Genomic DNA, 144,179 nt, shown 5'->3' with positions numbered 1-144,179 from the left:
TCTTCACAAATTTCTCTTCTTCAGAAACTCTTTCCTTCCCATAGCCAGTCTATATTTTATATCCTCTATACTTCGACCATCATCAGTTATTTTCCTCCCCAAATGGCAAACCTCTTCTACTACTTTAAGTGTCTCATTTCCTGATCTGATTCCCTCAGCATCACCCGATTTATTTCGATTATATTCCGTTATCCTCGTTTAGCTTTTGTCGATGATCATCTTACATCCTCCTTTCAAGACACTATCCATTCCGTTCAACTGCTCTTCCAGGTCCTTTGCTGTCTCTGACAGAATTACGTCATCGGCATATCTCAAGTTTTTTTTAAATTTCTTCTCCATGAATTTTAATTCCTTCTGCATATTTTTTTTTTTTTTGTTTCCTTTACTGCTTGCTCAATATACAGATTGAACAATATCGTGGACATGCTACAACCCTGTCTTATTCCCTTCTCAATCACTGTTTGCATTTCATGCCTCTCAAATTTTGTATGGTTTTTGTCCAAATTGTAAATAGCGTTTCCGTACGTGCATTTTACCCCAGCCACCTTCAGAATTTAAAGAGATCATTCCAGTCAACATTGTCAAAAGCTTTCTCTAAGTCTACAAATGCTAGAAATGTAGGTTTGCCACCGAGCGAAGGTGGCGCGGTGGTTAGGACACTGGACTCGCATTCGGGAGGTCGACGGTGCAATCCCGCGTCCGGCCATCCCCATTTAGGTTCTCCGTGATTTCCCTTAATCGGTTCAGGTAAATGCCGGGATGGTTCCTTTGAAAGGGCACGGTCGACTTCCTTCCCCAACCATTCCCTAGTCCGATGACCTCGCTGTTTGGTCTCTTCCACCAAATCAGCCAACCAACCAACGTAGGTTTGCCATTCCTTAATCTATCGTCTAAGTATTGCCTCGCGTCTTCCAACATTTCTGCGCAATCCCAACTGATCGAGGTTGCCTTCTACCAATTTTTCCATTCGTCGGTAAAAAATTCGTATTAGTATTTTGCAGCAGTGACTTATTAAACTGATAGTTCGGTAATTTTCACACCTATCAACACCTGCTTTCTTTGGGATCGGAATTATACATTCTACTTGAGTCAGCGGGTATTTTTCCTTTCTCATACATCTTGCTCACAAAATGGAAGAGTTTTGTCATGGCTGTCTCTCCCAAGGCTAGTAGACGGAGAGCTGTATACCCCCAGGGCCATTTTTTGAGTTAGGTATTTCAGTCCCTTGTCAAATTCTTCGTGCAGTATCACATCTTCCATTTCATCATCATCCACGTCCTCTTCCAGTTTCATAATACTGTCCTCAGGTACATCGCCCTTGTATAGACCCTGTATGTACTCGGCTCAAACGGCTCTGAGCACTATGGGACTTTACATCTTGTATGTACTCCTTCCACCTCTTTCCTTTCCCTTCTATGCTTAGGACTGGTTTTCCATCTGAGCTCTTGATATTCATACAGCGGGTTCTTTTTTCTCCTGATGTCTCTCTAATTGTCTTGCGTTCAGTATGTATCTTACAGCTAGTGATATATGCCTCTACATCCGTACATTTGTCTTCTAGCCATCATTATTGGCCATTTTGCACTTCTTGTCGATCTCAACTTTGAGACATTTGTATAACTTTTCGCCTGCTTCAGTAACTGCATTTTTATATTTTCTCCTTTCAGCAGTTAAATTGAATATCTCTTCTGTTACCCAAGGATTTCTACTAGCCCCCGTCTTTTAACCCACTTGATCCTCTACTACCTTCACAATTGCATCCCTGCTAGCTACCCATTCTTCTTCTACTGTATTCCTTTGCATTGTTCTTCTCAACAGTTCCTAAATGCTCATTATGACACTCTCTACAACCTCTGGTTCTTTCAGTTTATCCAGGTCCCATCTCCTTAAACTCCTACCTTCTTCCAATATCTTCAGTTTTAATCTACAGTTCATATGCAATAAATTGTGGTCAGAGTCCACATCTGCCCTGGAAATATCTTAGAATTTAAAACCCGGTTCCTAAATCTCTGCATTACCATTATATAATCTATCTGAAACCTTCCAGTGTCTCCAGGTCTCTTCCACGTATACAACCTTCTTTCGTGATTCTTAAACCAAGTTTTAGCTATGATTAAGTTATGCTCCGTGCAGAATTCTACCAGGCGGCTTCCTCATCCATTCCTTACCCTAGTGAGTATTCACCTACTACTTTTCCTTCTCTTCCTTACCCTACTATCAAATTCCAGTCCACCATAACCATTAAATTTTCGTCTCCCTTAACTATCTATATAATTTATTTTATCGCATCGTACATGTCTTCAATCTCTTCATCATCTGCGGAACTAGTTGGCACATAAACTTGTACTACTGTGGTAGGCGTGGGCTCCGTGTCTATCTTGGCTACAGTAATGCATTTACTATGCTGTTCATAGTGTCTTATCCATGCTCCTATTTTTTATTCATTATTAAACCTATTCCAGCATTACCTTTATTTGATTTTGTATTTATAACCATGTATTCACCCGACCAGAAGTCTTGTTCCTCTTGCCACCGAACTTCACTAATTCCCACTACATCTAACTTCAATCTATCCATTTCCCTTTTTAAATTTTCTAACCTACCTGCGCGATTAAGGGATCTGATATTTCACTTTCCGATCCGTAGAACGCCAGTTTTCTTCCTCCTGATAACAACGTCCACCTGAGTAGTCCCCGCCCGGGGAACCCAATTGGGGACTATTTTACCTCTGTAATATTTTACCCAAGAGGACGCGATACTCATTTAACCGTACAAGTAAAGCTGCATGTCATCGGGAAAAATTACGACTGTAGTTTACCCTTGCTTTCAGCCGTTCATAGTACTAGCACAACAAGGCTGTTTCGGTTAATGTTACAAGGCCAGCTCAGTCAATCAACCAGACTGTTGCCTCTGCAACCACTGAAATGGCTGCAGCCCCTCTTCAGGAACCACACATTTGTCTCGCGTCTGAACAGATACCCCTCTTTTGTGGCTGCATCTACGGTACGGCTATCTGTATCGCTGAGGCACACAAGCCTCTCCAACAACGGAAAGGTCCATGGTTCATGGGGGATATCAAATCATATATAGAATAATTCTATTTACTTAATTTGTAGCTAGAAGATGGAACTACGTGTCACCTATTTCTCAAATATTTCTTGCATTACAGCGCACAGCAACACTTAGCATGGAACAGTGTTATTTCACTGCATGCCAGAGTGACTCCAGTAGAGTGGCAGACAATTTTTGACATGAATCGGGCGACTTTTTTCGTGCAACAAACCCTCATTTATCTCACAACAAATCGAGTGATTTGCTGCTATTATGCATACGCTAAACAATCTGCTACGAACTTCAAAATTTCATCGAGAATCCGAATGAGAAAAAAGAATTTCTAATAAAATGAACATTGACAGTATTTTCGAGAGGATACACAGGTTATCGCCAATGTGTTGTTCACCTGAGAAATATTTGTGGTTATACACAGTGATGTTAATACAGACATATAACATTTTCTACCACTTTTGGTGAGGTATACACTCTATTACGATGGCAACTGTGTTGTCTGCAAAAAAGAGTAATATGCATTTTGATGTAGGAAGTTTTTCAGGATATGCTGTGAGGTAGTTAATTTGTGTTAACTGAAGCGAAATATTTACAATTACAGCTATGAAGAGTTGCTTATATGGAAATAAATGTACGAAGCCGAGTAGGGAATTATTATGTATACTGAGACGAAGAGATTTATGTTCGTTAGGTATATGAGATGATAATTATGAGATTTATGTTGCATACTGTAATAGGATTAGGCACTGATTATGATGATTACATAGAAAAGAGTGAATAATGGTTAGGGCACAGTGACATTGTTTCTTATTATAGTCCACTTTTATGCAATGTACATGCGTTTCATGTTTATAAGCCTAAACAGTAAGTTTTGAAAAGATGTGGCTAGATAACAAAAGTGAACGATGGTAACTTGATTCCAAACAACACAGTTATTTATTTGTTGTGAAATTGATGATTATTTGACGCAAATTATTCAGCCTTTCACTAAATATAGTACCAATTCTTTCATCGTAACAGCACAAATGTAGCAGTTGTGGAAACTTTACAGTAATTAGTGCAAGTTTTTGTCTTGATTTGAGCCCGAATAATGTTTTACAAAGATTTGGCTCAGATTGATTGTTACTTTGTAGCGTGTCACATTCTTTTAGCATGTGGTATCTCATTGAGCTTTTTAAGACTTGTCTTTGTGATAGTGGTTATTTTCTTGTTTATAGTGATGAATGACATTTCTTTTCTGCCTTGTATATAGCTACATGCACGCCAAATTTAACTTCTACTGAATTCTGTTGAACTGATCTGCCTTTCATTTGTCTAACAGATAAATTTTACATGTTTGTGAAATGATTTCATAACAATATTGTTCATCACTATAGGTGTTTGGGAAATTTTGGAAGTGAAGATGAAATTCATCACTCGCGAGGTGTGACATGGATACACAATATACTTAGAATGAGGAAAAGAACAATAACGGAAATGAGATGCAGGAATTACGCGAGATTATAATTTTTTTATTTTCACCTTTATTCTTTTTGCTATAGAATAAGATAAAATTCTTTTATATATTTTTTTCTACTGACATGTTTGACATTGCAGACTAACTGTCTTCTTGTATTTACATATGATGTAAGATAATAACATGCATTGCCTTAGCTTAAGGAATTTTCAGGTTGAATTGCCCTGTTACATTTGTGTCCTATCTTGAGTTTCTGCATAATGCATCCGCTCTTCATAAAATGTTACTATAAGTGACAGTGCCATTAGTATAATAACAATGTTAAGTGCAGTACTATAGTTAGCTCTGATAAGTAATAAAAGATGTTTAAGAAGTCATGAAAGGTGCATAAGAAAGTGAAAATCTAAGAAAGGAAATCGTATTACATGTATATGCGCAAAGAAATGGTTACAAAGATGAAGTGATAAGATAGGGTAAATGTTATATAAAATATGATTAGGTAAAGGCAAAATGACAAATGGTTAGGTAGGCATATGGAGCTAAAGCAAATGAATTTATATGAATATGTGAAATATATGACAGAAAGAAGCAAAGCAGTAAAGCAAACAATCGCTTTTTTTTTAATTTTCATGAAATTATTTGCAAAATGATTAAAATGCACAGACTAAAATATGACATATAACCAGATAGAATGTTAATTACTAGCCACATCAGGTATAATAATAGACTGACGTTTGATTGCATAAAGTATTAATTTATTGTGAACCTCAGTAACTCCCTAATTCACGTTATTCCTAATTACATACCTGCGTTCTCCATATCTGGGTTTATGATCACTACCCTCATGTGTTTATTTCACAAATGATTGATGACAGAACAGACGAACTGTGTCTACTAATTACATACTGAAATATTTTCTGCCAAATGTTGGTATACTTCACCAATACAAGCAGCAGCAGAATTTTACTAGGAACGCTTCGATACTACAAGATGGCTTTGGAATTATCAATGGATCTACAACCTGCTTCAATACTACACTATTACGTATTTTTACTGCTTGTGCATGTGTAGAGTTGTCAGATGAGAATTGCACTTAGTCTCACAGTCTCACTTCCACATAAACTCCCACAACAGTGACATAATTGCAGTGTGCTAGAGAAACTTCGGTCGTTTGTGACCACGGCACTTTCTACCCACTTTCATTGTGCAAATTACTATTACCATGTGTGATTGTCTTCCAGAAATGTAGGTCTTGTATGGACACACTTTAAACTACTTCCTGTGCGCGAAAAAAAAAACACTATTCATCACCAATACTAATTGCTAAAATACGAAATGTGACATATAAACTTTCAAAATACTCCTGTGCAGAACGTTCTCATAGACGTCATGAAACATCATAACCTACTTTTGGTGAATTCTACTGATTATTTCATTCACATGTTCTTGAATTTTTTAAATGTTTGTTACTTGCAGTTCTATAGCTATTTTTCTGTTTATATGTATGTTCCTATCAATAATGTTTAGAATTTTGCCCTCGTCCCATTCTTGTGTAACATTACCTTCAAGCAAAATTGTACTCGGCAAAGGTGGAGGATATGTAAGGTGGGTATGTCATTTTGGTTTATGTATGTTATAAATGGACTCTTCAGAGGCATGAAGTTACGTTACTGTTAAACAATCTGTAGTCTTGTAGTGGCACGACCTTTGCCCCTGCACACTTTGACACATTCTTAGTTGAAGTGTGGTAAGATGGACGTATTTAGTAGTGTTGTGATTGTATCTGTTGGGAGAAGAAAATATTGCTGTAAAGGTCAGCAAGGATGTATGTAACGTATGTAGTGAAAGGAGAAAAGAAGGTAAACTTCGAATAATTATTTTTTTTAAGAGAAGATATATGAGGTAAGACTGCAGCACTCCGCAGCTAGTTTGACGGAATGTTTATTGTCAGCTAGTTAACTTTGTTCACTTGCTCAGAGCTAAGAGAAAGACCACTCCAATTCCCTGAGTCATGCATTAACATGTCAAGTGATTAAGCTCTTTGGATTTTAAAGAAATTCTCTGTTGACACAGTACCTTTTTAAAATCATTGTTCACTTTGTTACGGATAGTACTGTTCACACCTATGTAATGCGTGAAGATCATGCGAAGTTTTACTCTGTCTATTTGAATACGCACTTCATTCTAACATCGCTGTCTTGGAATATCATTTCATAGGCATGGTTAATCGCTCCAGTCCACTGTTTAAAGAAAGTTTATCGTTACATACCACCACATTGCACAGTATGGTATGCAACAGTTTGAATATCATATGGATATTTTACTTAAAAACAAAAATCTATATTAGCCGCCGGATTCTTGCTGTTGTACTTTCGAGAAATCTGCAACAGTTTTGTCAAGATGCGCGGTAAGTGGAAATTTTTATTGGATCCAGATAATTGTTGTACTTCAGTTGAGCATTTATTATAAAGGCAAGTTGTATTCAGATCAGCTTAAGTTCATTTCAAATTAGTTTCTGTTTAGTCAAGGGTTAACATACGAGTTGGATAACAGTTTGTGGATACATAGTTTTGGTAACACGTGCTGGTCTCATAGAGCGGGAGACAAATTTGGGCTAAGTTTGACACAAAAACACATAGCGGGGGCTTACAACTTGTCAGGTCCTTGTCACGTCCAGTTGCCGCCCTATGCTGGGCACGATACAATATTAGGAGCTATCCCACGAGTTTTGTCTTGTCGTTCAGTGTATAAAGCTTTTATTTAAAAATAAGTCATTTCGCATATCTGTATAAAATTTTAATTTATTTTCAAGCAATTAGTAATGAAGGAGGAGTACCCAAATGGCCTTGCCGCAGTGGTAACACCGGTTTCCGTCAGGTCACCGAAATTAAGTGGTGTCACCCCTGGGCAGCACTTGGATGGGTGACCGTTTGATCTGCTAAGCGCTGTTTGGTGCGCTCAGCCCTTGTAAGGTCAGCTGAGGAGTTATCTGACTGAGAAGTAGAGGCTGCAGTCACGAAAGCTGGCAACGGCCGGGAAAGCGGTGCACTGACCACATGCGCATCCATTGAACTGAGGATGACGCGGCGGTCGGTCGGAACCGTTGGTCATTCGGAGGCCTGTTAGGGCGATTCTGAGTCTTAATTTAGAAAGAACAGACCTTTTTATGAAAAATTTTTGTTTACTGTTTTTTAATTGGTATTCAATTAACTGGATTTTCCCAAGGTGCTCGGCAGAACGCGACAACAGTATCACAAAGAAAAAAAAACTTTGTATTCTGCCTTACGGCACGTCTTGTTATGGGGGTAGCCCCATCAGAGAGGTCCACCGCATGAGCGTCTAGGGAAGAGATTCCGGTAGTGGTTTCCCGTTGCTTTCCACTGGTGATGATGAAATGATAATTAGGACAACACAACACCCAGTCCCTGAGCGGAGAAAATCTCCGACACAACCAGGAATCGAACCTGGGGCCCTTGGCGTGACAGACCGCCGCGCTGACCACGCAGCTATCGGGGCGGACATTACGAAGGAAACACTTGTTAATGTTCAGCAAAGTTTTACAGAAAATTAAAAAATGTTTCCTATTTAATGTTAATATTTCCATTTGTAAATAAATACAAAATGAAGTAGAAATTAATACTGAGAATCGAACCAACAACTTCGCTACGCACACCGCAAACGCGGCGCATTTAACGCGTTGCTCTCAACAGCGCTTCAGAACTGAAAAGGGCCGGCTTGGATTGTCTCTTTGTTAGTAATAATTAAAAGTATAATTGTCGAAAAGGGCACATCTATGGCATCATAAGTTCACTGTGGGCTGTCACAGGAGGACATACGCAAACCAGACACACTTCGCGAAATTCCAACTAAAGAAAAAAAGGAACGAGGCTGATTTCGCCTAGGTCACAGGCTTGCGGGCATTACCAGAAGGTCCTGGTGCAAGACGAATCAGAAGTGCTGTTTTGTCAAGAGCCGGAAACAGCGAGAGGGAGACAAGGGAGGAAACCAGTTGCAGTGTCCAGTGCGGTCGGACCTTCTGGAATGGAACGCAGTGTCCACGGAATGTCGCGCCAGGCCTCCATCGGAATTCGGTGAATCCTGCCACTGCAGCAGCCGCACCACCGGCTCATATATAAATCCTGTCCGAACCGGAATCCGGCGCCACCGGCGCACAGCCGAATTGTCCGCACATATTGCGGTGCGGCTGCCGTCGCTGCGAAACGAAACTTCGACCGCAGAACTTCTGACGCGTAGGCCTACATGGTTAGTATCAGTCTCCCCTCTGCCGCGTTACCTGTGTCTCTCTCTACCTGCTCAACAATTTCCCTCCGCATCACCGCGAGACAGGTGCTCTCGCCACAGGTTACTGCTGACCACAAAACACAGACATGTCAAAACACTGGCAGCACCTCTACTGTTTAGTGTATCAGCGAAATTTGTCCTATTATTGCGTAATGCTCGTCTGCAGCATATAAACCTCCTGTCGGGCGCGGTATTTTTCGCAACGAGATAGCGCGCGCTGTATCAAATTGATCATATCGCTTAATCACGTGATTATTTATTAAATTTCATTAAGAAAACACACAATAAATTAAAAATATCTTTAAAGAAAGACACAGAAGACATAAGAGCACAACAGCAATAGAAATATTATTGATTCAAGTTTCTTTTCGCCTTTTCTCACTTTCTTCTTTATTACATTCCACTAATTAAACTCATTATAAATGCAATGAACACAAAGTGTGTTGTGGGGCGATCACTCTGTTTTAGAAATAATTCAAAAGCAAGGTCGCTAAAATTTTATTTCAACGACAGCGATTTTATAACACTGGTCTGCCTCATGTATCGTTATATCCAAATGATTTATACATGTTAAGCTACATTCAGATCCGATGATGACACCTTTAGTGTGTTGAAACCGGTCATCCGGTAAACAGTATTTAAGCGGTCTTGGCTTTTTCATTATAAATGACGAATATCTTTACAGAAAGGCAATGATGACATTATAGCACAATAACAATCGTAGCATTACGTATGCGGTTGTATCGTCGTCAGTTTTGGACAGCGGTAACATATGAGGAATTTTACCACAGTCAGGACAAAAAGGTCCAATGTGCATCAAACAGATTGGCGTTTGACACATTTTGCAACAATATTTTGTGATTCTTTTCTTTACTGTGCAGGTATTGCACTTTTTCCTCTCGCTTGCAGGCCGGCCGCTGTGACCGAGCGGTTCTAGGTGCTTCAGTCCGGAACCGCGCAGCTGCTACGGTCGCAGGTTCGAATCCTACCTCGAGTATGGATGTATGGGAAGTCCTTAGTTAGGTTCAAGTAGCTCTAAGTCTAGGGGACTGATGACCTCAGATGTTAAGTCCCATAATGCTCAGAGCCATTTGTACCATCTTGCTTGCAATTGTTTTTCCTCCTTTTCTGCTTTCGTCTTCTGCTTCATCTTCACACGTTAGCTTATAATGTTGTAGCCTTAGCTGAAGATCCGTGTGAAATCCTTTGAACCAAGTGAGGCAGAACTAATGCATGAGATAGGAATCCTTTTCTTCTGATACAGTTCTCATCGTTGCCACAACAGATTACTTCTGCATTGATTCCACAGATATTGATCACTGCAAAAAATATAAACATGGACAAATGGCGACCGTTTCTTGCAACATTGTACAAAGAGGTCAACTTATTTGTAGTGTCGACACCACCTTCTATGCTATTATAAAATGTTGCAATCGAAATCAATTGCTTTAGCTTAACTCCAGTGTCAGCATCTACTAAATTATCGTCATGCAAACTTCATGCTACGATCACGCACTTCCCCTTTCTAGGAACATATGAAACTAGTACATCTTTTCTTGAAGCAAAAAAGTGTACTGTTGGCCGCGCTTCCTTTACGGGTAGCAAAATCCGGAGGAATCTCACGCTTGCTTTTTTTCATAGTTCCAACAAAAGAAAGATTTTTCCTTCGTAACTCTTCTATCAAGCCAATACTAGTAAACCAGCTGTCTGCAGTCAGTTTCGACCTGACTGACAAATAGGTTCACATAGTCGCAGAACAACATCGGAAGATTTATTGCTTATATGATATGATCCTTCTGGTTGCAACCCAGTATATACGTATTTCCAGGTTATACAGGTAAAATACTTGGGAATCTAGAAGAGCATATATCTTAATCCCATATTTGTTTGGTTTGCTACGTATATGTTGGCGAAAACTGCACCTTCCACGGAATACTTCCAGTTTCTCATCTAACGTAACATTTTCTCCAAGCGTATAGGATTTCTGGCAGTTCTGTAGAAACACAGAAAATATTGTCTAATCGTCTCCTTTGATCACGGGTTGCACGATTGTCAAATCTAAGACACCGTATCATGAATTTCAAACGTTTTATATTCATTACGAGGCGAAATTTCTCAGTGCCATCCCCATCTGTTCCCCACAGATCGTCTAAGCTTTGTCTGTTACTTTTGTTTACTTCTGCTAAAACTAACAGACCGCTGAAGGCTTTCAATTCAATAATGTCTATTTGTTTTACGTCTCTCTCTTGCTGGAATGAACTTTAGACGCTTTCAATATACTGATTTGTACCGTACACAAAACTATAGCAGACAAAAATTTCGTCATCTATTAGATAACTCCAGAATTCCAAAGGCTTTCTCGCTGCTTTTGCCATACCTATAGGTGCAGGTAACTTCCGAATAATATCGGGAGCCCTGAATCACACTCTCTGCGATGGTGGAACTTTATTCCATTTTGTCTCTTTGTGCCGGCCGCGGTGGCCGTGCGGTTCTAGGCGCTGCAGTCCGGAACCGCGGGACTGCTACGGTCGCAGGTTCGAATCCCGCCTCGGGAATGGATGTGTGTGATGTCCTTAGGTTAGTTAGGTTTAAGTAGTTCTAAGTTCTAGGGGACTGATGACCTAAGATGTTAAGTCCCATAGTGCTCAGAGCCATTTGAACCATTTTTTTGTCTCTTTGTCCCTTCCAGTATAGCAATGGCCGTTTTCCTCGAGTACTTCCTCTTCACCTTCACTGTCGTCTTCCTCTGTTTCTGAAGCTTCCGGCCGGACTTCAACTACGTTATCACTATCTGTGTCCATTTCGTCTTCAAAATCGCCCTGAAATTCATTATTATCCTCTTCGAATAGTATCTTTTTTATTTTTGCAACATTATTTGGTTCGAGGAGGTTATATGTCTTACTATAGCTGCCATCATATATATCTCACATAAAATCATACAATTCCTATAAAAAACACAGTCGGGCGTGTTGTATCAATTTGATACTTGATGTTCAAACAACTGTAAAGGACTACTAAACGCTTCGAAAAGAATATAAGTGCATTTTCTATTCTAAGTTAGAATACTAAGTTATGTTGATAACGGAATTACCTACTGAAATGTAATGGGAACGTGCCCGTTACACCAAACTGAGTACTCAGCAAATATCTCGACAAGGGAGCAGTCGCATTGATACTGAAGCACACAACAGTGGAAATTGTTCGGAGAAGGGAAGCTACTAGCGAGAAGATGCTAGAGCTGCGAACTGCTGACAAATAATTTACAGTAAATATCGACATGTATCAATTTGGACAGCCGCGCCCGGCGGAAGGTTAAATGTGGTTCTTTTTTTCTGCGCTATACAAAGTACTTCTACATTTACTTCTGGCTGAGCGTGCTTCCGGCGTCATCATAATTTTGTACTTTCTCTTTCATTCTATGGTGTTCCGAATTATTAGCTGAAACATCGTCGTCTTTTCCCGCATGAAGGACGTCAGGTAAGCAGTATTTAGTTATTTGCATTTACAGGGATTGGATAAAAATGTGGAAACACCGCGAGAAATACATGTTTGAACATAAAAGCAGACGTTAACCAAGCCTGCAGGTTGTGCTGTTGTATTTGACCACAAACCTGTGCAACGCCCTATTTACGTTTGGAGTGTCAGTAACGACCAGAAGAGTGTTCTCCGCAGTTATGAGTGGATATGTTGGAGCTAAGTGAATTCCAACGTGGGCAAATTGTTGATCCTCGGTTGGTACATCATCCCGTAACAAAGGTAGCTGAAGAGTTTGGCGTTTCAAGAGACTCTGTATCGATGATTTATACTGCATACAGGGAAAGCGGAAAAATCATCCATTATGTCACAATGCGGGCAGAGGTGTGTGTAAAGTGGCCATAACAGACGGTCACTGAGGGTGACGAAAATTAAGAGCATTACAGCTACAAAATTGACGGCAGAACTGAATGTTGCACTTGTGAACTGCGTCAGCAGCAAACAAAGGGAGCTCCATAACTATGAAACTGTAGGGTCAGCTGGAATTCCAAAACCATTCATCAGTGATGTAGATGCCAATAACAAGAAAACGAGGTGCTGAGACCTTTAAGCCTGGACTACGGAGCACTTGAAAAATGTCATTTGGGTCTACTGCGTCCTGTTTCACACTGCTTCCAATTTCTGTCCGAGTTGTAAGGTGGTGTGGTCTCCTGACTTTAATTTCTTACATATTCCGTCCTCACAATCGTATTCTGCACATCAAGACGCTTCATTCGAACCCAAACTCGATAAGGTAGAGTCAGTTTTGTATGAATACATGTAAGCGATATGCAAATCTAATAAGTAAATCACAAATCCGCACCGAGGTTGAAAAGGCGAGGCTGGCGTACACAACATGACAGCCTCAGGAATTTTCGTTCTAAGGAGGAAACTAGCCCACTGGGAAGACCGTCCCTTCAGAGGCCTGGGTCAACAACATACCTACTTCGGCCAAAGCTACCTCCCAGAGAGAAGACAGCTATTGCCAGAGCGAAGGGATAACGACCCCCACGTTTGACTTAAAAGCAAATTCCACTACATTGGGTGGGAGCGCCCAGAAGTCGCATTTTTTCACACACCGACTGCATAGTTACGTAGTTCTCACAGAAGGACAGTATATGCCTAACGGAGATGCTACAGATTTCCGCATTAGTGGACTTAAACGAAACTTCATTCCCCCGTTTAAAAGAGCAACGCTGATTGGTGGAATATTTCTGACGCAAAGAGTCAGAGGAGTGAGGGAAGACAGCAAATGACATACCCTTGCAACTTTTCCAGAAAAAGGGGACATTCCGTTGTCGCTCTTGGAGCGGGAACATGTAACAAGATCGAGTGCGCTTGTACGTGTACGCAGAGAGCGAGGAACAAAGTCTCTCCTCAGTAATTCACTGGCAGAGCACCTCTGTCGTTAGCGAATTGGAGTGACATTCTATATTGAGTCGCTCGTGATTAAGCGTTGTTCACTGTGTTGGCCGCCACACTTATTGTGCGGTGTGAACATGGACAGAGTACTAGTTAAACGCCTGCAAGCGAGTACTGAATGACATCTCGGTGGACTGGATATCTTACCAGTGTACCACTCCAATAGTTAGACTAGGGGCGGATAGGAGTCCTTGACTTCATCAAGGCGTAGGGAGAGTTTGATTGGCGAAGGTCAATCCAGATGGAGCGAGATAGTTGTGTTATTTGTCAGCAGCGATCGACGCATGCAGCAGTCGTCGCAGCTCGCGATATTGTGCGCTACAGTGTATGGGAGCCTCATCTGTCCTCCATAACAGTACACTCCATTATATTTCTCACGTGACAGCCTTGACTGTACCTAGAAAAGTTATTCAAATTGTGTAGGCGCAGGTCTCAGCCATTCTGTCGAATAAATAACATTCTTAAAGAAACGGGAGGAAAGAAACTTTCCATACTTTGTAAAATAATAGTATTCCTATCCATAAGAGGCAATCTACTGTTCCGAATAGAACATGGAAATTTATTATTTTTCTTATGAGAAGAAAAGTTTCACTTGATTTCTCAGAATTTTTTGCAATAAATAATATTTTTCGTTTGTTTAATGTTTTTCTTACAGTAACTAGCAGTACTCCAGTAACCAAGCTTTCCACTAGTCACGTAAGAATATGCAATATTTTTGTGTCTTTTCCTTACAGCGGACGACTCCAAAAGATATTTGTTGCTGAATGTTTTTCAAGCAGTTCTTGTTGGTACATTAGGAGCGTCTGTCTGACTTCTGTAGTAGTGTGAGGTGGAAACTGTTTCATGCAGGAGCCAAAGGATACTTGTTGGAGCAATCCATTGCCCAACTTGACAAAATAAAACCCACACACTCACAGAGCGTTTAAGATTGAAGAATGAGATACGGTGTGGTGCAGCGATGATTTGGACAATGATATCGAGGTATTTCATGGCTCTCATGGTTATTCTGCGAGGGAGCATTACTGCCCAGGGTCACGTGACCATTCTGGTTCATCAAGTACATTTCATGGCACAATATTTGTTCCCAAATGGTGATGCTATCTTTAAGACGACTGGATCTCTGTTCACACAGCTCGCATCGTCCAGGACTGCTTTTGTGGGGAGGAAGATGAACTTGTTGCATTTCTCCTGGCCGCCACATTCACCACATGTCAATATTATGCAGCCATTGTGGTGGGCTTTGGAGAAAAGGGTCCATGATCACTATGCACCTCCATCACCCTGCAACTATTTTGCAGGGCAAATGGTATTATATTCCCTAGAAAACCATAGATGATCTGTATTTATCCACTCCTAGAGGACTAGAATCAGTTGTGAATGCCGACACCTTTCCCACAGCTTACACTGAGGTGACTGAAGACATGGCATACCTCCTAACTCCGTTTGCACAGCGTAGTGCAGTAACTCCGTGTGTCATGGACTCAACAGATCCCTGCTGTAATATTGAGCCATGCTGTCTCTATAGTCGTCCATGATAGCGAAAATGTTGCCGGTGCAGGATTTTGTGATCGAACTGACCTATCGATTATGTCCCATAAATTTTCGATAGGATTCATGTCGGGTGATCGATCTGGCTCGACAAATCATTCGCTCGAAATGTCCAGAATGTAATAAAAACCACCTGCAAACAATTGTGGTCCGGTGACATGGCGCATTGTCATCCACAAAAATTCCACAGTTGTCTGGAAATATAAAGCCCAGGAGAGCCAGCAACTGGTCTCCGAGTAGCCTAAAATAACCAGGCAATTATCGGTTGTCTTAGACCGAAGGAACCGCTCCATTCCATATAAACACATACATCATTATAGAGCTGCCACCTGGTTGCACAGTGACCTGTTGACAACTTGGCTTCGTGGAGTTTATACCACACTCGAACCAAACCATCACCTCTTACCACATAAAATCGGAACTCATCTGACCACGCTACGGTTTTCCAGCCGTGTAGGGTTCAGCCGTGTCGTCAGAGCCCAGTAGAGGAGCTGCAGGCGATGTCGTGCTGTTACGGGAACACTCGTGTCAGTAGTCTGCTGCCATTGCCCATTAACGCCAGATTCCTGGCACACTGCGTACCTTGAAATATTGAATTCTCTAACGATCTCCGAAATGGTATTCCCATGTGTCTAGTTGCAACTACCGTTCCGCGTGGAAATTCTGTTTAAGCCTGTTGTCAGCGCAAAATCACGTCGGTAACCGTTCATGTGAATCATGTGAGAACTACTGACAGCTCCGCTAATACAGCGTCGTTTTATACCTTGTGTACGCGATACAATCGCCATTTGTATGTCTGCATATCGCTGTCGTCACCTCAGTGCATGTTGTGAAAGCACTTATGTAAACAGAACAGAATAGTAATCAGTGGATGGAAAATACTTAGAACTGGGAAATTTCACTTATCCAATAATTTACGGAAAGGTCCCTCAAGATTAACAGGGTTTACTAATGTTTTGTGTCTACGGAAAAGGATGACGAGATGATGTATTGGTACATGTGCCAACACCGTGTAGGTAGAGGCGGCCTAAATGCACGCTATCTAACGCAGACGGGCGTGAATTCTGGAACAGGATAAGTAGTGAATTCTCATAAGAAAAGTATGCAGCTCCTCGAATACTTAACTTTTAATTATCATTGTTGGTTTACAACATTCTTGATGAGACATTTTATACTATGTAAGGCTAATGGCGCCTTGCTAGGTCGTAGCCATGGACTTAGCTGAAGGCTATTCTAACTGTCTCTCGGCAAATGAGAGAAGGCTTCGTCAGTGTAGTCGCTAGCAAAGTCGTCGTACAACTGGGGCGAGTGCTATTCCGTATCTCGAGACCTGCCTTGTGGTGGCGCTCGGTCTGCGATCACACAGTGGCGACACGCGGGTCCGACATGTACTAAATGGACCGCGGCCGATTTAAGCTACCACCTAGCAAGTGTGGTGTCTGGCGGTGACACCACACGAGACTCATAAGGGACGATCAGAAATTTCCATTTGGGAGCGTTTCTGCAGCGTTTATTCAACGTAGCGCAACTTCGATACGGGTATGTAGGCACCTACATGCAGGCAAGGCATTAGTGTGGCATTCGGATGACATTTCGACGTGCTTGCAGTAAAGACAGGATGTAAACTATCGCGAAGTTATTACCGAATGCGTCCAAACACCGCAAACGTGCCTTCATTCTGTTCTTGGCTGTCGGAGGACAAACACCGGTGAAGTCTCCGTACGTCAATTTTTCAGAGATGATTGCAAGACCTCGGCTGTTCAGTACAGAATGTCAAATCAAACACCTTTCAGCCATCTAAATTTCCAAACTGTTATTTTATTGGGCTACCAGTTTCGGCGACATATTGCGCCATCTTCATGCCTTCATTCTAACGTCAGCTCCGGTGAAAATTAGAGCCAACATCCAAAGACTGGTATATGTAGATTTTTGATACAGCGACCACATCAAATCTCATCTGCCGACTATTTCACCGGAACCGAGGTTGGAATCTTCCTACAGGTCGGTCAGGGGGCCTGAAGATGGCATAATATATCGCCGAAACTGACAGCCCAATAAAATATGAGTTTGGAAATTTAGACGGCTGCAAGGTGTTTGATTTGACATTCTCAACACTGGTAAAATGCATCGGATAATGAGGAATGTGTATGGGGCAGGCTGTGCGTCGAAAACCCCTGCTGTGGAATGGTGAACGACAGTGGGTGCTGCTGCTTCACGATAACGCTCGTCTCCACATCGCAAATGGCGGAAAGCAGAAGTGGCGCCAACTCTAGTGGGACACACTCGAGCACCCGCCCTTATAGTCCTCTTCCCGTGCCATTACGACGCCCTAATAAAAACCCTTGAAGGATTAGCGATTCCTGTCGGACGAGGATGGGCAGCAGGCAGCTACGGACTTCATCAAGGCAGCAGGACACTGTGTTTTACCACTGATATTTTCGACCTGGGGTGTAGGCGGGATGATTGCTTCAATGCTCACGGCGAGTCCGCCTGATCGGCATACCGATTCTAGACCGTACTGCCGTCGAATGGAAACTTTTTGATCGCCGCTTATACATTATGAGGGTTGCCAGAAAGTAATCCACCGCATTTCCTTTCTTCAACAATTCTTTATTGAACATAATCAGAATTACACACACAAAATAATGGTGTTTTACCTACACATCCTAATTTTCCACGTGATCTCCACCCTCGTTCCATTCCCTTCCTCCAGCGCGAAACGAGGGCGTGTATGCCCTGTCGGTACCAATCCTTGTCCTGTGTGAATCACCTCCTCAGCGTCCTCAAAAATCTTCGACGAATGGCAGACTTTAATGGCCCAAACAAGTGGAAGTCCGAGGGGGCTAGGTCAGGGCTGTGGGTCGATGAGGTAACACTGTCCAACCCTGTTTCACGATGTGTTCAGCAGTCGTCAGGCTTGTGTGCGGCCGAGCGTTATCGTGCAGAACATCTCGTGCGTTGTTGTGGCACCAAAGTCGCCGGAAGTGCGACTTGAGTTTTGTGAATGTGTTGACATATGCTTCTAAATTAATAGTACCGTTTCCTTGCCTCACATCAATGAAATCACATCAATGAGACTCGTACTTTCACAGTCCCAAAACACGGTAATCATGAGCTTACCAGCGGAATCAGTTGCTTTGAATTTTTTCTTGTGTGGAGAGTGGGAATGGCGCCATTCCATCGACTGTCGTTTTGTTTCGGGCTCAAAATGGTAATCCCAGGTTTCATCACCTGTCACAGTTCGGGACAAGAAGGCCTCCTCCTCAGCTTGAAAACGTTGCAACAAATCGAGACAAACGTTTTTCTGTGCTATTTGTGATCCACCGTTAGACGCCGCGGGACTCATCTGGCACACACTTTCGAATATCCAAGAGTGCGGATAGTTGCATCCACTCTTCCTTTGCCGATTGACAGCTGCAGTGCCAACTGCTAAGTCGTAATGCGTCTGACCTCGCGAATGACGACATCAGCTCGCTGCAACATGTCAGGTGTGACAGCCATGGATGGTCTGCCCGACCTCTGCAAATCGTGGTGCTCCACCGAACCGACCTCTGTGCCCAGCGACTAAGTGTACTTCTGTCGACAGCAGATGCTCCATAGACTTTGCTCAAGCGTTTGTGAATATTCCTCATGGTCTCTTTTCCTGCAGTGAGAAATTCAATGACGGCACGTTGCTTGTAATAAACTTCACCCACACACTCCATTTTGAAACTATATTGCTGCTACGCTCTCTGTTGGAAGTGACGGAAACTTGGCGAGCTCACTCAGGAGACTGCAAATGATACATATGTAAGGTTTCGCATTCGTAGCATTGTTTTCGGCTGCGAAAGAAAATTCCGTCCATTAATTTCTGGACAACGTTCGAAATATTCACCGGAGGAATGTTACACAAGATAATTGCAGAAATACTATCGTTGGCAAAGACAGTAATTTTCGTCACCGATGCCGACGTGATTTTGTTTAGCTAATGCAATCTTTTTGAAGTCACAAGTCTTAAGGGTTATGAAAATATTATAGTTCTCTTTTGAATGGCAACAAATCTGAATTAACATAAAAGTTAATCAAAATATAGAAGATCAGACCATAAAACATATGAAGAGCAAGGGGAAAACAGACTGAATGAGACAGTTACGATGTTTGTGGTGTTTCTACTGGCGGCAGGATCCTGCATATAAGTGATAGATTTTCCCATTAGAACTGGGGGAAGTGCTGAAACGTCCCCTTTGAACAATTATACATGACTGTGCTTTAACTGACACACAATATTTTTTTTAGCGCAACGCAATCTGACTTTCAAAAATCCCTACAAAAGAATGGCCCTGACTAGCATTAACCTATACCTTTCACAAATCACTTACCTCACCAAAAATCTTCGTAACTCGAACTACTGCAAAACAGCGAGCGCCACTACTGCCAGCTAAATAAAAGATTCAAACTACAGAAGGGACTAACTACTGATAGGGATAGTTAGCAAATGAAAGATATTAATAGAGAACAAACAATGTATTTACCTTAATAGTCATAATATATATAGCAGTTCATGACAAATTACAAAACTCCGCCATCTCTCTCCCCACATCCACCACTGCTGGCGGCTCACCTCCAACTGCGCAACGCTACACGCTGTTCACAGCCAGCTGCCTAACACTACAATGGCGAGTATTACAACAATGCAAAGCAGCCACAGACTGCACACAGCACAGCCAGTGATTTTTATACAAAGGTGGCGTTACCAATAAAAAAACCTAAACAGCCTACTTACATAGCCCCCATGCTCCCCACAAAAAATTTTACAAATTGGTTTGGGCAGTGGCCAATAATGATTTGAGAAAATTTTTCATAATTACAATAACAGAGATATCAAATGCACACACTTATTGATACAATGTTGGTCAAAAGCTAAACTTTCTCACAGTCCATAAAGAAAGTCCTAATCGTTCATCACAGTAACATTGCAGTGTTTTTCTCAAAGTCTGAGCAGTAAAACAAAATGCACACGGAAGTAGTGGATTTCCATGCAGTCTTGAAGAAGTAGTGTAGTCCTTCCAATGGAAAGACAGTGCTGACTCTTGACATGCAGACAGGTATTGGTGCACAACAGAGCAAACCTGCAGCAGAGTCATTTGACGTTTTGAAGAATATTGGTATGTAGGTCATCACAGAGTAGACCCACTGTAGTCCTGGTAGAGATTACGGTACTGGTGGGTCATCAAAGATGCAGACCCACTGTAGTCCTTGTAGAAATAATGGTACTGGTGAGTCAGCAAAGGTGTAGACTCACTGTAGTCCTTGTAGAAATAATGGTATTGGTGGGTCATCAAAGATGCAGACCCACTGTAGTCTTTGTAGAGATGGCCAGTAGCCATCTGTTGTGACTGTGCAGGTGCACAATCACCATTGAAGAGTCTTGCGGATAATATAGCAAGTCCATAACCACCACTTGTGCACTCACAAAGTTTTTGGAATTGTCCTTAGAACCAGAAATGCTGTTATCCAGTCCCTTGCTGAATTATTTACACACGTGCAAACACTGTCTCTACTTCTCACATATTGTCCATATATTATGACCAACAGAAACACGTGCAGTGAAATGTAACTTACAAGTTACTTAATTTGATGAACTGGTGTCAATTACAATTTTATAACATAAGAATACAGTTACAAAGATACGAAACACATCATTAAAAACATAATAATACAGATAACATTGGTAGTAATAGAGGCTTTACAAAAGAATAGAAATAAACATATACATCAGTGTTACAGGAATTATGACATAAGTAAATACATAAAAGATCAGAATAACTTTTGAAACATCACCTTCACATATGAGCAACAAAACAGAATAAATAATGTCTCAACATCTTTACAAAGTAAATAACATAGTATTAGAAAAATTCTACAACATAACTCTTATTAGCTAAACACATTAAGAGAGGAAAAACACAAATACACAAGGGAACACAAACACATAATGGGATAACACAAGGAAAGGACAGGGTTTCTTTTACTGCAGTATTTTGCAAACAAAACTTTCTTTACATCTCGGAGATCTCCCTTCGTTCTTCATTATTTCCAAAAAGTTCTATCTATACCTGCTTTCTGTACTTTTTCGTATGACTTCTCAATGCATTTCTTCCATTTCATCGCAACTCATTCTCTTATATAGTCTACCCCCTCTTAAGCTAACTTAAATCTACTGAGCTCAGATGCTAAACTAAGGGACGAGGCAATGCAGCAGCAAAAAACAATTAACACAAACAGCAATGATAAAAAATACAAAAGGCAAAGCAAGCAGCATAAATTACAACTAATATAAGGCAATGAGCAGCAAACAAGAAAAATAAATCAGTAGTAAACTGGCTTAACAGAGTAATGCAAAGTGAAATTTAGTAGCACTACGCCTGGCAAACAGCAGCAGCATCTAAACATGACAAAGCTCAAGCAGAAAAAACAGTACACTAAAGACAACAATGCAGACAAGGGAAATAACTATTCACATCTTAATGACTATGTAATTAAAGTGGTGCACCACAACTATTTCTACAAAAGAAATTACCAAGTACTTGAAAAGAAAATGATATATGCAGTTACTGTTATTAGTCCCTTCTTATTGTTCTTTCCATTCCAAGAGCTCCTTTTCGAAGAATGTGGGTCATAAAATAATTATTTAATAGATCTGTTGACAGAAAGTGTTCACATTAGCAAATGCATTTAATTTTATTTCATGAAACCAATGCTGCAAGACAGCTGGAAACCAGATATCAAATGAAATAAGCAACTATGTACAAAGTAAAGCATAAAATAATCATTCAGTAGTCATGAGGCATTTCATAAGTTAGTAGAAATTCTCTCAATTCTCGTAGATAGACACTTGTCCTAATCAGGTGTGCAGATGTAAGAATGTTTCCAAGTTATGAGCATGTCGTATTTGCGATGCTTTCTACAAAGGAATGTCAATAGCAAGGATAATGGCCTCCCTTTTTTTTTTTTTACCTGTGCCTCTGGAAGGCACACGCTAATGGCTTTTTTCAAGGCGACTGTCGCCCAGCTGGGTGCCCACAACGCATTACGTGCAGGTGGTCACTTAACTTTCTTACCGAAATATTTACGACACCAGTTTCCGCTACAGTGACAGTCTCATATAAAAATATTTCACAGGTCAAGAATTTGCGTTACAAATCTGTAGAAACAAAATCCTGTAAATATAACAGAGTCCAAAAAATTTTCAGTGACGTTCTAATACATTCACGCATGTACACACATTTCATAATTCTTAAAGTACGATTCTTGGTTTCCAACATCCTTTTTCACAAGTCAGAGTCCCTAACCACTGTCATTACTCCTTACCTTATTACACATATACATATTCGTCGACACTTCAATATTACATAGTAATAAATACATAGCATAATCAGATTCCTCATATAACATCATCTCATTGATCATGAACATACCTCAAAAGCATAATACACATCATCGTTGTAATAATAACATAATAACATCTCAGTCTAATCTCAAAAACGTCATAGCTTTCTGCAGTAATTTCAAAACCTAAAGAAAAATCTCTGCTCATTTTAATAGTGTCATCTATCTCAAACGTACTTTAAAATCATGATCCCATACCAAATATATCATTCAAAGCTCTCATAATATCACAATGGTTCCGAAAAAATATGAACAGTTTACAAAGTACAGACAAAATACAGTTTCATAAGTGTGAAGTTATCCAACTGTGTAATTGCGTAAACATCTGTCACTGACGTAGTAAAAAGGTTTGTCTCTCTCAGTTAAATGATCAGATAGCTGTGTAATTATGTGTTAGAGAAATATGGTACCAATGTGTAAAGTTGTATAAGCAATGTACAGGATGGCGGGTATGGGCAGGCGGTGGGCGTTATGGAATAATAGTGTAAATTTTAGAGAAAGGCCATTTATTGGCTAAAGAATGATGAAAGGGGCTACATAGGCCTAGGGAGGTGAGGGTGAGCCAGAGCTTACAATTTGGCGAACATTGTTCGCGAAGCTACCGAAAGTGGTCGTCTGCCAAAACTAAGTCCACAGTGCCGTAGCACCGGGAGAAGCGGGAGATGTTCAGTGCTACAGGACCCGCATCCGACTCGCGGGTGAGCAAGAATACAAGAGAGCGGGCCCGGCGACGGGCGGCCGGGTATGTTCGACGCACCACGCGGCTTCCTCCACCCTGATTGGTCAGGACCGAGCAAACCGTGTGGGCGGCATGGAACTTTCCAGAGTGTTGCCTGCTAAGCGACGCCTGGGACGGCGTTACCTCGTCAGCACACGAGAGAGGCGCGTGAACAAGGTGCCCTTTCTCGGTGCTGACTTCCTGTTACTAGACCGTGGGACGAAAGAATTTACAGGCAGCTAACACTGCCAGCCGTGGCTTGGCCGTAATGGAGTAATGAAGTTACTGGTTGGAGGCTCACATAATAAAGTAAAATCTCCTATTGTCTGGCTCATCCTTTACATTCCTCCCCCTTCCGTGGGAGCGGAGAACGTACGTGAATTCGCTCAATGTAATTATTATTTGGATGTAAACAAATTTAGCTTGTAAAGCAAAGTAAACATTACTTGATTAAGAATGGCTCTCACGGAAGACAGTAGGGGTCTTAATCTATGGGAGGATATAGAGACTCTAAAGACCTCCTAAGGGTCGCAAGGGGACTTACATCAATAATATCGTGTGTATACAAGAATCATAATAAAACATCAGAACATCATAAAACATCAAAACATTGTAAAACATCAGAACATCATAAAATATCATAGAATATCAAAACAAAATTAGAACAAAACATAACAGTGTGAATTAGGTAAACATGCTAAGTGTTCTTGTTGTTAAGTTGAGGTAAAAATGTCTTTTTTTTTGCTTTTGTTAAAATAAGTTGAAAATTTAAACACATCATCACTGATGAGTCACGGCAAGGGCGACAGACGCGAGGCGGTGTGGTGTGTTGTCCTCAGCGGGCAGCGCGCAGGCTGTCGGCGGGAAGGGGGCGTGGCCGTGGCCAGGTCCGTGCACTGGAACTCAGCGCAGGGGGAGTATGAGGGGAGGTCCACATGTTTCAAAACACAGTTGAAAAGGGAGTTATCACTAAGGGAACACATCACTACACTACACTAGTTTTTCCACATTAGTTGACATCTCAGTTTCACTCTTAAAACTAAGGGAGGGCACATGCCTGATAGGTTTTTGTTTTCTATTTTTTGTTTAGTTCGTGGCTGTTTGCCATTCATTTAAGTGTGCCAACAGGCGAAGGTAAGAAATTTGTCCTTTCTTCATATTTTAGCAAGTCATCAATTGACAATAGGAGGTGAACATTTGATATGTTAGACAAAGCTGGCAAGTTAGCTGACAAGGGATCACGAATAAGCTTTCAGGTATAAAAAAAAAAACATAATTAAAGAGGTGTGACTACTAAGTAAGGCGTAGTGGCATGAAAGGTTATAAGTGGTGTTCCAACGGGAACCGTTTGCTAAAGACCTGCGCGGAGGCTACGTCAGAAAGTCGCGCGGTAGATAACTTCAAAAGCCAGCGCGTCGTCAGGGCTGCACGCGGCAGCTGAGGGGTCTATGACTGTCAAATGCCGACTGTCAAATGCAACAAAATAGAAGTGGGATTACGCGTGACATAAAGCTAGATGAGCTGTTACTGTGGGTTCTGCTTAAAATTACATTATGCATTAGTAAGTTGGTTCGTAACCAAGTTCCTATGAAATCCATTTTAGCCCAAACATAATTGTTATAAAAACATGAAAATATAAAAGCGAAGTACATAAATATCATATTAAATTTACTGCATATTCCATATCGGTAAACAAAGAAAGTTAAGTGCGTCTTTGGGCTGACCCTCTACGTGTAATAACATTTACATTGTGAGAGGAAGTTTCTCATACATCAATACATTTGCAAAACACCATAAAGTGAGAGTGACAAAGAAAAGTGACACCAGGTTGGTGCAGGTGGGACATAGATTGTGTCGTAGGATGTCAACGCTGTTGCTAGCGAAAGGAGAGAAACAAAACTCGAAGGGAATCTAGAGATTTCCATAGTGGAGACAGAAAGCGTAAGAAATTGGATTACAATATAATTTGAGCGTAATTTCTGAAGGACTTTTCCTTTATGAAGGTATAGTGCATGGTGCATCGTTGACACGACGTTGTCGCCTACTTAACTGTGTAAATGACAGTTCTGCGACTCCAAGATAGCTACTTCATACTTGTTCCTCAAACTCTACTTCTCTCACATAAAAAAAAACTTTACTGGCGACCAAATTCGCCTTCTTTATCCTTTCAACATTTTGCGACTAACTTTACTTTGCGACCAAATTCGCCGTCTTCATCCTCTCAACATTTTGCGACTAAACTCGCCGTCTCTGTAACCTCCTCGGGCCCAGCTGGTTGCTTAAAACTTCGTCTATCCTTGCTTGTATCGCAGTGTCCTGGGACACGTCATACAGTTAAATGCTACTACTTCAATAGTCGGTATTCCTTCGGAAAATACAATGGGGAAACAAAGAAGGCTCAAGGTTTTGAACAGAGATTTCCGCTTACTGGCGTTTAGCTGCGGGCTAGACGCGGTTCGCGTCTGACGTTGCGTGATCAGCTGTCGTCAGAGAGCACGGAACACTGTTCTCGTGAACTCTTCTTCGAGATGGAAGATCAAAGTCTGGGCTGAATAGTTTTGTGTTAGGATACGCCCGGGTAATAGAATGCAAAAGGCGTTGTTCGGTTGAAAGTTGTCAGATGAAAGTGGATAGGACGGACTATGTCGCGAAATGGAAAAGTGAAGAAACGACACAGACAACTAAGGGACCGCGCGGGTGCCAGCCGCGTCACGTAAGGTACGTGCCCTTACGGGTTGTACATGACTCTTCAAGTGTTGTTCTGTTGATAGTAGAAAGACGAAAGTGGGTGGGATGGACTATGTCGCGAAACTGAAAAGTGAAGAAACGACACAGACAGCTAAGGGACCGCGCGGGTGCCAGCCGCGTCACGTAAGGTACGTGCCCTTGCGGGTGGAGCATGACTCTTCAAGGGTTGTTCTGTTGATAGTGGAAAGATGAAAGTGGGTAGAACAGACTATGTCGCGGAACGGAAAAGTGAAGAAACGACACAGACAGCTAAGGGACCTCGCGGGTGCCAGCCGCGTCACGTAAGGTACGTGCCCTTGCGGGTGTGGTTCTCTTGTTCATCCAACAGACTAAGTATATAGACAAAGCTTACTCGTTCTGTGGGCGTGATTCACTCTGTTTAGGTTATCTATCACGGGGGTAGGCATGTGGTATGTCCCTCCAGATGAACATTCAAATACAAATGAAAATAACGCACGGTTACATCCTAAATTACTCTTCCAAAACAATTTATCACCTAAGACATCATTATTATTAAACAAATAATTGGCAGTACTAGGGAACTTACTCTAGCATACTTGAAATCCTACAAAATGACTATCCTCATCAATATAGTAACACAGCGACACATAGAAACACTAGGCTGATACAAATACTAAATTACTGGTGCTGGCAAAACTTTAGCAAAATTCTCTAAATAGTTAATAATAAAACAGTCAAAATGAACAACAATAAGATAATACATGGACTTAAGTAATCGGACACAAGTAATTAGACATAAGTAATTGGACGTAATCAATTAGACACAAGCAATTTGACATAAGTAATTGGCAACTCGTCATAGTGATATAAGCGGTGGCAGAACCGTAACAAAAGCAAAAGTTTAAAATATTATTTCCTTCAAACAAAACTTCCTTACTCTCCAGTTACATTTCGTAGCAAAATGAATGTAAGCATCCCCTGGTATTCCTTTAAGCTCTCGTTTGTATTTTCATACCAACTGATCTTTGGTATTTCTACCCACAAGAAAACTGTCATTAAGTAATGGCAATGTTGTGTGTAATGCTATGGAATAGTGTGATGTCACGTTAATACTTCCTTTAACAAGACTCTGATGAAAAGTGGTTTTGTGTCGCCTTCATTGAACAGACCAATAATTATTAAACATGTGATATGCTGTTTGCGGTGTTGATTTGTTTTTGCAAATATTGACGATCATCAGTCACCCAACCAATCGTTCCGGTGTGTATTGGTTGTTCCTTTTGCTTCCATATAATCAATATTGGCGGCTCGACGAAGCTGGTTGCATCTCGAAGATGTCGATATGACTTACCTGTCGGTGCTTTGGTTTTTAATAAAATTAGAGATCATTTGTCATATAAAAAGTGTGTAGGGAGCAAAGTATGTTCCTTACTATTGAAAATGTGCGCAAGGTTATTCAAAGGGTTCGTTATATAATGGTTAAGAATTTCTGTGTTGAGATTCAGTGCAGCTTGAGGTGCTAAGGTGCGACACGCGTCGCGCTCGTGAGATTGTAAGTTGCTGACAGCACAGCTGACAGTACGGCTGCGTCCGGTTTCACTGGCTGGGCGGCAGAACTGGCGTTCACGCTGGGTCCGCCCTCTTGCTACGCGTGGAGTTTATCTCTCGGTACAGTCACAAAATTTCCTTCCAAAGTTATCTTATGTTGTTCACGACAGTTATGCGTGGAGGATGTTCTTTTCTAAAGGACTCTAATAACTTAAATCGCTAGAGGTCACAAAACTATCGGGTTCCAATTATTTTATTTAAACACTCTGTTCTTCTAAAATTTAGGTAACTGGCAGGTGTTAGGCTTCTAGATAAACTGTATTTTGCGATGGCATTCCAAACCCAACTCCTTGGCTAACGCGTTCCCCACACAGCGGTCGTTTACAGGACAGATATAGCGGCAAGTGCCGGCTTTCTTGACGCCATATAGATCCGTTTATTAACCGTGGTGGTGATCCAACATAGCCGGAGATCGATCTGAAATTCCAACACTTACCAATCCTGATGGTTTAGGCAATGCGTACCAGGAAACGTTCTCTCTCACGATTTTTGTTCCATACTGAAAATTCAGATAGACAATACACATAGATTCCCGTCTTTAGATAAGAGTAATAAAATCTGTAGGGCAATATTAAGCTGGTGATTTTATTTTTATTACCATCCCTTTAGGTTTGCTGTTTAAACTGCAACGTACGAATATACGAATGTGTAGCGTGGCTGAGGCACGTGGCCTGCAGGGCTATGGGACGGTTGGGGGAGGGGCGAGGGGAGAGGTGCAGATGCTGCACGCACCAAGGACAGAGGCGGTGGGTGGGGGAGGGGGAACTGCAATGGCCGCTCTCTCTCGTCAGCCTGTGAGAGGGAAGGGAAGGGGGCCGCGTCGCCAGCTGACAGGGAGGGGCGGGACTCGCCGCATGTGAACAGTTGTAGACCACAGCGGCGGTATTTACGCGACTCCTTCCGTGGCATTTAATTTACAGAAATACGTGGTACCAAGAAAACTTACCTTATTGTCTGTTCACATCGCATCATGAAAACAATAAAATAGCACTTGGGGAAGACTTACTTTAGAGTAACATATTGGTTGTTTAACTTGGACGTATTTATTCATGTTTTTATCGTTGTGTGATCATTTAGCAAAACATACATGTAATAGGGCGTCTTTCAAAGTACAGGTAGACGGCTGCATGTAGTCACTGATCTACCGGCAGTTACGAAGGCGTATTACTATCATGGTTTTATGGTAAAGCTTTAATACCTGTGTTCGTGCACTATTCACTAAATTAACAAGTGAAATGTGAATCTCTTTGAAATATACAAGATTAACTGATTCTTTCTCTACGTGTTCTTTTGACAAGGACAACTTTCCCCTTAATTCCATGATTAAAGAATGTTTGTGGTTTTAATTCTCGACTGCTACGATAACATGACTGGAGACGTTAAATGACAAAATGATTACATAACTTCAATTACTTCCATTAACATGTGAGTCATAAATTCTATTACCAGTTACCAGTGGTTGCCAATTCTTATGTCTACTTATAACTAACATGCACAACTTAATCAAATGTATAGTAACTACGGTGTTTTCCGTCAATTAATTCTCTTGCTGCAATCAGGACTTTGCCAACTGTTTACATACCATTTCAGACCTACTTTCAGGAACGCAAATCATAGGGGTTTGACCTTAGAGCATATCTACGTTGCTGTCTAGGCGGTTGTATTACCTTCTTTCTTGCTTTTTTGGGTGGAACTACTGGCGTAATAGGCCCGGCTTCTCCGGTCGGAATTTCGTGCTGAACCAAATCCGTAGCCGGTAGAAACTACCTCTCTTCAAACAACCACGAAAATTCCTCTAATACTAGCTGCAACGTCCTTTTCTCCTCACTGTTTAAATGACCTAACTTCTCTGCTAACTGACTCCTTATCGTCGACGCGACATATCGCACTTCCCTAACTGAACGTTTCTTTCCTTTCCTTCCTTTCTTATCTTTATATCGCTGCTTCTCAGCTCCTCTTATTTCCTCAAAAATTTCCTGACCACTGGCAACAATAGTACCCTTCGGTATCACAACATCTTCTACACCAAAATTATCTATACTTACTGGTATCGCAAAACCCTTCTGTCTCCTCTCCGGTCGGCAGATACTTCTCTTTATATGTACTGACTGACGATCTAAAACATCATTCTGGGTGAGCGGGTCAACCAGAATGTCTGTCTTGGGCTGTTCTTGATTTTTGACATCTATCCAGAGAATCTTTCCACTTCCGCCTTTTATCCTCACAGGGTTAGTGGTTTTTATCGCCCACATCTGCGGTTTTATGGGAGACTGTGAACGGCGCCTTTCGCAGCCCCCTCGCGTCTGACGGGGGTGCGCACTGCCAAATCGGTGAATTGCTTCGCCGAACTGCACAGTTCGCGTTCGATAATCCACTATCCCCCGATAACGGTGCAGGACGTCATTCCCTAGTATGATGTCAAATTCACCCTTCTTTAGCCTCACTACCTCCATCCTCTGACTGTATTTACCACCGTCTATTTGCAGATTCACCACACACGAACCTGCAGGGACAATTACTTCCTCTCCAAGGCCACTGATATTGTACCGGGGTGGCTGTAACACCCTTCGATCATTTTTCTCCACAAACAATACACTAACTTGAGCACCAGTATCAACTAAAATTCTAACTGATTTCTTCCCGAGTACGCCAAATAGACTAATGTGTTCCACCTCTTTACATTTTTCGGTCCTAACCGGGTGTATTATTTTTGTCGGGGGCGCGGGTGGGTGGCGGAACCTGCCCCCCAAGCGTTTCCCTGATTCGACCCCGCGTTGCGGCGGTGGCCGCGCATCTGATTTGAAAATGGTGACTTTGTGGAGCAAACATTATTAGCATGACCTACTGTCTGGCAAATAGTGCAATACGGCGCGCGACAGCGCATTGCCGTATGGTTGGGCTTCCCACAACGCTGACAAAATACTTCTTTTGCTGGGACCGGTACTGGGTCCGATGGGCGCGGGGCGGCAGCGCAAAAACGCAACACCTCTTCGCGAAACGTTGCCAAACGAACAGCTTCAAACAGAGAAGTGGGGGAGGCTGCTTTGACTTCTCCTCCGATGCGGGGGTCAATACCGCGGACAAATGCATCAATTGCACGCGCTTCGGCTTCTGAGCGCAAAATTCTGTTTTCACTGGCATTTTCGCCTAGCTTATAGGTACGACAAGATACTGCTCGTATGCGATCTGCAAAGGCATCAAAATCCTCGTTAGGCTTCTGCCTAAGGGTTGATAACTGATCTCTGTAATATGCGGTACCTCTGGTATCGGAATAACGCGTAGTCAATCCGCGGGCCAATACTTCAAATTCATGCGTGTCACGCAATTCGTCCACCGTTTTTATGAACATTCGGGCTTCCCCTGTCAACTTGAGTCTGGCTACATTGACCAATAGATCATCCGGCCAGGCACACGTGCGACCCACATCACGGATATTTTGTAAAAACATAGCCACATTTTCGTGGGACTTCCCAGAAAACGTGGGGATGAAATCAGCCGCAGGAAAATTGCTTACAGTCGCCATGTTAGCAGAAATTGTGGCGTTTGTATTAGAGACAAAAGTAGTGTTAGTTGCCTCTGTTTGAGCATTTGTTACGGGGGTGGAGCTAGCCACAGGTATGGAAGTTCGCGCACTAGCTTCCAGCGTCTGTTTCAAGACGCGGTTTTGCTCAAGTAGCTCCTGATTTTGTGCGAATAACTGGCGCATTTGTGCATTTATGGCCTCGAGTGGGTCTTGCGAGGCAGGTGCCTCTACGGGGGTATCCCGTTCCGTCGCTCGTGTTCCCATCGGCATGTTTACAATTTTATGGGACGCTAGTGACCAGAAAAAAGTAATGATTGTTACAAAAAAAGGACGGCCACAAAGATTCTCAATCCAGCGGCGGAAGATCGTCGAAGCTATAGTTGCAAGCATCGCGGCGACTTACATGGCGATGGAGGCGGTGCGACGCAGTGGTGGCGGCGACGGCGTGGTGCAGTGGCTGCGGCGGCGGCGGCGGCGTCCGGACCCTCGGGCGGCGGCGAATGTGTTGGCGGCGGACGGCGCTGGCTCGGCCGGTCGGCGATGGCGGCAGGCCCCTGGCGCGTCGGTGACAGCGGCGGGCGACGGCGGCTGGCGCGGCGGCGGCTGACGGCGGCCCCGCCGGTCGAGCAGCGCAGCGCAGGCCCCTCGAACTCAGGCAGCGGGCAGCGCGGCGGCGTCCGGCTCACGTGGCTGACTAGCGTGGGCTGCCTCGCTGCAGCGCGCGCCCTGTGCGTGTTTAGTGGAGCAGCCACGGCCCACGTGGAGCAAACGTGGCGGCCGGTTGGCGCATTCCATGCGCGAAGTGTACGGCGTCTTGCCGGGAGAAATTTAGTGTAGCGACAAAGTCACTACGGGAACGCATCCACACTTCTGACACCAATTGTACAGGATGGCGGGTATGGGCAGGCGGTGGGCGTTATGGAATAATAGTGTAAATTTTAGAGAAAGGCCATTTATTGGCTAAAGAATGATGAAAGGGGCTACATAGGCCTAGGGAGGTGAGGGTGAGCCAGAGCTTACAATTTGGCGAACATTGTTCGCGAAGCTACCGAAAGTGGTCGTCTGCCAAAACTAAGTCCACAGTGCCGTAGCACCGGGAGAAGCGGGAGATGTTCAGTGCTACAGGACGCGCATCCGACTCGCGGGTGAGCAAGAATACAAGAGAGCGGGCCCGGCGACGGGCGGCCGGGTATGTTCGACGCACCACGCGGCTTCCTCCACCCTGATTGGTCAGGACCGAGCAAACCGTGCGGGCGGCATGGAACTTTCCAGAGCGTTGCCTGCTAAGCGACGCCTGGGACGGCGTTACCTCGTCAGCACACGAGAGAGGCGCGTGAACAAGGTGCCCTTTCTCGGTGCTGACTTCCTGTTACTAGACCGTGGGACGAAAGAATTTACAGGCAGCTAACACTGCCGGCCGTGGCTTGGCCGTAATGGAGTAATGAAGTTACTGGTTGGAGGCTCACATAATAAAGTAAAATCTCCTATTGTCTGGCTCATCCTTTACAGCAAATACCATATTAGCTAGGGCTCCTTGTGCTTGCCAAACACATGGTACACAAAGTAGGCGTGTACCCCCCTGAGGATTAATGTAATTATACCCTCAGGTGTTACAGATGTATCACGGAAAATGTATCACGGAAAAACTTCGTATCATTGTACTTCAAATATCTTTAAAAATAAATGTTTTAAGTACAAAGTTAATCACTCAAATGCGTGTCCTGTAGCGCTAAATGTGCGTCTTGCTGTAAGATAATTCTGTGGAAGTGTCGTAATTATCGTCCTCCGGAAGCTAAGTTCTGCAGAAGTCAATGTACTTACCTCATGATAAACAAAAGTTAAATGCTTTGCGTACAGATATCTTAGTTATTACGCTTATTGCCATGATGAAGAAAGTACTGTGCTGTAACGTATTGTTGTGCTATGGAAAAGGCAGTCTCATTGTAGCTATACCACAAAAGTTACTACTAAAACATATTTTACTTTCCAGAAGAATTCAAAAAAACTGCAGATATAAAGCAGATACAGCACAAAAGCAACAATGTAAATTGTGTCACACATTAGTAGCGTCGTGATATAATTGTGTAGCTGTCAAAGAAACCAAGTGCTAAGTCATCTTTAATCCCACAAAAAGTACTTCAAATAAAGAATGTCTTTTCAAGTAAACCAAAATGTTACATTAAAATCTCATTAGCAGTACCAGTATGTGTCCTAAGTATGTAAGCCTGATAGTCGTTACGTAATCGTGCAACTAACAAGCAAGAATGTACAAATACAACACTGTGTCGTCTGTTAACTACAACAATACATTCGTAATTTCTGTTTAAAAATGTTCCCTAGGTTCTAGACTGGAAGTTTAACTTCAAACATTGTTGCATGTTAACAGTTTCTTAAGTCTGACAAAGCATACTAGAAATGTGAAGTGAAAAGTTTTATGGCAAAGACAGTTACAAAGCAGATTATCTTTCAATAAACGGTTTTACATGTGAAATGTGGTGTAAAACTTTACTCTTCCTAGTACGCAGACTTTCAACTGAAAAGCAATTGTCATGTTTTATACGTCGGTAAGGAATGCTAAATCTTTTCTCAAGGTTAGCGTCTGTGTTATTTTTCTCTGAGCCAGCCGGCGCAGGTGGCTGCCTGCGGTGCGAGTCATTGTCTGTTCCTTTATTGGCGCGCGTCGTTATTGGGATTAGGAGACCTAGCTTCTACAAATTCACGTTGTCGAAAGTGCCCTGCTCTGTTTGAATCCCGCCAGTTCTGATGAAATTCAGGTCTGTCGTTATGATTATCTCGTCTGTCGTCATGTCGGTAGATTTCATAATTTCTTTCTTGTCGGTCATGTGGTGGAGAATTTCTTCCTGAACCGTAACTGCGCGCAGAACTGTTGCGTCTGAAGTTATTCTGTCTCCCTTGATAATAATTGTTTTGGTTCCCATATTGTCTGTTTCTAAGGTAATCTCTATCATATTCATTACTACGGAAATGCGATCTTTCTCTGTAACTATTGTTACTCTGCCAGTGGTTGTCATACGGGTGGTGTCTGTTTTGGTCACGATTTACGTTGTAAGAATAGGCTTGTCGTGTCCAGTTATTGCTTCTGTCGTTACGGAATTGTGACGGATGTGACCTGTAGTGATTGTTTTCCTGTTTTCGCATCCTGCGACTGTCTGTGTCAATTTCTAATTCTTGTAAGAGTCCTTGAAAAGCTTCAATGTCGTCTTTGCAACGCCCTGCCAAAATAATATTTCTTAAATGTTCAGGCAATTTCATTAAGCAAATGCGGATGAGTTCTGAGGGGCTGTATGGGTTTGAAAGGTACTGATTCTTATGCAACATGTCTTCAAAATATTTCATAAGACTGGAAAATTCAGATTGTTCGAAACGTTTCATCATTATGATGCTATGTTTTACTCGGTCTTGTGTAGCTTGAGACGAATATGCTGAGAGGAAGGCATGGTAAAATTCTCCTTCACTGTGGCAATCGTGAATGACCGATCACATTGTTACAGCTGGTTCATTCTCTAAATAGCCACACATAAATTCTAATCTGTGCTGCAATGACCAGTTGGGAGGAAAACAATGAGAGAATTGATGGAGCCATGCTTGTGGATGAATGTCGTTGCCAGAATTCTTAAACGTTTTGGATTTACGTGTAGTAATGAACAGCTTAAAATCATCGTGTCCGCGAGTAGCATATCGGTCATTGTTACGTCGTGTCGGCGGTTCCATCTCAAAATTAGGTGCACCTTGCCAATTTCTTTCATAATTTCCGAAGTGTCCTGTGTTATTATTTTGTGGGTGTTCCGTATTTCTAAGCCCCTCTTCCCGTGTTGGAGCGCGAGTGTCCTCTGAAATACGTAATTCTTGTATTACCTGTGTCAGCTGATCTTGTACTTCCCGGATTTCTCTTTTGTACTGTGTATTGATTTGATTTTGATTCTGTTTGAATTTTCTAATTTGTTCATACTCTTCTGCGTCAGTGAAGGCTACTGATCTTGTGTCATTCAGATCATCATCTACCTTTGTAGATAAGTTAGTGAACTGATCCGAAAGTTCGGCTACTTTCTCCGATAGTGTACTTATTTCCTCAGTGTGTTTTTCTGAATCAAGTTTCAGAGTGTCCATTTGTGTTGAAATCGTATCTACTGTGCCCTTTAAGTTTTCTTGAGTTTTTGCAAGTTGCGTAACCGAATCGGTAGATGCAACTGAGTCAATTTTAGCTTGCAAGGTGTCGTGATTTTCATGAACAATAGTTTGCAGTTCCTTTATTGCTGCTTCGTGATTCTGTAATGCATTTTCGTGCCGCGAAAAAATAGGTTGGAAATGCTCACAAATTTGTGTTTTTACATCATTACAGAGTTTCTGACATTTCGATTCGATATTATGTAACTCAGTAGTGAAGTCTTCACGTGTTTGTTCAAGAGTTTGTTCCAATGAGTCTAACTTTTGAAGATGTTGCTGTGTTTGCCTCTGATTTTGTTCCATCGCGTCTAACTTTTGAAGATTTTGTCCCATTTGTTTCTGATTTTGTTCAAGTGTTGTGTCTAACTTTTGTAGCTTTTGTCCCATTTGTTGCATTAACTGTAATAATAATGTATTAGTGTCTGGAATCTGTTTCTCTACGCTTTTCGGCAGTGCATTTGCACCGGCAACATTCACATTTTGACAAGCAGAAAATGTGTCTTGACTTATTTGAGAAAACGGTGATGACCCAAAACCTGAATCTGCAGTATTTGCGAAATTGTGTCCTGTCATTTCGGATTCCTGAGGCGAGCTGTTGCCGACCGATCGATCGATAATGCTTCCCTGTTCACTACCTGTTTCACTGTCTACACCATTGTTTGCAGCCCGCTCCATTTCCCTATGCACAATCACCAAATTACTACTTTGAACATCAGTTAATTCAATACTTGGTGGCGCTAACACACTGCTTTCGTCTTCACTGTCATTTCTCAGTTTACTTTGGAGCCTAGTATCACGTTTTTCACACGCCATAATTGTCACAATATTTCACACGATAACACAGAAAAGCACAATTTGAAGAGCAAAATGAAATAACATAGCAATAGATATAATGTCTACTTAATTGCAAGCGCAGCTGCGAAATACTTGGTGCAAATCTACATGCATGCCACACCTGTTTTACTGTACAACAATGAAAGACTGCAACTACAAAGGAGATTCTCTCTACAATTACGCGCTAGCAATAAACAAAATCTACGTTAATTACACAAACTACAAGGAAAAAAAATCAGAAGATTCCAGTGAGGTATCCTCGGCTAAGGGTCGACATATGAAACGTCCCCTTTGAACAATTATACATGACTGTGCTTTAACTGACACACAATATTTTTTTTAGCGCAACGCAATATGACTTTCAAAAATCCCTACAAAAGAATGGCCCTGACTAGCATTAACCTATACCTTTCACAAATCACTTACCTCACCAAAAATCTTCGTAACTCGAACTACTGCAAAACAGCGAGCGCCACTACTGCCAGCTAAATAAAAGATTCAAACTACAGAAGGGACTAACTACTGATAGGGATAGTTAGCAAATGAAAGATATTAATAGAGAACAAACAATGTATTTACCTTAATAGTCATAATATATATAGCAGTTCATGACAAATTACAAAACTCCGCCATCTCTCTCCCCACATCCACCACTGCTGGCGGCTCACCTCCAACTGCGCAACGCTACGCGCTGTTCACAGCCAGCTGCCTAACACTACAATGGCAGACAACAATGCAAACTAGCCACAGACTGCACACAGCACAGCCAGTGATTTTTATACAAAGGTGGCGTTACCAATAAAAAAACCTAAACAGCCTACTTACAGTGCAACTTCTAAATTTTATAGGAACACGGCAGTCCACGAATGGCCTGTGGGTAGAACGACGGTCGGTTAAGCCCTGATTCGTCGTCAGCACTTAGCGAGGCGTGTATGGGAGGAGGTAGTATGTTGCAGGTTCTCTCTTCGTCAAATATACGCTCTCTGTGGTGTACAATACCCGTGGAGTTCGTTGAACATTATCTTAACGTTATGGTGCTGACTGGAAGGTATGTGTGGAAACCCATAGTTCTTCGTTCAATAATCTCTCTCTCTCCTATTAGTCCCACTTGCTAAGGGTCCCAGACTGTTGGACAGTACTTAAGGATCGGTCGAGCCAGCCTTTCGTAAGACACTTATTTTGCAGATGAATTATATTTTCTTTTCTCCCAACGAATCTCATACTGGGAGTTTAATTTCTGCTTTTAGTTTTAAGTGGAAATTTTACTGTACATCGATCCGGATGGTTACTCCTACTTGTTTTACAGCAGTTACTGTTTCCTGTAATTTGTTGCCAACAGTGTAATCAAAGAGTACTTCATATCTACTCGTATTTCTATCGGATACATTATTTCTTTTTTAAATTAAGAGACAACTGCTAACCCCTGCACCTATTCTCGATCCTCTGTAAGCCTTTCAGCATTTCGCTATAGTGTCCTGACGTTGCAGTCTTCCTGTAGGCTACAGCATCGTTCATGAGTAGTCCTACAGGCCACCCAACATTACTTTCTACATCATTACTACAAAATATAAATACATTATTTTTCTCTCCTAGTTTCAGCTCAAAAAATGTGGAATTTATTGTGGTACGTAGTCGAATATTTCCGCTTCATCCCCTAAGGTTTCATGAAGTTAGGATAGGTGGCGGCGGTATGTATACCCTTCAAGACGGCGTCTGCAATGGAGGTGCGTTCCAAGCAGAGAGCTGCCATTGAGTGTCTTTTGGCGGAAAACCAGGACATCACTGATATTCATAGGCGTTTGCAGAAGTCTACAGAGACCAGGAAGTGAACAGAAGCACGAAGAGTCGTTGGGCGAGGTGTCTGGCATCATCACAAGGTGGCGCAAACACTTCGCTGCTCAACTGGACTTCTCTGCTGGTAGTGCTGACACACACTTCGGAGAGTTGGGTACTCATAGGTATGCGCCCACTGGGTTCCTAGCTGAGTCAAAGAAGACCATAGAGAGCAACGAAGGACGTTCTGTTCCAAATTGCTGCGAGTTACGAGGCTGATCGTGACAATGTTTTGTCGAATATCTTCACTGGCGATGAAACAACGGTTTATGACTTCGAAGTAGAAACAAGACGGCAGTCCATGGAGGGGCTCACACCACCTCTCGTCCAAACCACAGTCATGTAGCTGCAGCCAACAGAGACACAAGCAGCAGCAGCAGAGAAGTAATGGTTTTGTGACATTTTACGAGCTCCTAGGCAGGAACGAATTATATAGCTTCATCGGTGTGCTTTGGTAGTTTAGGTACTTGAATTTCTGCATGTTAATTTAATATTTAATAGTTGTATTGTAGTTCTTATGTTTTCGTTTTTGTGAGAAAGTAAACCAATTTTGTGACCTATTTCAGGTTCCTAATGAGGAGCGAATTATTTAGCCTCTCCTGATTGATTTGATAGCTTAGTTTTTGAACCTCTGCATTTTAATTTGCAAAAACAGACATAATGTCTTATGGGATGACAGCAATCAGTGATTTTATAATGTTACTTTAAATCCGTCTTGATTGCAAATTTTTTTTTATTATTCATATGACCGGTTTCGGTTCATTCAGAACCATCTTCAGATCTGTAAAAATAATTATACTAATTTACTATTTCACGAAAGCAAATCTTTTTCATCCTATCTTATCAACATCAAATGTACCAGAACGTACCTGATATTTAAGTTACAGGAGTAACCCGTCCAATTCAGCAACTTTCACATGCTACGTCACATAAAATTGGTTGGCAGAGTGCACGTCATTTATATTAATTATGACACTATTACCGACAGGTGGCGTCTGGTACATTTGTTACATTCCATTTGCACATACTGTATTCAGTAGATCTTTTTTATATTAAAAATATGTAATTAAAATATGTAGATGTCAAAGCTAAAATCTGTACTTGTCAGGATTAAAAAACAGTAAAATTATCATTTTTATACGATCTAACAGGCATAGGGCGATTTACATATCTATGGTGCTGGTGTGAACTTGTTTTCTTCTACGGTCTGCTTCCGTGGTTCCCGCCACTTTGGTGTTGTGCCGCGATCCGCTCAGTCGTCTGCTGTCCATCGCCGCGGGCAAGAGGGCCGCACAGGAGGGCCCCGTCAACGATGCCAGGCGTTGCACGCGCCTTCCGGCTTCTCCACCGCGCACCATCTCTCATCCCTTGGCCTGGATCTCCATACGCAACAGTTGTCATCTTAGTAGGTCGTCATAAATGCTAAAATAGGCGTTATGATTGAATTCGCTTTGTTCGTTGAGGATTAAATCCGGATCTTTATTTTTATGGGTGTATATTTCGATCTCTTCTAGAATGTTAAGGAACCGTCCCTTGTGAGCTCTATGCAGGATGTCTAAGTTGTTTTCAATATTCGTGACTGAGTGCTTTGTCGCAGCCATATGCGCCCCAAAAGCTGTTTTGTTTTGAGAGTAGGTGTGCTCCCTGAATCTGGTTTCAAAGTTCCTACCAGTCTGCCCTATATATTGTTTACAGCAGTCATTACATTTGATTTTATATACACCTGAATCCTGAAATTTATTCCTATTACATATTCTGTGCCGGAGCTTCAATTTTAACGTGTTATTTGTTCGGAACCCTATTTTAACGTCGGATTTACGAAAGCATCTTTCAATTTTGTCTGCAATTCTTCCATTGTAAGTGAGAGCTACATATTTTTTCTTGTTGTTCCTCTTAACTGCTACTTGCCTTCCTTCTGTTTGTTCCATTTGCCTCTTCTTTATCTTCCTATAAATATTCATCACCTGCTCACACGTATATCCGTTCGCTACGGCCACTTGTTTTAAAATACTTAACTCCTTTTCTACTTCGTGTTGGCTTAGTGGCAATCTTAGTAGCCTGTATACCATCGAAGTAAAATATGCCCATTTGTATCGCGGTGGGTGACAAGAGCGCTCGTTGATAACTAGATCTGTACACGTAGGTTTTCTGAATATGCTAAATTCATGCTTCCCATTTTTCTTTATTAGTGTTAAATCTAAGTAATCTATACGGTTGTTTTCTTCAAATTCCATGGTGAATCTAATTTTCGGGTGTTGAGAGCTCATTTTTTGTGCTAAGTTTTCGATATCATTTTTATCTCCTTTGTATAATAAAATGGAGTCGTCCACATATCTCCTGTAATATACAATTTTCTCAGCGATATTAGGATTTTCATCAAAGAATTTGTTTTCTAAGTGATTTACAAAAATGTCAGCCAGCGTCCCAGCTAAACTGTTCCCCATTGCCAGCCCGTCTTTCTGTTGATAAATTTTACCATTGAAAGTAAAGTAATTGAACGACAAGACATGTTCCAACATTTCCACTAGTTCAATCACTTCCCCCAGTGCCAATTTACCATGAGTGAGGAGATTGTTCTTAATGATCTCAATCGTTTCTTTTATGGGAATGTTTGTGTACAGATTGGTGATATCCAATGAAGCTAGTGACGCATTCTGAGGTATAAGTACGTCTTTAATTTGCTCGGCAAATTCGTAGCTGTTGCTAATGTTGAAAGTCCGACGATATGTATATGCCGCCCTCAATCTGTTATTTAGCTCTTTATTTAATTTATAACTTGGGCTGCTGGTGTTATTAACGATTGGGCGAATCGATTTTTCAACTTTATGGAGCTTTATTTGTGATCGTAATTCGGTGATTCGCGGATTCATTACTTTCAGTTTAAACTTTTCCTCCTCTGTGAATAGAAACACACTGTTATCTATTTGTTTCCTTATTTCTGTTTGAAATTTCTTGGTTGGATCTTTCTTGACTTCTACTATTCCGTTTTCCATAAAGAACTTTTCAGTTTTCTCCATATAGTCTGTATCGTGTATTAAAACCATAGTGCCGCCCTTATCTGCCTTTGTGACGATAGCCTTACGTGATTCTAACTTCTTATTCAAGCCCTTAAGAGTTAGTAGTTCGTTTCTGTTCTTGTGAGCAGAGTGCATTTCATCTATAATCGACTTCTTTACTTTAATTGCCGTGTTTGTGTGTTCGTATCTATTCATATTTGCGATATCACATGCAATTTTCACTTCTGCGACAGTCTTTTTTATTGTATTTGAGTTAGTTGCGGGATTTAGGTTATATTGCAGGCCTTTATTTAAAAGATTCTGCTCATCTTTTGTTAATTCTATCTCAGTTAAGTTCACGACCTCTCACAAAAAGTATGCAACTTTTTATAGGCCGTTTCGTTATCAGTATTAAAATCTACACCTAGGTTAAAAAGCTTCTTCTGATGTCTGTTTAGAGTTAATTCTCGCTCCCTGCCAATTCTATTTTCAATCTCTCTGCTTACGTATGTGAACTGTAATGGAGATAAAATGTCACCTAAAATCAAGTGAAGATTAAAAGCTTCTCTATTTAACTTGTCTTTCATTTTATATGCTTCTCGAATTTGAGTTTTAATCCATAATACTTCACTTTTACGTTTTACTATTTGTGCTATGTTTGACATATTCCTGATTTTTACTTTTGCGTAGTTAGGAGTAATCCCTGCGTCTAAGCATGTTTTGTTAAATTTTATTTTCAAGTTTTCTTTCATTATCTTTGTCCTAATACGTAAGAACTTCGTAATGTATCCCGAAACCTGACGTGGCACAAACTTTTCAAAAACAGACATAATGTCTTATGGGATAACAGCAATCAGTGATTTTATAATGTTACTTTAAATCCGTCTTGATTGCAAATTTTTTTTATTATTTATATGACCGGTTTCGGTTCATTCAGAACCATCTTCAGATCTGTAAAAATAATTATACTAATTTACTATTTCACGAAAGCAAATCTTTTTCATCCTATCTTATCAACATCAAATGTACCAGAACGTACCTGATATTTAAGTTACAGGAGTAACCCGTCCAATTCAGCAACTTTCACATGCTACGTCACATAAAATTGGTTGGCAGAGTGCACGTCATTTATATTAATTATGACACTATTACCGACAGGTGGCGTCTGGTACATTTGTTACATTCCATTTGCACATACTGTATTCAGTAGATCTTTTTTATATTAAAAATATGTAATTAAAATATGTAGATGTCGAAGCTAAAATCTGTACTTGTCAGGATTAAAAAACAGTAAAATTATCATTTTTATACGATCTAACAGGCATAGGGCGATTTATATATCTATGGTGCTGGTGTGAACTTGTTTTCTTCTACGGTCTGCTTCCGTGGTTCCCGCCACTTTGGTGTTGTGCCGCGGTCCGCTCAGTCGTCGGCTGTCCATCGCCGCGGGCAAGAGGGCCGCACAGGAGGGCCCCGTCAACGACGCCAGGCGTTGCACGCGTCTTCCGGCTTCTCCACCGCGCACCATCTCTCATCCCTTGGCCTGGATCTCCATACGCAACAGTTGTCATCTTAGTAGGTCGTCATAAATGCTAAAATAGGCGTTATGATTGAATTCGCTTTGTTCGTTGAGGATTAAATCCGGATCTTTATTTTTATGGGTGTATATTTCGATCTCTTCTAGAATGTTAAGGAGCCGTCCCTTGTGAGCTCTATGCAGGATGTCTAAGTTGTTTTCAATATTCGTGACTGAGTGCTTTGTCGCAGCCATATGCACCCCAAAAGCTGTTTTAATTTGAGAGTAGGTGTGCTCCCTGAATCTGGTTTCAAAGTTCCTACCAGTCTGCCCTATATCTTGTTTACAGCAGTCATTACATTTGATTTTATATACACCTGAATCCTGAAATTTATTCCTATTACATATTCTGTGCCGGAGCTTCAATTTTAACGTGTTATTTGTTCGGAACCCTATTTTAACGTCGGATTTACGAAAGCATCTTTCAATTTTGTCTGCAATTCTTCCATTGTAAGTGAGAGCTACATATTTTTTCTTGTTGTTCCTCTTAACTGCTACTTGCCTTCCTTCTGTTTGTTCCATTTGCCTCTTCTTTATCTTCCTATAAATATTCATCACCTGCTTACACGTATATCCGTTCGCTACGGCCACTTGTTTTAAAATACTTAACTCCTTTTCTACTTCGTGTTGGCTTAGTGGCAATCTTAGTAGCCTGTATACCATCGAAGTAAAATATGCCCATTTGTATCGCGGTGGGTGACAAGAGCGCTCGTTGATAACTAGATCTGTACACGTAGGTTTTCTGAATATGCTAAATTCATGCTTCCCATTTTTCTTTATTAGTGTTAAATCTAAGTAATCTATACGGTTGTTTTCTTCAAAGAGGCAAATGGAACAAACAGAAGGAAGGCAAGTAGCAGTTAAGAGGAACAACAAGAAAAAATATGTAGCTCTCACTTACAATGGAAGAATTGCAGACAAAATTGAAAGATGCTTTCGTAAATCCGACGTTAAAATAGGGTTCCGAACAAATAACACGTTAAAATTGAAGCTCCGGCACAGAATATGTAATAGGAATAAATTTCAGGATTCAGGTGTATATAAAATCAAATGTAATGACTGCTGTAAACAATATATAGGGCAGACTGGTAGGAACTTTGAAACCAGATTCAGGGAGCACACCTACTCTCAAAACAAAACAGCTTTTGGGGCGCATATGGCTGCGACAAAGCACTCAGTCACGAATATTGAAAACAACTTAGACATCCTGCGTAGAGCTCACAAGGGACGGTTCCTTAACATTCTAGAAGAGATCGAAATATACACCCATAAAAATAAAGATCCGGATTTAATCCTCAACGAACAAAGCGAATTCAATCATAACGCCTATTTTAGCATTTATGACGACCTACTAAGATGACAACTGTTGCGTATGGAGATCCAGGCCGAGGGATGAGAGATGGTGCGCGGTGGAGAAGCCGGAAGACGCGTGCAACGCCTGGCGTCGTTGACGGGGCCCTCCTGTGCGGCCCTCTTGCCCGCGGCGATGGACAGCAGACGACTGAGCGGACCGCGGCACAACACCAAAGTGGCGGGAACCACGGAAGCAGACCGTAGAAGAAAACAAGTTCACACCAGCACCATAGATATATAAATCGCCCTATGCCTGTTAGATCGTATAAAAATGATAATTTTACTGTTTTTTAATCCTGACAAGTACAGATTTTAGCTTTGACATCTACATATTTTAATTACATATTTTTAATATAAAAAAGATCTACTGAATACAGTATGTGCAAATGGAATGTAACAAATGTACCAGACGCCACCTGTCGGTAATAGTGTCATAATTAATATAAATGACGTGCACTCTGCCAACCAATTTTATGTGACGTAGCATGTGAAAGTTGCTGAATTGGACGGGTTACTCCTGTAACTTAAATATCAGGTACGTTCTGGTACATTTGATGTTGATAAGATAGGATGAAAAAGATTTGCTTTCGTGAAATAGTAAATTAGTATAATTATTTTTACAGATCTGAAGATGGTTCTGAATGAACCGAAACCGGTCATATGAATAATAAAAAAAAAATTTGCAATCAAGACGGATTTAAAGTAACATTATAATTTTAATTTGCGTTTTAGTCAGTGTCTACCCTAGAACTCCATAGCGCATATCGACAGTCCTTGTTTTGTCTGTGTATGGATAGGGACTGTGATTGCTGTGTGCAGGTGCAAGACAACTTGGTAATACCTCGGTTGCACAGCTTGAGCCTCTAGTGGATGGGTATCACTGTTGCTGGCCGACATTGGGATCCAAATACGCCCATTCACTCACGAGTCCACCGGTCAGTCAGCACCAGTGGGCAGCCCTGTTACTTCTCACAATGAGGTTGACCTGTGTCACCTGTGGTCGGGTGGGGGTTCGCCGTGGGGCATGGCAGGTGGCGAAAGACTTCCCAGTGGGCCGATCGTAAAGCCTCCCTGGTTAGTCTGACAAACAGGTTCCAGGTACTGTCTGTGCCTGTCCCTCATCCAGAAACATTGCTTGTCCTGTTTCAGATGTAATCTCTCAGCCTGCAACATCTGGGCAATCACAGCAGGTGGGATTATTGGTAGTTGGGAGCCCCAATGTTAGGTGTATTATGAGGACCCTTGGGGAGCATGGCTGCCAAGGACGGGAAGAAAACCATCGTGCAATTCGAGTTTGTACAGGGTAGAGTCATTCCAGAGGTGGCATAGGTCCTTCTGGATGGCATGAAGGTGCTGCCTATGGCAGTGATGGCTCACGTCGCTACCAATGATGTGTTTCACTTTGGATCGGAATGGATTCTCTTTCGCTTAGAGCGGCTATCAAATGTGGCATGGTCTGTCAGTCTTGCTTGCAAGATGTAAGCAGAGCTCACCATCTGCAACATAGTCGACAGGACCGATTGCGGACCTCTGGTACAGAGGGAGTGGACGTTCTGAATGAGACGTTCTCTGACTGCAAAGGCAGCAGATTTCTAGACTTGCGCCATAGGATGGTGGTGTTTCGGGTTCCACTAATTAGTTCAAAAGTCCTCTAAGCGCAGCAGGCACCTACACGGGTAGTGTGGTATGTGTGGCGTGGACTGGGTGCTTTGTTTTGGTTAAAGGTTTTCGCGGAAAGACAAAAAGTGCTTCAGTCGCAATGGGTGCAGGTCGACCACAGTATGAACGTAGTTCTAGCGTAATTGAAGTGGGTAGTTCCTGTGAGTTAGTATGGGCAGAGCTCTTTCTTGGCAAGCGAAATAAAATAATAACTGGATCCTTTTACCGATCTCCCAGCTCAGATGATCCAGTTGCTGAAAGGTTCAAAGAAAACTTGTAATTGCAAACTCGTACTGAACTCACACTGCAATTATGGTTGGTGGTGACTTAATTTTACCTTCTATATATTGTCGAAAATGAAAGTCTATTCGCGGAGGCAAGTGTGAAACATCATCCGAAATTGTGCCAAACGAGTTCTCTGCAAATTATTTCGAGCAGTTATTTCATGAGCGCATTCGAATAGTAAACGGTTGCGAAAACACCCATGACCACTTATCACAAATAATCCTTTGCTGATAACAAAGACGGATTCAACGATTAGTGAACACAGGGTTGTCGTAGCAAGACTGAATGACGTAACTCCCAAATACTCCAAATATGAACGAAAAATATTCCTATTCAAAAAAGCAGATAAAATTTCGCTTGACGCTTTCCCTTAGAGACAATCTTCGCTCCTTCCAAATTAACAACGTAATTGTAGACCAGATTTGGCTTGAATTCAAAGAAATAGTATCGACAGCAGTTGAGAGATTATATCCAAACAAATTAACAAACGGCGAAGCCCTTTGGTACACAAAACGGGTCAGAAAACTGTTGCACAAACAACGAACAAAGCATGTCAAATTTAAACGAACGCGAAGTCCTCAAGACTGGAGATCTTTGTACAGAAGCTCGGAGTTTAACGCGGACTTCAATTCGAGATTCTTATAATAGTTTCCACAACGAAACTTTGTCTCGAAACCTCGCAGAAAATCCAATGAGACTCTGGTCGTATGTTGAAACATCCCCTTAGAAAAATTATATACGGCTGTGCTTAAACTGACACACAATATTTTTTAGCGCAACGCAATCTGACTTTCAATAATCCCTACAAGAGAATGGCCCTGACTAAATTAACCTATACGGTTCACAAATCATTTACCTCACAAAAATCTTCGTTACTCGAACTACTGCAATACAGCGAGTGCCACTACTGCCAGCTAAATAAAAGATTCAAACTACTGAAGGCGCTAACTACTGATAGGCATAGTTGCAAAAGAAAGATTTTGATAGAGAACAAACAATGCATTTACCTTAATAGTGTTCAAAAGTCATAATATATATATCAGTCCATGATATCCAATATTACAAATTTACTCTTTCTGATGGATACACGTCCAGATCGTCCACTCTCAAAATTCCGCCATCTCTCTCCCCACATCCACCACTGCTGGCGGCTCACCTCCAACTGCACAACGCTATGCACTGTTAACAGCCACCTGCCCAACACTACAATAGCCAACAACAATGCAAACCAGCCACAGACTGCACACAGCACAGCCAGTGATTTTCATACGGAACGCTATGTGGCGTTATCAATAAAAAGACCTATACAGACTACTTACGTAGCCCCCATGCTCCCCACAAAAAATTTTACAAATAGTTTTGGGCCATGGCCAATACATATTTGAAAAAAATTTTCGTAATTACAATAACAGAGATATCAAATGCACACACTTATTGATACACTGTTGGTCAAAAGCAAAAATTGTTCTCATAAAGACAGTCCTAATCATTTATCACAATAGTATTTACAGTTTTTTTACAAAGTCTCATTAGTAAAAGAAATTACACACAGAAGTAGTGGATTTCCATGCAGTCTTGAAGAAGTAGTGTTGTCCTTCCAACGGAAAGACAGTGCTGACTCTTGACATGCAGACAGGTAATGGGCCACAACAGAGCAAACCCACAGCAGAGTCAGTCGAAGCTGAAAAATATTGGTAGGTAGGTCATCACAGAGCAGACCACTGTAGCCTTGTTAGAGATTACGGTATGTGAAGAATTTGCAGACATTTTTGCACTGTGCCTAGGTTGCGCTAAGAACTATGAAGCCCATTTGGAACTGAAAGTAAACGCACAACCGAAATGTTTCCAAGCGCGCAATGTTCCCCACGCATTGCGTGATGAGGTCGCAAGAACCTTACACGATTTGGAATCACAAGGTGTGATTGAACTTGTGCAGGCTTCTCTCTGGGCCTCACCCTTAGTAATATTGCCAAAGCCTTCCGGTAAATTGAGACTTTGTGTGGACTTCAAGGCCACAGTGAATCCACAACTAGTGATTGCAACTTTTCCTTTACCCCGCCCAGAAGATCTTTTTGACAAACTGTGCCCGGGTAAATATTTTTCGAAGTTGGACCTAGCAGATGCGTACTTGCAAATACCGGTGGACGAAGAATCCCAGCGCGTTTTGATGGTTAACACGCATCTTGGTTTGTATCGATTCAAACGACTGCCATTCGGGTGTGCATCCGCCCCTGCATTGTTTCAGCAATATCTGCAAACTGTTTGTGCCTCCGTCCCTACAGCAGCAAACTATCTGGACGATATTGTGATCTTCGGAAAGACGGAAGAAGAACATTTAGCCAATCTCAGAACATTATTTCAGGTCTTGCGACAAAATGGTCTTCACTTGCGGAAGGACAAATGTGTGTTTTTTGCTCGTGACCTACCCTATCTGGGACATGTAATCAATGCCCAAGGCATACATCCCAGTTCCGAGCACCTCCGTGCCATACGAGACTTGCCATCGCCGCAGAATTTGAAGCAGCTACAGAGTGTGCTGGGGAAAATTAATTATTACAACAGATATGTGCGCCACGCCTCTTCCATTTCCGCTCCACTTCATCGCTTACGCCGTAAAGGTGTTCCGTTCGTCTGGATGACGGAATGCGAACGCGCCTTTCGCTAGTTGAAATCGGCGTTGCTTTCCAATACTTGCCTTCCGCCATTCGATTCCCAGAAACCCCTTTTGTTGATGGTAGATGCATCGGATTTCGGGATCGGTGCTGTGCTTGCGCACAAAGATGGATGCAAGATCGTCCTATTGCCTTTGCGTCCAAATTGCTTTCGTCTGCGCAACGAAATTATTCCCAGATAGAGAAAGAAGCCTTGGCCCTCGTATTTGGTGTTACAAAGTTTCATGATTTCTTGTATGGTCGTCACTTTACTATCATCACAGACCACAAACCTTTGACATCGCTTTTTCATCCGAACAAGCCTGTACCTCCACGTACAGCGCAGAAATTCATTCGCTGGTCTATATTCCTCTCGCAGTACCGCTACGATATCTTGTATCGGTCCACTGCTAAGCACGGAAACGCCGATGTGTTGCCCCGTTTGTCTGTTGCTGAGGATAGAGCATTCGATTCTTCCGAACTTGCTTGCCTGTTCATTGATTCGGAAACCGATGACGTGGTCGAATCGTTTCCGATTGATTTTCGTCGTGTAGCTACAGCCACTGCTGCTGACCCTGTCCTTGCTACCGGTTTGCGTTTTGTTGCTACTCAATGGCCCTTGTCACAATCACGGATCGAGGATCCGTTGGTTCGCCGATTTTTTGCTCACAAGGGGAGACTTTTTGTGCGACGTGGTGTTTTGCTGTAGCGTTATGATAATGATCAGTCCAAGGTCGTGGTCCCAAGTTCGTTACAGTCCTCTGTCTTACGGCTTCTCCACCAAGGACATTGGGGTGTAGTGCGAACGGAACAACTTGCTCGTCAGTACTGTACTTGGTTCGGAATCGATGCAGCGATTACGAATATGTGCTCTTCTTGCATGGCGTGTGCCGAACAACAATCCGCACCACCGCGGAAATTCTTTGCATGGCCGAAAGCCACTTCCCCTTGGCAACGCTTGCACATCGATTTTGCTAGTCCATTCTGGAATGCTCGATGGTTGGTTGTGGTAGATTCATTCAGTAATTTTCCTTTTGTTGTCCGGATGTCTTCCACGACGTCATTTGCCTCCATCCAAGCGTTATCCGCTATCTTTTGTATTGAAGGTCTTCCACAGACTATTGTTTCCGACCATGGCCCACAATTCTTGTCCGCAGAATTTCAGACATTCTGCAAGGCCAATGGTATTCAACATCTGACATCCGCGCCGTTTTCGCCTCTGTCAAACGGTGCCGCTGAGCGATTGGTCCGGACTTTCAAGTCACAGATGTTGAAGATGAAAGAGTCTCATTCTCGGGAGGACGCGTTATTGCTCGTTTTGTTTCGTATCGCTCTCAGCCCCGAGATAGTCGCTCGCCAGCTGAGTTGCTCCATGGTCGCCCTCATCGCACCTTGATGTCTTTGCTCCATCCGCCGCATCGGGTTCCTGTGCAGCGGCAGCCACCTACTTTTGCTCCAGGCGACGTTGTATACTATCGCAACTATCGAGGTTCACGACGTTGGCTCGCAGGGCGCATTCTGCGCTGCCTCGGCCGCGCTATGTATCTGGTTTTGGGGGCCTCTGGTGAGGTGAGTCGGCATCTCAATCAGCTGCGCCTCTGTCGCCTGGGTTCTGCCGCTCCCCGTCTGCTTTCAGCGACGGTGCCGTCCAGTCTGCGCCCTGGGGACCCATCTACTGGCTTGCCTCATTCCCAGGTGTTCCCGACGCTGCCTTCCATATTGCCGCAAGGCGACGCGCCGCCGCATGTTCTCCCGCCGGCGACGCCCGGAGTGGACGCTTCGCTGCAGACGCCAAGCGCCTCCCTGGGTCACGCGCCGCCGATCGTTTCCCGTGACCAGCTGTCCTCCGACATGGAACTCTTGCCCACTCCGGACCAGATGTCGTCTTCGCCCGTCGGGTGCCCCGTTCTGATGGAGGTCGACCCTTCGGCCCCTCCTGTCTCTCTGCGGGCGCATACACCGCATGTTGGCTTGCACCCTGGACTAGGTTTTCAGGCGTTTCCTAGCTCCCCTCGGACCGAATGGCAGGGTGCGAGTGACACAGCCCCGCCTGTTGTTAGGTTCCCCACCTCGTCGCATACGTCAACATGGGGTCCTCCCCACAGCGGGCGGAAGCCTTATAACACAACCGTTCGCCGATTTGTGGGGGAGGAATGTGGTGTCACCGCCAGACACCACACTTGCTAGGTGGTAGCATTTAAATCGGCCGCGGTCCATTAGTATACGTCGGACCCGCGTGTCGCCACTGTCAGTGATTGCAGACCGAGCGCCACCACACGGCAGGTCTAGAGACGTCCTAGCACTCGCCCCAGTTGTACAGCCGACTTTGCTAGCGATGCTACACTGACAAACTACGCTCTCATTTGCCGAGACGATAGTTAGCAAGCCTTCAGCTACGTCATTGCTACGACCTAGTAAGGCGCCGTATTCAATAGGTGTTTATCTTGTGAAGCATGTACAGTCAAGAGAGATGTTCACCAATTGTGGATTAAAGTTAAGTATTCTACCAGTTACCTCCTGTTTTGCTAGTCTTATTTCTATGACCTGTTCCAGACCTCACGCCAGCCTGCGTGAGCTTAAACGCGTGCCTTTCGGTCTCCTCTAGCAACACGGTGTTGGCTCTTCTGCCAACACAGCAATAGTGAATGTAGCTGAGTATTAGAAAAAATCTACAACATAAGTCTTATCAGAGAAACATATAAAGACAGGAAAAACACAAATACATGAGGATACACAAACACATAGCGAAATAATACAAAAAGAAAGGACAGGGTTTATTTTACTACAGTATTTTGCAAACGAAACTTTCTTTACTTCTGGGAGATCTCCCTTCATTCATCATTATTCCCAAAAAGTCTTATCTATAGCTGCTTTCTGTATCCTATTTATATTTCTTTCAAAATAATTATTTCTCAGTGTACAATTCTCATTTTGGCCCAAATCTTTTTCATATAACTTCTCAATGCATTCTTTCCCTATTCTCCATAGTTAGTTTCTTATATAATCTACCCCATCTTAAGCTAATTTGAATCTACTGAGCTCAGATATATATACTAAGGAACGAGGCAATGCAGCAGTACAAAACAATTAACACAAACAGCACTGACAAAAAAATGCAAATTGGCAAAGCAAGCAGCAGTATATCTAAAGTAGCTGAGCAAATGCAACATTACAACGAATATGAGCCAATGTGCAGCAACAAGAAAAATAAATCAGTAGTAAAACTACAGAGTAATACAAAGTGAAATTCAGTTGCACTACCCCTGGCAAACAGCAGCAGCAAATGCAATAACTTATACCTAAATATGACAAAGCTTAAGCAGAAAAAATAGTACACTAAAGACAACAATGCATATAAGGGAAATGTCTATTCACATCTTAATGTCTATGTAACTAAAGTGGTGCACCACAAAAACTTATTCTAAAAAAAAAATTACCAAGTACTTGAAAGGAAAACTATACATACAGTTATTGTTATTAGTCCCTTCTTATTGGTCTTTCCTTTCCAAGGGCTCCCTTTTTGAAGAATGTGCATCATAAAATTATTATTTTATAGATCTGTTGACAGAAAGTGTTCACATTAGCAAATGCATTTAATTTTATTTTATACAACCAAGTTGTAACACAGCTGGAAACCAGATATCAAATGAAATAAGCAACTATGCAAAGCAAAGCTTAAAAACATCATACAATAGCCATGTGGCATTTGATAAGTCAGTAGAAAATCTCTCAAGTCTCATAGAAAGACATTTGTCATAATCAGGTGTGCAGGTGTAAGAATATTTCCCATCATTTCATAAGCACTTCAGCAAGTAGCACAAAGCATGTGCTCCACAGTATAATCATATGTTTCCAAGTAATATTGTGTCATATTTGCGGTGCTTTCTACAAAGGAATGTCAATAGCGAGGTTAATGGCCTCTTTTTTCTCCACCTAATGGCTTTTTCTCCAGGCGTCTGGCACAGCTGGCCGCTCACAACGCATTACATCAAGGACACTTGGCTTTCTTACCGAAATATTTACGACAGCAGTTTGCACTACAGTGACAGTCTCATATAAAAAATTTCACAGATCAAGAATTTGCGTTACAAATGTGTAGAAAACAAAATCCTATTAATATAACAGTGTCCAAAAAATTTTCGCCTGCATTGTGAAACATTCACGCAGGTACATACATTTCATAACTCTTAAAGTACGGTTCTTGGTTTCCATCAACCTTTTTCACAAACCAGAGTCTCTAACCACTACTAATTATTCCTTACCTTATTACAAATATACATATTCGTCGACACTTCTTCAATATTTCATCACAACAGATACGTAGCATTATCAAATTCCTCATATAGCACCAGCTTATTGATCATAAACATACCTCAGCAGCATAATACACATTGTCGTCTCAATAATAACATCATAACACCTCAGTGAAATCTCAAAAACGTCGTAGCTTTCTGCGATAATTTCAAAACCTAAAAAGAATTCTCTGCTCATTTCAATAGTGTCATCTACCTCAAATGTACTTTAAAAATCATGATCCCATACCAAATACATCATTCAAAGCTTTCATAGTATCACAATGGTTCCGAAAAAAAAATGAACAGTTCACAAAGTACAGACAAAATACAATTTCATAAGTGTGAAGTTATCGAACTGTGTACTTGCGTAAAAATGTGTCACTGACGTAGTAAATAATGTTCGTCTCTCTCAGTTAAATGATCAGATATCTGTGTAATTTATGTGCTAGGGAAATATGGTACTGATGTGTAAAGTTGTATAAGCAAATACCATATTAGCTAGGGCTCCTTGTGCTTGCCAAACACATGGTACACAAAGTAAGCGTGTACTCCCCTGAGGATTAATGTAATTGTACCCTCAGGTGTTACAGATTACAGCAATCGAATGAAATATGTCACGGAAAACCTTTGGATCATTGAATTCAAAAATCTTTAAAAATAAATGTTTTAAGTACAAAATTAATCACTCATATACATGTACTGCAGCGCTAAACTGTGCGTCTTGTTGTAAGATAATCTCTGTCATTACTTAATGGTAAAAAATGTGCCACGTGTCGTAATTATCGTCGTCCGTAAGCAAAATTCTGTAAAAGTCAATGTACTTACCTCGAAATAAACAAAAGTGAAATGCTATGCATGTAGATTGTAGTAATTACGTACATTACTGTGATCAAGAAAGTACTATACTGTAACGTATTGTTGTGCTACGAAAAAGGCTGTCTCATTGTAGCTATACCACGAAAGTTACTACTAAAACATGTTTTACTTTCCAGAAGAATTCAGAAAAACTGTGCAGATATAAAACAGATACACCGCAAAAGCAACAATGTAAATTGTGTCACACATTAGTAGCGTCATGGTATAATTGTGTAGCTGTCAAAGAAACCAAATACTAAGTCATCTTTAATCTCACAAAAAAATGGTTCAGAGCGCTATGGGACTTAACATCTGAGGTCATCAGTCCGCTACAACTTAGAACTACTTAAATCTAACTAACCTAAGGACATAACACACATCCATGCCCGAGGCAGCATTCGAACCTGCGACCGTAGCAGTCACGCGGTTCCGGAATGGAGTGCCTAGAACCGCACGGCCACCGCGGCCGGCTTTACTCTCACAGTTTTGTGGCGGTGTTCGTAGCGACAAACAATTCGCTGTAGAAACGGCTTACGAAGTCACCGCCACACTTTTAATAGCGGGCCGACCGGTCCGCTGGAACAGTAAACAGGAAGATGAAAACCCAAACACTCTGATTAAATAAAAGTCGGTACTTATCTTTATTACGAAGATACAGAAATACAGTAGTGAACTCCGTGTCTACAGAAATCTGTCTAGTTCGAGTCGGAGCGGCTATGTCAGCGTCGGCTGACGACAAACAACAACTCTGCTGCGATGAACACACAACTGACTAGCAAGTACACAATTCGGTGGCGAGTATACAACTGAGCGGCGAATACAGAACTGTCCTAGCGCTCGCGACTCCAGCGCTTAAGAAGCCAGAAGCCAGCGGTGGCGCGCGCAGACTTGCGGCGATTTGCTGTCTCGCTGGCGCTGCTTATGCGGACGGCGTCCGGACTTTGATGCTGCCAACCTTTTGGCAGCGGGCTCGGGTGGCATTACTGGCTAGGATATAACACACAGAAACTACTTCAAATAAGTAATGTCTTTTCAAGTAAACCAAAATGTTGCATTAAAATCTCGTTAGCAGTATATGTTCTAAGTATGTAAGCCTTATAGTCGTTACGTAATCGTGCAACTAACAAGCAAGAATGTACACACACAGTAACACTGTGTCCTCTGTTCACTATCACAATGCTGTGGTAATTACTGTCTAAATATGTTCCCTAGGTTCTAGATGGGATAGTTAATTTCAAAACATTGTTGCGTGATAACAGGTTGTAAGTGTGACAACGCGTACTAGTAGCGAAAAATTTTATGGCAAAGACTAAGTTAAAAAGCAGATTATCTTTCAATAAACGGTTTTACATGTGAAATGTGGTGCAATCCTTTACTCTTCCTAGTACGCAGGGTTTCAACTTCAACGCAGTTATCATGTGGTATACGTCGGATTCTGTAAGGTCCATTGTAAATCAGAAAGAATTTGGGACTCAAGTGTTACTTCTTATGTGACAATGAATGAGCTTGTTGGCTGTTAACAGCGCATAGCGTTGCGCAGTTGGAAGTGAGCCGCCGGCAGTGGTGGGTGTGGGGAGAGAGATGGCGGAATTTTGTGAGCGGACGGTCTGGACGTGTGTCCATCAGAAAGAGTAAACTTGTAATATTGGATACCATGGACTGATATATATATATATTACGACTTTTGAACACTATTAAGGTAAATACATTGTTTGTTCTCCATCAAAATCTTTCATTTGCTAACTGTGCCTATCAGCGGTTAGTGCCTTCAGTAGTTTGAATCTTTTATTTAGCTGGCAATAGTGGCGCTCGCTGTATTGCAGTAGTTCGAGTAACGAAGATTTTTGTGAGGTAAGTGATTTGTGAAACGTATAGGTTAATTTAGTCAGGGCCATTCTCTCACTCTGCCTCAGTCCTGAACCCACACCCACAAAGCGAACACCACAAAGGCCAAATACACTTCAAGCTCGCGTACCTCACCTATCCAAACACCCTACGGAACTACAACGCAGAATGGCGGCGAAAACTCTACCTATGTATTGAAAAATCGGACCGTAGGTCACGAAATCTGCCTATTCACCTCGCCGTCTCTCTCCCCACATCCACCACTGCTAGCGGCTCACCTCCAACTGCGCTACGCTACGCGCTGTTAACAGCCAACTGCACAACACTACAATAGCCAACAACAATGCAAACCAGCCACAGACTGCACACAGCACAGCCAGTGATTTTCATACAGAGCGCTACGTGGCGTTATCAATAAAAAAACCTGTACAGCCTACTTACAATGCAAAGTAAGCTAGCGACAAGACACAATCAGTGCCTTCCAGTGTGATAGCAATGGAAGTACTGTCGATGACAGTGCTGCTGAAGCAGAGTTACAACCTTTCTAAATTCCTTCAGCAAAGAAAACGAGGTAAATATTCCAGCATTCGAATGAAGAACAGCTGCCAAGACTTACAAGCAGATATCTTTCGAGTAGTGAAGCAACTTAAATAACTTAGTAAAAACAAGTCTTCTGGTCCAGACTGTATCCCAATTAGGTTCCGTTCGGAGTATTCTGATTCAGTAGCTTCATACTTAATAATCATATACAACCGCTCACTCGACGAAAGACCAGTAGCCAAAGACTGGATAGTTCCACAAGTCCCACCAACATTCAAGAAACACGATAGGAGTAATCCGCTAAATTACAGGCCCATATCATTAACGTCGATTTGCAGCAGGAGTCTGGAACACTTGTTATATTCAAACATTACGAATTACCTCAGAGAGAACGGTCAGTTGACACGCAGGCAACACGGATTTAGAAATCATCGTTCGTGTGAAACACGACTAGCTCTCTACTCACACGACGTGTTGAGTGCTATTGACAAGTGATTTCGGACTGATTCCACATTTTTAGCTTTTCAGAAGGCTTTTGCCACTGTACCTCACAAGCGACTCGTAATCACACTGCGTGCTTATGGGATATCGTCTTAGTTAAACGAGTAGATTCATGTTTTCCTGTCAGAGAAGTCACAGTTCGTAGTAACTGACGGAAAGTCACCGAGTAAAACAGAAGTGTTTTCTGGTGTTCCCAAAGGTAGTGTTACAGGTCCCCTGCTGTTCCTTACCTATGAGGGTTATTCCAAAAGTAAGGTCCAATTGATTGCCAAATTGAAACCACAGTGAACATCAGAAATGTTTTACTTGTAACAATTAGCTACACCTTTCAGCTACTTCTCTACGTAGTCGCCGTTCTGACTTAGACTTTTGTCATAGCGTTGTACCAACTTTTCAATAGCCTCATCATAGAAGGCAGCCGCCAGTGCTTTCCGCCAATTCTCCACGCTGGCCTACACCTCGTTGTCTGTGTCAAAATGTTGTCTTCAAAGACAGCGGTTCATGTGACCAGAGATGAAACTCAGGGGGAGACAATTGCGGACTGTATTGTGGGTAATCTCACATTTCCATTTGAAAACGATGCAGGAGCATCTTCATTGTCCCTGCAGAATGCGGCTGAGAATTGTCGTGAAGACGAAACAGCACGACAGTTATGTAATGTTGGCTGCATAGCTTCAGGCGAAATTTCTCACCAGGCCCTCGTACTTGGCGGCAGACACTATTTTCTAGACATCTTTACGCACTCACTGCGAGCTCAGAAATGAGAAGAGCGACGTGATGCTAACTGGGGTTATACTAGAGACACTACCCAACACATCTGTGCAAAGCTTTATCGGATTTTCATAGTCGTTTCCATTTCGCGACCGATCGGACCTTACTTTTGGAATAACCCTCGTACATAAACGATTTTCCTTTCATGCATTTCGACTCCCGTCATAGCAGTATGATTTGCGTATATCTGCAACAACTATATTTGAATGCTATAGTTCAGTGCACTGTAATGAAAGCGATGTAATAAATGTCTGTACCAAGTTTCATTGATGTAGGTGCATTAGTTTCAGATACAATTTACTAAGTGATTTCAGTTGCTTCACTAGTCCGAAGCTATCTGCTTGTAAGACTTGGCAGCTGTTCTTCATTCGAATTCTGGAATATTACATCGTTTTCTTTGCTGAAGGAATTACGAAAGACTGTAACCCTGCTTTAGCAGCACTGTCGTCAACAGTACTTCCATTGCTATCACACAGAGAAGGCACTGACTGCATCTTGCCGCTAGCACACTTTACATTTGACCAGAGTCTCTTTGGATTTTCTGCTAGGTTTAGAGACAAAGTTTCGTTGTGGAAACTATTATAAGAATCTCGAATTGAAGTCCGCGTTAAATTCCGAGCTTCTGTAAAAAGTTCTCCAGTCTTGAGGACTTTGCGTTCGTTTAAATTTGACATCCTTTTTTCGTTGTTTCTGCAACAGTTTTCTGACCTGTTTTGTGTACCAATGGGGATCAACTTGGCCGTTGTCGATACTATTTCTTTAAGGCTAATCTAGTCTACAATTACGTTGTTAATTTGGAGGGAGCGGAGATTGTCGCTCAGAGAAAGTGTCAAGGGAATTTTTTATCTGCTTTTTTGAATAGGAATATTTTTCGTTCATATTTGGAGCATTTGGGAGTTACGTCATTCAGGCTCGCTACGACAACCCTGTGTTCACTAATCGTTGAATCCGTCTTTGTTATCAGCTAAGGATTATTTGTGATGAGTGGTCATTGGTGTTTTCGCAACCGTTTACTATTCGAGTGCGCTCATGAAATAACTGCTCGAAATAATTTCCAGAGTAATCGGTTGGCACAATTTCGGATGATGTTTGACGCTTAGCTCCACGTATAAACATTCATTTTCGCCAATATAGAGAAGGTAAAATTAAGTCACCACCAACCATAATTGCAGAGTGAGTCCAGTAAGTGTTTGGAATTAAAGTTTTCTTTGAACCCTTCAGCAACTGGATCATCTGAGCAGGGAGATCGGTAAAAGGATCCAATTATTATTTTATTTCGCTTGCCAAGAAAGAGCTCTGCCCATACTAACTCACAGGAACTACCCACCTCAATTATGCTATATCTACGTTCTTACTACTTACAGGATTTCATACTTCTGGTAAAATGCTATGGAAGTTATTAATATGATCTTTTCAGCCGACACTGATAGTTAAAACTCGCCAAGTCCATAGCTGTTATCGTTGCGTTTACGTTTGGAGACCACATTTCGCCTTCTGGCCTCTTTTGGCGTTTGTAGGATACCTTTCTCTGCCTTTCACATCCTTAAATGGTCAACTGGCAGAAGTGTAGTTTTGATATTAACCCCAAGTTCTACGGCCACATCCCTGAAAACTTACAGCCCGCTGACTGGCCCATCACTGAAACACAACAGTGCACCCAAACAGACAGTTTTGTGTTTTGAGGTCAACAAACACTCTTTTATACAAACTTTTACACATACAATTATTGTAAACTTCGTTGGTATTTTCAGATCTTGCATGGAAGTATATAGCCACCAAGTTTTTTTCTAGCTAAGTCTCTATAGACAGGTTTCGTAACACATCTGCTATTGTCAATGACACGTGATGGTTGTGTATACATACATCACCAGTTCCACTAACTCTCTTATATATATACAGCCGGCCGCGGTGGCCGTGCGGTTCTAGGCACTGCAATCCGGAACCGCGGGACCGCTACGGTCGTAGGTTCGAATCCTGCCTCGGGCATGGATCTGTGTGATGTCCTTAGGTTAGTTAGGTTTAAGTAGTTCTAAGTTCTAGGGGACTAATGACCTAAGATGTTAAGTCCCATAGTACTCAGAGCCATTTGAACCATTTCTTATATTTACACCCTGACCAGTGGTCTTTCGGCAGAAAGAGACTGACAGAGGTCCTCCTCTTTAGCAGTCCAATGAAAGAAGGATGTTCACACAGCTTTTCTCATTTCGTCTAGATTGTTAATATTTCTCCAAATTATTTTGCTCACACTTATGATTTGTATAGATAAAGTATGATTATAAAAGCAAGAAGATTACTTGTTAAAATCAAGCGTCTCTTTCACATGACTACAATAAGTAAAACGTAGACAGTACGCTGGATTCATGTTCAACTGTTATCTACACTCACTTTGCACCGGAGTGACCAACTTGAAAAGCAGTGCTCAAAGACTAAGTAAAGCTAAGAGAGAGATAGTTTGCTGCAGCCGGATAAAACACAGCTGCATTTGCGCTTCCGTCCGGAACCACGCTGCTGCTACGGTCGCAGGTTCGAATCCTGCCTCTGGCATGGATGTGTGTGATGTCCTTAGGTTAGTTAGGTTTAAGTTGTTCTAAGTCTAGGGGACCAATGACCTGAGATGTTAAGACCCATAGTGCTTAGAGCCATTTGAACCATTTGAATTTACTTGGGCATCGCTGCTGGCCCACATGGTTAAGGAGAATGAATGCAATATGCAGGAGTTGTGCATTCAGATTCTAGTTTGCCACGAATTTCCACATATCATTGGGCACTTGGGATTTTCTCTCATACAATGATGAGACGAAACATAGGGAGCACTGCCCACCGTTAATGAGCACCTCCTTATGGAGTTCTAGACACGTGAAGCAGTAAGGAAAGAAGTAAACGGAACTGAGAGGAACAGGGAATCATTCTAGCGAGGATATGTGTGACAAATGGTGAAGTCCACTGAAATATACGACACTGACGAAAGGAAAACTGTTATTGCCAGACACCTGCGAAAGAGAACCTCTGAACCGTCTAAGTCGGTCGGCTGTTCACGTGCTACTGCCGTGGGCAGCACCTGAAAATGACTGAAGGAGGCGAAACCATGAGTGAGCCACAAAGTGTTGGATGTCCATGCCTTATAGCAGAACGGCTATTCTGTAAAGAAGCATAGAAGGTAACGTATGGTGCATCTGACGTCAGGATACAATGCTAGTGCAGGCACAGGTGTTTTGGAAGCACATCGTTCAGAACAAATTGTCGAACATGAGATTCCACAGGAGACGCATCGCTAATAGCAAGCAATAGCTATTGCAGTGGGCATGCGATCATCGATATTGGGCTGTGGATCAATGGAAACGTGTCGGCTGGCTACATGTATCAAGTAATTCTTGAGATATTCCCAGTGACATGTTGACATGTTGAATAACCGGGTCTTTTGCCGGTTGTTCGCGTCGTTCTCGCACGAATTTCGACGGCGTGATTTACTGCCTTGCTCAGGCGCTCCCCGAGACTGTTCCATAGATGGATCATGTCCAGTAATTGTGCCTCAATGGTGTAACGCGCTCCGAAAGTAACATCGAGATCCCATGAGGAGAATAGAAATGGGAGCGGAGAGCCAGAAAACAGCCCTGTGTCACAGAACCGGACGCTACAGACCGGAGGTGACACATCACCAGATACGCGCGACAGGAGTGGACGTACTACCAAAGACCTGACCTTTCCCCTGGAGGAGACGGGACACGTGGAGCGCCCAATGAGAAGTACATCACTGGAGGCCTGCCCCAACAGGAGCGGACTTCATGTACAACGCCCAATAAGACCGGAGGATGGTTGAGACGGCAGGCACGGAGTGGAGGTGAAACAGAGAATAGGACGACGGGCACGTCACCAGAGAACGGCCAAGCCGGGTGCGGACGGTGGTCAGAGCATCAGCCGCAAGAGAGGACAACAGGAACCGCCCCTGGTGGGTGCTTAGCGCTTGACGCTGAATGGTGGACTTCTCCTTAGTACAGCAGATGTGGAGCTTATACACTTCTGTGTCGATCCTCCTCCTCAGGGCGTTGATGACGTTGAGCGCCCATAACCCCCAACACACACACTCGACCCTCCTCTCCCTCTGGGGCCTGTGGTTGATTGGCTTACTCAATTTTCCTGACTTTTCCTGAAAAATACAAAACTCGTAGATGCTAGTAGTGTAGCAAATTAGTATAATGCGCTGAGGATCTTGGCAGGAATGTTTTATGGCCCAAACACGAACCTCCGATTGTTCTAAGTTTCCTTGGACGGTTTCTTGGGCAATTGCTATGGGGTGGGCTTCCATACGGGCTCCTCTTTGCAGACAACCTCTGCCGTGTTATGGCTGGCCTTGTCTGCGCTGATGGTGATTTCCCACTGGATGGGTGTGAGAACAGGCTATTCACTGAGCTTCTGGATTAGCCGCAGAGGAAGGGCTTTGTGTAGCGACTTCAGATGCAGGAGTATGCTACGTGGGGAACGTTTTTCGTAGAAAGAATGGCAAAACGATTAGGGGTAGAACTTTTTGTAGTAGGTAACTTCCTCGATGAACCTGTCCAACATTGGTAGTTCAAACCCCCTCTTCGGGAGAGTGAAATGTTGACCTGGAGCTCCTACCATTCGACCCTGGGGAGCGATAGTGAGTGGACGGCCTTGCGACGGATCTTTGCTGCTGCTGATTCCTAGGAGTGGTCGGCACTCTCACTGGTCGTCTGCTGCCATAATCCAAATTTCGCCAAATGTCCAAACGGATACGTTCGTCTTACGTCCCACATCGATTTCTGTGGTCGTTTCACGCTGTTTTGCTCGTGTGTTGACACTGACAACATCAAGCAAACGCCGCTGCCCTCGATCGTCAAGTGAAAGCTGCCAGGTGAGAGGTAATGCTTGAAATTTGATCTCGGTGCACTGCTGACACTGTGGCTCTCGGAAAATTGAATTCCCTATCGATTTCCGAATGGAATGTCCCATGCGTCTAACTCCAAGTACCACTCCGCGCTCAAAGTCTGTTAATTCCCGTTGTGCGGTCATAATCACGTCAGAAACCTTATCACTTTAATCACCTGAGTACAAGTGACAACTTCACCAAAGCTCTACCCTTTCATACTTCGTGTGCTCTGTACTACAGCCATTTGTACATGTGCATATCGCTATCCCATAACACTGTCACCTCAGTGTAAGGAAGTAAGAGAAATCAGAACCCACATGGAAACATTTAGATGTTTGTTTTTCCCACATGCAGTTCGGAAGTGGAGTGGTTGAGAAATGCTCTGAAGGTTGTAAGCATATTGTCATATCTCTGGCTTGGATGCGGAGTATCTTTGCGGGCAGCCGCGTCTGTAGAGTCGAGCACGGAACACGGAACTGTTATGTTGTGTAGTGTGTAGCTCAGAACGTGAGAGACATTGTTAGTGTGGAAGTTGAAGTGTTGCCACAAGTTCTATTACAGTAAAGTGATAAAATAAGTAAATGGTTCAGAGGAAAGTGCGTCAAGAAGTAATTTAAAAATGAGCAGTGCTGCTGATAACGTATTTAAGTATCATCTCGTTGCGTGTCGCGTAACATCAATCATCCGCGCCGTGTTCGGTTTCCCAGAATGAACTGATGTGAATCAGCAGAAATTAGTTACCATAAAAGAGTGCAAACAAGTGCCAGTGTCTTGTAGCGAGCGTGAGATCGTGCGTTCGGTCATCACGTATCCGCATCATCAACAATCACCCGCGCCGCGACGGTTACGCGCACGCCCGTACAACTGAGATCTGTGAACTGTAAATTTAATTTTGTGAACAGTTTTAAAAAACATTACTAGTGTCAAGGAGGACTGGTACCAAGAAATCTGTGTATGCGTGGCGAGCGTAAGAACTTTCGTTCGATTGTTCGGCTTTCGCATCATCAACAATCACCCGCGTCGTGTCGGTTACGCGTGTGCTCGTTCGAATGATATTGTGGACTGTTAATTATATATAAATTGGGATACCACTTCTGAACTAGAATGTAAACAGTGCAACCTGCGACTTTCTTTTATCGTCTCAGAATATAGTTGTTTATACTAGACGTCGAACAGTGTTGTGTTTTGACGTTGAGTGGCTTCCCTAAACCCGCTTGCGTAAATCGATAGATAATTTCAGGCAAGCCAGCAGTAGTTTGGAGCAGAACAGTATGATCGCCGTGGGATGATCAGGTACGTGGTGTGGATAGGGCGAACGGTCAAGAAACGGTCCGAAGCGACAACCAGTTTAAGGTACCTCCACCCCTCCCCCCGCCATCTGTACATCTGTACTCTCAGGCGTGTTACAAGGTGGCGCGATGATCCAGCCAGGCAGTTACGTGTGGACTGCGTTGTAGTCATGCATATGCAGCCCTACGTCTACTCTATTCGGATAAAAATCGCCTCTTGGCTACACTTTATGCGTCGCAGATACAGAATCAATCCGGCCGAAGTGGCCGTGCGGTTCTAGGCGCTAAAGTCTGGAACCGAGCGACCGCTACGGTCGCAGGTTCGAATCCTGCCTCGGGCATGGATGTGTTTGATGTCCTTAGGTTAGTTAGGTTTAATTAGTTCTAAGTTCTAGGCGACTGATGACCTCAGCAGTTGTCGTATAGTGCTCAGAGCCATTTGAACCAACCATACAGAGCCAACTGTGACTGGTACAAACACAACTACACAGTCTGTTCCCCACCCGTCAGGACTCTGCCTACAAAATTATGTTTACAAAACTACTGCCTTTGTCCAAAATTGACATCTGAATCAAACCACTTCTAAAATCGTTTTAAAAGTGTTTTGAATCAACTTCTTTGGAGTTGCATTTGGCACTGCAGTACAGTTTCTTTGAATGATCTTAACCCCGTCATAATGGTGTCCTTGGATTTCCAATTTCAATTTCGGAACCAACCAAAGGTCGGCTGGGGCCAAATCCAGCGAATATAGTGGGTGATCCAGCGCTATGATCCATTATCTGGCCAAAAACTCGCTCACAGTCTTCGCTTTGTGAGCTGGGATGTCGTCATGGACGAGCGACCAGGGACCTGCCTCTCGGTATTCGGGTCGAATGCGACGAATTCTCGCCCACAAAAGCTGAAGGACTCAAAAAACCTGATGTTGTCTTGTTGCTCCACTGCCATTTTTGACGAATGTCACAGAATTACTGGCACGAGTAGATTCGCAGCCAAAAAGCCTGTTGAGACTGACTTTTTACACACTTGTTTTTGAAACTTCAATGATCCTAACGCCGCAATTTGGCACCAGGTACCACTGCAGTTTGGAATTTCACAAAAAGAGTTCTAACGGAACTGGTACACAGTGTGTATATATGCTAAGTTCCAGCGTTTCAAAGGCGCCTGGAAAGATAATTTCAGATGTGTTTACATGCTCATGTTTACTCAAACAACTATTGTGGAGGCAAGTTAACACTCGGAAGGCTCGATACGGCTGCGGAGCCTCACGTGGGAACCGTACTAGGTGATACTTAGTGTGCTGTACGCAAATCCTGGGAGCCTCGCGTTTCGGTTGTGGAACATCTGTCGGATACTTGTAACGTTCCTTAATAAAGAAAGCTTTACGATCAAGTTTAATGAGTGTCTGAACTGTGAAACGGATAAAAAACTCGATTATCGAGTAGCGTGTTGTAACTGAAAGTGATGTACTTACTCTGTGTAATTGTTGGCAAAACTTAGTGCGAATCAATTGGGCAGTGTAACTCTGAATACTAATAAAGAATTACAGTCACTGCAAAATACATCCAGCCCGTTAGGCACTTCTACCCCAGTTCAAAACTGATGACTCTGGTCCCACATGACAAATAAGTTAAATCGTCTTACGTCTAATACAGCAACGGTGGAACGCGATATATTCTGGTGTCTCATGAAAAATTAAAGTATGCTAGCTACAGGCTCAGCGTTGTGCAATGCTGGGCATAATACTCTGAAATGCACATGAAATTCTGTTGGCTCATAAATGAAAACATTTAAGGTAAATGCAAGTTATTTGAAAAACATGTGACCTGGACAGGAAGGTGGTACTGAAAGTGGTGAATTACTGACAATGAGTTTTTTTTTCTTAGCAAAATTATATTCCAAATTAAGTGTGGCTTTTCAAAAACATTTGACAATTGAAGTTACATTGGTAAAAAAAAATCATATATACTAATTGACTCAGAAACAATGAGATTTTTACAGCAAGTGTTGTCTAACCTCACTTATCCAGCATAAACGTAAATTATCAAACTACATTTAGCTCTGTCAACAAATCTGAGAAATATTTCAAAAGTGAAATATCTAACTAGGCATTTCATCAAATCAGTTTATGTACGTTCTGGGGTTACTCAACAATTGCAAATTATCACCAAACTCATCTATACTAACGCACTGGCAAAACGAAAATCATATAATTATTTAACACCTTAGCCTTGCTTCTGAGAAAAACTCCTGCTTACATGTTCTTGTAATTCCTACATTAATCCAACACTTAGTAGCTTCACAGAGCACACAAAGAGAATTGCCTACTCCATCGTCTTTCAATCACACATAGCTAGCTACCTGCAACTGTGCGCCAAGCGCTCCCTTGCTCCAACAATACAATCTCAGACCAGAAGCAGTATCCTTGGCTCTGCGCTCGTGCATAGTCAGCCATCCGCTTTATACAGCCTATCAGAGACATACATCGTTTATAATATGTTTCATGTTATTTTACATTAATATTAGTATCATATTCGGATGCCACATACAAGTGTGCCCCAGTAGAGTCCTTTTATACTTTTGTGGAAAGTTTCAACACTAGCACTGGCAACGGAAATAACATTATAGTATTTGACTTTTCAAGAGGTCTTTTTAAACACTGAAGGCTTTTACTACAACTACATCATACCATTAAATAAAAACTGTTTCTGTTGACACAAATATTACGTGCCCTCCTGCGTCCTACCATTTGCTTCAAACCTCGGCCCGATATCTCGAGCCATTCACAAAATGAAAGGGCTGTTGCACCTTGCAGTACTCTCCCGTATATTTTCCAGGTGTCTGACAGGTGAAAAAAAAAGTTTGAAAATTTAGTACCCTGCCAGCTTTTTCCTGACTGAAGTTCCGATATTTATCTCAATTACACGGACTTCCGTGTTTTACTTTCGGGAGCCTCCGGTGAGGACTTCAGACGGGCGGAAGGTTCTTTCCGCAGGAGTTTTTCCTGATCAGTTCGCTCGCCGGAAGCTAACTTTTCTTTGCGTGTGTAATGGTGATATCGAGTCGGCGAAATTGAACTTGTTAGGCTCTCCGTGGGGGTAGGGGTGGCTGGTTTGAAATTAGGAGAGTGCCTCGCGCACTCCCCCCCCCCCCCCCCCACCTTCTCACCCGCCCCACAGACTACCACCGCACAGCCGTGACGTCTAAAACTGGCGGAATTTCAGTGCCGACTGCTCGCTTGCCCGCTGTCGGCAGCCGTTTGATCACCGACCCCTCCCTACACCCTGGGACAAGTTTCTGTCGGGCATCGTACCTGCCCCAGCGTGCCGCCTCTCTAATTGGCAAACTCTGCAATACTCCTCCTCCGATCTGTAGAAGCGCTTCATTTACCTTTTTTTATTTGCGTTCCTGATTTGTTTACGTTCTTGGAACGAAATGCCTAATTACAGATTCGTCGCAGTAAACCGTTTACTTATTTCTAAGTCAGTGAAAGAGGGGGGGGGGGGCGAGAGAGAGAGAGAGAGAGAGAGAGAGAGAGGGAAAGGAAGAGGAAGAGGAAGAGGAAGAGGAAGAGGGAGAGAGAGAGAGAGAGAGAGAGAGAGAGAGAGAGATAGAGAGAGAACATCAACTAATCTGAAAGTGCACCATTTCTATGTAAATGTAGGTGTCTAACTGGTCAGGAAGTTCCCATGCCCAGTTTACATCCTAGTTAATGTTTGTGTATAAATAATAATGAATCAACTTACCATAGCATATAAACTCTTCGTACACAGAAGTGCCAAAGAAACTGGTATTGGCATGCGTGTTCAAATGCAGAGATATGTAAACAGGCAGAATACGGCACTGCGGTCGGCAACACCTGTACAAACAAAAAGTGTCAGGCGCTGCTGATGCGCTGGCAGCTTATCAAGATTCATGTTAGTCTGAACTTCGTGTTATAATCGACGCACGAGCGGTGGGACACACCACCTCCGAGATAGCGATGGAGTGGAGATTGTCCCGTACGACCATTTCACGAGTTCACCGTGAATATCAGGAATCGTTTATAACATCAAATCTCGGACATCACTGCGGCCACGAAAAGATCCTGCAAGAATGGGACCAAAGACGGCTGAAGAGAGGCGTTCAACGTGACTGAGCGCATCCATTCCACAACTTGCTGCAGATTTCAATGCTGGGCCGTCAACAAGTGTCAGCGTGTGAAACATTCAACGGAACATCATCGTTATGGGCTTTCAGAGCCGAAGACTCAGTCGTGTACCCTTGGTGACTGCACGACACAAAGATTTACGCCTCGCCTGGCCACGCCAACACCGACATTGGGCTGTTGATGACTGAAACATGTTGCCTGGTCGGACGAGTCTCCTTTCAAATTGTATCGAGCGGATACACGTGTACGGGTATGGAGATAACCTCAGTAATCCATGGATCCTACATATCTGCCTGGCCACTGTAGCCGAGCGGTTGTAGGTGCTTCAGTCCGGAACCGCGCTGCTGCTACGGTTGCAGGTTCGAATCCTGACTCGGGCATGGGTGTGTGTAATGTCCTTAGGTTAGTTCGGTTTAAGTAGTTCTAAGTCTAGGGGACTGTTGACCTCAGATGTTAAGTGCTTAGAGCCATTTGAACATACATCTGCAGGGGACTGTTAAAGGTGGTGGAGGTTCTGTAATGATGTTGGGCGTCTGTAGTTGGAGTGATATGAGATCCCTGATACATCTAGACATGACTCTGACAGGTGACACGTACGTAAGCATCCTGTTCGATCATCTGAATCCATTCGTGTCCACTGCGCATTGCGACGGACTTGGTCAATTCCAACATTACAATGCGACACCTCACGTTGAGAATTGCTACAGAGTGGCTCAAGGAACACTCTTATTAATTTAAACACTTCCGCTGGCCACAAAACTCCCCAGGCATGAGCATTGTTGAGTATATCTGGGATGCCTTGCGACGTGCTCTTCAGCAGAGACATCCCCTCGTATTCTTATGGATTTATGGATAGCTCTGTAGGATTCATGGTGTCAGTTCTCTCCAGCACTACTTGAGATATTAGTCGAGTCGATGCCACATCGTGTTGCGGCACTTCTGCGTGACCGCGGGGGCCCTGCACGATATTAAGCAGGTGTACCAGTTTCTCTGCCTTTTCAGTGTATGCGGAACTACATGGCAGATCAAAGTTGGGTGCTAATCGAAGATTCGAAACCGGACCTTTGACGCCAGCGCAAAAACTCTCGACCGATTGAGGGGATTTGACACAACTCACGAACTGCCCTCACTACCTTACTTCCACCAGCAAATGTTTCCTACTTTCCAAACTTCACAAAGGCCTTCTACATAGTTTCTAGGTACTAGATCGAAAAAAAGTATACATAGTTATCACTGTTGATATTTCCAGTCCGAAGACTGGTTTGTTGTTACCCTCTGCACTAGTCTGTCCCGGAAAAGCCTCTACATCTCTGTACTTCTGCAATACACCTTCTGACCCTTCTTACTATAACCATGCCTTCGTTTCTTCCTATAATATTTAGCTCCCACGAGTCCTTTATCACCAAAATGACAAAATTCCTTGATGCCTCAAAAAGCGTCCTATTAACCTGTCCCTTCTTTTACTCAACCTGTGCCATAAATTTCTTTTTTACCCACTTTCATTCAGTATTTCCTCATTAGTTTCTAAATCTACCTGTCCATTCTTTAACGATTTTCTGTAGCACGACCTTTCAAATGCTTCTGTTCTATTTTTGTACGAACGCCAAACTCAAAATGAGTAGTGTCTTCTTAAAAATTTCTCGTCACTTACATGTACTGTTAATTTCACGTTATTGAATCCTATTTTTCAGAAAGCTGTTCTTGCTACTGCCCGTCTGCATCTTAAATCCTCTCTGTCTCCGTCGGCATTAGTTATTTGGTTGTCCAAATAGCAAAACTCATCTGCTACTTTCAATACTTCGTTTATTGACCTACTTCTCTCAACATTCTTTGGATAAATTTGATTACACTACTTTACGACTGTTTTAGTTCGTCGATGTCCATCTTAGACGCTTTTGTTCAAGACACTATCTATTCAATATAATAATTTATTACGTCAGCGATCACCTAGGTATGTAAAAACAGTCACATTTCCGATTTCGGCTAACAATTCCCATCTTCGTATGTGCTACATCCACAAAAACCTTCGTACACACAAACAGTTAAATATAGTTTGACACTTTTAGCAACGCAGTTTCATTTAACATTCCTTTGAAATACATAAAAGGCTGAAATTACAATAAAGCCCTGCGTTGTTGTATATTGTTTGAGAGGGAGAAGGGGAGGAGGGGGTGGGTACGAGGGCGAGGGGCGTAATACATATTCGAAGTGGGGGGATAACAGCGTGCTCTGCAACTGCTAACGTTTTTTGAAGTCAATTAAGTAAATCGGTTACATTAAAAAAAACAATGGCAAGAACGCAAATTAAAGTTAAAAGAAAAATCTTTTAATTTTTTAAAAGTAATATGAAAAATTAAGGTAAAATACCAAAAAATGTATGCACATGGCAACGACTGTCATACCTTAAATCATACATATTTTTATAAAATGTACTTCATTATGGTTTTGTAAACCATTTAGATATATCTATACATATAAGAATACACATTTTAGAATCTTGGCACTGAATGATAAATTAAAGGTGTAAAGTTAACGTATTTTGTATGCTTTTAAGATATAAACTTTCTGATTTTTTAGTTTTCTAAATTTTCATATAACATTTTAAAGAATTTTCTTTGAACTTTAATTTGTGATCTTGGAATTTTTTTTAAAACAGTAGTTTTAATTGACTGACCAAAAAAAGTATTTTTACAGTACTCTGTTATCCTCCCACTCCGAATATCTTTTTTCCCCTACTTCTCGTATCTCGAACGATGCTCCTTCTCTTCATCTCCAGATACAGGGTGAAGAAAAATTCGCACACTCGGACTTCGCAGCGCAGTTGCTCACATAGTAACAATACCAAAATGTCTCACAAAATTTCGTCCTGAGCGTATATCCCGCCGTAAATTGCTTGTTCTTTCATTATTTACAATGTATCGCTAAGCAGAATCTCTCTGCTATTAAGTTGCAGAGCGTTTCTTTTAGTTTCTTGCATATGTTTTTTTCATTTATGAATCTTGTCAGTTGATTGATCATTTACCTTCGAACAATGACGTCGTCAATCGCTTCAGTGGCCTCACCAAAAACAGCATGCGGCGAGCTGAAGTATTACGTGCAACCGTAATTACCATCTTTTAATAGCAATCATTAATTCCATTTTGTCGTCTTTGCACGTTTCCCTTGCTCGTCACTGTATTACATTATAATCAGTGCTTAAATAGTCATATTGTATTCTAGCCGTGACTTACCACGAAAAATTTTCTTTTAAAAATGTCTCAGGCGTTTTATTGGACTAAATTTCAGGGGGAAACGCTTCAGAAGTAATTGTAATTTCAATCTCTTGTCATTGGCGATATGTACATTCTCTGAAATGTTAAATGGTATTATGATGTTGAAAATGCCTAGATATGTTTGTGTTTGTGGATTAAGCACATGTGAATTTAAAAAGAAAAAAGGAAGGCGGGAGGAGGGGGGGGGGGGGAGTGGAAGCTATCCACGCTGTTCATTCATCTTCAAAATATTTTCCCGTTCTGACAGAATTATGAACTTTAACTTTATTATCACATTTCTCATTGGTTTCCTGTTTATATAGACAAACACACTGAATAACTTCGGCGAAGCGCTACAACCCAATCTCATCCACTTCTCTTATTCCACCCCTCTTCCATTATCTTCGAGTCTTACTATAACTACACAAATTGTAGGTAAGCTTTTGCTCCTTGTATTTCACCCAAGCTACCGTCAGAATTCGGACTGTGTTCCAGTCAACACTGTCAACGGGTTAAATTTTTACTACTAGGATTATTAAAGAAAGTGACAGTGGATGGTTTCCAGAAGAGCAACCGCAGTTCAATTGACTTCGCCCTGTCCATATGCGTGATCAGTACTAAGCACAAGCTGGATACACTAGTTATAAGTTTACAGTGAAACAACTTGAAGTTTGCAAATTTTACAAGGACGAGTGTTTTTAAGCACAACGAGGTGAGAATACCGGAGAAATTTTCTGCTTATATCCATCCCCACCCCCTTCCCCGCTCCCCACCCCCCTTTTTCTCTCTGTATTACACAAGGCGTATGAGGTCGTATAATCATTGCTAACTGTGGTGTCACCGCCAGACACCACACTTGCTAGGTGGTAGCCTTTAAATCGGCCGCGGTCCGTTAGTATACGTCGGACCCACGTGTCGCTACTATATGATTGCAGACCGAGCGCCGCCACACGGCAGGTCTACTCCCTAGCACTCGCCCCAGTTGTACAACCGACTTTGCTAGCGATGGTTCGCTGTCTACATACGCTCTCATTTGCCGAGACTAACATAGCCTTCAGCTACGTCATTTGCTACGACCTAGCAAGGCGCCATATTCAGTTACTATTCTGAACAGATAATATTGTGAATCATGTACCGTCAAGAGCGACGCTCATCATTAACAGAGTAAAGTTAAGTATCCAACTAATTACGTCCGCTTTCTGAATTCTAATTCCTTGTCATGTTCCAGACCTCACGTCAGTATAGTTCTTCCCTTCTCACGCCAGCCTGCGTGAGCTAAACCGCATGCATTTCGGCCTTCAGCCAACTACAAGACTAACAGAGGCATTTTTCACAATTAAGACATATCGAGCACACAAGTTACGTGACTTCCACCGGTTATGTTCGTATCACCAGCTCCTCAGTGTGCATACATCTCCCAGTACCTGTCGTTAGGTTTTAAGTACCAGTCATCTTGTCAGAATCCCAACACGACGTTTCGCTCATCTAGTAGTCTTGCTGTGACAATTCATAAAACAAAAACGTCTGGAAACTTCTTACCCATTTCTGCTTGTAGCAAAACGGGAATGTTGAACCTAATTTTAAAAGTAGAACTGACTGTATATGTAAGTGTCGAGCTAAGATCATTCCGTTCAAAATGTTGGAATCGCTGTTTGAGTCAAAACAGGAGACTGAGTAAAAAAAAATGGAGTTAGTTCATTGTCCACCTCAAATAGCAGGTGCTAAATACTTACTGAAACAACAAAAACAGTTCGTCACCTATGAAAATTTAGAACCAAATATATGAAAATTAATCTTTAGTGGCCTTAATTTGACCGCAGTCCTGTAGCACTCGTACGGATCGATAATATGATTACACGTACGCACAAATGCGTTAGCTTGCGAGAAAATGTTATAAGGAATACATATCTGCATCAGCCGTCAGATTTGAATGATTCACTTGCTGCAGCACTTCGGCAATAAGATCAATTTATAGGTTATGTTGGACCAGCGCACACGGTCTATATCTCAAATTAAGAAATTTTATTTCGACCAGTATTCCCATTTGAAATTTGCTGTGCTGCACTGAAAATATTACTTCATCTCTGCATGTCTGTTTGCGTGTGCGCTCACGCGCGCGGTGCGTGTGCGTGCGTGCGTGTGTGCGTACTGCTGTAGAATTTGCAGTATCATATTTGTGGTAAATGACAGAGAGACAATTATAATTTGTGGTGAGCTACGTTGATGCAATGCGTAATAACAGTAAAAATTAAATGTCAGTGACTGTAATTCCACAGCAAAGGTTTCCAATCTGATTGCGAAACAAAATTTTATCAAATACGGCTCTGCTGAATTTTAACAGTAATTGCTAGTTTTTGATTAGGTCTATGGTTGGTACATTTTAAAGTTATCCTATTTAATATCAGAAAAAGAAGATAATTTTTCAGCCGAACTGATGTAGTACATCTACATGGATATTCTGCAAATCACATTTAAGTGCCTGGCAGAGGGTTCATCGAACCACCTTCACAATTCTTTACTATTCCAATCTAGTATAGCGCGTGAAAAGAACGAGCACCTGTATCTTTCCTCGCGAGCTCTGATTTCCCTTATTTTATCTTGGTGATCTTTTCTCCCTGTGTACGTAGGTGTCAACAAAATATTTTCGTATTCGGAGGAGAAAGTTGGAGATTGGAATTTCGTGAGAAGATTCAGTCACAACGAAATACACCTTTCTTTTAATGATGTCCATCCCAAATCCTGTATCATTTCTGTGACACTCTCTCCCATATTTCACGACAATGCAAAACGTGGTGCCCTTATTTGAACTTTTGCAATGTACTCCGTCAGTCCTATGTGGTAAGGATCCAACACCGCGCAGCAGTGTTCTAAAAGAGGACGGACATGCGTAGTGTAGGCCGTCTCCTTAGTACATCTAGTCCTGCCAATAAATGGCAGCCTTTGGTTAGCCTTCCCCACAACATTTTCTATGTGTTCCTTCCAATTTAAATTGTTCGTAATTGTAATACCTAGGTATTACAGCTTTTAGATTATACTGATTCATCGTGTAACCGAAGTTTAACGAATTCCTTTTAGCACTCATGTGAATGACCTCACACTTTTCGTTATTTAAGGTCAACTGCCAATTTTCACACCATTCTGACGTCTTTTCAAAATAGTTTTGCGATTAGTTTTGATCTTCTGATGACTTTGTTAGTCGATAAAAGACAGCGTCATCTGCAAACAACCTACGACGGCTGCTCAGATTGTCTCCCAAATCTTTTATATAGATAAGGAACAGCAAAGGGCCTGTAACACTACCTTGGGGAACGCCAGAAACACTTCTGTTTTACTCGATGATTTTCCGTCAGTTATTACGAACTGTGACCTCTCTGACAGGAAATCACAAATCCAGTCACATAACGACATTCCTGTCGCGTATTTTTCATAAATGAATTAAGAAAAGTTCAGTAACGATAGTTAGTTAAGAGAGACAGCTGACGATGCAATGAAATAACAATGTTGAGATATGTTTTATTTGATTTATTGCTGTGAAAGTACTCTCTAAGGAAAAAATAAATACAAAAAAGGACGCAGCACGAAGCAAACTGGTTACAAAGTGGTATTCATACAGCTGTCGACGGAAAACGCAAATTAGTAAACTTTGACAGCCGATGGGTGAATGGGTGATACTGCAGCACAATTCCACTACACATCTGGTATATACGCCGGCCGGAGTGGCCGAGCGGTTCTAGGCGCTTCAGTCTAGAACCGAGCGACTGCTACGGTCGCAGGTTCGAATCCTACCTCGGGCATGGATGTGCGTGATGTGCTTAGGTTAGTTAGGTTTAAGTAGTTCTGTTCTAAGGGACTGATGACCTCAGCTGTTAAGTCCCTTAGAGCCATTTGAACCATCTGGTATGTACAGTAAACAGAGAACATGTCCATACCCAGGCGAATTTCATTCCGTGTACTTCCACGACGATAGCAGCGTTAGTGAGAGGACGTGTAGTCGGTCTCAAAGAAACCGGTTGGAGCAATCGATGAATCGCCTGACGTTTAAACAGGAGCGAGGCCATAATTCGCCTCATGTTAACAGGAATGAGTGAACCGTAGTCGAATACAGCGTCAAGAACGAAGCGGTCGACCTAGAGGGACGACAGAGATTGAGGACCGAACACCGCCAGAGGCACTCACAGCCTCCGATTCACCACTATCATCGGTCCGACGAGGAACTGGTGCTTCATTGGTCACAAGGACCATTCATAAGCGTCTCACAAAAAGAGGGCTGCATTCATGATCCCCTCTGCGCCGACTACCATTGACCTCTGTTCACCAACAAGCCCTTTTGCAGTGGTGTCATGCTTATTCGGTCTGGAATCTCACGGTCTCCAGTAGAATTGTCTTCAGTGATGAGTCCCGCTTCGAACTGAACACCAGTGCTCAGCGAAAACGAGTTTGGAGACGCAACAGAGAGCGGTTGGGTTCCAAGATGACTCGTCCGCCATACGGCCTGACAACGATGTGTTGGTCTGGGGTGCCACTTCATTACGAAGCAGGACCCCCTTGGGTTATCATCCGCGGTACCCTTGCAACACAGTGGTACGTCCACGATATTGTACACCCAATTTTGTTGCTTTCATGGTAAGCCATCCGCACATGTCGAGTTACTACTGCTAGTATCCGCCCTTGCCAAACCTTACCTCTGTCATCAAAGATACCGAATCCCTCCCCAATTGAAAACTTTTGGAGCATTATGTACATGGTCCTCCACCACCTAACGCGCCAACAGGACAGAATTTGGCACGAGGTCCCTCAGGAGAACACGCATCACCTCAGTTGGTGCCAATCAGAGTAACTGCTTGCGTAAGGACCAGAGGTGACCAACACGTTATTGACTTGCTCTATTTGCGAAGCTCTCTTGAATTACTTTTCTGAAATTGTAATCATTTAGTTGCTTGTACATGAACAACACATCTAATGGTTTCCGTCCCATTCGGATAATTCCTACTCTGTGCATCGTTTTCTTGGCTTAGAGCGTACATTTAATTTTTAAATGGACGTCATTTATACATAACTGTGATATGAGAGCTTGCCTTCCACAAGATACAGTCACAAAAGTCTCTATGGTGGTTGTGCCTCACCTTGAGGCTGGAACTCAATATTCCATGATGACAATGGCTGGCGGTTGTGACATTCGCAGATTTTGAATTTGAAAGTAATGCTAAAAGAATTTTTATCTGTCAGGCGACTGCTTTCTTCTTGGTGTTGTCATCACCATCGTCCCCTTCACATACTATGCTTTGTCTGTTACGCCTATTTATAGAGACTTGTCCAACAAATGTTCTTTGTTTCGTCCAGCCTCGGCGTCAATCTTGTAGTGTCTAGGGAGCCTGTATACTCGGTTCTCTAGACAAACAATCGAACAAGTCTTATTAATGAGTTTTATTACAATAAGAAAGTTACAATACTTAAATTTGCGAATTACATGGATGTGTCGCAAGCAAACTGCGATGTACAAAATAATCAATCTTCTTCAGTACAGACAACCCCAAGTTCGTGCTACATAGAGAGTGCAAGCGAATCGACTAGTGTTGACGCTGCTATCAAAGTGGCTATTCTTGAACCTGCTACTGAACTGGGCCGTCACTCGTCTGTCGCGGTGCTTATGTCATCTTCACACAGGGGCCGCTGTTGTCGCGTTGTCGTCTTGGAGGGAGGTCCAGTCAGCGTGTGATTGGCTGATTTCTTCTCACAACCATCTTTCATTCCAGAATGGCTTGCCGGCGCTTGATTTTACGCCGTAACATTCTTCAATCTGATTATGTTCCTATTGCTTTGAATTTATGTAGTATTTCTGATAGTCTGTTCCCTTCCATCCCATAGACGCACTCTCTCCATTGACTTTACTTTCATTTAGATTTATTTTTATCCTAATTCTACTGTAATTTATTTATTACCATTTCGATCTTGTCTTGCATATCTTGAAACATGTCTGAGAAATTCCGTTTCCACACTCGAGATTCTTAGTGTATCCTTTTTGGTGGTTTGCCAGGTTTCACTTCGATAAATTACGTCTGGGAGTGACTCTGTTTTGTACAATTGCGGAAGCGTCTGTTTGTTTACATTACTTCGTCAGATTTCTCTTAAAATTATCATTCATAATTAAATATCTCTATATCATGTTGGAAACCAATGTTCTGTCTATATCAGAATTTAAAATCTGTTACCAATTGTACGGTTTTCACATTAATTACAATCCTGGACCGAATTTTGTTTTCCAACAAAATATCAACATATTTATTTGTTAACAGATATCTGCAAGTTATATGAAGCCCAGAGTCTCTGCAACTACTATACTGCTAGAATCAGTAGATTACTGACGCTGTTGACAATAGTTGTCAGGTCATATCCAAATAACAACTTCAGTATAGGCTATAGTCTGAACTTTTATGATTAAAAGAATAAAATCGTTGTTCGTTTAGACATTTCAAAATGATCTGGTTGATGCAGATGAACTTCACCCTTGTCTTGAACGCATGTTGGCACCTCCTTTCTCGTGACTACCGTTGCCTGCACTACATAATTACGTGACTGTAGTGACGTAACAAGACTGTTACGCCACACGGTAGTAGCCAAAAGAAAGGCACGCTAGACTAATGCTGTAGCCGATAGTGCACGCACGGCATGAAGCAGACGGGCGTGAAGTCTGGAACATGAGAACTTATAAATGAATAAGAAGAAAAGTATGTAGATGCTTTTTACTTAACTTTTATTTATTCCTTGGAATACATCTCTCTTGAATACTCGTACGCTATAGGCACTGATACAAATGGCTCCTTGCTAGTTCGTAGCCATTAACTTCTGATGGCTATTCTGTCTCTCGGCTAATGAGAGAGAAAGGCTTCGTACCACTGGGCGATAGCTAGGTTCGCGTACAACTGGGCGGTAGCTTGGTTCTCGTACAACTGGGGTCGAGTCCACTCTCGTATCACGAGACCTGCCTTGGTGGTGGCGCTAGGTCTGCGATCACAGTGGCGACACGCGGGTCCGACATGTACTACATGGACCGCGGCCGATTTAAACTACCACCTAGCAAGTGTGGTGTCTGGCGGTGACACCACATTCCTCCCCCGCAAATCGGCGAACGGTCGTGTAATAAGGCTTCCGCCCGCCGTGGGGAGGACCACATGTTGACGTATGCGATGAGGTGGGGAGCCTAACAACAGGCGAGGCTGTGCCACCCGCACCCGGCCATCCGGTCCGAGGGGAGCTAGGAAACGCCTGCAAAACTAGTCCAGGGTGCACGTCAACATGTGGTGTATGCGCCCGTAATAAGACAGAAGGGACCGAAGGGTCGACGTCCATGGCGTCGGGGTATCCGACGCGCGATGACGTCATGTGGTCCGGAGCGGGCGGGCGTGCCATGGCGGAGGACAGCTGGTCACGGGAAGCGATCGGCGGCGCGTGACCCTGGGAGGCGCTTGGCGGCTGCAACGAAGCGTCGAATGCGGTCGGCGGCGGCGGCGGCTGCTGCTGCTGCTGCTGCTGCGGCGGCGGCGGCGCATCGCCATGGGGCAAAATGGAAGGCATCGTCGGTAACACCTGGGGATGAGGCGAGCCAGTAGATGGGTCCCCAGGGCGCTGACCGGACGGCACCGTCGCTGAAAGCAGACGGGGAGCGGCAGAACCCGAGCGACGACAGAGGCGCAGCTGATTGAGATGCCGACGCACCTCACCAGATGCCCCCAAAACCAAATACATCGCGCGGCCGAGGCAGCGAAGAATGCGCCCTGCGAGCCAACGCCGTGAACCACGATAGTTGCGATAAAATACAACGTCGCCTGGATCAAAAGCAGGAGTCTGCCGCTGCGCAGGAACCTGATGCGGCGGATGCAGCAAAGACATCAAGGTGCGATGAGGACGACCGTGGAGCAACTCAGCCGGCGAGCGACCATCTCGGGGCTGAGAGCGATACGAAGACAAAAAGAGCAACAATGCGTCCTCCCGAGAATGCGACTCTTTCAATTTCAACATCTGTGACTTGAAAGTCCGGACCAGACGTTCAGCGGCACCGTTGGACTGAGGCGAAAACGGCGCGGATGTCAGATGTTGAATACCATTGGCCTGGCAGAAGGACTGAAATTCTGCGGACATGAATTGTGGGCCATTGTCGGAAACAATAGTCTGCGGAAGACCTTCAATGCAAAAGATAGCCGACAACGCTTGGATGGTGGCGGAGGACGTCGTGGAAGACATCCGGACAACAAAAGGAAAATTACTGAAGGCGTCGACCAGAACCAACCATCGAGCATTCCAGAATGGACCAGCAAAATCAATGTGCAAGCGTTGCCAAGGGGAAGTGGCTTTTGGCCACGCAAAGACTTTCCGCGGCGGTGCGGACCGTTGTTCGGCACACGCCGGGCACGAAGAACACATATTCGTAATCGCAGCATCGATTCCGAACCAAGTACAGTGCTGACGAGCAAGTTGTTTCGTTCGCACTATACCCCAATGTCCTTGATGAAGAAGCCGTAAAACAGAGGACTGTAACGAACGTGGGACCACGACTCTGGACTGATCATTATCAGAACGCAACAACAAAACACCACGTCGAACAAAAAGTCTCTCCTTGTGAGCAAAAAATCGGCGAACCAACGGATCCTCGATCCGAGACTTTGACAAAGGCCATTGCGTAGCAACAAAACGTAAAACAGGAGCAAGGACAGGGTCAGCAGCTGTGGCTGTAGCGACACGACGAAAATCAATCGGAAACGATTCGACCACTTCATCGGTTTCCGAATCAATGAACATGCAAGCAAGTTCGGAAGAATCGAATGCTTTATCCTCAGCAACAGGCAAACGGGACAACGCATCGACGTTTCCGTGCTTAGCAGTGGACCGATACAAGATATCGTAGCGGTACTGCGAGAGGAAAATAGACCAGCGAATGAATTTCTGCGCTGTACGTGGAGGTACAGGCTTGTTCGGATGAAAAAGCGACGTCAAAGGTTTGTGGTCTGTGATGATGGTAAAGTGACGACCATACAAGAAATCATGGAACTTAGTAACACCAAACACGAGAGCCAAAGCTTCTTTCTCTATCTGTGAATAATTTCTTTGCGCAGACGAGAGCAATTTGGACGCAAAGGCAATAGGGCGATCATGGGAGCCAACTTTGTGCGCAAGCACAGCACCGATCCCGAAATCCGATGCATCTACCATCAACAAAAGGGGTTGCTGGGGATCGAATGGCGTAAGGCAAGTATTAGAAAGCAACGCCGATTTCAACTGGCGAAAGGCGCGTTCACATTCCGGCGTCCAGACGAACGGAACACCTTTACGGCGTAAGCGATGAAGCGGAGCTGAAATGGAAGAGGCATTGCGCACATATTTATGGTAATAATTAATTTTACCCAACACACTCTGTAGCTGTTTCAGATTTTTAGGGGACGGCAAGTCTTGTATGGCACGGAGGTGCTCTGGACTCGGATGTATGCCTTGGGCATTAATGACATGTCCCAGGTATGGTAAGTCACGAGCAAAAAACACACATTTGTCCTTCCTCAAGCGAAGACCATTGTGCCGCAAGACCTGAAATAATGTTCGTAAGTTCGCAAGATGATCTTCTTCTGTCTGTCCGGAGATCACTATATCGTCCAGATAGTTGGCTGCAGTAGGGACCGACGCACAAATAGTTTGTAAATATTGCTGAAACAAGGCAGGGGCGGATGCACACCCGAAAGGCAGTCTTTTGAAGCGGTACAATCCAAGATGCGTGTTAACCACCAATACGCGCTGGGATTCGTCGTCCACCGGTATTTGCAAGTACGCATCGGCTAGGTCCAACTTTGAAAAATATTTTCCCGGGCACAGTTTAGCAAAAAGATCTTCCGGGCGGGGCAAAGGAAAAGTAGCAGTCACTAGCTGTGGATTCACTGTGGCCTTGAAGTCCACGCAAAGTCTCAATTTTCCGGAAGGTTTTGGCAAAATTACTAAGGGTGAGGCCCAGAGAGAAGCTTGCACACGTTCAATTACACCCTGTGATTCGAGATCGTGTAACGTTCTTGCGACCTCATCACGCAATGCGTGGGGAACATTGCGCGCCCTGAAAAATTTCGGTTGCGCGTTTACCTTCAGTTCTAAATGTGCTTCATAGTCTTTAGCGCAACCTAAGCCCGGAGCAAAAATGTCTGCAAATTCGTCACACAGCCGAGAAACACTGTCTGTAGGCACAGTCTGATTCACAGATAGGACCTGATTTACAATAGACATGTTAAACAACTTAAATAAATCGAGACCAAACAAGTTCACTGCAGAAGAAGAACGAAGAACGTAAAATGACACAAGTTTTGTTTGTCCCTTGTATGTTGCAAGAAGGCTGCACTGTCCTAACACAGGAATGTGCTGTCCGGAATATGTAGTTAGCTTAACATTTGCGGAACGCAACGGAGGTTTGCCCAGTTGTTTGTACGTGTCGTGATTGAGCAATGAAACTGCAGCTCCGGTATCGAGCTGGAATGGTATCACTTTGCCTTCAAAGTCTAAGTCCACAAAAAGTTTATTGTCCTGCTGACGACAAGAGCGACTGTTTTGTGCAATTGGAACAGACACTGGTACAGAATCACTGGCTAATTGACGTGATTTCCGGCGACGTCGACGCACAGTTTTTGTGGGACGATCACAGTCACTGTTAGAGAAAGTGTCACTGTACGAAGCGGAATTAACGACATGAATGTCCATAGGCGAAGGTCCACGAGCCTGAGTGTCCTTGGTTCGATTCCGGCGCGAAGCAAAGGGCCTGGAATGATTGTGATTGTCTGATCTGAGCTTTTTCTGGCAAACACTTTGAACATGTCCTTTCTTATTGCAGAAAAAGCAAATAGCTTGGCGTGACGGGCAATGTTCACGCGAATGTCTAGTAGCACACCGCGGGCATGATTTCACTACATTTGTGGGCTGGCGCGGCACACCTGGCTTAGCACGCGGCGGTCGCTGTGTGTCCGTGCGCGAGGCCCGGTTACCGGGTCGCACAGCGCGTCCAGCGGGCCGGTTAATGTTACACACGGCTGGCGAAGTTTCAAAAGATTCCTGAGCACAGTCAAGTGTGTCCTGTCTATCCAATATGTCTATCACTTGTTGAAGGGAGGGATTAACTAGTTTCAAAATTTGCTCCCGTATGCGAACATCAGAAACGTTCTGTGCAATTGCATCACGCACCATTGTATCTGAATAAGAAAGACCACAGTCACATTCAAAGGCACAGTCCCTAGTAAGTCCTTGCAATGTTGCTACCCACTCCCTATTAGTTTGACCGGCCGTACGTTTTGTACGAAAAAACGTATACCGTTTTGCAACCACATTAACTGTTTCTTTGAAATAGGCATCTAATGCAGACAAAATTTCCTCGTATGACAAAGTTGCTACGTCGCGGCGGGGAAACAATTTCACTATCACACGGTATGTGGACACACCGACACAAGAAAGCAAAAACGGCTGCCGCTCATTACCTTGAATTCTGTAGGCAGCAAGGTGGAAGGCGAACTGACGAGACCACTCTTGCCAGGTCTCGTGGTTCGGGTCGTAGTGCCTAAAAGGCGGTGCAACGGCAGGTTGTGGCTGCGGTAGCGGTGAAGCGGCTGCGGCCGCATCGGTGTGCAGCGCACGTTGACCCTGGACGAGCTGTCCAAGGGCATCCAGTAACGCCTGCGTCTGCTGATTCTGCAAGCGATAAAATTCGGACAGTACATCTGGAGAATGTGGCGAAGCCATGACACAAATAAATGTAAGCAATCAGAAATAAATGTAAGCAATCAGAAAAAAAGGTCCTTTTCCCTCGTCGCCAATCTGTAGTGACGTAACAAGACTGTTACGCCACACGGTAGTAGCCAAAAGAAAGGCACGCTAGACTAATGCTGTAGCCGATAGTGCACGCACGGCATGAAGCAGACGGGCGTGAAGTCTGGAACATGAGAACTTATAAATGAATAAGAAGAAAAGTATGTAGATGCTTTTTACTTAACTTTTATTTATTCCTTGGAATACATCTCTCTTGAATACTCGTACGCTATAGGCACTGATACAAATGGCTCCTTGCTAGTTCGTAGCCATTAACTTCTGATGGCTATTCTGTCTCTCGGCTAATGAGAGAGAAAGGCTTCGTACCACTGGGCGATAGCTAGGTTCGCGTACAACTGGGCGGTAGCTTGGTTCTCGTACAACTGGGGTCGAGTCCACTCTCGTATCACGAGACCTGCCTTGGTGGTGGCGCTAGGTCTGCGATCACAGTGGCGACACGCGGGTCCGACATGTACTACATGGACCGCGGCCGATTTAAACTACCACCTAGCAAGTGTGGTGTCTGGCGGTGACACCACAGTGACAGTCTTTATACATGCTTTTTTATGACTTCTACTAAGGGAAACTAGTGCTTCCAAGTACCTAGAGGAGCGTGTCTCTTTTAAAACTTTCAAAAGATTTAATGAAATCAATGAATATCGTTTGTGCTTCCTTATTATCATCCCTATTTTTTTGTCATCGAAATCGTAATACTCTAAGCCTGTCCAACGAGAACACGTCGCGCGTAGTTAATTATGGCCCATAATTGAACGTACACTGTTGTAGTCCGCAGGATTCACGAAATCGCATTTGTCCATTTAATTACCTAACACAGCTCACCACTCACATTGTTTTTTAAATCTTCTAATCCAATTCCTTCTTTTCAGCGAAATACCCAACAAGCTCTGATTAGGGACAGGGACTACATAGTGGGAATGTTTGAGAGGGCACTCACCTGATGAGGAATGCAAACATCTGATTAACCTTGGTCGGATGGGGCAATTGCCATTGTATTATATCTGGAACAATATTGTCCATTGCCACAGACGAAAATTAAAATAATGCCGAGGGTTCGTGTGTGTGTGTGTGCGTATGCGTGTGTGTCTAAGCGCTTGCATACCTGTGTGTTTTAATCACATTATTTAAAATATTTTTTATCGAAACCTTAAAATGTCACAGTTCACAACTTATTTACCGGTAATCACGACCCGCATGCCACCCATCGTAATTACTTCTCTCAATTCTTGCAACGTTTAGGAGACGCGACACTCGAAAAACCTGCAACAGCAGCACATGTCCCTCATGAACTTTAGAGGCAGTCTACGACAGATTCTTTATTCTCCATTCATCCAGCAGCTCTGACAAATTTCTGTGTGGTTAGTGCTGCTAACCACCGCCCCTCTGCTCCACCCAGTATATTTTCTTCGTCTCCATCGAATATGTCTAGCCGAAAAGGAATAACTGAGGACGAATGTTACCGAATTTTATTTGAAAAAATACCTTCTAGTGACAGCAGTGTTGACAGTGATGGCACTGATGGAAATGACCCCACATTCACGACAAGCTGTTCAAGTTATAGTCCTGTGTGAAGTCGTGTGGTTCTAAATTTAACCAGCGGTCTTCATGGAAAAAATTATGTTGTTTTCATGTACAATTATTTTACATCATATGATCTGTTCAAGGACTTAAAATCCCATGGTGTGTACGCTTGTGGAACAATAAATCCCAGAAGGAAAATCATACCAAAACTCAAGGAGGAAAAGGAACTGGAAAGAGGGGAATTCATTACAAAATAAGCAGTGATGGCATAGTAATCTATAGATGGTAAGATAACAGGGCAGTCAACTTCATTTCAACATGCCATTCACAGTCAGATGTGTCCACAATAACTCCAAAAATGAAAGATGGAACAATAACCAATATCAGTTGTCCAATTGTATTGAAAGACTACAATTCCAGTATGAACTATGTGGATAATTTTGATCAACTAAAGTCAGACTATGCTACTGACAGAAAAAAACAAGAAATGGTCGATGAGATTGTTTCTTTACTTTTTAGACTGCAGTGTGAGAAACGCGCTCATTATGCACAAAGAAATCGAAATGGAGCAGTTCTCCAATAAAGACTTCTGTCGACAGGTGTACAAAATCTTATTGGTTCCAATAATAGTTTCACTTGCAGCTAATTTCGCTTCTGTATCCCAAAGTAGTATAGGAACCCAGACCAAATCACACAAACCATACGTAGACGAAAGTATTCGCCACAAAAGCAGTAAACATCAACCAATTCACTCATCAGCTAGAAGATGCGCTGTTTGCAGTTCAAAGAAAAATCCAGCGCGAACAGTGTGGATGTGTTCAGTGTGCAAAGTAGCTTTGTGTCTGAGAGCAGGCAAGAACTGTTTCAAGAGATACCACGAAAATTAAAAGCTAGTTATTTCAAAGTTCAACCACCAAATATCGAATATGTATCTTGTAATGGGGTGGTTCAGATTGTGAAGGGAGACGAAAATTTAATAGTCATGGGTGACTGGAATTCGAGTGTAGGAAAAGGGAGAGAAGGAAACATAGTAGGTGAATATGGATTGGGGGACAGAAATGAAAGAGGAAGCCGCCTGGTAGAATTTTGCACAGAGCACAACATAATCATAACTAACACTTGGTTTAAGAATCATGAAAGAAGGTTGTATACATGGAAGAACCCTGGAGATACTAAAAGGTATCAGATAGATTATATAATGGTAAGACAGAGATTTAGGAACCAGGTTTTAAATTGTAAGACATTTCCAGGGGCAGATGTGGACTCTGACCACAATCTATTGGTTATGACCTGTAGATTAAAACTGAAGAAACTGCAAAAAGGTGGGAATTTAAGGAGATGGGACCTGGACAAACTAAAAGAACCAGAGGTTGTACAGAGATTCAGGGAGAGCATAAGGGAGCAATTGACAGGAATGGGGGAAATAAATACAGTAGAAGAAGAATGGGTAGCTTTGAGGGATGAAGTAGTGAAGGCAGCAGAGGATCAAGTAGGTAAAAAGACGAGGGCTAGTAGAAATCCTTGGGTAACAGAAGAAATATTGAATTTAATTGATGAAAGGAGAAAATATAAAAATGGAGTAAGTGAAACAGGCAAAAAGGAATACAAACGTCTCAAAAATGAGATCGACAGGAAGTGCAAAATGGCTAAGCAGGGATGGCTAGAGGACAAATGTAAGGATGTAGAGGCCTATCTCACTAGAGGTAAGATAGATACCGCCTACAGGAAAATTAAAGAGACCTTTGGAGATAAGAGAACGACTTGTATGAATATCAAGAGCTCAGATGGAAACCCGGTTCTAAGCAAAGAAGGGAAAGCAGAAAGGTGGAAGGAGTATATAGAGGGTCTATACAAGGGCGATGTACTTGAGGACAATATTATGGAAATGGAAGAGGATGTAGATGAAGATGAAATGGGAGATATGATACTGCGTGAAGAGTTTGACAGAGCACTGAAAGACCTGAGTCGAAACAAGGCCCCCGGAGTAGACAATATTCCATTGGAACTACTGACGGCCGTGGGAGAGCCAGTCCTGACAAAACTCTACCATCTGGTGAGCAAGATGTATGAAACAGGCGAAATACCCTCAGACTTCAAGAAGAATATAATAATTCCAATCCCAAAGAAAGCAGGTGTTGACAGATGTGAAAATTACCGAACTATCAGTTTAATAAGTCACAGCTGCAAAATACTAACACGAATTCTTTACAGACGAATGGAAAAACTAGTAGAAGCCAACCTCGGGGAAGATCAGTTTGGATTCCGTAGAAACACTGGAACACGTGAGGCAATACTGACCTTACGACTTATCTTAGAAGAAAGATTAAGGAAAGGCAAACCTACGTTTCTAGCATTTGTAGACTTAGAGAAAGCTTTTGACAATGTTGACTGGAATACTCTCTTTCAAACTCTAAAGGTGGCAGGGGTAAAATACAGGGAGCGAAAGGCTATTTACAATTTGTACAGAAACCAGATGGCAGTTATAAGAGTCGAGGGACATGAAAGGGAAGCAGTGGTTGGGAAGGGAGTAAGACAGGGTTGTAGCCTCTCCCCGATGTTTTTCAATCTGTATATTGAGCAAGCAGTAAAGGAAACAAAAGAAAAATTCGGAGTAGGTATTAAAATTCATGGAGAAGAAATAAAAACTTTGAGGTTCGCCGATGACATTGTAATTCTGTCAGAGACAGCAAAGGACTTGGAAGAGCAGTTGAATGGAATGGACAGTGTCTTGAAAGGAGGATATAAGATGAACATCAACAAAAGCAAAACAAGGATAATGGAATGTAGTCTAATTAAGTCGGGTGATGCTGAGGGAATTAGATTAGGAAATGAGACACTTAAAGTAGTAAATGAGTTTTGCTATTTGGGGAGCAAAATAACTGATGATGGTCGAAGTAGAGAGGATATAAAATGTAGACTGGCAATGGCAAGGAAAGCGTTTCTGAAGAAGAGAAATTTGTTAACATCGAGTATAGATTTAAGTGTCAGGAAGTCCTTTCTGAAAGTATTTGTATGGAGTGTAGCCATGTATGGAAGTGAAACATGGACGATAAATAGTTTGGACAAGAAGAGAATAGAAGCTTTCGAAATGTGGTGCTACAGAAGAATGCTGAAGATTAGATGGGTAGATCACATAACTAACGAGGAAGTATTGAATAGGATTGGGGAGAAGAGAAGTTTGTGGCACAATTTGACCAGAAGAAGGGATCGGTTGGTAGGACATGTTCTGAGGCATCAAGGGATCACCAATTTAGTATTGGAGTGCAGCGTGGAGGGTAAAAATCGTAGAGGGAGACCAAGAGATGAATACACTAAGCAGGTTCAGAAGGATGTAGGTTGCAGTAGGTACTGGGAGATGAAAAAGCTTGCACAGGATAGAGTAGCATGGAGAGCTGCATCAAACCAGTCTCAGGACTGAAGACCACAACAACAACAACAATGGGGTGGTGGTTACCTGCAGTGACCACATTTGATGTTAATATTTTGTTGTTGTTTAAGTGAATTTTTACAAACTCAATGTATAAAACATGTCAAGACAATAAAACAAATGTGTTACAAGTAAAATAAATTTGAAATTTGCAAATAAATTTTCTTGCCCCTCTAGGGTAAAGTTTAGTGGTGTTTACGTGCCCCTCAAAGAGATAGCTCGCGATCCGACTATAACACCACGTTCAAACTCACTTAAATCTTGATAATCTGCCATTGTAGTAGCAGTAACCGATGTAACAGCTGCGCCAGGCACTTGTGGCCTTATATAGACGTTGCCGATCGCAGAGCTGTGTTCTGTCTGTTTACAGATCTCTGTCATTGAATACGCATGCCTATACCAGTTTCTTTGGCGCTTCAGTGTATTGGTATTTAAATAACATATTTTATGCATTGCTGCCTACATTCGATGCGAATAGAAACTGTAAATTTTATGGTGTTATATAACATTTCCAGTAGATTTGGTTAATTTTTTTGGTAAGGAAGATTTATAAGTAAATTTAAATATTGTCTTTGCCATCGTTGTAAATAATTGGATTGTTTGCTCTCAAATGTAATAGCTATTCTCTCTCGCATGTCGGAAGACTAGCTGTAAGAGAGAGTCGTGTGAAGCCGTCCGCAAATTGTATAAATGTTTTGTGTTTAACTGGAATTAGTAGATTAAAAGAAAGGAACGAAATTATTTTCGTGAACCAGTTCTTCGAAGTGTTTAAGAATACCGAACTTTAAAGTGTGAACACTTATTGTTTTATAGTGATCCATCGAAGTTTTCATTTCAGCGAAGTTTCAGATTTCTCCGTGTAAAAAAATCTATAGACAACAGTCATTCTTAGAAAACAATGAAACCATACAAAAAACCAACTAATATAGTAGGTACAAAAGTAATTTAATGTGAGCGCGCCCACTTTTCAAATTCCGCAAAATTGGCTTACATCCGTAGTTAGCTTTGCTAGAGGTGGTTTTACCTTTCATTGAAGGTAACGATATTCACCAACATTCAAAAGAATGTGGTGAGGCAAGAGCACCCTTGCACTGAACCCCAGGGCTCCCGCTCTGAACATCTAGTTCTCTTACATTTACCACGAATAAGCTGCTGTGTAGTCAGAATATGACACATACAGGGCAAAAGCATCACAGGCGCAAAGATGCGAGCTCGTGCCAGTGCCATAGAGACTCGCCACTTGCGCGAGCTGCACCAGCACCAGCACCACAGGCGGCGCTGATATCGACTTCGCCAAGGCCAGTTGCCGACGAGTAAAATCTAGCAATGGCCGACCGACAACGACAAAAGCCTACTTGGAACGTAGAAGAGCAGCTCTCGCCTACTTGGTTACAGATCATTGTCCAGGGCTTAGACAGGAAACGACGCTTAGCGAAGGCTTAGAAGTGAACAAACAGTTGTTGTAAATTGCAGTTGCTATGTACTGCGAAGTTTACCTACGATTTGTTGCACTTAGCCATTGAGGTCCTTTTTTTGTTATATTACATGCAGTGTTGTAGACTTCATTACACAAGTCACAAAGATAAGTAAACCTATTAACCCATTTGTGTGACTTTGCTACTAATTGTTGGAGTATTGGAGAACTTCGTTTTCCTATACTGTTATCCAAACCTAGGGCAAAGCTCCATAATAATGGAATGATCACATAATGTTGATCGTCGGTAAAGCAGATGCGAGACCGAGATTCATCGGAAGAATCCTAAGGAAATGAAATCCGAACACAAAGGAAGTAGGTTACAGTACGCTTGTTCGCCCACTGCTTGAATACTGCTCAGCAGTGTGGGATCCGTACCAGATAGGGTTGATAGAAGAGATGGAGAAGATCCAACGGAGAGCAGCGCGCTTCGTTGCAGGATCTTTAGTAATCGCGAAAGCGTTACGGAGATGATAGGTAAACTCCAGTGGAAGATCCTGCAGGAGAGACGCTCAGCAGCTCGGTACGGGCTTTTGTTGAAGTTTCGAGAACATACCTTCACCGAAGAGTCAAGCAGTGTATTGCTCCCTCCTACGTATATCTCGCGAAGAGACCATGAGAATAAAATCAGAGAGATTAGAGCCCACACAGAGGCATACCGGCAATCCTTCTTTCCACGAACGATACGAGACTGGAATAGAAGGGAGAACCGATAGAGGTACTCAAGGTACCCTCCGCCACACACCGTCAGGTGGCTTGCGGAGTATCGATGTAGATGTAGATGTAGAATAGGGGCAGGGAGAAATTGTCTTAGTCGTGTACTGCACCAGAAGCCGTTTCACGAACTTACAAACCCAGCCTACAACAGTGGCAACTCAGCCTCCACAACAGTAGCGACTTGGAGTTAACAAAACTGGCGACGAGGGTTTACAAAATAAACAAATAAAAAACACAAAATGGCAAGGGGACAAAACCTTATAACAAAGTGCCCAACGAGTTCCAAGAGACATCTTACACTGAAATATAGAAAAAGACAGTTAAGGCGTAGCTCTTAAATAATCCACACATCTAAATGGTTACTCTGCAATTCACACTTAAGTGCGTGGCAGAGGGTTCATCGAACCATATTCATACTACTTCTCTAACATTCCACTCCCGAATTACGCGTGGGAAAAAGGAGCACCTAAATCCTTCCGTTCGAGCTCTGATTTCTGTTATTTTATTATGGCGATCATTTCCCTCTACGTAGGTGGCTCCCAACAAAATATTTTCGCATTCGGAAGAGAATGTTGGTGATTGAAATTTCGTAAATAGATCTCGCCGCAAAGAAAACCGCCTTTGTTTCAGTGACTGCCATCCCAACTCGCGTAACATATCAGTGACACTCTCACCCCTATTGAGCGATAACACGAAACGAGCTGCCCTTCTTTGCACTTTTTCGATGTCCTCCGTCAATCCTACCTGGTAAGGATCCCATACGGCTTTAGTGGCACCATCCCCGGTAACATTTCCATCTCTATCGCGCAGTGACTGTATTGACTGTTTTTTGCCACTGGTGTACTATACATACGACCAGAATCTCTTTCGATTTTCTACCAGAGGTTGTACAGAGTTTCAGGAAGAGCATAAGGGAACAATTGACAGGAATGGGGGAAAGAAACACAGTAGAAGAAGAATGGGTAGCTTTGAGGGATGAAGTACTGAAGGCAGCAGAGGATCAAGTAGTTATAAAAAAGACGAGGGCTAGTAGAAATCCTTGGGTAACAGAAGAAATATTGAATTTAATTGATGAAAGAGAAAATATAAAAATGCATTAATGAAGCAGGCAAAAAAGAATACAAACGTTTCAAAAATGAGAACGACAAGAAGTGCAAAATGGCTAAGCAGGGATGGCTAGAGGACAAATGTAAGGATGTAGAGGCTTATCTCACGAGGGGTAAGATCGATACTGCCTACACGAAAATTAAAGAGACCTTTGGAGCAAAGAGAACCACTTGTATGAACATCAAGAGATCAGATGGAAACCCAGTTCTAAGCAAAGATGGGAAAGCAGAAAGGTGGAAGGAATATATAGAGGGTCTATACCAGGGCGATGTACTTGAGGACAATATTATGGAAATTGAAGAGGATGTAGATGAAGATGAAATGGGAGATATGATACCGCGTGAAGAGTTTGACAGACCAGTGAAAGACCTGAGTCGAAACAAGGCCCCGGGAGTAGATAACATTCCATTAGAACTACTGACATCCTTGGGAGAGGCAATCCTGACAAAACTCTACCATCTGGTGAGCAAGATGTATGAGACAGGCGAAATACCCTCAGACTTCAAGAAGAATATAATAATTCCACTCCCAAAGAAAGCAGGTGTTGACAGATGTGAAAATTACCGAACTATCAGGCTAATAAGTCACAGCTGCAAAATACTAATGCGAATTCTTAACAGACGAATGGAAAAACTTGTAGAAGCCGACCTCGGGAAAGATCAGTTTGTATTCCGTAGAAATATTGGAACACGTGAGCCAATACTGACCGTACGACTTATCTTAGATGAAAGATTAAGGAAAGGCAAACATACATTTCTAGCATTTGTAGACTTAAAGCCTTTGACAATTTCTAAAGGTGGCAGGGGTAAAATACAGGGAGCGAAAGGCTACTAACAATTTGTACATAAACCAGATGGCAGTTATAACAGTCGAAGGGCATGAGAGGGAAGCAATCGTTGGGAAGGGAGTGAGACAGGGCTGTAGCCTATCCCCGATGTTATTCAATCTCTATATTGAGCAAGCAGTATAGGAAACAAAAAAAAAAATCGGAGTAGGCATTAAAATCCATGGATAAGAAACAAAAACTTTGAGGTTGGCCGATGACATTGTAATTCTGTCAGAGACAGCAAAGGACTTGGAAGAGCAGTTGAATGGGAAGGACAGAGTCTTGAAAGGACGATATAAGATGAACATCAACAAAAGCAAAACGAGGATAATGGAATGTAGTCGAATTAAGTCGTGTGGTGCTGAGGGAATTAGATTACGATATGAGACGCTTAAAGTAGTAAAGGAGTTTTGCTTTTTGGGAGAAAAATAACTGATTTTGGTGGAAGTAGAGAGGATATAAAATGTAGACTGGCAATGGCAAGGCAAGCGTTTCTGAAGAAGAGAAATTTGTTAACGTCGAGTAGAGATTTAAGTGTCAGGAAGTCATTTCTGAAAGTGTTTGTTTGGAGTGTAGCCATGTATGGAAGTGAAACTAGGACGATAAATAGTTCGGATAAGAAGGGAATAGAAGCTTATGAAATGTGGTGCTACAGAAGAATGCTGAAGAATAGATGGCGGATCACATGACTAATGAGGAGGTATTGAATAGAATTTGGGAAGAGTTTGTGGCACAACTTGACTAGAAGAAGGGATCGGTTGGTAGGACATGTTCTGAGGCATCAAGGGATCACCAACTTAGTATTGGAGGGCAGCGTGGAGGGTAAAAATCGTAAAGGGAGACCAAGAGATGAATACACTAAGCAGATTCAGAAGGGTGTAGGTTCCAGTAGATATTGGGAGATGAAGAAGCTTGCACAGGATAGAAGAGCATCGAGAGCTGCATCAAACCAGTCTCAGGACTAAAGATTACAACAACAACAAGAACAACAACAACAACAACAACAATCATGTTTTGAGACAATGTTTCATTGTGGAAACTACTAAAAGCATCTCGCATTGACGTCCACACTAAATTTCGAGCTTCCGTTAAACTTAGCCAGTTTTGGGTATTTTGTGTTCTTCTGAATTTAGCATGCTTATTTCGTTGCTTCTGCAACAGTGTTCGGACGTGTTTTGTGTTCCATGGTGGATCAGACTCCGCTATTATTAACTTATGTGGTATGAATCTATCTATTGCTGTCGGTACTGTATCTTTGAATTTGAGCCATATCTGGTCTACACGTACATAATTAGCTTGGAAGGAATGGAGACACTCTCTTAGGAAGGCATCAAGCGAATTTTTACCTTGCTTGATATGGTTTTAAGCCTCGCTACAATGACCTTGTGTTCACTAATCCCTGTATCCGTCATGACGCTCTCTATTAGATCAGGATTATTTGTCGCTAAGTGGTCAAGTGTGTTTTCGCAACCATTTTCAATTCGTATGGGCTCATGAACTAATTGTTCAAAGAAATTCTCAGAAAAAGCATTTAGTACAATTTCGGAAGATGTTTTCTGTCTTCCACCGGCTTTGAACATGTATTTTTCCCAACAAATCGAGGGTAGATTGAAGTCCCCACCAATTATAACCGTATGAGTGGGGTACTTATTTGTAATGAGATTCACGTTTTCTTTGAACCGTTCAGCTATTATATAATCTGAGTCTGGGGATCGGTAGAAGGAGTGAAGTATTATTGTGGTACGGCTGTTGAGTATAACCTCTAGCCATAGTAATTCGCAGGAACTATCTATTTCAACTTCACTACAATATAAACTACGACCAACAGACACAAACACACCACCACCTACTTTATTTAAACTATCTCTTCTGAACACGGTTTGCGCCTCTGTAAAATTTTCGACAGAATTTATCTCCGGCTTTAGCCAGCTTTCTGTTCCTATAACGTTTTCAGCTTCAGTGCATTCTATCAGCGTTTGAAGCTCAGGTACTTTTCCTACACAGCTACGACAATTTACAATACCGACTGTTGCTTGGTCGCTTCTCGTCGTTTCTTTGCCCTGTACCCTTTGAGACTGGAGCCCTTATTGATCTTTCCCGAGACTGTCTAACTTAAGAAACCGTCCAGTCCACGCCACATAGCCGCCTCGTGCGTGTAGTGGACACCTGACCTTTTTAGCGGAACCCGAAACTCCACCACACTATGGCGCAAATCGAGGAATCTGCAGCCCACACGGTCGCAGAACCGTCCGAGCCTCTGATTCAGACCCTCCACTTGGCTCTGTACCAAAGGTCCGTAATCGGTCCTGTCGACGATGCTGCAGGTGGTGAGCTCTGCCTTCATCTCGCTAGCAAGCCTGTCAGTCTTCACCAACTCAGATAGCCGCGGAAACCAGAGAGAATCTCTTCCGATCCATAGCGACACACGTCATTAGTGCCGACATACAGTTGGCTGCACCATGTACCCTTCATGGCATCCGGAAGGACCCTTTCCACATCTTGGAAGACTAGTCTCGGTATGCACACGGAGTGCTCGTTGGCTTCCTTCCCGTCCTTAGCTACCTTATCCCTAAGGTGCACCATCACCCGCCTAACATTGGAGCTCCCAAAGAGAAGCAATCTCACTCTCTGCGCTTGTCCGGACCTCTCAGGAAGACCGGCCACTGCCGCAAGAGGCGAGGCCGCCCTTGCTGGCTCAGAAGTACTTTCAGCAGTGGGCAGTACCTCAAACCTGTTACGGAGGCGTAAGGGTACAGCCTTGCGGCCAGAATCACCTTTCGCCTTCCGCCCAGGGATTCGCGACCGCGCTACGGTTCACCCATCACCGTCAGGCAAGTGTCGACCGGCAGGGACGTCCGAATCCGTGGTCGCAGTGGCATCAGAGATCCCAGGCGATGCTACACGTTCCAGAGGCGTAAAAGCGCGTTTATTTAGATATCACACAACAGGGAGTGGTAAAAAATTAACATTACTTAATAATAGGCAAATTCATTCTACAGTAACTGCCATAAGTTAGTGGTTCATAAGATAAAATTCTCTACCCAGGATCAATGATAGTCAGTTCAGACTTTTGGCATGTTCTTGACCTATAATGGGGTGCTAAGTCAGGTTTTGCATAGGGGTGCAGAGGAGACCGTGAAGGATTCATTAGAATGCTGTAAGTACCGTTAAGGCCGTGATATGCGCCGTGTGTGATTGTGTTGAAACGTCCCCTTTGAACAATTTATACATGACTGTGCTTAAACTGACACACAATATTTTTTTAGCGCAACGCAATCTGACTTTCAATAATTCATACAAAAGAATGGGCCCTGACTAACATTAAACTATACCTTTCACAAATCACTAAATCACTTACCTCACAATAATCTTCGTTTCTCCCACTACTGCAATACAGCAAGCGCCACTACTGCCAGCTAAATAAAAGATTCAAACTACTAAAGGCACTAACTACTGATAGGGATAGTTAGCAAATGAAAGATATTAATAGAGAACAAACAATGTATTTACCTTGATATCATCATATATAAATATAGCAGTTCATGACAAATTTCAAAACTCCGCCATCTCTCTCCCCACATCCACCACTGCTGGCGGCTCACCTCCAACTGCGCAACGCTACGCGCTGTTCACAGCCAGCTGCCTAACACTACAATGGCGAGTATTACAACAATGCAAAGCAGCCACAGACTGCACACAGCACAGCCAGTGATTTTCATACAGAGGTGGCGTTACCAATAAAAAAACCTAAACAGCCTACTTACATAGCCCCCATGCTCCCCACAAAAAATTTTACAAATTTTTTTTTGGGCAGTGGCCAATAATGATTTGATAAAATTTTTCATAATTACAATAACAAAGAAATCAAATGCACACACATATTGATACAATGTTGGTCAAAAGCTAAAAATTTCTCACAGTCCATAAAGACAGTCCACATTGTTCATCACAGTAAAAATGCAGAGTTTTTCTCAAAGTCTGAGCAGTAAAAGAAAATGCACATAGAAGTAGTGGATTTCCATGCAGTCTTGAAGAAGTAGTGTTGTCCTTCCAACGGAAAGACAGTGCTGACTCTTGACATGCAGACAAGTATTGGGTCACAACAGAGCAAACCCACTGCAGAGTCAGTCGAAGTTTTGATGAATATTGGTAGGTCATCACAGAGCAGACCCACTGTAGTCCTGGTAGAGATTACGATATTGGTGGGCCACCAGAGGCGCTGACCCACTGCAGTCCTTGTAGAAATAATGGTACTGATGGATCATCAAAGATGTAGACCCACTGTAGTCCTTGTAGAGATAGCCAGCAGCCATCTGTTGTGACTGTGCAGGTGCACAATCACCATTGCAGAGTCTTGCGGATAATATAGCAAGTCCATAAACCACCACTTGTGCACTCACAAAGTTTTCGGAACTATGAAACATCTCCTTAGAACAATTATACACGACTGTCCTTAAACTGACACACAATATTTTGTTAGCGCAACGCAATCTGACTTTCAAAATTCCCTACAAAAGAATGGCCCTGACTAACATTAAACTATACCTTTCACAAATCACTTACCTCACAAAAATCTTCGCTGCTCAAGCTACTGCAATACAGCGAGCGCCACTACTGCCAGCTAAATAAAAGATTCAAACTATGGAAGGCACTAACTACTGATAGGGATAGTTAGCAAATGAAAGATATTAATAGAGAACAAACAATGTATTTACCTTGATATCATCATATATAAATATAGCAGTTCATGACAAATTACAAAACTCCGCCATCTCTCTCCCCACATCCACCACTGCTGGCGGCTCACCTCCAACTGCGCAACGCTACGCGCTGTTCACATTCAGCTGCCGCTGCCCCACACTACAATGGCAGACAACAATGCAAACTAGCCACAGACTGCACACAGCACAGCCAGTGATTTTCATATTGTTTTGGTTCCCATATTGTCTGTTTCTCTGATTGTCTCTGTGATAATCATTACTACGGAAATGCGATCTTTCTCTGTAACTATTATTACTCTGCCAACAGTTGTCGTACGGGTGGTGTCTGTTTTGGTCACGATTTGCGTTGTAAGAATAGCCTTGTCGCGTCCAGTTATTATTTCTTTCATCGCGGAATGTGATCTGTAATTGTTGTGCTCCTGCGTTCCGCGATTGTTAGTGTCACTTTCCAGTTCATGTAACAGTCCCTGAAAAGCTTCAATGTCGTCTTTGCAACGTCCTGCCAAAATAATATGTCGGAAATGTTCAGGTAATTTGATTAAGCAAATGCGGATGAGTTCTGAGGGGCTGTATGGGTTTGTCAGGTACTGATTCTTGTGCAACATGTCTTCAAAATATTTCACATGACAAGAGAATTCAGATTGTTCGAAATGTTTCATCATTATGACGCCATGTTTTACGCGGTCTTGTGTGCCTTGAGACCAATATGCTGAGAGGAAGGCATGGTAAAACTCTCCTTCACTGTGGCAATCGTGAATTACCGATCGCATTCTTACAGCTGGTTCATTCTCCAAGTAGCCACACATAAATTCTAATCTGTGCTCCAATGACCAGTTGGGAGGAAAACAATGAGAGAATTGATGGAGCCATGCTTGTGGATGAATGTCGTTGCCAGAATTTTTAAATGTTTTGAATTTACGTGTAGTAATGAACAGCTTATAGTCAAAGTCATCATGTCGGCGAGTCGCATATCGGTCATTGTTACGTCGTTTCGGCGGTTCCATTTCAAAATTCGGTGCACCTTGCCAATTTCTTTCATAACTTCCGAAGTGTCCTGTGTTATTATTTTGTGGTTGTTCCGTATTTCTAAGTCCCTCTTCCCGTATTGGAGCGCGAGTGGCCTCTGAAATACGTAATTCTTGTATTACCTGTGTCAGCTGATCTTGTACTTCCCGGATTTCTCTTTGGTGTTGTGTATTAATTTGATTCTGATTTTGTTTGAATTTCCTAATTTGTTCGTACTCTTCTGTGTCATTAAAGACTACCGGTCTTGCGTCAATCAGATTATCATCTACCTTCGTAGATAAATTAGTGAACTGATCCAAAAGTTCGGCTACTTTCTCCGATAGTGTACTTATTTCCTCAGTGTGTTTTTCTGAACCAAGTTTCAGAGTATCTACTGTGTCCTTAAAGTTTTCCTGAGTTTTTGCAAGTTGCGTAACCGAATCGGTAGATGCAACTGAGTCAAATTTAGCTTGCAAGGTCTCATGATTTTCAAGAACAATAATTTGCAGTTCTTTTATGGCTGCTTCGTGATTCTGTAATGCATTTTCATGCCGCGAAAAAATAGGTTGAAAATGCTCACAAATTTGAGTTTTTACGTCATTACAGACTTTTTGACATTTCGATTCAATGTGATGTAACTCAGTAGTTAAATCTTCACGCGTTTGTTCAAGAGTTTGTTCCAGTGAGTCTAACTTTTGAAGCTGTTGCTGTGTTTGTCTCTGATTTTGTTCCATTGTGTCTAACTGTTGCTGTGTTTGTCTCTGGTGTTGTTCCATTGTGTCTAACTTCTTGAGATTTTGTTCCACTGTGTCTAACTTTTCAAGCTTTTGTCCCATTTGTTGCATTAATTGTAATAACAATGCACTGGTGTCTGAAACATGTTCCTCAGTGCTTTTCGGCAGTGAAGTTGCACCGGCAACATTCACATTTTGACAAGCGGAAAATGTGTCTTGACTCATTTGAGAAAACGGTGAGAACCCAAAACCTGAGTCTGCAGTATTTGCAATATTGTGTTCTGTCATTCCCGATTCCTGAGGCGAGCTGTTGCCGACCAATCGATCGATAGCGCTTCCCTGTTCACTACCTGTTTCACTGTCTACACCATTGTTTGCCGCCCGCTCCATTTCCCTATGCGCAATTACCAAATTACTACTTTGAACATTAGTTAATTCATTACTCTGCGGCGCTAACACACTGCTTTCGTTTTCACTGTCATTTCTCAGTTTACATTGGAGCCTAGTATTACGTTTTTCACACGCCATAATTGTCACAATACTTCACACGATAACACAGAAAAGCACAATTTGAAGAGCAAAATAAAATAACATAGCAATGGAAATAATGTCTACTTAATTGCCAGCGCAGCTGCGAAATACTTGGTGCAAATCTACATGCATGCCACAACTGTTTTACTGTACAACAATGAAAAACTACAACTACAAAGGAAATTCTCTCTATGATTACGCGCTATCAATAAACAGTAGCTACACCAATTACACAAACTACAAGAAAAATCAGAAGATTCCAGTGAGGCATCCTCGGCTAAGGGTCGACATATGAAACGTCCCCTTTGAACAATTTATACATGACTGTGCTTAAACTGACACACAATATTTTTTTAGCGCAACGCAATCTGACTTTCAATAATTCGTACAAAAGAATGGGCCCTGACTAACATTAAACTATACCTTTCACAAATCACTAAATCACTTACCTCACAATAATCTTCGTTTCTCCCACTACTGCAATACAGCAAGCGCCACTACTGCCAGCTAAATAAAAGATTCAAACTACTAAAGGCACTAACTACTGATAGGGATAGTTAGCAAATGAAAGATATTAATAGAGAACAAACAATGTATTTACCTTGATATCATCATATATAAATATAGCAGCTCATGACAAATTTCAAAACTCCGCCATCTCTCTCCCCACATCCACCACTGCTGGCGGCTCACCTCCAACTGCGCAACGCTACGCGCTGTTCACAGCCAGCTGCCTAACACTACAATGGCGAGTATTACAACAATGCAAAGCAGCCACAGACTGCACACAGCACAGCCAGTGATTTTCATACAGAGGTGGCGTTACCAATAAAAAAACCTAAACAGCCTACTTACAGTGTGAGTGTGTGTCTGTGTGCATCTGTGTGTAGTAGTGTAATGTAGTGTATGTTTGTTTATAGTGCGGTCTGTGACTACTAATCCGATACATATAAATATTATTCGATAAGATAATATTAATGTGTGCATAATCATTTAATTTTTGAGCACGCTGGGTAGTCTCGTTGTCTCAGGCGTCTTGCCATGGTTCGTGCGGCTTCCCCAGTGGGAGCTTCGAGTCCTCCCTCGGGCATGGGTGAGTGTTGCCCTTAGCCTAAGAGTTTCAGTTAGATTAAGTAGTGTGTAAGCCTAGGGACCTATGACCTCAGCAGTTTGGTGCCATAGGAACTTACCACAAATTTCGAAATTTTATTTTTGTTTCCTTTGCAGTTAAGCTGATGTGTCGGATTCCATTTTGTAAATGGTCTATGGGTTATTATTCTCGTGCCAGAAACATACATAAAACACACTTTTTACAACTATTGACTGATGAACACAGTTCATATAGTGTTTGACCGAAATCTGACTACTTCCAGTGCATTTTCCGTTGCTTGGTGAAGGTCATCTTCTGTGCAGCTGGCTAGATACAGTCGACACTGAAGCATAAGCTGAAAAGTCTCTTCTTCCCCGCAGTCACATTCGATTTTGTTTTCTTAATTGTACCCCCATTTTATCTGGTTAACCCGTGACCTGCCCATTCCTGACCTCAGCCTATTCAAAGGCTCTCAGACAGGCCAATTCTCATCACGATCAGGGGGTAAACATTCTGAAAATCTTTTCCAACTAGGAGGGTGGGACATCTCAGTCCTCCATAGTTACAGCCAGCCTTTTCATCAGTGGTTGTTAGGTTCTCTGATATTCTGAGGAAATTTTTCCTTGGCGTTAGTCGTTGTGGTAGGGTTGTTGTCTAGCCATGGGATGCGTTTTTTCCTGTGCCAATTCCGTTCTTTCCCATTTTGCTGCTATTTCTCTTCGAACATTAGGTTCAAGGTGGTAGTCATTCGATTGGAGCTGACTTCAAGCAGCCCGTTATAATTCTGGATGTGTCGTTTAGGGCAATAAGCACCTGATTGGCGTCTGTTGACTTATACCAAACAGGACAGGCATAATCTGTGGCAAAATAGCATGATGCCATTGCAGAAGTTCGGATTGTTTCAGCTTGACTGCCCCTTGTGATCCGGCCAGTTATCTCAGTAGGTTGTTCTGGTGAATACTTTTGATCTGAAATTCATGCAGTGGTTTTGGAACATTAGAGATCTGTAAAGTTTCATTCCTTGGTATTTTGGAGTGTCACAGTATTCTAGTTTAATCATTGACTATTCTGGCCTTAACTTGCACTTGATTTCCCGATTTCGCAGATGGAAAACACACACTTTAGCCTTTGATGGGTTTGTTTTAAGTTGGTTTATTCTGTAATATTTTGAAATATCTTCAAGAGCACTCTTTAGGGAGATTCCTATGGAATCAAAGTTTGTGCTTTGGGTTGCTTGAGCGAGATCATCAGCATACTAGAAATTCCTGCAGCTGGGGCTATAGGTTGGTAGTTAGAATACATATTGAACAGAACTGGAGCCAACACAGTTCGCTTGGAGGAGGCCATTTTTCTGTAGCCTGCGTAAGCTGCACTGTCCTTGGAGGTTAACGAAGAATCTTCGGTTGTGCAGACGGTTGGTGATGAGCCTGGTGAGGCTGAAATCCTTGGTTAGGTTGCATACCTTGTTTAACAGTAACTGGTGGTTTACGGTGTCGTACGCTCTTGTCAAGTCCATCGACAGATACACAACGAATGAACTTCTACTAATCACTGTTTGCTTATTTATCATTTTATAAGTTCACGTAACTTTCGGCATTGTTCGATAACACCACAAATCAACTTTCCGGTTGTCTTATTTTCCTGTATTAGAGCAGCCGGTGATTATTTCTATAGAACGCTGCTCCACACGTAGACACTTCGTTGAAATGAGGACTGCGTTTGAGACAATTAAACTTCTTTGACCGAGGAATCCCTCTCTGCCTGCGCTAGTCTACTTTTTATATCATTAAATCTTTGTTTGCCCTGTATTGCTTTGCTACCGAGATAGCAATCTGAATATAAAGTTTGTCGCTGATCTCATTTCGTCTACAGCTCATTACTTTCTTCTTCCTTTACTTTAGTAGCCCCCGAGTGAGGTGGCGCAGTGGTTAGCACACTGGACTAGTATTCGGGAGAACAACGGTTGAAACCCGGGTCCGGTCCTCATGAGTTAGCTATTCTGTGATTTCCCTTAATCGCTTCAGGCAAATGCGAGGATGGCTCCTTTGAAAGGGCACGGCCGACATCCTCCGCGATCTTATCCTAATCCAATGGGACCGATCATCTCGCTGTTTGGTCTTCACCCCAAAACAACCAATCAACGAACTTTACTCCCAGTCATATTATGTGTTCATTATACCCTTCGTTCCATGGAACGGTTCCTGTAGTTATTCCTCATATTCACTGAGGATAGCGATTGCATATCTCATCGCTGATATCCTTTTAGCCTACGTTTTGATCCCATCTCTGAATGTCTCATTTATTTCCGTCATTGCATCTTCAGCGTCGAGGCTGCATAGCAAGGGAAAAATGCTGCATCCTTACACTCTTTTTAACTTCATTCTTCTTCTTCCACTATAATTGTTCTCTCTTGCTTGTGGTCCAGATTGTATATTACCCGTCTTTTCCTATAGCTTACTCCTATTTTTCCAAACGTCTTGCACCATTTTACGTTGTCACACTGTTTTATGTCAAGACAGGACTTGTTCTGTCGTACCTTTATCTTTCCTAAAGCGAATCTTGTTATCATGTAAGCGACCGTCAGTTTTCTTTAGCGACTGTTGAAGTTGATTGTGCGATGCTCCTCACAATTATGTACCTTTGGTAACAGAGCGGTTAGCGTGGGTGATTTGCTTCTGGAAGAATAATCCAATAATTTAAATTATTAGGCATAACTGGCTCTAAATTTGGAGAAGTGTAGCTCTTCGTCATGATAATAGCGTCTTTCAGCAGAAGTGAATTCTATAATATGCTACTGTGGTTGAAATTACGGAATCCGACACTTGGTGGCAATCAAGATTTTATTTTATTTTATTTGCACGTCGAGTTCCGTAGGACCAAATTCAGGAACAAATCTCCAGGATCATGGAACGTGTCAGTACATGAAATTACAACACAGAAGTAATAACAGATAAAAATAAAATGTTTATTAACCCAAAAACGGCAAGCCATAACTTTAAGTAAAAACAGTCAAGAATATAACGTAAGAATTAGCTTATTTCTTCAAGGAAATCCTCGGTAGAATAGAAGGACTGATCCACGAGGAAACTCTTGAGTTTCGGTTTGAAAGCGCGTGGATTACTGCTAAGATTTATTAATTCTTAAGGTAGATTACTGAAAATGAATGCAGCAGTACACAGTACACTGCACACCTTATTGCACAAGGGTTAAGGAAGTCTGATCCAAATGCAGGTTGGATATTTGCCGAGTATTATCTGAGTGAAAGCTACTTGTTCTTGGGAATAAGCTGATATTGTTAACAAGAAACGACAGTAATGAATATATATATATATATATATATATATATATATATATATATATATATATATATATATATATTGATAAACCAGTGTCAAAATACCCAGACTAGGGAACAGGGGTCAACAAGAGGTTCGCGAACTTACACCACTTATTGCCCGAGCCTCCCGTTTCTGAGCCAAAAATATCCTTTTAGAATGGGAAGAGTTATCCCAAAATATAATACCATACGACATAAGCGAATGAAAATAAGCAAAGCAAACTAAGTTTCGTGTCGGTGATCACTTACTTCAGATACCGTTCGAATAGTAAAAATGGCAGCATTAAGTCTTTGAACGTGGGCTTTCCATGACAGTTTACTATCTATCTGAACACCTAGAAATTTCAGCTGTTCAGTTTCACTAATCATATGCCCATTGTGTGAAATTAAAACGCCAGGTTTTGTTGAATCGTGTGTTACATACTGTAAATACTGAGTGTTACTGTGAATTAGCGTTAGTTTCTTTTCTACAAGCAATGAACTTATGTCATGAACTGCACTATTTGAAACCTAGCCAATGTTGCACAATCATCCTTTACTACCAAGCTAGTGTCATCAGCAAACAGAGATATTTTAGAGTTATTCGTAATACTAGAGGGCATATCATTAAACAAATTAGGAACAGGGGTTGTTCCAACACTGATCACTGTGGCACCCCTCATTTGACCATACCCCACACCACAGCCATTCTCAACAGTGTAAATAATGACCTTTTTCTGTCTGTTGTTAAAGCAAGAGGTGAACCAACGTGAATCAGAAGTGAATTTCTATACTCGAGGATTTCCGAGACAGATATGTATTGCGTACATGAGGAGACATTATACTCATAAAGTCGTGGAATTGATTGCTCTTTACTGTGAAGTGAACTGGAGTGCTACACTGAAAATGGGTAACTGTGGGTATGAGCTGTGGATGAAAATCAATACGGATCAACTCCAGACCACACGAGATGGCCGCAATGTAAGATGCCGGAAGCTTGATGCGTGTTGTGTGCGCTGTCGTTACCGTGATGCATGAGCTGCAGTGGACAGCTATGGGTCGTACGTCACAACAGCGGCCCCGTGCCTTCACTGTAAATTGCCGCAAAAGCGAGAGGTTTATAGTCACCGAATTCTCTGTGACAGTCCAACATTGATTTCCTACCACGTAGTACTTGGTTATGGTCCCTTAGCACCCACAGGCTTTGCATATCACATTTCGATAACATTGCGAATCACTACGCTGCCAGTGTACTGTATTATCTATCCCTCCCTCAAATTATTATTCCCGACTTTTGCTTTATGCACAACTACCGCTCCATGTTTTCTGCACAACTTGTGCAAATTTTTTGAAACATCAATGCATATCTTTAAACTGTACGAAGTTTAGTCATAAATATGTACAACGTCGCAAAATTAAGTGACAAATTTTAATTTTCTTCTAAGAACAGTTAAGTTCTTGCATTACCTACGGTGGTACAATCCTACAAATCTCTGAACGAAAAATATATGCCAATAAACTTTAAGAAAGATTGATTGCTTTATCAGAGACTTTCGTGATAGAAGAAAAATATCGCGTTGGACGGCGAAGATCATGTATAGATTGCGTTCTATAAACCACATAAGAGAAAACCATAGAGAACATAATCTCCTAGCGTATATAGCTTTTGTGGATTAAGCTAACGCCCTTGTCTGGGTGATTTTATGGCAAATTTTAGGAGCGTACAGGATTCGTCAGCATTTAATGCCAGTTCGGGGTTTGTATGCTGGTAATATAGTATCGAGATATGCGTCGACTCGTCGACTCAAATAATACTACAGCAATGAGTAGAAAGAAAGGTGTAGGCCGAAACGAAATGTAGAAACAGAGATGTAGAGCATTTAAGTCACTCCTTTTTACAGATGCCTCGATTACACTGCTGGATACGGTGGACAGAGTAGAAAGAGCTGTATTGTCCTTACAAACGTTTACACAGCATACTTTAACAGAGTCAAGAAAGAAAACTAATGTTATAGCGTTTTGTGGAAAACATGTTAGAAGTATAAAACTTCAGTTGCAAATTTTATAAAACGAACGAAGCAAATACAACTTCTAAAAATTAAAAAAAAATTTTAAATTTTAAGAGTAATACTACGTTTTGATCCAACAAGCGTTCGGCGAACGCTAACCAAACTGATAAAAAAAAAGTATCAGCGGCTTTACTTTCTAGAATAGCATTCAATGATATGACAAAGTTACGGTATAACGATGCGCACATATTCAGATACCGGTAGTATGACATACACAAGATGAAAAGGGCAGGGCATTGGTGGAGCTGTCATTTGCACTCTGGTGATTCATGTGAAAATGTTTACAACGTAATTAATTTCGCACGACGGAAATTAACAGACTTTGAACGTGGAATGGTAGTTGCCGTTGCAGCACCTCTCCTTGGCTCTTGACCATATCGATTGGATCCTAGACCACTGAAAAGTCGTAGCCTGGTCAGATGATCCTCGGTTTCAGATGGTAAGAACTGATGGGAGGGCTCGAGTGCGGTGAAGACCCCATGAAACCGTGAACCCAAATGGTCAACAAGACACTGTGGAAGCTTGTGGTCGCTCCATGGTACTGTGGGCTGTGTTTACGTGGAATGGACTGGGTCCTCTGGTCCAGGTGCGTTATGAAGACCATGTACAGCCGTTTATGGACTTAATGCTCCCAAACAACGATTGATTTTTTAAGGGGGACGATGTGTCATGCTAGCGGACAGTCGTTCGCGATTCGTTTGAAGAATATTCTACTTCTACATCCATACTCCGCAAGCCACCTGACGGTGTGTGGCGGAGGGTACCTTGAGTACCTCTATCGGTTCTCCCTTCTATTCCAGTCTCGTATTGTTCGTGGAAAGAAGGATTGTCGGTATGCCTCTGTGTGGGCTCTAATCTCTCTGATTTTATCCTCATGGTCTCTTCGTGAGATATACGTAGGAGGGAGCAATACACTGCTTGACTCTTCGGTGAAGGTATGTTCTCGAAACTTCAACAAAAGCCCGTACCGAGCTACTGAGCGTCTCTCCCGCAGAGTCTTCCACTGGAGTTTACCTATCATCCCCGTAACGCTTTCGCGATTACTAAATGATCCTGTAACGAAGCGCGCTGCTCTCCGTTGGATCTTATCTCCTCTATCAACCCTATCTGGTACGGATCCCAGACCGGTGAGCAATATTCAAGCAGTGGGCGAACAAGCGTAGTGTAACCTACTTCCTTTGTTTTCGGATTGCATTTCCTTAGGATTCTTCCAATGAAACTCAGTCTGGCGTCTGCTTTACCGACGATCAACTTTATATGATCATTCCATTTTAAATCACTCCTAATGCGTACTCCAAGATAATTTATGGAATTAACTGCTTCCAGTTGCTGACCTGCTATTTTCTACCTAAATGATAAGACATCTTTCTTTCTATGTATTCGCAGCACATTACACTTGTCTACATTGAGATTCAATAGCCATTCCCTGCCCCTTGCGTCAATTCGCTGCAGATCCTCCTGCATTTCAGTACAATTTTCCATTGTTACAACGTCTCGATACACCACAGCATCATCTGCAAAAAGCCTCAGTGAACTTCCGATGTCATCCACAAGGTCATATATGTATATTGTGATCAGCAACGGTCCTATGACACTCCCCTGCGGCACACCTGAAATCACTCTCACTTCGGAAGACTTCTCTCTCCATTGAGAATGACATGCCGCGTTCTGTTATCTAGGAACTCTTCAATCCAATCACCCAATTGGTCTGACAGCCCATATGCTCTTACTTTGTTCATTAAACGACTGTGGGGAACTGTATCGAACGCCTTGCGGAAGTCAAGAAACACGGCATCTACCTGGGAACCCGCGTCTATGGCCCTCTGAGTCTCGTGGACGAATAGCGCGAGCTGGGTTTCACACGATCGTCTTTTTCGAAACCCATGCTGATTCCTACAGAGTAGATTTCTAGTCTCTTGGAGAGTTCGAATGAATTGTTTGGCCACCCAGATCAGCCGACGTGAATCCAGTGGGACATTTATGGGACATCACTGAGAGTTCAGTTCGTGCACAAAATCCTGCACCGGCAACGCTATCGATGGACGGCTGTAGAGGCAGCATAGCTCAGTGTTTCTGCAGAGAACTTCCAACAACTTGTTGAGTCCATGCCACGTCGCACTGCTGCACTATGCCGGGAGAAAGGAGGTCCGTCATGGTACTAGGAGGTATCCCATGACTCTTTTGACCTCAGTTCTACTTTCATTACTGCTGGGTATAAGCTATCTTCCGTCTGACGTCATCTCTTCCAGTCCCGCATCCATACCTCAAAATAGCTAGTGAGGTTATAACTACTTTTCATAAAATATAAAAACCAGTAGGTCTTTAATTAGCGTAACATTGTTAAAGAATATAGTTACCTATTTACTTTATATCATGTTCCTGTATAGCTACTTGCGAACTTAGTTCGTTGCATTAATGCATCATTCGAGGCCTGTGCGCTGCAGTGGTTTGGTGACAGCGTACTGACTCACGCTCCAGTAAGCCGCGAGCGAGATTGGCGGGTAGGGAGGTGACCAGGTGCGGCGACCCGAACGTGTAGTCGCTTGAAGTGAATGCACGCGTCGTTGACGGTTGCGTCTATATTGCGAATTTTTCGGAGTAAATTAACCAACAGCTAGACTCAACCACCTGATACTCTTTTTCTGATATTTATCTACGTTACATACGTCGCTTAATACATTTAAATTTTATGCTTTATCAGTTTTAGACGTGTTCTTTTTTTATTTTATTAACTTAGCGCTCCGTGACGCGACGATTCTTGTGACAGAATATTATTATTTTATTATTTGCATTAAATTTAACAAATAATATTTTTTTTGCTTTTTCAGAGTTTTTTTGTGTCAGAATATTTTTAAATTTGTATTATAAGTATTAAGGGGGGTAGGAAGTCAAACGGGCCGACTTGGAGCAGGAGAAGCACCACAGGACATTTTATTTTCTACTGTCTTTACTTTTACAAATAAATTCATAAAACTTTGTCGGCATGACCAGGAAGGATTCAGGATTCACCCTCATACCAGTGGCAGTGCAAAAACATATCAAAATAATTTTTTTTAGATATGAAATTTCATCGTTTTTTCATTTGCTGTTGGCTGCATTTGTTGCTATAGGTACATTTTTCTTCACAAATAAGAGAGATTCTTTGATGAATTTTGCACAGCATACAAACCATACTTACAGGTGTATGAAACTCTAGAATTTTCCAAATCTATTAAAAACTGTGGTAAAAATTGAGATGATTAACTACAAAATTTGATTTTTAATAAACGTAAAGTTTATAACGTAACAGCTCATTCAGTTTTTCATAAATAGATTCTAGAATTTCAGACACCTGTAAATATAGTTTGTATGCTGTGCAAAATTCATTCGAACAGTCTCTCTTACTTATGAAGGAAAGTGTACCTATAGCAACAAATGCAGCCAATAGTAAGTGAAAAAATGATGAAATTTCACATGTAAAAAAAATTATTTTGTTATGTTTTTCAACTTTCGCTGCTACGAGTGTGAATCCTGAATCCTTCCTGGTCATGCTGACAAAGTTTTATGAATTTACTTGTAAAAGTATAGACAGTGGGAATTAAAATGTCCTATGGTGCCTCTCCTGCTCCAAATCGGCCCGTTTGACGTCCTACCCCCCTTAATTCATGCTATTTAAAATTTACAGTTTATTAGTAGACACGGGGCGATCGACACTCTATTCCCTCATTCATACAGATACATTCCGGGACGAAACAAGAAATAGCGACACCAGATCTTTTCCACTTATGCGGGTTACATATTTCTTTTTTTAATTCGCACGTTTATTCGTTGACTATGTTCTTGTGTACAGTTAGCTAATTTAGGTAACATAAGCAATAAGCAGCGGCGGTAGTTCTAAATCGAGTCGGAAGAAAGTGTGCTGCCATGAGCTCTCTTGCATAGGCTGCTTAAACTATTAAGGAAAAGTCATTTAATTTAGCAGTAAGTTCTAGACGTAAACAAGAACTACAAAAATGCCTGTGAGAGCATAAGTTTATCTTTTTCAGTTGAGTCACATCTATCTGTTTTGTAGGTGTTGAAACAGGTGCTTTCAGAAGACAAGAATCATCAATCTTGGTCAACCGTAAAACATAAACGTATGTTCTCACAGACTTTCATTTAGATCTTTTTGAATTCTTCAGCCTTGAAATAGCTCTCATGTGCTATCAACACAGCACCCTGCTGGATAACATTTTCACTTAATTTGGGTGGTGAAATTTAAACGGCTGAAGAGACTTCGATGAAACATAGCTAAGAACCATCCAGCTTAAACCAGCTCTCAAATAGGAAAAATAAATAAATAAAATCGGACCTTTCGTTTGGGAGCTATGATACCACAAACATATACACAGTTGAATTTAAAAGACCACTCTGTTAGTGTAGCGTGTTAAAAATAATAATCGAAAATAAAATGCTGGAAGAAGTTCACACATTCGACTACCATGGCTGTGATGGCTCTTATCTTTATGATAACGAACGCGAACGGAAGCTACACAGGCTCTTACGCGTGTGAAGGACGATTAAGAGAACGTTTCTGAACGAAACCAGGAAGCAGACGGTACTTAAATTTCTAATACTATGACTATACCTTTACTGCTCTATGGACCCAAGCTATGGACTCAAACGGCCAATCACACAGAATTCAAGCGGAAGTAATGAGACTTCTAAGACATTTGAGTGGATACAAATTAGATCATAAGAGGCACGCTGAGATAAGAGATATGGTCCATGTTATTGGAACAGTAGAAAAGATCAAACAGTACAGGAAGCAAGTGCATGACCATCCACTACTTACAGATGAAAATCGGCTACCCAGAAACCTGGTGACTACAGACCCAACGGTAGAAGAAACACCTACACAGGGAGAAACGATCATCACGATAAAACAAGGGATATCAGAACTGGTACGGAAAGATATAGGTGTTCGTTCTTTCCTCGCGCTATACGAAAATTGAGATTGGAATCATAGACAATTGTGAAGGTGGGTTCGACGAACCCTCTGCCAGGCACTTAAATGTGATTTGCAAAGTACCCATGTAGATGTAGATGTAGATGGTCAGCCTTAAATTGCTTATTTTCTGAGAAAAAAAAGTGTAACCATAAAATATGGCGATGATATTTTTGCGAAGTGATAATTAAAAATTTATAACTACCTCGGCCAGTGGCGGTCATTCCATAGAACGAAGAGAATGAATCTCTCTCTTAAATTTTACTAGGAAATAAAATATCATTTAATTACCCAGGTGTACATTTAAATTTCTTTTAGGAAATAACGTTTTGTGCAATATCGAGCCGAGTACTTTGAAGTTACAAAGGTTTAAGTACGTTTGGAGCTCATCTCAGCGTCAGCATTGTAAACAAAGAGTGGTAGCAGGTAATCGAATATCGCTTTATAATACATGCAACATTTGGCTTATAGTCCGACGGTCTAGCGAAAACTTCGTTGTTCTACTTATTAGTACTATTAGGTTGTTCTTCCACAGCACCTCGGAGGATCTCGCCTCTGTCCAGGTCACGGAAGGAGTTTTCTAAAGCATTCCAATGTTTGCAGTTAATGGAAGATGCGTGAAAAATGTTTATTCGCGTGTATTTTCCGTGTCAAGAAACACTGTATAATTTGGTGTAAGTATATTGAAAGGTGAGTGTGTTAATTTTTGTATGAATGTTTCTTGTTTTGAATGTCTGAAATCGCGCTCGTAAAGTTTCAATTCTTTAGACATGGGCATGCAACGTTGACAGAGATGGTGTGCCGCACGGATGGGAGTCAGAGATTATCTTTGCTCTGCCAAGATGCGCGCCAGAGTTATCTATTGATTGCGGGGAGAGGAGAGGAGACAGTTAGTCGAGCTCTGTTAGATGTATACAGTCTAGTTTTGGTGTAGTAACAGCAAGAGACAAACAATGGAGATATTTGGAATTATGTTATGAATCAGTATAAAACGTATTCTGGAAAGAAAAAGAAAGAAAAAGAATTGATTTTTCCAATGATAGGATTGTATCTGTGAAGAATGGATTGCAGGTAAGGATTAAGTTTGCTTTATTTGCGGCGGCGGTTTGATAACGCAGCATTCTTGGTTCGCCAGACATCCGGATCAAGAATCTTGTTGCCTTTGAATGTTTGTTAAGATTTATCGATCGTTGAGAGAGAAATGGATTTACGAGTTAGATATTAGAATTTTGTTTAAGGAAAAAATACACATGTGAAGTTAAATTTTTGTAATTCTCGGATTACTGTTACGTGATTTCAGAGAAAGCTTAATTATATTTGATATTTCATTAAATGTTATTAAATCAAAGGAATTGGAATTGGAATTCAATTCATTTAAGCCAGAGCCACTTTCCTCATCCAGAAAGTCAATTAATTTTCAATTCACTTAAAAAGAATTACCAAAAAGTGTGGACAAAGAATGATAGAAATGTTTTTACACTAGACGTTGCGCCACTGCGTATCTCTGTAGCTAGATTTTGCAGCTCTGTTATCGAGGCGCTCTGCAGTTACGAGAGCAGTTTACAACCAGATGCGATAGATTCATGAAGAGATTCTTCCTTAGATTAAATTTCGCAGGGACCAACTTTACTGTCAAAGTAATCAGCTTCCTTCTATCAAAGTTCACAGTCAGATTCTATGATACAATAAGTTTCAGACAGGGCATGATTTTCTTAATATTCTCGCAGTTAGATTTATCTGCAGATTCTCGCAGTTGAATTTTTTGTCACCAGCATTTAATAGTAAGCAGTCTCGCATTTCAGGTACGCGTTATAGATGTACGCCGTATTTGAATGGTAAAATTAGCAACAAAGGAAGTAATGTTTAGATGTTCATAATCAATGGAGTTGTGTTGTTGAAATCTCCTGCGTAATTACGGGTTAGGGATGTACCCCGTATTTCAATGGCAAATATAGCAACAAAAGTAGTGTTTAGATGTACATAATCAATGGAATTGTATTGTTGAAATCTCCTGCATTGTTCCAGGTTAACATAAAAGATCTACCCGATATTTCGATGGCAAATATTGAAAGAAATAAAGACGTATTTAGATCTAAAGAGACATTGAAAGTTTATTGTAGGCAACGTCTGCTTAATTCTCAAGCGGAAAATATACCGCCTTCTCTGGAATCGATGTTGTGAATAAGCTCCTGAAAGCTACAAATCTACACCTAGATAATTATTCTGCAATTCACGGGTAAGTGCCTTGCAGAGGATTCATCGAACCACTTTGAAGCTATTCTCTACCCTACCATCCTCGAATGGCGTGCGGGAAAAGCAAGCACTTACATCTCTCTGTGCGAGCTCTGATTTCTGTCATTTTATCATAATCATCATTTGTTCCTATGTAGGTGGGCGCCGAATGAATATTTTGGCGTAACATATCCGTAGCACTCTCTCCCTTATTTCGCGAAAATACAAGACGAACTGCTCTTCTATGAACTTTTTTGACGTTCTCCGTCAGTTCCATGTGGGACGGCTCCGACACCGCACAGGGCGGAACTGTCTACTGTGACGTTTCAGAAAGGAAATGAATACTCAGCTGCGACGATACTTCATAGGCACGCAGTTTGATTAGAAGACGCTTGTGAGGAACAGTGTCGAAAGCTCTGGGGAAATCTAAAGGTATGGAGTCAATTTGACATCCCCTGTCAATAGCACTCATTACTTCGTGAGAACAAAGAACAAGTTATGTTTCACAGGACCGATATTTTCTGAATCTGTGCTCACTATTTATCAATAAATCGTTTTCTTCGAGGTAATTCATAATGTTCTGACACAGTGTATCGTCGCGGTAAATCGATAAAAGCTAGCACATTCGCATATAACCGCTGTAATTTTTTCACTATTTTTGGTACATCGAGAATTGATTTTCAGTAGGGTTAGTCCTCCTACCACACAGTAAGATTGTACAACAAAGCAGAAAAGGAATTATGGTACTTAGGTTCCTTGCTCAGCAAGAACTTCCGTTTTGGGATTCGGCGGAAAATTAACATCCCGCAAATCGCGGAAACTATGCTGAATTAGTTTCCCAGCCAAGCAAAGACGATCAACCCCTACAGTTCTTCTCAGAGAAGTTAAGAAAAAGATATGCACACTTCGATGTAATCGTTGCAGACAAAATCAGCGATGTATCGGTGCACTCTCCGCTCGCTACTGCATCGAGATGCGCGTCTGTTAGAGATGAAGGAAGGTTTCTTGGTTTCGTTGATGCCAGTGCAAACCGTAGCGCAGCCGCTCTGGAAAATCATGTGAGCCTTACGTTGGAAAGAATTAATGTGTTTCAAAAGTAGTAGCACAACGCTACGACCGTGTCGCTGTGTTAGCTGGAGAATTGAATGGGCTTCAGAAAAGAATAAAGGACAAATACCGTGACGCAGTTTTCATACACCGTCTTGCGCAGAGCTTAAATCTTGTGCTTTCCCCTATAAAGGAGTGAAAAACATTTTATATGACGCTCAGTAGTCTTGCAACCTTTTTCTCTAACTCCACAAAAAAACTGCTGCAATGAACACAGTTGTTAAAAAAATATTTCCAGAAGTGCGCCCCAACCCCTATAAAGGAGTGAAAAACATTTTATATGACGCTTAGTAGTCTTGCAACCTTTTTCTCTAACTCCACAAAAAAACTGCTGCAATGAACACAGTTGTTAAAAAAATATTTCCAGAAGTGCGCCCGATCAACTGTAACTGTGAAGGAACGCTAGTCGAAATGGTAAAAGAACACATTTCCGATCTTTTTAAACAGTTTGACAGCGTTCTTGAAAAATCTCATGAAAGGGACTGTGATACCAACCACAAACCTGGAGGTTCAGATATTTGTTGAATTATTTGAGATGACTGATAAACATTCTGGCGTTCTGCAAACTAAATTGCTGGAGATAAATATTCTTAAGGTTAAGATATCAGAAGCTAATTTGTACGTTCGTCGGAAAAGAGATGGGTTTGATACAGTTTGATAGTGTTGCTAAGAAATTTGCGAAGGGACCAGCGAAAGACTTACTATCGACATCACTACGACGAAACTCACGACGTCATAAGTCAGCAGCTGTAGGTTCTACATCCACATCTACATGGATACACTGCAAATCACATTTCAGTGCCTTGCAGAAGGTTCATCGAACCACCTTCCAATCTTGTAAAGCGCGCGGAAAAATGAACACGTAAATCTTCCCGTACGAGCTCTGATTTCCCTTATTTTATCGTGGTAATCATTTCTACCTTGAAATTTCGTGAGAATATTCCATCACAACGAAAAACGCCTTTCTTTTAATGATGTCCAGCTCAAATCCTGTATCATTTCTGTGACACTCTCTCCCATGTTTCGCGATAATACGAAACGTGATGTTCTTCTTTAAACTTTTTCGATGTACTCCGTCAGTCCTATCTGGTAAGGATCCCACATCGCTCAGCAGGATTCTAAAAGAGAACTGACATGCGTAGTGTAGGCAGTCTCCTTAGTAGATCTGTTACATTTTCTAAGAGTCCTGCCAATAAAAGGCAGTCTTTGTCAGCCCATCTCACAACATTTCGGTAGGCTGTGTGTAGTAACTCTGCTTTGGCAGCACTGTCTGCGATAGTATCTCCATAGCTATCACGCAGAGAAGATATTGATTGTTTCTTGCCGCTAACATACTTCACATACGATTTTCTGTCAGGTTTTGAGACATAGTTTCGTTGTGGAAACAAAGTCCGCGCTAAATTTTGAGCTTCTGTAAAAGATCGCCAATCTTGGGGATTTTATGTCTGTTCAATTTTGGCAAGTTTGTTTCGCTGTTTCTGCAGCAGTGTTCTAACCCGTTTTGCGTACCAAGGAGGATCAGCTCCGTCGTTTGTTAATTTATTTGGTATAACTCTCTCAATTTCTGCGGATACTATTTTGGTCTGAAGTGCTTGAAAAGCCCAAGTTTATTCAATTACTGCGTGCTGCAGAGCAAAACAAATTTTCCGGAGGAAACTTTTCGCTCACTCAAAATTTCGGCCTGGAGTCGAATTGTTTATGGTGACGAGTCCCGATTCGAATTCAGCCCCAATGACCAGCAAAGATGTGAGTCGAGAAGCCCAAAGCATTTATAGGATATCAGTCTGACTACCGCCTGCCAAAAGGTCCAACAACAAGAAGGTTTGGGATACCACTTCATTTCGTAGCAGGACTCCTCTGATTGTCATGCGCGGCAACCTTACACCAACGGTCGACGATATTCTACGCCCCGTTTCGTTGTCACTAATGGCTAGCCATCCTGCCCCTACATTTAAACAAGATAACGGCCGCCCGTCCACGGCGAGAATTTCTACTGGTCGCCGGAACTCTCCTCAACTGAGAACGTTTGTAGCATTGTGGGCGTGGACTCTCCACCAGCTCGGGATTTGGACGATCTAAAGCGCCAACTGAACACAATTTGGCACGGTATCTGTCAGGAGGGGATCGAACAACTCTGTCAGTCAACACCAACTGCTTGCATAAGGGCTAGAGGTGGACTAACGCATTATTGACTTGCTCGGTTCGTGAAATTCTTTCTCTTGAATAAATTCTCGATTTTTCTGGAATTGCAATCATTTGTTTGTCTGTGCATGTACATCACATCGGCCGATCTCTTGCCCTCGGATAATTACTTCGTGACGCCCCTTTTTTTGTCATGAAATGTAGATAATAAATAAGAAGACGATATTATTGAAGGGTTAATTCTGTTTTTTTTTTTTGCTATGTAGTGGTACAACTTCAGGCCATAGATATAAGCAAATATTATTAGTATTTGTTTCGTGTCACCTTTCCAGTATAAAGGAAGGCTAATATTTCTCACACGTCGATGCACGTACTGACATGGAAAAATCACATATCTACTATAGTATAATATATATTTACAGTAAACATGTTGTTTCCATATCAGTATGTACGTGCATGTGAGCAATATTAGTCTCTTTTCGTGCTCAGAAGAAACTGTTTTACCGAAACCGTTAGTAATAATAAAGAAAGATTGATTTAGCTTTTTGTCGTGCATTTTTCAGGAATATTCTAGCTGATGTAACTCGCCTGTTAGGAAAGTTGATAGTAAATTTGTAGCTTAAAACTAATTAACTTGAAAACATTGGAATGGAATTTTGCAAAAATTTGCACGGGCGTGACATCAAGTGAATCAGTGAAAAGATCTATGCGCGAAGCGTACAACTGGTACCAGCGTCGTACCACAGCAAAAAATCTGGCAGACAAGGCAGGAAAATTCTGGTCCTGTGTAAAGTCACTAGGTGATTCTAAGGCGTCCGTCCAGTCACTTGTCTACCAGTCTGGTGTGACAGTTGAAAATAACAAAACGACACTTGAAGTTTTAAATTTCGCGCACTGGAATCGTACAAATATACAGTTGTTTGACCATCGAACAGATCCCGTAAGGAAGCCATAGTAAAAAGCTCCTCTGGCGTAGAAAAACAATTGAGGGAGTAAAAAATAAATAACACCAGCTCCGGATGGAATCTCAGTTCGGTATTTCAAAGAGTACTATAATGCAATGACCCCTTACCTAGCTTGCATTTATCGCGAATCTCAAGCGACTGGAAAAAAGCGCGGTTGACTCCTCTGTATACGAAGGCTAAAAGAATGCACCCGGTAAGTTACAGACCAGTACCTCAAACATCGATTTTCTGCAGAATCCTTGAACATATATTCAGTTCTAATATAATAAACTTTCCTGAGACCGAGAAGCTTATGTCCAAGAATCAGCATGGTTTAAGAAAGCAGCGCTCGTGCGGCACTCAGTTTCCCCTTTCCATACATAATATACTGAGCAGTATGGGCAACAGCCAGACATATGAAATAGGTTCACAGATAAGTGAGTGGCTCGAAGACTTCTCAAGTTAGAGAACATTGTTCTTGAGGGCCATTGTTCATCAGGGGCCAGGATATCGCCAGGAGTGTTCTAGAGTAGTCTGGTAGGACTGCTATTATTGTCATTATGTATAAATGATTTAGCGGACGGTGTGGGCAGCAGTCTGCAGTTGGTTGCTGATGATCCTGTGGTGTACGGTAAAGTATCGAGACGAGTGACTGTAGGAGGGTACAAGAAGACTTAGACAAAATTTATAGTTGGTATGATGAATGGCAGCTAGCTATAAATGTAGACAAACGTACGTTAATGCGGATGAGTAGGAAAAACAAACCCGTGATGTTCTAATACAAATTCAGTAGTTTCTTGCTTGATACAGTCACGTCGTTTAAATATCTGCTCGTAACGCTGCAATGAGGTAAGAAATGGAACGAGCGCTGGCCACTCTGGCCGAGCGGTTCTAGGCGCTTCAATCCGGAACCGCGCTGCTGCGACGGTCGCAGGTTCGAATCCTGCCTCGGGTATGGATGTGTGTGATGTCCTTGGGTTAGTTAGGTTTAAGTAGTTCTAAATTTAGGGGACTGATGACCTCAGATGTTAAGTCCCATAGTGCTTAGAACCATTTGAAGCCAATGGAACAAGCACGTGAACACTGTGGTAGAAAAGGCGAATGGTCAACATACTCTTATTGGGAGAATTTTAGGAAAGCGTGGTTCATCTGTAAAGGAGATCGCATATAGGACGCTGGTGCGACCTATTATTGAGTCGGATTAAAGAAAGACATTGAAGCGATTCAGAGGCAAGCTGCTAGATTTGTTACTGGTATGTTCGAACAACTCGCAAGTGTTCGATGGAGCGACGGCGACATTCTTTTCGATGAGCAATACTGAGAAAACTTAGAGAACCGGCTTTTGAAGCTGACTGCAGAACGATTCCGCTCCCTCCAGCATACATTGTGTGTAACACCCATACGGAGGCAAATAGTCGTTTTACCATCGTTCTGTTTGTGAGTGGAACAAAAAACGAAATAGTGACTAGGAGTGGTACGGGGTACCCTCTGCCACGATCCGTACGGTGGACTGCTGAGCGTCGATGAAGATGAAGATGTAGATCTAGAACTATGTTCTACAGAGTGACATGGTCACTCACCAGCTTCGCCATGTAGACCAGTGAGGCGAAACGTTACGACTAAAGCCGACAGCGAGATTCAGTGTCACCTGCTAGTGTTGCAGGCACAGGACGTGGGTAATGAATGTAAATACGCGGAGCTAAGACGAAAGGTGGCACATCTGAAGGCAAGAGTCCACATTTTCCCAAACACAATTATTACGTTGTAATAACTATCTCGCAGATTAAACAGCGTGAAATATACAGTAAGAGAAAATACATTATATTTGCAGATAAAAACTACTTATCACGCAAAGTAGGTCTCAGTGTAGGAACTGGTTCCTTTATTCCTGTATAAGCTAATGAAATGATTTTTTCCAGTGTTGTTTAATTCACAAGTCGCCTGAACTCTAAGTTGCTTTTAACCACTTTCTCCTTTTATTTGAATATTCTTCGAAAATTAATTTACGATCACACACTTAAAACTTCTCAAATATGCATTGTGCAGCTTGATTGAGCCACACAAATAACATAACCGATCACAGAACAACACGTACCTAACTCAATATATGCTAAACACACTCTCTCACCATCTTACCGTTGTTTGATCGTCTGGAGCTTTCTGACACACTTAAAGGCAAAGTTACATTATCTGTTACGAGTCTAGCTTACAGTTTCTTCTAAAACAGGATATGGTCATGATTATTGTTAGCATCACTCTCCTTAGTGACACTGAGTTTCAGATTTAATTTATATATTAATTCACGAAATAATTTAATCAGGTTTTTACAGCCTTAATGGTTGATTATGAAGGTGGGAAATTTTGACGACATGAAAAATAGTAGCTTCCTGTTATTTTATGAAATCGATTTCATTACCGATGGTTCAGTCAGGAAAATTATAAATGAAGATAGAAATTTTGTTTACATGATAAAGGAAACATAACAGTATTATATTTACGGTAAGTTGCTTTTTTTGAAAATTAGATTGGGACTACTAATTTTTTCACGATACAAGACCCTTATTACGAAATGGAATCATGTGAATAATAAAATATATCACCAGGAAAACAGTTTATTGGCTATCAGGTACGTTCAGAAATATCTACAGATAAATATATACACACATCACAAAAAAGTTTTGCGTCACTTCGGTACCGAGAGTTCCGGAACCTGTACAGAAAATTGGAATAGAGATCAACATAAACATAATTGCCACCCTTTTTATTGCTCATGAAAACCACACATTGCATGTTGTACCACCATAGAGTGGGACCTTGAGACGTGGGGGTCCAGATTGCTGTACACACAGGTACCTGTAATACCCAGTAGCAAATCCTCTTGTATTGATGCATGCCTGTATTCGTCGTGGCGTACTATCCACAAGTTCATCAAGGCACTGTTGGTCCAGATTGTCCCACTCCTCAACAGCGATTCGGTGTAGATCCCTCAGAGTAGTTTGTGGGTTACGCCGTCCATAAATCGCCGTTTTCAATATATCCTAGGCATGTTCTATATGGTTCATGTCTGTCGAACATGCTGGCCACTCTAGTCGAGTGATGTCGTTACCCTGAAGGAAGTCATTCACAAAATGTGCACGATGGAGGCGTGAACTGTCGTCCATGAAGACGAATGCCTCGCTCCATGTGCCGTGGTTGCAAAGATGGACTTCGCCATGGACGTCGGGAGGGAAGTTGCGCATCATGCAGCCTATTGTGCACAGTTTGAGTCGTAACACGACCTCCTATGGCTGCACGAACAGCATTATTCAACATAGTGGCGTTGCTGTCAGGATTCCTCCGAGCCACAATCCTTAGGTAGCGGTCATCCACTGCAGTAATAGCCGCTGGGCGGCATGAGCGAGGCATGTCATCGAGAGTTCCTGTTTCTCTGTATTTCCTCCATGTCCGAACGACATCGCTTTGGTTCACTCCGACACGCCTGGACACTTCCCTTGTTGAGAGTCCTTCCTGGCACAAAGTAACAATGCGGAGGCGATCGAACCACGGTATTGACCGCCTAGGCATGGTTGAACTACAGACAACACGAGCCGTGTACCTACTTCGTGGTGGAATGACTGGAACTGATCGGCTGCCGGACCCTCTCCCTCTAATAAGTGCTGCTCATGCATGGTTGTTTACATCTTTGGGCGGGTTTAGTGACATCTCTGAATAGTCAAAGGCACTGTATCTGTGATACAATATCAACAGTCAACGTCTATCTTCATGAGTTCTGGGAACTGGGGTGATGCAAAACTTTTTTTGATGTGTGTGATTTAAATAAGATAATTAACTCAAATCTGTCCAAAATTCCTATGGAATCGCACATTTCGGTTAACATGCAAAAGTTACAAGGATGCTACGTTCATTACATGGCTGAGGTAAAAGTGTTTCGGTGCATACCGTTCGGCCCACACTGCCCAATGTGCAGCTCACAGAAGGTGCCACTTTGGTTTCCCATGATGATCCATAGAAGTCGTCAATTACAATTGTAGTGGCAAGAGAACCGTCGCATTTAGGATAATGGATCAGTAGAATCGTTCACCTGGTCGGATGAATCACGTTTGTTGCGGCACTAGGTCGATGGTGGTGCTCCGGGACGCTGTCAACCAGGCGACCAACTCCTGAGAACGTGCACCACGCCACCGACACAGGCTGTGGAGGCATTATTAACCTACGGGTAACATTGAGCTAGGTTTCAATGAAACGTGTGGTAGCAATCGAAAGCGCCATGACTGCTGTGGACTGTCAACATTATTGCGGGCCACCTGCATTCCTCTGTCTTAAATGCAATGACAATTTCCAGCAGGATAACAGTCCCCATCAGAAGGCCATAATCTTGTTACAGAGGTTTGATGAGCATGAGGTCTTGGCAGCCCACACATCTTGTATGCTGTCAGACACCAATTCCCTGCCCACAAACCTTCAGTCTGTAATTTACGGGCTTCTAAGTGTCTAATGTGGCCTGTAACATCTTGTGAATACAGCAGACGAATAAAATTTCAACAGCTGCACCCCGAACACTATCGTGATGGCAGTGTGAGGATGTGAAGGCATCGTGCCAAAAATAATCACTGACAACATAGCAAAGGTTTTTTTTCTTCAAACCATTTTACCTCGGATGTCATATTATTTACACATCAAATAATGATGTGATACTAAATTACATCATTTGCAATATGTAACAGCAAAAATAAAGAACGTTTTAAACATTTAAGAAGAGGTAAACTGCTTTGTTTTTTCAAGTAATAGCAATATCACTGCGCGTGAAAGTTTTTGTTGGACACTTGTTCAACGACAAATCCAAACTGAAACTGTTGTAGAAATGTAAGATGTGAGGGAAGCAACTTATTTTACAGGACGAATAGTGATTAGGAAAGAATTAAATACTAATAATCAGAACAGATAAACAGTACAGGAACATATGCATAGAACACGGAAGAATAATGGAACTAACAAGAACTCCAAAACCACTGCTAAAGTGTAAGCGAAATGAAAGAAGAGGAAACTTCAGTTGAAAAAAGAACTATGAAGTAAATTGTTGTGAATATATCTGACATTGTCGGAATAGGAGAAAACGATCGCAAATAGATAATAAAATTTGTAATCATAAAAATTAAAAACTCTCTATAAAATTTATAAAATTTTTTCTATGTATTGTCTCAATCGCATTTAACAATAACATTTTTTACAAAATGGTAACCAGTTTCGATCTTCAGACAACATGTAGTATTACAAATACACTCGCAGTGTCCAACACCTTCGCATTGCCCATAACGTTCTTATGATCAGAAACATTCTTATGGATGATGTAACGGTGTGTGACACATTGTGAGCGCTTTTATAATATTACATGAAATCTGAAGAAGTTACTTAAGCTACCGAAACTCGTCATCATTAAAAAAAAAATTAATGTTGATTGCGATTGTACCAAACATACAAAAAATTTTTTTGGAAGTTTTAAAAACCTTTATGGAATGTTCTTCAAACGTTTTACAATTTCAAATTCGCTTATCTGCCTTGGATAGTTTCCTCCTATTATGAGGGTGTAAGATATATTCACAGCAATTTACTTCAGAGTGGAATAAATCAGCTAACGTTTATGATGAAGGTATTAATGTACTTTCCATTCATCGAGTTGCCGTGCAGTGGCTCTTTCTCGTCTCTTTTGTTTGTTACGTCAGTTACTGATGTAGACACTTAATAATTATATATTCCCACATGAGGCAGAACGTCTAGTCGTATAACTCTACAGTCATACAGTTATTGGCCCATAAATATCTTCAAATTAATTATATCATTTATTCCAATAGAATGGCTCATCACAGAATAATAATTATTCCTCACAATCCAAGGTTACTTCAACACATAAACAGATAATATAATTACTCACATTTCTACATTCAATTTCTCTGTTCTGTCTCTTCGCTAATCTGCCCCATACAAGCCTCCTCATCTCTGCACAACTACTGCAGCCTACATCTACTTGAACCTCCTCACAGTCGTGTGAAGTTAGCACCCCTTTTTCGAGAAATATACATTTTTTTCAGAGTTCTTGATAGATATGGCATAGTTCTAGAGTTCTTTGCACAAAATTTCAATAGTTCTGCAGAATTTAGCGAAGAAAACAACAAAATTCGAAAAAAATTTCGTATCGAAAACGTTCTTTGGCAATTTCCGCAAAATGTAAATAAGTACAAGAGTTCTGAGCACAGTTCTGAACAGAGCTCCAAGAGTTCTTTCGAAAATCCAAGTAACATTTTTTTGTGCAGCTAATAGTTTACGAGATAATTGCATTTTAATGAGAAAATCTTTTCACTTACTGTGAAGTTGGCACCCTTTTTTTTAGAAATATATATTTTTTTCAGAGTTCTTGATAGATATGGCATAGTTCTGGAGTTCTTTGTACAAAATTTCAATAGTTCTGCAGAATTTAGCGAAGAAAACAACAAAATTCGAAAAAATTTTCGTATCGAAAACATTTTTTGTCAATTTTCGTAAAAATTAAACTTGTACAACAGTTCTGAGGACAGTTCTGAACAGAACCCCAAGAGCTCTATCGAAAATCCCAACAACATTTTTCTATGGCGATAATGGTTTGAGATAAATTGATTTAATATGGGACACACTTTCTTTACGGAAAATATAAATATATTCGTACCACAGTTGTGATGACAGTTCTGAACACCACGTGAAGAGTTCTATCGAAAATCATAGTGAAATTTTTTTGTGCAAGTAGTACTTTAAGAGGTAATTGCAACTTAATTAAGAATTCCATAAGAGCTCCTACTGTGAAGCTGGCACCCTTTTTTTCACAAATGTATACTTTTTTCAGATTTCTTGATAGATATGCCATAGTTCTAGAGTTCTTTGTACAAAATTTCAATAGTTCTGCAGAATTTAGCGACGAAAACAATATTCGAAAAAATTTTCGTATCGAAAACATTCTTCGTCAATTTTCGCAAATTGTAAATAAGTATAACAGTTCTGAGCACAGTTCTGAACAGAACTCCAAGAGTTCTATCGAAAACCCAAGTAACACTTTTTTGCGCAGCTAATAGTTTACGAGATAATTGCAATTTAAGGAGAAAATCTTTTCACTTACTGTGAAGTTGGCACCCTCTTTTTCACAAATGTATACTTTTTTCAGATTTCTTGATAGATATGCCATAGTTCTAGAGTTCTTTGTACAAAATTTCAATAGTTCTACAGAATTTAGCGACGAAAACAATATTCGAAAAAATTTTCGTATCGAAAACATTCTTCGTCAATTTTCGCAAATTGTAAATAAGTACAACAGTTCTGAGCACAGTTCTGAACAGAACTCCAAGAGTTCTTTCGAAAATCCAAGTAACATTTTTTTGTGCAGCTAATAGTTTACGAGATAATTGCATTTTAATGAGAAAATCTTTTCACTTACTGTGAAGTTGGCACCCTTTTTTTTAGAAATATATATTTTTTTCAGAGTTCTTGATAGATATGGCATAGTTCTGGAGTTCTTTGTACAAAATTTCAATAGTTCTGCAGAATTTAGCGAAGAAAACAACAAAATTCGAAAAAATTTTCGTATCGAAAACATTTTTTGTCAATTTTCGTAAAAATTAAACTTGTACAACAGTTCTGAGGACAGTTCTGAACAGAACCCCAAGAGCTCTATCGAAAATCCCAACAACATTTTTCTATGGCGATAATGGTTTGAGATAAATTGATTTAATATGGGACACACTTTCTTTACGGAAAATATAAATATATTCGTACCACAGTTCTGATGACAGTTCTGAACACCACGTGAAGAGTTCTATCGAAAATCCTAGTGAAATTTTTTTGTGCAAGTAGTAGTTTAAGAGGTAATTGCAACTTAATTAAGAATTCCATAAGAGCTCCTACTGTGAAGCTGGCACCCTTTTTTTCACAAATGTATACTTTTTTCAGATTTCTTGATAGATATGCCATAGTTCTAGAGTTCTTTGTACAAAATTTCAATAGTTCTACAGAATTTAGCGACGAAAACAATATTCGACAAAATTTTCGTATCGAAAACATTCTTCGTCAATTTTCGCAAATTGTAAATAAGTACAACAGTTCTGAGCACAGTTCTGAACAGAACTCCAAGAGTTCTATCGAAAACCCAAGTAACATTTTTTTGTGCAGCTAATAGTTTACGAAATAATTGCAATCTAAGGAGAAAATCTTTTCACTTACTGTGAAGTTGGCACCCTTTTTTTCATAAATGTATATTATTTTCAGAGTTCTTGATAGATATGGCATAGTTCTAGAGTTCTTTGTACAAAATTTCAATAGTTCTGCAGAATTTAACGAAGAAAACAACAATACTCGAAAAAAATTTCGTATAGCAAACATTCGTTATTAATTTTCGCAAAAAGTAAATTCGGACAACAGTTCTGAGGGCAGTTCTGAATAGAACCCCAATAGTTCTATAGAATATCCTAATTACAATTTTTTGTGCAGCTAACACGTTACGATATAATTGCAATTTAATTAGGGAACCTCTTCACTTGCTGTGAAGTTGGAATCCTTTTCTTCAGAAATATATATATATTTTCAGAGTTCTTGATAGAAATGTCATAGTTCTAGAGTTATTTGTACAAAATTTGAATAGTCCTGCATAATTTAGCGAAAAAAACAACAATACTCGAAAAAGTTTCGTATCGAATACATTCTTTGTCAATTTTCGCAAAAAGTAAATTCGTACAACAGTTCTGAACAGAACACCAAGAGCTCTATCAAAATCCTAATAACATCTTTTTGTGGCGATGATAGTTTATACGGTAACTGCTTTGATGTTAGACCCACTTTCTCCACCGAAAAAGTAAATTCGTTCAACAGTTTTGATGAACAGTTCTGGTTAACACGTCAAGACTTCTATCTATAATCATAATAACATTTTTTGTGGTTGTAATAGTTTGTATGGTAATTGATTAATTGTGGGGCACTCTTACTCAAAAAAAAAAAATTATGTCTGTTCGTATGATCTGATGCCAGCTCTGGATAGCATTGTAAGAGTTCTATCGAAAAATCTAGTAACATATTCTGTGCAGGTAATTGTTTACGTAGTAACTGCCATTATTAAGGAATGCTTATGAGCATTTCCCGTGAAGTTTGAACCCCTTTTACGATAAATATAAATTTTTTTCACAGTTCTTGATATATATGCAATAGTTCTAGAGTTCCCTGCTCAAAACACGAACAGTTCTACAGAATTTCGGGAAGAAAACAATAACACGGCAAAATTTTGGTATGGTAAAAAATTATTTGTCAGTTTGGAAAAAATAAATTTGTATAACAGTTCTGTTGGCAGTTCTGGATAGCACCGGAAGAGTTGCATTGAAAATGATAAGAACATTTTTGTGGCGATAATAGTTTATACAATAATTGTTTTAATCTGATACTCACTTTATCTAATATAGCAAAATTCGTAGAATAGTTCTGATGACAGTTCTGAATATCACACACAGAGTTCTACCAAAAACTATAATAACATTATTGGTGACGATGACATTATATGAGATAATTAATGTGGGACTCACTTTTGTCATGTAAAAGTAATAAATTCGTACAAAAGATCTGACGGCATTTCTTAATACGACCCTAAGAGTTCTACCGACAACTGTAATAACATTTTGTGTAGGGATAACAGTTAATGAGATAATAGCATTTTCGAGAGACCCACTTGGTCTACATTATAATAAATTGGCACAACCCTTTTGCTGCCAGTTCTGGATAGCACCGAAAGAGTTCTTTTAAAAACCCTCATAACATTTTTATGGTGCCAGTAGATTATGAAATAGATTGTGTGTTCACTCTGCAGTGGGTGTGCGCCGATGTGAGACTTACTGGCAGATAAAAACTGTGTGCCGGACCGGGTCTCTAACCCCAGGCTGTGACCAAAGAATATCGTCACAATATCCTTTCGTCCAGGAGTGCTTCTTCTGCAATTTTCGTAGGACAACTTCTACGAAATTGGGAACGCAGGAGATGAAGTACTGCTGGAAGTACAGCTATGAGTACGATCGTAAATTCTCACTTTTATTTTGGAAAACCGAAAATCGAAAACCGGATGTATATTCTACTAAATACAAAAAGTCTAAATGTTCAGCACTATACAAATGCCAGTACACCTTCTTAAGACTGACTGTAGTAACTGTAGGTGGAAGCGTGGGATGTGCACGCTTAGATGATTCAAGGAGAGAAGGCTTGTCAGTGCAAAACAAACAGATGGCTGAGAGAGCAGATACATTCACACGCGCCACTAACCAGATGGTGTCACGCCTGTCGAGAACGCACCAGAGGTACAATGAGCTGTGGTGGAGTGCTGTTGGCGTGGTTACTATGCAACTTACTTGATGGGCATCAATACACCGTTATATTAATGTACAATACTTGAGAAACAATGTCATTCACACACTCCGAGTTCCTTATCACTCAGTACTAGACTAAATTACCGGCCTGGTGATAAGCAGCCTATGTACCTCACCGACTACACATCTTCGTGTTATAAGAAAAAAAAGAGAAAAATACCAAGGGACACAAAATATGAATCCGGATAAACCGGAAATCCGGATTATTGAGGACCAAATAAACGAGGTTCTTATTTACAAATTTCAAACTTCTTATTAACTTTAATACTGTATCCCCTCAACATTATAACACCTCTATCAGTCATGTATTGAATTAGGATTTAAACATACTACTTAGTTCGTTTGTACGATATATTCAGTAAATATACTTACATTTCTATACATTGTAAAGACTTTTAACTCTCGCTGTAGTGTAACTCATCAAACCTGCCACACTTCCTTTCTAACTAGAACAAATGTTTGCAACAATATTAACGACAGCAATTTCAAATTTATTCGTTACACACAGCACATGTTTTTATGTATCTAGCGGCTGGTGATGTTGCCACGTAACTTTCATCCATGAGGGTCCTGGGCATATTTTTAGCTGTTAGTGGGTCCTGGATGTCATGAGACCTCAAAACAATTACTGTTTTACGTGATAATATTCATCTGGTTCTTCCTGATTCTAAAAATATACACTTCATGTGTGCCTTTCATTGTTGTATGTATGATTCAGTATCGACGCTAATGCTCTCTTGATGAGATATGAGCCGATTGCTCGTTTTTATCCACTGTGCCCTTTCGTATTTCATTTCAGCGATTAGTTTATTTGTTTATCAACGTAGTAAGTAATACAAAGCTAATCCAGAATGTAAACTGCACTTAAATTCTGTTTGAACTGTTTAATAGTCAGTGTCCGCTGTCTGAACGTCAAATATCAGATTAATACACTGCGCCTGGTTGCGTTATTTTATAGGAATTTTATTATTTTAAGTGGAAAGTACTAGATAATGTTGAAGAAATTCTAAGCATATTGTTCGAAGAGCATAATATTATTCGAAATTTACCTGTACCAATAGGTGCAGCCAAAGCAGCATTTGTGATGCTGTAATTACCTCATAGATAACGATATTTGTCTATTGTAGTTTTGTATTCCAATCAGAATTTTGAGAGCATCAAAGCCTCATTTCAGCGTGAGAGAGGGGTAAAATCAATAGATGATATTGAATTGAAAGCCTTCATCAGTCTCTTGTTTTTAATTGTTGTTAACAAAAGTAACAGATAAAGCCTGGAAGATCTGTGTGGAACTGATGGTGATGGCATTGAAAAATTTCACCTCACAAACGAACATAAAACGTTTCAAATTTATTCTGTAGAGCCTTAGATTTTACAGTCGCGCTATTCGTGATGAAAGGAGACAATTAGACAAGCTAACAGCTATTCGGGAAATATTTACTGTGTTTGTACGCAACTACCACAAATCTTACACCCTTGGAGAAAATGTTACAGTAGGCAAGAAGCTGGAAGGATTCTGTGGAAGGTACAGTTTTCGCCAATATGTATCAATCAAAACAAACGAGTATGGATTCTTAAGTGTGGATTCTTAAGTATTTTACCTGTACAATTTGGAAATATACGCTGTGTTGCAACCAGAAGGATTTACCAACTGAGCAATAAACAATTTGATGTTGTTCTGTGACTGTGTAAACCTATATATCAGTCAGGTCGAAAGTGAAAGCGGAGAACTGGTTTACTAGTACTGGAATGATAATAGAGCTATGAAGGGAGAGTTTTTCTTTTGTTGGCATGATGAAGAAAAACAAGTGTGGAGATTTCTCTAGAGTTTGCTATCAGTAAAAGAAGGGCTGCCCACATTTCCTTTTTTGACTTCCACAAGACTGAACTCTAGTTTCCTCCGTACCTAAAAGCGTAAGTGAGTGATCCAGGCATCACGTTTGCATGAAGATAATTCGATAGATGCTGACATTGTAGATAAACGGAAGCCTTCCACCGTAAATTTTAAAATAGCGTTAAGTGTAGTATTTTCACAGCGGATAAGCCGAATGCTTTGTACAACGCTGCAAGAAATGTGCGCCGCTGGTCAATGGTTGTATTTTTGTAATGATCAGTACAGTTGGAATCTATGCACAAGTGATTTATTGTGGCAACAGGAAGAATTGTATCAAAAGGAAAGGGTTCCTGAATCAGCTTTGTTATACAATGTTGTTTTCTTCGCTAAATTCTGCATAACTATTGAAATTTTGTACCGAGAACTCTATAACTATGACTTATCTATCAAGAACTCTGAAAAAAATATATATTTCTGAAAAAAAGGGTGCCAGCTTCACAGTAGGAGCTCTTATGGGGTTCTTAATTAAGTTGCGATTACCTCTTAAACTATTACCTGCACTAAAAAATTCTACTAGGAATTTCGATAGAACTCTTCACGTGGTGTCCAGGACTGTCATCAGAACTGTTGTACGAATATATTTATATTTTCCGTAGAGAAAGTGTGTCCCACATTAAATCAATTTATCACAAACTATTATCGCCATAGAAAAATGTTATTAGGATTTTCGATAGAGCTCTTGGGATTCTGTTCAGAACTGTCCTCAGAACTGTTGTACCAGTTTAATTTTTGCGAAAATTGACAAAATATGATTTCGATAGAAAATGTTTTTCGAGTATTGTTGTTTTCTTCCCTAAATTCTGCAGAACTATTGAAATTTTGTACAAAGAACTCTAGAACTATGGCATACCTGTCAAGAACTGTGAAAGAAATATACATTTCTGAAGAAAAGGGTGCCAACTTCACAGTAAATGAAAAGATTATCTCCTTAAATTGCAATTATTTCGTAAACTATTAGCTGAACAAAAAAATGTTAATTGGGTTTTCGATAGAACTCTTGGAGTTCTGTTCAGAACTGTGCTCAGAACTGTTGTACTTATTTACAATTTGCGAAAATAGACGAAGAATGTTTTCGATACGAAAATTTTTTCGAATATTGTTTACGTCGCTAAATTTTGCAGAACTATTGAAATTTTGTACAAAGAACTCTAGAACTATGGCATATCTATCAAGAAATCTGAAAAAAGTATACATTTCTGAAAAAAAGGGTGCCAACTTCACAGTAAGTGAAAAGATTGTCTCCTTAAATTGCAATTATCTCGTAAACTATTAGCTGCACAAAAAAATGTTAATAGGGTTTTCGATAGAACTCTTGGAGTTCTGTTCAGAACTGTGCTCAGAACTGTTGTACTTATTTACAATTTGCGAAAATTGATGAAGAATGTCTTCGATACGAAAATTTTTTCGAATATTGTTTTCGTCGCTAAATTTTGCAGAACTATTGAAATTTTGTACAAAGAACTCTAGAACTATGGCATATCTATCAAGAAATCTGAAAAAAGTATACATTTGTGAAAAAAAGGGTGCCAACTTCACAGTAAGTGAAAAGATTTTCTCAATAAAATGCAATTATCTCGTAAACTATTAGCTGCACAAAAAAATGTTACTTGGATTTTCGAAAGAACTCTTGGAGCTCTGTTCAGAACTGTGTTCTGAACTCTTGTACTTATTTACATTTTGCGGAAATTGCCAAAGAACGTTTTCGATACGAAAATTTTTTCGAGTATTGTTGTTTTCGTCGCTAAATTCTGCAGAACTATTGAAATTTTGTACAAAGAACTCTAGAACTATGCCATATCTATCAAGAACTCTGAAAAAAATATATCTTTCTGAAAAAAAGGGTGCCAACTTCACAGTAAGTGAAAAGATTTTCTCATTAAGATGCAATTATCCCGTAAACTATTAGCTGCACAAAAAAACGTTACTTGGATTTTCGAAAGAACTCTTGGAGCTCTGTTCAGAACTGTGCTCAGAACTCTTGTACTTATTTACATTTTGCGGAAATTGCCAAAGAACGTTTTCGATACGAAAATTTTTTCGAATATTGTTGTTTTCTTCGCTAAATTCTGCAGAACTATTGAAATTTTGTACAAAGAACTCTAGAACTATGCCATATCTATCAAGAACTCTGAAAAAAATGTATATTTCTCGAAAAAGGGGTGCTAACTTCACACGACTCCTCCTCACTGGTCTCTCCCCACGATTTTTCTCTTCCACACTTCCTTCCACTACCAAACTGACGATTCTGTGATGCGTCCTGTCAACTGAATCCTATTCTTAGTCATGTTGTGCCATACAGTTTTGTTTCTTCCATTCGAATCAGTACCTTTCCGTTAGTTATCCGATGTATCTACCGAATATTTAACATTTTACAGAAAAACGTTTTAAAAGCTGAGTTTATGATCTTCTCTGAACTGATTTGCATCCTTATATCATTTCCGTTAAAGGCTATATTTCAAATGAATATTTTTGAAAACATTACTTAGTACCTCATCTTATATTCCTTCTTAACGAATTTCTCATGTTCAAATAGTTTTTCTTTCCTGTATTATTTCATCTCTTCCTTTTTTTGTATTTTAGCCCAGAAATTCTGTTGAGCTTGTTTTTATTCATATTACGTCTCCACCTTTACAATTTCGTTCCTGTAAACTACCTGTCAATCTCGTATTGTACTTTGTTCCCTTCTTTCAGTCTATTATCATCCAATTCTTCATTTTAAACGCCGAACGAACAGTGATTCTCCCAATTTACCTGTGCCATGACTTCTTAATTTCCTTTCTGCTCTTTCATTAGTTTCAATCTACAGTTCATAATCAATCAGTTGAGTTAAAAGTTCACATGCTTCGATGGAAAAATTTTCCCGTTTGAATCCTGGTTTTGAAAATCTATCTTCCTCTTATGTAATATGCCTGAAACCTTCTGGTATCACCTGATCCCTTAGATGTGTAACCTTTTCAAATACCTGAGGAATCATATTGTAGCAATGATTACGTCGTACTTTGTGCAAAGTCTACCATTTAGCTTCTCTATAGAATTCTTTCGCCAGTTATTTTCTTTGCAACAGATAAAACATCATCTGTGTTGCCGAACTGAGTAGTTTCTTTTATCTGATCGTAATTTCTTTCAGTCTCTTCATCATCTACAAAGAAAGCAGTGGTGGGTGTTGGCTTTGAGACTACCTTGGCTACAATAACGGGTCCACAATGCTGTTCATGGTAGCTTACCTGCATCCCTATTTTCTTATTCGTCACTAGATCTATCTTTGCATTCCCCCTTTTCGTTTTATGTTTACAACTATATACTCACATGACCTGAAAACCTGTTCTTCCTATTATCTAACTTCATTATTTTTCGTTACATCTAACATTAACCAGTACGTTTCTCTAACGTACCTGCCATAAAAGACCTAACAATACATGCTCCGATTTTTAGAATACAAGTCTTGATTCCCTGATCACAACATTCTTCGAGTCCCTCCCACCTGGAGATTCTAATGGGGGACTAGTTTACCTCCATAGCATTTTGCGCTTATCATACAACAGATGTGCATAAAACTGATGTCATCTACTTGTTGCTTTTATTGTTACTTCGAGGACCACGATGTGAAGCAGATGATTTGATTTTGCTGTCATTTCTTTGTACAATTGTTTCTTTTCTCCAATAGTGTGAACTTAACCTGTGTTACTGCAAATATAATGAAGGTAGCTTAAATAATTTTCGCTGAGTAACTAGGCCCACAATGTTATATCTTGACATTTGACATAACACAACAAACCCAAAACCTATAGTGGGAGAACATGCTTTTTATGCTACTTTTATATTCTTTCTGACAATAGTGTCTGTATTTTCCTCAGTGTCCTTCCTGAATCAATGAAGTTGTTTTCCTTCCCATTTCCTATTTCGTTATTAGGGCACCAATGACTTATTGCTACCTTCTTCCTCCACAGTTTGAGTAGCTCCTATCAATAATGCTGTTGTTATGGATATTTTTTGTTTTCATGCGAGGCATGGATGGGATTCACCAATTTTGTCACTATGCCACTTCTTTTCCCCGCAGTACTAAGTTAAGTCAAACAGACTACATGCTTAATAATAGTATAATAGTAGTGATAATAAAAGAGTTATAATAAAATAATGACAATTCGTTTAACTTTTTCTAAAAATGCTAATATGTACTTGCAAGTCACATAGCTTACCCATGTAAACGTCAGCTTTCATTTGTAGGACTACATTTCAATGCTATGTATTCTTCTCTAGTCTGATTATTGTTCCCATGTTTCCCTTCCATATCGTCTACACTCCAGACAGATACCTTAAGAGAAGACATTGTCAACACTTAAACTTACGTATATATGACATTAACATGTCTGTCTCCCTAAAATCACTTTACTTACTCTGCAGTTCTGTGCGTTGTATCCAAATTCCCTCCATTGTTATTAGCTATACCGCTGCCCACGTAGCAAGAGTTGTTGTTCAGCCTTTATTTCTTACTGTAGTTCGGTGGGAATCACCTAAATTATTTACACTATGATACCCATGCTTTAGATCTTAATCTTATAACACGTTTTGAAGAAAGTATCAGTTCCACTTAATTGATGTTCCAGGTATTTTGCTGTCTGTCAAGGAAATATATTGCCATTCGCAAAGTTTGAATTTCTCCACTCAGAACATTAACTCCTTTTCCATATATTTTCTTCATTTTCTTTAGTGGTATGACTGTGTGGTGATTGAACAATATGGACGGTATACTACACATCTGTCTTATTGCCTCCTCATCGAGGCCTGGCTTTTATGTCATTCAAATCTTATAATTGTAATCTGATTTAGACACAGCGATAACATCAGCTTGACTCAGCATGGTCAAATCGTATTGCTGCCTCTAGTTTTTTGTAGTCGTGCGTTCACCTTCCTGCAATCTAAGATACGTCGCAAAGTCAAATTGCTTCACACAGTCTTTCGCATCTCTAGAACCCAAATTGACCGTACCACAGATAAGTGTTATTTCTAGTGAATGTACTAGACCCATTAGATTCTAAGGAGTCATTAGTTGACTCAGAAGGTCGCAACATGGCACTGTACATGAGTTGTTAGTACTGAGTGAGAGATGCGGAGACAGCTACAAGAGCAGCATTACGGCAGAGCTGTGTTAATTATATAGACTTCCACCAGCGGATTACAGGTAGCAGCGACAAGAGAAGTGTATCTGCGACGTGGAACAGGCAGGTATCGTGTAGCTGTGGCAAACCTACACACACACACACACACACACACACACACACACACACACACACGCACACGCGCGCAGGTGGGTTTCGCGGTCGGGTAACAGAACAAACACTGCAGGCCAGAAATCCGATAGCGGCCGCCGAGCTCCCACACTCTGCATTCGCCCCACGCAACCCCACAACACAGCACGGCGCGGCAGAGAACGGAACAGCGGCGCCAAATGTCTCCGCTGTCAGCGCTGCTGGCTGCTAATTTCAGGGCTCATCGCATTTCCCCGTCCGCAATCGGGAGGGGTGGCCCCTGGGATGTAGACAGACCTGCGTCACACAGGCCGTGATCTCGCCAGCCCCTGGATTGTATGCTGACCCGCCCAGCCCCGCAGTCTAACCCGCGCTAATTGCCGTCTGTCGGACGCAGATGTAGTTGCTCCAGCCCTGTCGGTCTGTCGGTGTGGTACTGTTGCATCAAATAAAGCTTTCAGAATCTCCGCTATCTGAAATTCATAACTCACCACGCCTTACTTGTTGATAATACTCGCAATCGACGACTGCCACGCAAATTTTACCGTTGATGAAGCATTATATATGTAACATTTTAATATATAATGGGGAATAAATCGGAACATAGATGAGATACATACAATGTTTTAGATAAAAGTTGTGGGTGGCAAAGAGGGACATTGACTGCTACTAATAGCAGTGACCCTGAACTTCATTTTCAAGGTGTTTTGGAAGTTAAAGTAATTTTTAAATATGGTAACCCTAATATGCAATGTAAGATTTGAAAATTGTAGCAAATCTTACGTATAAAATGATACATTGTTCAAGCTTATTGCACGGTTAAATGAAAATCAAATAAGTTCCAGCTGGGGTTAACTCTGAATAGCGGAGGGATACAGCAAAATATAACGTAAGATTGAAACTGGAAGGGCTATAAGGTGTCATGTATCGTTTCCAATAACCATGTTCTTAAAGGTAACTATCGAAGATGATTCTAAGGTTTAGTTCTGTTTCGTCGAAACTCCTATTGGCGATGTCAGATAGGGAAAGAACGAATAGAGACTTGAACTTCAAGTTTTAATGAATGAGTTTACTGGCTAAAGGAAGTAGATCACAACTTACAAATGTTATTTTGAAATTTGAAGGAGAGAACAAACTTAAATAAGTAGATAATTGATTCACAGTTCGCTGAGTGAGCCCCTTAGCCTCTTATCCCTCGGTGTACCCCTTCCAATTTGTATCGCGACCTGTATTTTGCTTATCCCTCTTCTATTCCGAATTAATTACTATTAGAACTAAAAACATATTTGCTTGTTTGACCTTCATTGAACCTTGCCGTAATCTTGGATAGTAAATAATTTTATACATAAATTTTGCCGCTCTTTTCAAATCTTAAATCAAATATTAGCATCCAAATTAAAAAAAAAAGAAAATCACTTTAACGTCCAGTTCGTCTTGAAACTCACGTTCAAGGTCACGTACATTAGTTACAATGCCTGACTCTCTTTGCCACCTACAACTTTTATTTACAAAATTTTTCTGTTTCTATCCCTGTCTCTGGTTGTTCCCTTTTATGGATTCAAATGGCCGGGTGTCTCTCCTACGGATTGTCAGGCGCTTTTCCTCTGGCATTTCAGCAGATACTTGCAATTTCGTTCTTGCAACATGAAGTTGGAGTGAGCCCAAATAAGTACTACTCATTATGTCCTTATATAAAACCGTCGTTTTGTTTCCCATTACATACTAAATGAGTTTTATATTTTCTACGTGCCCATTAAAAAGAGAGATCGTAAATTAGTCCCGTGCAATATTCGTTTTATCGTTATGTATTAACAGGGACAGTAATGCATGAAGATTAACCTAGTACCCTCCTACATGGCGGAAGCAGGCAGCACTAGCAAGAGCTGTGTTTTCGCTGCTGGAGTACTAGGTTAATCTTCCTGTTAATACATATCGATAAAACGAATATTGTAAGGGACTAATTTGGGACCGCTGTGTCGAATGGACACGTAAAACTCAAATTTAAAAATGATTGAAAACGGGAAAGAAATCGACGCTTTCCGTCGACGATGGGAGTCGTATATAAAATGCAACGAGCAGTACTTGTTGGGGTTCACTGCAGTAGAACTTCCAAAAAACGAAACTCGAAATATTTGCTGAAACACCAGGGAAAATTCGTCTGATGTCTCTTAGGAGAGCGAAAAAAAAAATGGTTTAAATGGCTCTGAGCACTATGGGACTTAACAGCTGACGTCATCAGTCCCCCAGAACTTAGAAGTACTTAAACCTAACTAACCTAAGGACATCACACACACACCCATTCCCGAGGCAGGATTCGAACCTGCGACCGAAGCGGTCGCGCGGTTCCAGACTGAAGCGCCTAGAACCGCTCGGCCACTCCGGCTGGCTTAGGAGGGACACAGTATATACACTGACGAAAAGGAAATCACAGCACCAAAAAGTAATTAATGTTGAGTAATGAAAATTCGAGAATATATTTTCCTAGATAACATATGTAAGTGATTAACATTGCAAGATCACAAGGTAGTGTAAGCGCGAAATAAGCCATTCCATATGTGAAATGCTGGTACATTAATAACTGGTATAACCGGCAAATGTACATTCATTGTGTTGTAGAGATGGCCGGCCGGTGTGGCCGGGTGGTTCTAGGCGCTTCAGTCCGGAACCGCGCTGCTGCTACGATCGCAGGTTCGAATCCTGCCTCGGGCATGGATGTGTGTGATGTCCTTAGGTTAGTTAGGTTTAAGTAGTTCTAAGTTCTAGGGGACTTACGACCTTAGAAGTTGAGTCCTATAGTGCTCAGAGCCTTTTGTTGTACAGATGTCGGATGTCAGTTTGTGGGATGAAGTTCTACATCTCCATCTACAAATATACTCCGCTAGCCACCAAGCGCTCTGTGGCGGAGGACACAATTCGCACAAAAGTCATATTTCCCCCTCTGTTCCACTCGCGGATCGCGCGAGGAAAAACGACTGTCTGAACGCCTCGGTATGAGCGCTAATTTCCCTTATCTTTGAATTGTGATCACTGCACGATTTGAAAGTTAGTGTTAATAATATATGCTCCACATACTCGGCGAAGATCGGATTTCGGTACGTAGTGAGCAGCCCCTTCGGTTTAGCGTGTCGTCTATCTGCAAGTGTGTCCCACTTCAAACTTTCTATGAGATTTTCAACGCTCTCGCGATGGCTAAATGTACCAGTGAAGAATCTTGGCGCTCTTATTTGGACCTTCTGAATCTCTTGAATCAGATCCAACTGGTAAGGGTCCCATACAGACGAACAGTACTCTAAGACAGGACAATATAACTAACTGTAAGCAATTTCCTTTGTTGAAGGACTACATCGCTTCAGGATTCTACCAATAAACCGCCATCTAGGGTTCGCCTTGCCCGTTTCTTGTTTAATATGATCATTCCATTTGAGATCATTTCGAACAGTCACGCCCAGATGCTTGACGGATGTTACCGCTTCCAAAGCCTGGGAATTTGTTTTGTACTAGTACATTAATGGGGATTTTCGCCTCGTTATACGCAGTCAGTTACACTTACTAATATTGAGAGATAACTACCAGTCATTACACCACGCATTTATTTTCCGAAAATCCTCGTTGATTTGTTCACAAATTTCGTGTGATACTACTTTCCTGTAGACTACAGCATCATCGGCAAACGGTCTAATGCCGCTGTCAATACCATCAACCAAATCGTTTATGTAAATCGTAAAAAGCAGCGGACCTATTAAGCTGCCCAGGGGCACAGCTGAAGTTACGCTTGTTTCTGTTGTAAAGTCACTCCCTTCAGGAGGACATACTGCTCTATGTCTGTTAGAAAACTTTCTATCCAACCACATATGTCATCGGATAAACCGTAAGCGCGCACTTTTTGGAGCAAGTGACAGTGCGGAACTGAGTCGAACGCCTTTCGAAAGTCTAGAAATATGGCATCAATCTCGGAGCCGGTATCTAGAACCGCTTATATATCATGCACAAAGAGGGCCAGCTGTGTCTCGCATGACCGCTGTTTCCTAAAACCGTGCTGATTTCTGCAGATGAGCTTCTCAGAGTCTAGAAAGTTCATTATGTCTGAACACAAAATATGTTCCATGATTCTACAACAAATCGATGTTAGTGAAACTGGTCTGTAATTACCTGCATCCGATTTTGCCCCCTTTTTATAGATTGCTATGACCTGGGCCTATTCCAGTCCCGTGGAACTTTCCGGTGTTCCAATGATCTCTGATAGACGATGGATAAGAATGGTGCTATATTTATAGCATAATCAACATATAATCTTACAGAGACACCGTCTGGGACAGGTGACCGCCTGGCGTCTAATGATCTTAACCGTTTTACAATCCCAGATACCCTAAACACTATGTCAGCCATCTTTGCGTTTGTTCGATGAATGATAGGGGGAATAGTGCTGCAGTCCTCTTCCGTAAACGCATTTTAGAAAGCTAGGTTTAGAATTTCGGCCTTCTGTTGATTATCATCCGTTACATTACCCGTACTGTCAGCAAGAGAAGGTATTGAATTATTTGTAGTACTCACATATTTTACGTACGACCAAAGTTTTTTAGGGTTATTTTTAGAATCTACAGATAAAATAATGCTTTGAAACTCGTTAAAAGAATCTCTCATTGACCTTTTGACAGCTGCTTTCATTTCGCATATTTTCTGTTTGTCAGAGGGGCAGTGACTACATTTAAAACGACTGTGCAAAATTCTCTGCTTTCTCAGCGACTTTCTAATATATTTGTTGTACCAAGGTGGATTCTTTCCCTTCCCTCTATTTTTGCTAGGCAGATACTTCTCTAGTACATGGTAGACAATACGTTTAAATTCCGATCAAAGATGCTCAATATCTTTGTGTCCGGCAGTGAATGCTTGGAGCTGACTATGGAGATATTCATTAATGACACTTATTTGCTTTTCCAAACAAGAAAACTCTAAGCTATTTCTTTGGTTTTTTTTTGCAACTTCTAGTGACATAGAAGCCACAACGACATTATTATCGCTAATACCTTCTTCCAGGTTAACTTCCTCAAAAAGATCAGGTCTGTTTCTCACCAAGATATCTAATATGTTCCCTTCTCGAGTTTATTTTCTAACCAACTGCTAAAGGTTGTATGTTGAGAGCGCTCCTAGAATACACACGTGTCTTTGCTTCTGCCCCCTGTGATAAACGTGTAATTCTCCCAGTCAGTGGATGCCAGATTAAAGTCTCCACCTATAACTAATGGATAATTTGGATATATTTCCTACGTACTCAAGACTCTCCCTGAAACGTTCCATGCTTGTTGCAGTTGGTTGGTCAACACACGGACGGTTAAGGCTGTTTGTCGATGACGCTGGAGTTATCGTCCGATAGGCCGCTTATGCTCGATTGGAGACAGGTCTTGTGATAGAGCTGGCCAAGGCAACATGTCGATACCCTGTAGAATATGTTGGCTTACAACAGTGGTATTGGGCGATTGTTATCCTGTTGGGAAAAGACCTCGAATGCTGTTCTTGAATGACAGCTCAACAGATCGAAAATCCAGACTGATGTACAAATTTGCAGTCACAGTGCTTGGGATAGCCAAGACGGTGCTCCTGTTATTTTTTTATCCTGCTCACTCGTCTTATATAGGGTGCCTAGCAAGCTGTTTTCTTGGATCGTTAAACAGCAATTCAAGCAAATCTTATTGATGGACTTTATTACAGTAAGTTAAATTGTCAATACTTTGAGTATTCACAATGGTGTGTCGCAAGCAAATGGCGACAAACAAATGGTCAATGTCCTTCGGTATATACAATTTCAATGCAAGCAAAACAATACAGATGATAAGTCACTGCTGTACTGTTTGTATGACGGCTCGTCCTCCACTCCGGCCGCGTCTAGGTGGCGCGGCGCTATGTTCTCTTCGTGTAGAGGCAACACCGACTCAAAGGAAGGCCTCGGCGTTTGTTCGTGAATTCACGTCAGCTAGGCACGGCAAACGCCAGGTCTGTTGCAGGCATGCTCATAATGGTGGTGTCTCCCTCTCTGACACAGGAAAATGTGAAACTATTCGCGGTACTTGACCAACACACATTGTTCTGAGAGATTTCTGCAATCAATTAATTGTGCAATTCATTACACTTCTTAACAAATAGTGTACTCCTGAACTTAAATTTCCACCTGTTTTAGGGACTGACATACAAAAACAACTTCATAGCCCAGCAGCAACAGAATTCGTGCTTCTTTACCTTATTTGTAAATCTGAGGAAGTTACGTTTGTACTGGGTTGCGTTTACAAGAAACTGTGCTCTTCTTTAGGTATCTTGGTTGACTGTGGGGTGAGGAGCACTGAATGTTAATGAAATATCTTGCGATTGTACACGTTGGGAGAAGGGGTGGGGGACAGAAGAAGAGGCCAAAGAGAGAGACTTGTTTTATCAAATAAAATTTTTTTATCTAATAAAGTTTCTCCTTTCAGTTGCAAGAGAGGAATATTTATCTTTTCTAATGTGCATGTTTAAAAAAGTTTAAGCTCAGCAGTATTTTCGATGTATGAAGATATTTTGTTTCCTGTTTAGAATTCCTTTCGTTGAAAACGATGTAATCTAATGACTGGCAACAGTTGGAATTTACACATGTAAATTGGTTCACATTTCCAGTGACGATGTCAAACGAAAATAAATAAATAAAGAAATGAGTTAATTGTAGGGGGGTTGGGGTAAGTTTCGATAACAAAATGGATCAAGTAAATATAGTTACTCGAATGTAAAATTTCCGAAGCCTGCAATGGGGCAAAGCATCTTCTCATATTGATCTACGTTTGTTTCGACAGGATTCAGTAATAACAGAGGGTTTCGTCAGCGTACTATTGGCTGACGTCGCCTCACAGCCATTTCTGCTCTTCCGTTCTTTATCGTCATGCCGGCGCTTGTCGTTACGCCGGAACAGTTATCACGTAAAATCACATTCCAGACCATAATTCTAGGTGTAGGTCCAGTGTGTGTGTAGCATGCAGGGAGGTTGGTTGGAAGCCCTCAACTGACCTCCTTTTAACCAACACACGGCCATCACTGACAACGAGAAGGAACCAATTTTCATCAGGAAACACAGCAGGTCTCCATCCTGCCCTTCAATGAGCTCTCGGTGCAGGCAACTGAAACCGCAAATGGCGGTGATTTAGGATCTGTGGAATGCACGTTACAGGGCATGTGGTTCGGAGCTGTCCTTGAAGTAACTAATCTGTAACAGTTCATTGTGTCATTCTAGTGCCAACAGTTGCTCAAAATTCTGCTACAGATGCAGTACGAAGCGCCAGAGCCATATGCCGAACATGTTGGTCTTCCCTCTCGGCACTGTCACGTGATCCTATGGAGCCCGGTCTTCTTGCGCCCATATACTCTTGTGGCCACTGCTGCCAGCACTTGCCTGTCAAGTCTTTCAGCAGTATCGCAGAAGAAACATCCAGCTTGACGTAACCCTATTATACGACTTTGTTCAAACTGCGTGAGGTGTCGGTAATGGCGTCTTTATAGCATTAAAGCCATTCTTCAGCCATGTTGTTAATATAGCAACACCTGGCAATAAGATCTTCAGTTGTCGAAATCAGTTACATTTTGAGAAATAATATTTTGTGTTTCATCACGTAAGATAGTTCCCATGATTTAATTATTCAGAAAGCAGGAGAAAATTCGTCCAAAAGACTTTTCTCACTGTGGATTAGTAGACAAAGGAGAAGGTTACCATGGTGTACAGGGTGATTCTTATAATCTTTCAAGACCCCTGAAGCGACACAGATGACGGCGAGACAAGTAATTTAATTGAGGCACATCGAGCCAAAAATATTGGAAAATACCCGCAAAGTGGAAGGGAAATGTTGAACATGTGACCTCACCAGATGTAGCCAAGCAAAAGCTGTTCTTATTTTGATTTTCTTTCTCTTTGTCCTCTTTTTTTACAGATATTATTTAGTAAAGAAAGCGTTGGACGTTTACTGATAAGGACGAAATTGGAAGCTTATGCTTATTTACTTGTGATGAAATACGGTGTGTTTTTGTTGTGTTGCACTTCACAGTAAACGAGACTGGTGAATGAAATATTAATTCATACCTCGGTATAAACACACAACTGTGTAACGCGATAAGAAAAGTACTGCCTGCTAGACTCAACACTCGAACCCCGATATCCAAGCGCTAAAGTCGTGCACGTAGGCTGAACGCCACCTGACGAGAATGCCTGACTTTTGTCGGGATGGCCTCGTGCGACAGACCGCTGCACTTGCGGCGAGGTACGTCATTTGGCGTCGTCACATGTTCAGTGTCTGCTATGAACTTTTAGGGTATTTCTCGACATTTGCGGCCCTATCTGTCATAAATTAAATTACTTTAACTGAAACATCTGTGGGTTCTTGATGAAACATTGCAAATTAGCCAGACAAAGATTGCCTTGTTTCATACATTTCATTATGGTTACTGTACAATCTAAATTTCGGGTTATAAGTCCGTTTTCAAGTACATTACTGATTCCAAAGACGATAACGCAGATGAATAAGATGATGAGGCAAAGATAAGCATCTCAAATTTTTGATGCATGGATCCTTGGCTTAATCTAAAATTGCTTCATTGCCCAGTTCTTGAATAATTACATTTGGAATTGCACATTTCAGCAGTTACACCAAAATGATTAAACATACCTAGGAATAAAGCTATGTATCAGCCTAGAGCTTCTTATCTACTGATGGACTGAGGTTAGGAGTTGTAATATCAACTAAAAGAAGTGAATAAATAAATTGGTTTGCTCGTTTAGTAATAGGTGTAGGGACATACACACTGTTTTTAATTTCTAGAATTTCTATCTGGCTGAATTTTGCCCCCTTTCCGTAAGTGTGTAAGACTTGTACATCTATTATGTACTTGTGGCGTTTGTTAAGGCAATTTTCTGTAAAGGCTGAATCAGGTTTCTTCACTCTCCAGCTTCTATGATGTTCTTTAAGCCTGGAGTAGATTGACCTCCCAGGCGGTCCGATGTAGCAAGACTGACATTCTTGGCATATAACCTTACAATCCCCCCTTCTTGTGATGGTTGGTTCTTTGTCTTTTGTACTGAACAAGCTACTAGCTATTGTCTGAGGGATATAGAAAAGCACAGAGAAACCCTTTGCCTTCAAAATGTTACTTATCCTGTTTGACGCACTCCCTACAAAAGGTAAAATGCAACCTTCCTTTTCCAGTTTGTCTGTGTTGTTCATTGGGGACAGTAGGGACTTCGCTTGCTTCTTCATCTTTTTAATTAGAATTTTGTCAATGATATTGGGGTGAAATTCATTATTTGTGGACATCGTTTTTATTAAGCTCGGAGTCAAGCTCGTTTTGGGACGTGACGTTACAAAGGAGACGATGGATCATGTGGTGGAATGCTGTGTGTTAGATGTGCCAGTCTTACACTTAGAGAAAAATGGTACAAGACTCAGCCAGTTAGAAAATACAGGAATTAGGAGTTCGCGTTCTCAGAGCCGCACTGCTTCACTTCGCGCTGACATGACTTATCTGTGCTGTGATACCTGTACGATCTGCCACTGTTGCGGGCGTCTGCACTGCGCGAACGTGCAGAACATCGTTACGAGTGTGAGAATGTTCACATGGACACTGATGACAGCATCGTAGAGCAGCTGATGCAGTGCGTCTAACTTTCTTTGTCGCTCGGAAGGCCACAGTTTAACCCCTTTCTAAGCCGCTCAGTTAACTACATGAGTTACGAGAGCGTGTCTGTGACGTGAATGCCTGTTTACTTCTCACTGAACCCTCTGGCTGTGACCATTCCGTATTAAAAGGTAGACAAAG

This window comes from Schistocerca piceifrons, chromosome 9 (genome assembly GCF_021461385.2).
Source record: "Schistocerca piceifrons isolate TAMUIC-IGC-003096 chromosome 9, iqSchPice1.1, whole genome shotgun sequence".
Lineage (NCBI taxonomy): Eukaryota > Metazoa > Arthropoda > Insecta > Orthoptera > Acrididae > Schistocerca > Schistocerca piceifrons.
Note: the sequence above shows the minus strand (reverse complement) of the source record.